This window comes from Eleutherodactylus coqui, chromosome 8 (genome assembly GCF_035609145.1).
Source record: "Eleutherodactylus coqui strain aEleCoq1 chromosome 8, aEleCoq1.hap1, whole genome shotgun sequence".
NCBI lineage: Eukaryota > Metazoa > Chordata > Amphibia > Anura > Eleutherodactylidae > Eleutherodactylus > Eleutherodactylus coqui.
This window is the reverse complement of record NC_089844.1, coordinates 121,723,768-121,847,015: the sequence shown is the minus strand read 5'-3', so window position 1 is coordinate 121,847,015 and position 123,248 is coordinate 121,723,768. Positions and strand designations below refer to the sequence as shown.

Here is a 123,248-nt window from a genome sequence, read left to right as displayed (position 1 = left end):
TGACGTCTTGGGGTAAAAATGAGTGACAACCAATATGGTCACTATTACTGTTCCCATATGCGATCGTCACCCAGCAAACCAGACCTTTGTATCTGCCATGTTCATCCATAGCTTTAATATCACTAGACTCATTTTGGTTGAAGATGAATCCTTCAGCTCCCAACTTCCAAGATTTCTTTTGACAAAGGGTCCCTATTTCTGAAGTTATTAAAGGACTTGTCACGGTCCATTTGCACATGCCCTGCTTTTCATCTGCCCAGGATAGTCTACAGAACATCCCAGAACACCCATTTTGGGGCACATTTGCATACGTTTTGCTTTCTTTGAGGCCTGTTTTCTGGGACAATCATGCAAAAAAACTAGATGGTTGGGAGGACTGCACAAGACAATTGCTCTCTTACGGAAACAAAGGATAGGGTATGTTGAAATCCAAAATTTGTGGCCCCATCCTCTTGTGATCAACAGCCAATTCTGTTGAAATTGATTGGTTCCGATAACTTTTAATCTCAACAGCTGCCAGTTTCAAGCTGTGGTTTGTATAAAAAAAAAATCCTTGAAAAAAAAAAAGAGATGTTCTGGATCTATAGGCTAAATACCCTTGTCCCTGCAGGGCTAAATGAAATGCTGGAAAAGATATAACATGATTATTTAGCATTGATTAATTAATTATTTTATGATATTTATTACACTATAAGGCCTCAGTCAGACGGGCGTTTTTAGCCGCGATTTGCGCATGCGTCCGGCGGTTTTATAAAACCATTGCTTTGCAATGGTATCGGACACATGAGCGCTTTTTATGCGCTCGTCCGATAAATTATAGAACATAAATCGCAGATCGCACCTATGTGCGATCTGCGATTCCTGTTCTCTTCTCTATATGCGCTCAATGGGGCCAGCGGCAGCTGCGCCGACCCCATTGAGAACATATAGAAGACAAATCCTTCTTCTCTGCCACAGCTGTTACAGCTGTGGCAGAGAAGAACGATGTTTGCCCATTGAATTCAATGGAGCCGGCAATACAGCCGACTCCATTAAAAGCAATGGGCTGCAGGCGTGCGCGGGATGAATTGTCAGGAACGGCTTAAATATATAAGCCCTTCCCTGCAATTCATCCAGAAAAGTGTTAAAATAAAAAATATATACATACTCACCTGCTCCTGGCAGCCGGAGTTCAGTGTGGCCGGCCTGCAGTGGGTGTGAAGGGGGTGGGAGTCAGACCTGCCCCCTGATTGGCTCAGCGCTGAGCCAATCAGGGGGCAGGTCTGACTCACACCCTCTTCACACCCACTGCAGGCCGGCCGCGCGGAACTCCGGCTGCCGGGAGCAGGTAAGTATATATATATTTTTTATTTTAACACTTTTCTGGATGAATTGCAGGGAAGGGCTTATATATTTAAGCCCTTCCCGACAATTCATCCCACACTCGCCCGCAGCCCATTGCTTTCAATGGAGCGGGCTGTATTGCCGGCTCCATTGAATGCAATGCGCTGGACAGCTCTGGCCCGTTTCTAATGAAACGCGGCTAGGAGCAGATTTTCGGGCGATTTTCGGGCACCAGTCACGCGATTTGCGGATGCGCATCCGTCATGCGATCCGCAAATCGCGCGAAAAAACGCCCGTCTGACTAAGGCCTAAGGTTGAAATGAATTGTCGGAACATAATATATTTTTTAAAATTTTTTTTTATTGGTTTATTAGATTATTAGATTAATTATTTATTAGAATCATTTAATATTATATATTTCTTATCTATATAATGTATTTTAATTAGATTGTGGTAGTATATAAATTATATAATGATATAAAGATACAAACTGCTATGTCGGGTTATATCCCGTTAGTAGACAGATCGTGAATAGTAACCACTGTCGAAACCACGGACATGTGAAGATAAAGTTCATTGAAAAAAAGAAAAAAATTGACACGCTTGATGCGAGTCAAAGAGTGACGTGATCACGTTAACTTGACTCTCCCAGGTAGCGGAATCTCCGCCCAACTCATTCAGAGAACGGTGTGCACCGCTAATTGCACATGGACTGGTAAGCCTTCCTTTTAAATTACTTGAGCTTGAAAAAGGCGACAGAATGGTCGCAGAAACGGGTAGCTCAGTATATTGTGTGTATTAAAATAAATTGATTGTATTATAATCAATTTGATCATCGTTCCTGTGTTCCCGTGAGCGCAAGCATTGTTTTTCTTTTTTCTGTCTTGAACAGAAATAGTTCATTATAATTAAAAAAAATGTCCTCTAAAGACTTTACCCCCAGGAGTCCCCCTCCTCCACCCATCTAGTAAGTAAACTCTTATGCAGACACCCCGACTATATAGCAGTTGGCTTGTTCATCATTGCATTTAGAGCATGCTCGGAGTGTGAAAACATAGAAACCAGGACTGTAGTGGCGGGCGGTGACTGCTGTCGGCTCTCCCACCGCTTCTGGCCGTATGCCGCCTCTCCTGGTTTCTATGCTGGAAACGCAGTGCTGATTATGGCCACCAAGGTGTTCTGTAGCTGCAGGAGAACTACAACCCCCAGAATGCCCACTGACTGGATATACTGGGAGCTGTGGGTTTGCAACATCTGGAGAAGCCGCAGACTAGGGAATGTTGGACTACAGCGATAGAAGGCATTAAGGAGCCATTTCTGATACTTCTGTACCCTATTTGTTCTCTCTTTCAGGCTCACAGAATGTGGACGTCTTTCAGAGCTTTCTGCTTGTCGTCTCTCCATCCTATGATTGAAGATATTGAAGGTCTGGTTATTTTCGTTGTCTACATTGGGACATTTTATCACATAAAACGTGCGCCTACTGTAAGGTGACCACCGTGTTTCTTCATGGGAAACCAGATCTCGTGGGACCATCGCAGGACATCAGGGTTGAGTTATTCTTGTGTGATGAACACATAGTCAGCCATGAAAATACTTTTCCTATGTAAGAACTGCCAAATAGCCATGACCACATAACAACTTACAAAGTGCCTCTGTTAATAGTGACCCGATGACTCCATAAACAGACTGAGCAGAGTGCGCTCCTGAAACGGTACTAGTGGAGTTCCCCTTGTGGACAATGCCAGCAGAGTTTCTCAATAAACTGTCCCACCAGCTCATCCCCAGTCCAATACTAACAAAGTGCATCCCCCATAAATAATGTTAGCTGAATGCCTTCCATAAATAACCTCAGAATATTGTACCCCATAAAAAGTGCCAGGAGAGTGTCCCAACAGAGTGTGTTCCATAAACAGTGCCCGAAGAGTGCCCAATTAGCTATGCCAGCAGAGTGTCCTCACATAGATGTAGTGGCCTGCAAAAAGACACTACATAGCGCTGTTTAGCTGTGGGGACCGGTAATATAATAACCGGCCCTTGGGGGTTTAATCTGAGTCATATTGCACAGCTGATACAGGTAACCTAGCAACCAGTTAGTTGTTTTATTCAGCTGCACAGATTTAAAAAAAATGCTTAGAGACTCAGATGAGGCAGGTAGCCTAGCAACTAAATAGGTTGTGATTGGCTGCAGACAAACCAGTCAGGTGACAGAGGCGATAAATAGCCGGACACAACGGTTGCAGGAGGGTGTAAGTGGGTAACGTAAGTAAAAAGTGAAGCGTCAGTAAAAGAGAGTGCCAGGCAGTAAAAAGAGTGCCAGGAAGTGGTGCAACAGAAAGAGTAGTGCCAAGGAGAGACTAGCCAGAAGTAGAGGAGCGCCAGGAAGAGAAGCGCCATGTACAAAAGTGCAAGGGAGGAGAAGAGAAGCGCCCAGCAGGAGAAAGAAAAGTGCCAGGCAGGAGAGAGAAGTGGCAGAGAGAGAGCAGCAGTGACAGAGAGAGAAGAACAAGCAGAAACAAGAGAAAAATCATAGAAACCGTGAGTAACAGAGAAGGAGAGTCGGCTTTGACAGGGAGTAGAAGAAAAATAAAAGATGTAACTATGAAGAGAGGGAGATAAAGAAATAAAGAGATGTAAATACAAAGATGGATAGAGAAAAGAAATCCAGAGTAAGCTCCCAGTATATAAATGTGTTAGACACAGGTGTCTACATTGTGGCAAATTGTGCCTCATTTATTATTCACTGAGTGTGTTGAAGAAAATTGCCTCATCTCCCTGTTTTATTCAATAATACTGTCTTTACAACAGGTTAAGCAAATTATCTGACTCCGAGTATTATTCAGCACCTCACCACTCACGAGTACAAATTGTGCCATGGGGCACTGGCGTCCCAGCTAAAACAAAAAGAGAAAACAAATCACAATTAATCGCCCACAAATAAAATTAGCGCTCACCATATAAACAGTAATAGAAAATAGTTCCTCATGAACAGTGCCAGTAAAGTGCCATCATAAAAGGTCAGCAAAGTGTTTCCCATAAAAACGTCAAAATAGTGTCTGCCATAAATAGTGTCAGCAGAGTCTTCTCATAAGTAGTGCTAAAAGAGTTCCCTCCTTTAAATGGTGCCAGCAGAGTACACCATGAACAGTGTCCGCTATAAGCAGTAACAGTACAGTGCTCCCATAAAAAATTTCAGAAGAGTCTCCTCCATAAATAGTGTCAACGGAGTACGCCAAATAAATAGTACTGCTATAGGTATGAGACCTATTGTAAATATAATGTAAATATGAAGTGGCAGGTCTTTTGGGATTTTCAATGGTTAGTACCTACCAAAAGGAGTCCATGGAAGAAAAAACAGTGCACTGGCAAAACGGCCATGGGCACCCAAAAATCATTGATACCCGTTTGTGGTTAGCCCATCTGGTCCGATCCTACAGAAGAGCTACTGAAGCAGAAATTGCCAAAAAATGTAATGCTGACTAACGCAAAGGTGTCAGAACACACAGTTCATCGTAACTGCGTAGCTGCAGAACGGTCATAATGCTCATGCTGATCCCGTGGGCGTCACTTACCAGGGAAAGAAATGGCACCAGGATGCACTATGGGAAGAAGACAAGCCTGCAGAGGCAGTGTGATGCTCTGAGCAATGTTCTGCTGGGAAACCTTGGGCACTGGCATTCATGCAGATGTTTCTTTGACACATGTCACTTACCCAACTACTGTACAGTCTAAGTGCCCCATTCATGGCAGCAGTATTCCCTAATGGCAGTGCCTACTTCCAGCAGGATAATGCACCCTGCCAGACTGCAAACATTATTCAGGGGTGGTTTGAGAAATATGAAAAAGAGTTTACAGTGTTAAGTTGGTCTCAAAATTTTCAAGATCTTAGGCCGGCTGCACATGGCCGTGACGGGCTCCGCCGCGGTATTTCGCGGCGAAGCCCGTCACGGCGCCCCCCAGAGACCCCATACTTACCACGGATCCGGCGTTCTGGGTCCCGCATGACGCTTCGGCGTGACGTGCCGCAGCGTCATGTGACATGCCGGCCACTTCACAAGACACGCCCACAGCGTCACATGACGTGGTCGGTCGTGTCACATGACGCGTCATATGACGCGGCGGCAGTGGGCGGAGAGGCAATTTCACGTTATAATAGTGTGAGTGGACGGCTTCCATTGACTGCAATGGAAGTCGGCCGCACGTACACCTGCGGCAAATAAAGCATGTCGCGGGTGAGGACGGGAGATTTCACGGTGTGGAATTCTGCGATGGAATTCCGCACCGTGAGCATTGAGCTATTAGGTTCAATAGAACCTAATAGCTGCGGGCAACGCGGCGGATTTTCACCGCGTATTACGCGGTGGAAATCCGTCCGTGGGAAGGAGGCCTTAGGGCTCCCACCCACTGGCGATTTTTTTTCCTTTGCGTTTTGCGTTTTTTCTCAAGAGCAATTAGAATTGAATGTGTTCCTGTCCACTTGCGTTTTTTTTTTCAGTCTGTTGCAATTTTTAACATAGGAACTGTCAGTTGCATATGTGTCCTTATTTTTCTCTTAATGCACCCATGAATGTCAATGGAAATTAAAGCGAAAAAGCCGCGAAAATGCCGCGAAAAAGCCACGGAAAACGCTGTGTTTTTCACGCACGAAAATCGCAAACGCCAGTGGGTGGGCGCCCTTAGTCTGATTGATCATCTCTAAAAACTTCAATCCATGGGCTCTCCACCTCACAATTTACAGAACTTAAAGTGGTTGTCCCGCGCCGAAACGTTTTTTTTTTTTTTCAACCCCCTCCCCCCCCCCCCCCCGTTCGGCGCGAGACAACCCCGATGCAGGGGTTAAACAAGAACACCAGACAGCGCTTACCTGAATCCCTGCGCTCCGGTGACTTCTTACTTACCTGCTGAAGATGGCCGCCGGGATCTTCTCCCTCGGTGGACCGCAGGGCTTCTGTGCGGTCCATTGCCAATTCCAGCCTCCTGATTGGCTGGAATCGGCACGTGACGGGGCGGAGCTACAAGGAGTCGCTCTCCGGCACGAGCGGCCCCATTCAGAAAAGAAGAAGACCCGGACTGCGCAAGCGCGTCTAAAGACGCTGAAAATTAGACGGCTCCATGGAAACGAGGACGCTAGCAACGGAACAGGTAAGTGAAAAATTTCTGATAACTTCTGTATGGTTCATAATTAATGCACAATGTACATTACAAAGTGCATTAATATGGCCATACAGAAGTGTATAGACCCACTTTGTTTCGCGGGACAACCCCTTTAAGGATCTGCTGCTAACATCTTGGCACCAGATGCCACACGACAGCTACAGAGGTCTTGAGGAGTCCATGCCTTGACAGGTTGGAGATATTGGGTTGGTGGTTGTAATGTTATAGCTAATTCATGTATACCGTAATTTAAACAAAAAACAATCACCAGTAAATATAAACCATTGAGTCATCCTGTTCTGTGGAGCTTATAACAATTTCACTCAGCAGTTTCTTGGCTATATCTTCTTCTTTCGTCTTTGTTTACCAGAAGTGATAACCATTATAACAGAAGTGAGGGAAAGAGGTCGTACAGTACAGAGTGTGGAGAGAAAAGAAAGCATCCAAGGCTTCAGGGAGGGCAGATCACACAGGCTGTACTGTATCAGTGCAGATAGGAAGTAGAGCACACACAATTGTCTGCATGGGGAGGGGGAGCAATACACAGGCTATATATCAGTGTAGAGATAGAGTAGGGCAGACTCTGCGGAGGGAGGGGGAAATTACACACTGCTCAGCATCACTGTCTGTTAGGACAAAGAAGAAGAGATCTCTCATGGGCCCCAAGAAAGTTAACCCCTTCCCATCATACATATGGCTATTTACGCCCTAACTGCACATACCAGTTAGAGACCTTTCACACAACACTGAATTACGACATAGGACACAGCCAAATCTGCAGCTGTGGAATTCCACACCAAAATCCACAGGTGTAACTGTGGATTTTGAATGCTTTCAGGCAGGTTTTAAGCCAATTATGGCTGGTAGCCTGCAGATTCTGGTGCTGAATTTACAGCAGGTTTCAGTGCATCATGCAGCCTATTCCTTCATGTGTAAAAGGTCCCCTAGGACATCTACAGCTGTCCACAGCATATGCTGTGTATGTAGCGGGATAGGGAGCTGAGCCCACTCCATACACAGCGGGTGGCGGCTGTCTTTGACAGCCAGCAAAAGATTAAATCAAAGGTAACTTTAACTCCAGCTGTATAACCCTACAAATGCTACTGTCAGCACCATTTAAATGTCCTGAAAAATTTGGATTTAAATATCCCAATCGGCCCCCCTGCGATAAGATTGCGGGGGTACTTTTCGAGTGTCATAGCAGTCTGGGGGCTTCTGAAGGCCCCTGGGGCTGCAATTACCAGCTGCCTGTTAGGGATGTGCCTGTGGCACGTCTTTAATAGGCAGCCTGTTAAAATACAGCATAAGGGTACATTCAGACGACCGTATATTGGCTGGGTTTTCACTATTTGCAATGGGAGGAGGTGGGACGGGGGTGGGGCTAAGTTCCCGGGCGTGGCTCCGCCCCCGCTCTGCCCCCTCCCATTGCAAATAGTGGTGAGGGGCGGAGAGGGGGTGGAGAGGAGGCAGGAGCTCAGTGCACTGCTCCTGGCTCTTCCAGCCTCCTCCCCCTGCAGAGAGAGACGCCGTATATCGGCTGGGCGGGAAAATGCAGCCGATATACGGTCGTCTGAATGCACCCTAATATAGTACCATAGTATTGCATTATACTGTATAAGTGATCAAAAGATTGCATGTTCAAGTTCCCTATAGGGCCTAATAAAAAACAAAAAAATAAATGCAATAAAGATTTAATTATTATAAAAATAAAAAATATTAACCCCTTCCCGCTATATGACGTACATTTATGTCATGCAGCGTCGGGGTATGTATGAAGAAAGATCGCAGGGAGCCGTGCGCGTGTCATGGCAGCCAGGGGCCTTCTAAAAGGCCCCTGGGCTGCCTAAGCAGACTGCCTATCAAGCTATTCCCGTGGGTTGGCTTGATAGACTGCTTGTTAGATTGCAGTACGATGTAATGCTATGCCATAGAAACAAGTTGCACTTAAAGATGGCAGAATGTTGTTTTTTTTTTCATTTTACTCCACTTAGAATTTTTAAAAAGTTTTTCAGTACATTATATGGTACATTAAATAGCACCATTACAACTCGTCCCTCAAAAAACAAGCCCTCATACAGCGACGTTGATGAATAAATAAAGGAGTTACCATTTTTTTAAAAGGGGGGAGGAAAAAAGAAAATGGGGAAAAAAATGTGCCACGTGATTAAGGGGTTAAAGTTAAAATTAAAAACTTTTCCCATTCATCGCATAAAAAAAATGTAAAAATCTAAAAATTGTTAAGCTACATTCATGTAAGTCTGAATCTCGCGCGAATTTTGACCTTTAAAACTCACACGAATATTAACTCCATTATTTTGAATGTACTCAATCAGATGGGCAATTTTTTTTCCCTACCAGTGATGCTGCGAGGTTGAAAGACACATCATGTTCTAACATTTGGGGTACCTTCGGAAAGCCTCGCCAACTGTTTTCAATGGGACCTTAAAAGGCATCGCACAGCATGCGAGTGTGATGGGATGTTTCCCATTGAAATCAATGGGAAACACTTGCGATACTCTGACGCATGAAAGACGCCTCGCATCCGCCTGAAAAACATATGTTAGCAGGTGCAATATCAGACCGAGTATCTCCTGAGTTTTTCCCCTGATATATTCATACTTAGTTATTAGGTCGCCCCTCAGCCGTCTTTTTTATAAACTAAATAACCCCAATTTTGATAACCTCTCTGGGTGCTGTAGTCCGCCCTTTCCATTTGTTACTTTAGTTTTCCGCCTTTGTACCCGTTCAAGCTCTGATATATCCTTCTTGAGTACCGGTGCCCAAAACGGTCCACAATATTCCGTGTATGGTCTGACCAGTGAGAGTATGTTCACACCTGCGTTCGGGTGTTCCATTTTCCTGCTCCGTTTTAGGAACAGGAAAGGGGAATCCCCTGGCCGAATGGATCTGTCCAGGGACATAAGTATAGGCGGTGCAGAGGGTGCGGTCGCACCTGGGCCCAGGAGTACTAGGGGCCCATAAAGTCTCTCTTCTCCATATTGTAAACCAATGTTATCAATGAAGTTATATAGTTGGGGGCCCAGTTCCAGATTTTGCACCAAGGGGCCCAGCAGCTTCAAGTTATGCCTCTGGATCCGTCTTATGATGCAATCGAACAGCGCCAAACACAACCTATTGACTTTAATGCAGCACTTTTTCTTCTGGCATTTTATACTGGATCTGCAACGGAACCCCCAAATATGTGAACATTGTCTGACTTGTTAAGAGGAAGAACAATGTTCTCATCATGTGCCCCTTTTATTGCACCCCGTGATCCTATTTGCCTTGGCAGCAGCTGCCTGACACTGGTTGCTCCAGTTAAATTTGGATGCTGAGGTCTTTCTTGTCAATTACCAGAACAGATTTCTACCTCCTGTCAATAAAGGTCCCCATTCAATTACAGCAAGCAAATACCCTGAAAACCATAAATCGATATAGCAAGAATATTAGAACACAGCATTGCCTTTCAATATACTAAACAACGAATAAACCTATGGAGATTGGTACACTCCGTACTTGCACTTATTTGATTTATGAAGATTATCCCCCCGACCCCATCATCCCAGGAAAAAATAAATAAATTACGTCATTTCATTCAATAGCCATGTGACTACAAATATCTCCATATTATATTCACTCATATATCACACTGATACCATACATTGTATCTAAACATTATATCCATACACTGTCAGTATATATACATTATGTACATCATATACACTGACTGCTAAAATGCTAAAAATATACAACTTTTAGCACGTGCGTGACTAGAAATGATTGATTACATTAAGATGCAGCAGAGCTCAGTTTGTCATTTGACTCCTTGGGGCTGCAGTCCTATTACATTATCTTATCCATACTCAGTACGATGCAAAGTTTTTTCCTGCAGTCCTGTGAGAAAGATATTATGACAACCAACATGATGACAAACTCCGCTCGGCTGCATCTGACATTAGCTCAAGCACTTTACAACTCTATGAAACTTTACAGTCTTTACAGAATACGGATATCCAGATGAACCACTTGGGTTTACAGATGGCCATTTCTTACCTCCAGATGCAGGATGGTTGGGATGCCCAGCAATTGCTTTAAGGGGAAGACAAACACATCTCATTCAGTGTATAATCCAGAATAGCTTTTGCTTGCCTCTACTATTTGAATATTATCAGTATTAGCCGGTACTGAAGTTGATTCATTGTCACTCAGATCTGCTACCCTCTCATGCGGGGTGAGAACGTTTACTGCACATTGTCCTATGAGACAATGAAATTTCCCTCCAAAAGGGAACTTTGAAGTTTTTAGCTGTTTTGAGTTGTGTTTTTGGTCACAATCTCTGCTCAACCATACAAAGAATGTTTCAATTTCTATTCGAACAAACAAGTTGGATGTTGTAGCAAGTGTATAAAATCTATTGTTTTCTGCTATCAGCCCATTCAGGCAGCAGAGCAGATGATTCTTGTGGTCTCCAATGAGATCTCTTATATCTGTGGGGGAAAAACGCATAGGGGAAATTTACTAAAAGCCTAGCATTTCCTGCGCCGGGCTGAGGGTCCGTTTGGACGAGCCGATTTCTCATTTGAATTAGCAAATGATGTCAGAGTGCAGCAGGGCAGTCTCTTTATACAGGCAGATACATCATTGGCGTGTGCAAACAATACATTGTTCAGTCGTTCACATTCACTGTATAAGGGCTTAAACAGACGAGTGCGTGCACAAATACGCTGGATGCTAAGGAGCAAATTTGCGTGTCAATAAAGCAGAATTCTTTTTTTTTTTTTTTCTTTTACCGTTTAACTTTTGCGCTATTGTGCGCAGTAAAAAAAAAAAACGAGGAAAGATAGGGCAAACCTATCTTTTCTCGCATGTATAACACATACGTGCAAGGAAAATAGGACAAGTCCTAGCTTTTTTCACGCAAGAGTCACGCTAGTGAAAATAAAACTATTGAAATCAATGATTTCGTTTCGTCACGTGATTTTCACGGCTCCAAAACCTAACGAAATAGCGTTCAACTGTTTAAGCCCTAAGTGAATGAGAACGACTGAATGGATGCTATTTAAACTGAACAATAAGTGAAAGAGCCAACAATGATTTTTAGGTCTGCATAAAATGAACAACGACCGAAAAGTAAACTATCATGGTTTGGTCGTTGCCTCACCTTTAGATTCGCTCCTTGGAACATTAATCGTTCCATCTAAAATGGCCTTTAGTAAGATTTCTCTCTTAGTAAAACATTGCAAAGGTTAATTATGACAAAGCTGCATGCTCAGTGTCTGAGACCCTGTTAGTAAAGCTTCTTTGGTACACGTACTTCTTGCTATGCACAAAGCACAAATATTATGCACATGACACTACTGCAAAAATATAGTTCAATACTTTCACAGTTTATGCACAGTAAATATATACATGGGGCATATATTATATGGAAAGGCAATTTCAGATCACAAAGCCATAGAAGAATTTGGGAACACAAATTTATAACAACTATTGACACTTTCAACACGGACCTAAATTCTTCAAAAGGATTCATAGTTGACTGGGAAGTATGAGAAATCTATAACACAGATAACACTGCTGACCTGATGATCTCTTAACTCTAATTCAGGGACCATAAAACCTTCACATCTATGTTTGTATTTCTGTTGTAGTATTCTTGTAAGTGCAAATTAATCACATCATGTCTGTGCCTTGCCATAAGTATGTGTGTATATATATATATGCATGCCCCTTCTGATCAATGTGGACGAGGAGGAAAGAGAGGGGTGGAGCAAAACCCGTACAGTCGTGTTTGTTGTGAACAATGATACAACATATATGGTGAAGAGAGTGAAGTGGTAACTTCAATAGTGGAGGTACTGCCTGACTAGATGACGCACCACCTGGGTGAACGTGATAGAGTAAGAGAATAGGACTAAACACTGTCAGTGGAGAAGGCACAACACTCCAGGTTAAAGCAAGTAGGAAGTGAACAAAGGTGTGGAAAACTTCTCCTTTTATTTAATAAAGTACTTCTGATCCATTTCATTTTGCCTTGATGAAGGATCCTGAGAGGTTTAAAAGCTCTCTATAACGTCATGTATTTTTGTTAGCCATTAAAAAGTGTCATATCTACAAGATTACTAGGTTTCTCTCACTGAGAACAATCACATTTAAAGGGGTTCTGTCAGCAAAATTTAAAAAAATGATACTCACCTGCATCCTGCCCTGCATCACTTTACAGTCTAACCTGTGGAAAGAGAAAAGTTACAAAAACAAAGCAAACTCACCTAATCCCATTGTACTTGGTCCCTCTGTTGTTTAGGTGCCGCGTGAGGGGTTATCCCCCAGCGGCTCTAGCGGCTCCTGCTTGCGCATGCGCGCTCCCGCCGACCTGGATGCTTCTAACTTCTGCCGTCCACGGAGAGTCGACAGAGAGTCCGCATGCGCCGGGAAGGGGAACACATGCGCACTCGCCGTCAACTCTCCAAAGACGCCAGAGGTTAGATGTGGCCAGGCCAATCAGTGGGTGATGCGTCACTTGTGACATGTCGACCACTGACCCGGGTGGCAGGACTTGCTGTCCGGCAGTGGTCGGAGCAGTGGCGGAAGCTGGCACTTTACCAGCTTCTGCCCTGCGATCGGACAGCTGCCAGAGGGAGAGGAGAAGAGTAGCAGGTTCCTGGTGACCGGTCCTGTAGGCACAGGTGAGTATGTTTGTTTTTTTTTCTAACAGAACCCCTTTAACTTTACCTATGCATGTGATAGGGCAAAAACATTGATGCCAAGATCAAACCAGCAATTTCTATAATGTTATGCATGTTATTTGCAATGTCTCTTTTGTTTCACAAACACATGTGGTAAACAAGTTCTAGTGGCAGGAAGCAACCACTGTGCAGAGTTCAGCCCTAATCACTGTTGAAAGAGTTGTGATGCATGTGTCTGTTCCTGCACAGGCAGGGGGCATAGTTGTATTCCAGGTCTGATTGCAGTTAGGGTCCTCTTTAGAGATGAGCGAACCTACTCGTTTCGAGTAATTACTCGATCGAGCACCGCGATTTTCGAGTACTTCTGTACTCGGGTGAAAAGATTCGGGGGGCGGCGTGACGGAGCGGGGGGTAGCAGCGGGGAACAGGGGGGAGCCCTCTCTCTCTCTCCCCCCCACTCCCCGCTGCAACCCCCCACTCACCCATAGCGCCCCCCTGAATCTTTTCGCCCGAGTACGGAAGTACTCGAAAATCGCGGCGCTCGGGCGAAAAAGGGGCGTGGCCGAGTACGCTCGCTCATCTCCAGTCCTCTTAGATGAGCCAACGTTTGAACAAGCGAATGACGTCATCATTGGTTTGTTCGCTCTTGTGCAGCCTGTTTAGACAGGCAGATACATCGTTGGCTCGTTCAAACCATTCAGAATCGTTCAGTCTTTCACATTCGCTGTATAAGTGAATGAGAAGGACTGAATGAGCGCTATTTAAACCAAACGATAAGTGAACGAGCCAACGATGATTTTTATGCTGCACGCAATTGACGACAAACAAAAAGTGAACAATATTGTTCGGCATTCAGTCGCTGGCTCGTGTTTAGCTGAACAATTATCATTCACTTTTGCTTGTTTGAATGATTTTTGGAAACAAAGCAAACGAAAGGCAACCCACAATTGAACTTGTGATCAATCACTTAGCTCAATCATCTGGAATAGTCTCTTTCGGGGTACTAGTGCAAAGTTGATTTTTATAGCACAGTGTCTTAATTTAGATTTGAGAATTCATAACTGGTAATAAAATTAGTGTCTATGGTATTGTGTCTATCTGTGCTAGCTGACCTGCTACCACTGTGTCTTTTAGTGTTAGTTTACATATTTGTCAGCTTTTATTGAGGCTAGCCTCACTTACAAACCAGTGTTGGTGTACTCCTAGTTGTCTTCCTCTGATTCTGATCCAGTTATCCTGTAGTGCAGTCACATGCTTTCTTGGTCCTGCAAACAGTTCGCTGGTTTGACTTTCCAGCGGTCTCTCAGACAATGAAGCAATTGCCAGCGGTACAGCCTCTCTCTGTAGACCTTGTCTATTCTGCAGAACCTGGCTCTCTTCCTCTGCAGACTATCATGCTTCACACAGCTTGCAGGCAGCCCCTCTGCTCATCCACTCAGTCCCTGTACTCTCCTCCTGAGTTGCAGCAATCTTTTTTTTTTACGTCACAATGTTCAGTATGATAGTGTAAAATTTTGATGCAATTTCTGGCACATTTTTGGTGCAACTCAGTCTGTCACCATAGCAACTATTTAACCCTTGAAGGGAGCCCTTTACAGTTGCCCCCAGGCAATGTGACTAGGAAAGCAATAGAGATTGGCATATTTCTGCAGAACCTTTCAGTCAAAGACAATTTCTTCTATGTGAGGCCCAAGTGAGCCTGGGCAATGCTTCTGCCACTTCATTCTGTTGTAATGTTGAAGTGCAAGAGACTGTTGGATGGCAATATGTGGTCTTGTATGTTTCCTTTGGCACCCAGAGCATGTTCCTTCTTTAACATGCGTGACCCTGATCAAGAACAAACAAATCGTGTTCCCCTCATAAAAACTACTGTATCTCAAAGGTTGCCAGCCCTTCTCTCACATGGATCTAGAATTATATAAAATATGCACCCGCTGCAGAAGACTTCAACATCCGCTAAAGTATATGACATTTTCTCAACTGGCCCACCATAGCTACATATAGAGAGTATGTGGGTTGCATATTTCACATTTGTTCCCCCTAGAGGTTTTATGTTTCCTCTTCATTCTGAATATAGAAGACGGTTTCTATAAATACTCAATATCAAACTTGTTCCATTGACATGTTCCTTAGTAAACAGTTGATCGCAGGGTGCCCGGGGTCTTATTAGTGTCAGATGAGGTTTATATTGTAAGATTATATGTTTTGCTATCCATATCATACACCGATAGGCCACAACTTTTCTGTTTTTGCATCACTGCACTAATAGAGCCATTCATTTTTTAAACTTTCCATCAACATACCTTTGGGAAGGGTTGTTTTTTTGTGAGAGGAGTTGTTTTTTTAATAGCCCTCTCTTGGGGTACATATCACGTATTGGAAAGATATATACATTTTCTGGGGGGGAATAGAAAGGTAATTCTGAAATAGTTTTTTTGAGTTTATTTGCTCCGTGGGTTAATACAACCCACGGAGTACCAAATTTACATATTTTTTAGATTTCACTACTTTTGCACAACGAAAACACTTAAAAAAATTGTGTTGCCATATTCTGAGAGCCATAAATGTACAGCGGATGCTGAAAAGTGGATAAAACCACCTAATATTGTGTAGGTTCTCCTTGTGACACCAAAAACAGCTCTAACCTGTTGAGACATGGACTCCACAAGATCTCTGAAGGATGTTTGTGGTATCTGGCACCAACCCATCAGCAAAAGATCCTTTAAGCTCTGTAAGGGTGGTTCCAATTTTGGGTTGGAACCTCCAGTCGAAGGTTCCGTCGCAGATGCGGCACAAAATACCAAAAGAATAAGTACAGCATGCAGACATTTTTCTTCCTGCTAAGAGCTGGGCAGTTGGGTGGAAAGTGAACAAACCCCCATTAGAGTCAATGGTGTCTGTTCGACGTTGTTGGGTTCCATAAGAAGATGGAGCAGTTCGGCCCGGAGAGCCAGCACAGATGTGAAACTAAATAGGCAATCAGGGTCTCTCTGAAAAGTGTATAGAAGGGACATGGCTCAGGGATTGGACACAATATTTGTGTGAGCTGCATAGTTACAGAGGGACCTACCAGGTATCGTTGGGCCATTGGTACCTTAAAAGTATCTTTCTATTGTCTATTAGATTGCATGTAAGGGAGTGTGTTAATGAATGTCATAGTTCACAATTATTGGTGGATTATTTCATGAGATAAGTGGGTTCTCCATAAGCTATTAGAGAGGAATGGGCCTATATACTGTTTTTGCACATGATGCCCTATGCTGTTTATGTCCACCTCTGGGGGGTCTTGTAACAAAATCAAAATGGGACCTATTCTCGTGCTGGTTGACTTAACAACTTCTTTCCCTCAAGGTTGGTACAGCTGAAGGGGTTGTTCAGGTCTAGCGTGCCTCAATTGTGTGACCTTCCTTATTGGGCTCAGGCCATTTTCGCCACCCTGTAAAGTCTCCTCTATATGTGTGCTGGTGCAAGAAGGCTGAGCGTAGAGTGAAAGACCATCACACATCTCATAATGACTTTCTGGAAAGTATGTTACATCTTTTGTGCCAACACAATTTTCGGTGGTTTCCCCAAATCAAACCTTCTCATTGAATTTCTAGTAAATCTAAAACCATCTTGATTATATACTCCCACATATAATGTAATACTTGCCACTTAGGTTTCATAGAGGAAAACCAAGCTTTTAATTATAGATGGTGCAAGGGTCATGGTACAAGGAGACGCCGGATGGGACTGTCTAGGCAATTTAATGAAATAATTAACTATTATTTAATAATATTGGAATCATCTGATTGGTGCAGATGTTAAGGAACCTTTGATACCCTCATGGAGGAATGGACTCTACTGCAGGGTGGTCACATGTTTAGAGTACATCATGTCTGATAGGTAGGGGTTCCACCTCTGAGAATTCCACCTTTCTGAGGAATGGATGATTCAAGACCCCACTGTAGTAATTAAAATGACTGAGCATTACCAAACAAGTGATCACCTGTGATTCCTTTAGACTGTAATGCAGAGAACAGCACACGTGGTCAACCTGCTATCTCATCTTCCCCTCTTCCTCACTGATGGCTTATTGATTAACTTAGCATGGGGACATGGGACAAATGGAGGACCCAGAGGGGAGATCTCTAAGGAAGCGTCATAAAGGTCACTTGGAATAACTTTTTAAGTTTATGGAGTCCAGAAAAACTACCTTCAGATTCCAAGAAGGAACTAACAAAATCTTTACTTTCACTTGTTTTGAAAGGTCTTTAGGTTTGAATACTATTCACACTGCATGGGTCGGGATCACTGGCGTAACTATAGGGGATGCGGTTGCACCCAGGCCCTGGAACCTTAGGGGCCCATAAGACCTCTCTTCTCCATATATGGAGCCCAGTACTATGAATAAAGCATTATAGTTGGTGGCCCTGTTACAGGTTTTGCATTTGTGCCCAGGAACTTCAAGTTACACCTTTGTGTTAAGGAGTTAAGCGAAGTTGGGGGCCTGAAGATAAACATTTGCACCCAGGCCCATGACCCTTTAGCTAAGCCCCTGGTTGGGATTGATGATGTTGGGCAGTCTCTGTGCCAAGCAGTTCTGCTTCCTGTTTTTGTCTAACACAGAGCTTTTGAAAACAACAACAGATATGATATAGTGTTCATGATGGGCCTGAGAAACCGAAAATAACCAGTTTGAGATTCTCTATGAATACACGGTGGATATGTGTCATTTAAGAAAGAGGATAAGGACGTGAGAAATAGAAAACATATGTGGAGTCTGATGGGGAAGCAGCGCTGAGCAAAACAAGATTGTTTGCAAAATGTTCTTTCAAACTCAAATGGCATTACTTCTTAAACAACTTGAGAATTCTGTAACTCAACCAAACCAACTGGACATTGCATGAAGCCAATTATCTCATGTCTCATGAATGTGGTCAATGTTCAGAGTCTGAAGAGTTGCAGTTATTAGAATGTTTTGTGCACCGCCATCCTGTCCTCTCCTTACAGTGAATGCAGCTTCACCTACTATTTATCATGCACCCATCCACGACTTTGCATCCGTGTTAACCTGGCTTCCTTTTTAACACCGTTTGAGAACCACAAAGTACAAAGCTTCGACTACTGCAGCATCCAATGTCTAGGATGTCTCAGCTGCAACACTTCTAAACCTGTGCAAGTATTAATGGAAGGTGGCCATAATAAAATGTAAAACGTATGTTCATCTTTGAACCTGACTGAAACACGCCTCCATTACAGTCGTGTGCAGGTGAAGGTGACAGGAAGAGTGAATTAGGTGGTTTTATTTAGCCACCGTATGACAGTATTATTCATTCGCTGTATGACTAGGTCACTGAATGGTGGTATTAGTCAATCATATGTATGGTGATGCTGTGCAGTCATTAAATAGTGGGATTATTTAGTCACTGCATGGTGGAATTATTTGATTATTTGGCTACTGTATGGTGGTATTATCCAGTTACAATATAGTGGGATTATCTAGTAACAGTATTGTGGAATTTTTCATTCACAGTATGGTGATATTATCTAGTCATAGTATGGTAGTACAATAATCTTTAGCCACAGTATGGTGGTATTGTCTAGTCACAGTAAGGTGGTACAGTATTCTTCAGTCACAATATGGTGGTATAATCTAGTCACAATATGGCAGTACAGTATTCTTCAGTCACAATATGGTGGTATTATCTAGTCACAATATGGCAGTACAGTATTCTTCAGTCACAGAATGGTGGTATTATCTAGTCACAGCATGGCGGTACAGTATTCTTCCGTCACAATATGGTGGTATTATCTAGTCACGGCATGGCGGTACAGTATTCTTCAGTCACAATATGGTGGTATTATCTAGTCACAGCATGGCGGTACAGTATTCTTCAGTCACAATATGGTGGTATTATCTAGTCACAATATGGCAGTACAGTATTCTTCAGTCACAGAATGGTGATTTTCAGTCGTTTCATGGCGGTATTATTCAATCAATGAATGGTTTAATTGTTCAGTCACTGTATGGCAGTAGTATTCATTCTGTGTGTGACGGTGTTATTTGGTCACTGAATGGAGGTATTAGTCAATCACATGTTTATAATGTTCTTACGCAGTTATTGAATGGTGGAATAACTTGTCACTGTATGGTGAAATTATTTGGTTACTGTATGTTAATATTATGTAGTCACAGTATGGTGGTATTATCCAGTCACTGTATGGTAGCATTCAATCATTTTCTTTAATGACTGAATGGTACCATTGTTCAGTCATTGTATGGTGGTACTGTTTGGTCACTATATGGTGCTATTATTTGATCACTGTATTCAGGTATCATCATTTTACCATTTGCCATTAAAGTTGCTTCAAAAAAGTCAAGGGCCCAACAACCTAAAGGGAGTTCTGGTACTTATAGCCTATGTCCACCTTCACAACCCTTGGTTGTTGTTCCATTGCATCTTGAATTTAAAAAAAATAAAGCAACTTTGCAAAATATCTCAAAAGGTTATTCCCATCCCAGGAAGCCATGACGTATCCCTAAAATATAATTCCATTTTGGTGTGCCTGACTACTATGACCCTTATTTATCTCTGTACAACCTACAAGATACTCCTTTCACCCAGTATATTACTCAAGACCAAGGCTGGACTCATATGCACTGAACTGACACGGGTGGTGGTCCCTGTACCAGTCAGCTAGATCCGAACTTCTCCCCAAGTCTCCGTCTCCAATGTGCCTACATTAGTGCCCCTTATGGCTCCTCATTGCTAGCTTTGTCTCCAGCTCCCCGACTCTCTATTACCTTCCACCTGTCTTTGTCTTCTTGCTAACCTACCAGATGGAGATGTACAACTTCTGCATTGTTGTTTTCAGCCTCTGAATATAAACAAAAATGTTCCCATTCACTGACCGCAAGGAGTGAAGAACTGAAAGCTACAGAACATTTCATTATATACAAGATCTTTATTTACATAAAACCAGAAAACCCATATTATGGCAGAGAAGGAGAAAGGAAGCGAGGCAGAGCTCAATCTGCTAGATTATCTCCTAAACCTATATTCCTCCCAGGATACATAGTGACTAGAGATGAGCGAGCGTACTCGGTTCGGGTGTTTTTGAACTCGAGAACCGCTTTTTCCAAGTAACTGACTACTCGGACGAAAAGATTCGGGGGGCGCCGTGGGTGAGCGGGGGGTTGCAGAGGGGAGTGGGGGGGGGGGGAGAGAGAGAGAGCTCCCCCCTGTTCCCCACTGCTACCCCCCGATCCACCACGCCACCCCCCGCCCCCCGGCGCCCCCCGAATCTTTTCGTCCGAGTAGTGAGTTACTCGGAAAAAGCGGTGCTCGAGTTCAAAAACACCCGAACCGAGTACGCTCGCTCATCTCTAATAGTGACCTAAAGTTGTACGGAAATTGACTCTCAATAACAATCTTATTGCAAGCTTTCCTACGAGGAACAACCAACCTGAGTGGAGTTTGGCAATAATCTACCCATATGTTATTTCCCGAGGGGAGAATACGTTGGTAAGATGGCTTCTGATGGAACGTGCAAAGATTCACACATTTCTGTGCATGTACAGTATAATCCCATAGAAGTCTATGTGTTCCATGTCACAACTCTGTTCAACTCCAAGCTTACAGTACAGCAAATCTGTAGGGAATTCTTCAGTAGCTAACCCACATGAATTTGGTGAAGATTTGCTGCCGCCAAATCTATAACCTCTTAACGACGCGCCAATTTTTTTTTTCATTTTTAGTTTCTCCTCTTCACTTTCAAAAAAAGCATAGGCCATCAATAGCGAAGTCCCAGAAAACCCCTTTAACCCTCCACTTAGTTCAGCCCATGTGTTACACGAGGGGATTTTCAGCCCCAAACTCATGTATAATAGAGTAATGAGATTAGCTCACAAAAGACTGCAAATAAACATAGTTTATATAATAAAAAGTCCTGCAACCGAAAACAGTTGAAACACGTTATAAGAATAGTAACACAGGAAAGGACCGCTATGTCAAGTCAAGTATTAAATGGGGACTTTTTTTTTTTTTAAGCTGTGAAGGAAATAGCGCTGATCATTTTGGGGGTTTGAGTAACAGTAGATTTTTCTAACAGGGATACTACAGTCTACGACAGAAAAGGATGGCTTATAGTTTTTCGGTGGGCAACGGTGTAACATAGTAACATAGTAACATAGTATGTAAGGCCGAATGAAGACATTGTCCATCTAGTCCAGCCTGTCTATCCTACTGTGTTGATCCAGAGGAAGGCAAAAAACCCCAGGGCCAGAAGCCAATTAGCCCTTTTTGGGGAAAAATTCCTTCCCGACTCCCTAATTGGCTTTATTTATATTTGATTGTCTGTACAACGGATGTGCAGGCTCAGAAGTGAACCCGCGCCACAGGAGTCGGCTGTGATTTATAGCCGATCTTCCACTGCAAGAGCGGGGATCTATGAGAACACCAATCCCTGCTCATAACCCCTTATATGCTGCATATACACTGCGACATGTAAAGGGTTCACAGAGGGAGCATGCTCCCTCTGTGACATCATCGGCTCACCGCAATGGTGTCCGGGCCTGCCATGATCTATGATCGCTACTATCATAGTGATCAGAGCTTTTATGGATCAAGTCCCCTACAGGAACATAAAAAATGTAAAGAAAAGAAATAAAAATACTGTAAAAAAACATTACAAAATATAAATACTCCATTTTTTGTGCACTTTTCCCTATTTGTATAAAAAAAGAAAATAAAAAGACACATATTTGATATAAAAAAATGCAACAACAAAAAAAGCTGTATGTACCCCAAAATGGTACCAATAAAAACTGCAGCCTGTCATGCAAAAAAACAAGCCATCACAGAGCTCCGTCCATGGGAAAATAAAAATGTTAGGAGACTTTGAATGCAACAATGCAAAAAAAACCCTAATCAGTAAAAAGGATTTTTATTGTGCAAAACTGAAAAAAAAAATCATAATTCTGTTATCGTCGTAATATGTACCAGTCCGTAAAAAAATATTGTCATGTCATTTATGATGCATGAGTAAAATAAAATTTTAAAAGAACAATGGCAGCATTAATGTGTTTTTTCTCTCCCTTCCCCTAAAAAAAAACAAAAAACTTTTGCAATACATTAATCATCTACCCCAAAATCGTACCAATAAAAAACTACAGTTTCCACATAAAAAATAAGCCCATGTTGATAGAAGAAAGAAAAAAAGTTGTGGCTTTTGAAAATTGGAGAGGAGAATCGTCCAACAATCGTGGTGCCCTTAAGGGGTTAATGCTATCAAAGCATTCAGGATCCAAAAGTGGAGCTCCAGAAGCATCTTTTCCAGTGACTTACCTACAGCAGCATGCACTTCCAATTACAAGTACAGTTCCCGGGGCTATGCTGCCATCTACGGGTCAATCTGTATACTACATCAAACTTTCTTACGGTGTGTAAATTTCTACGCGTGCGCAGAAGTAGACTGGACAGTGCGCATGCGCACTTAAGAGGCCGACACTCGGTGACGCCGTGTTCCCGCCAAGTCCGGTAGTGTATGAGCCCCACTCCCCTCCGGTGCCGGCCGGTGGAGGAGTAGTCTGTGCTGCAATGTATAGTACTATATATATATACGGGGTGTGACAGGCCGAGCATGTATATATGGTTAGTCAGAGAGGAGGAGGACTGTTTCTGTCAGTCAGACCTGTATCTGTTGGCCCTGTAAGGCCGGGTCACAAGGGGTGGGCTTGTTGCGCGGACCCCCTCACGGAAAAACTGCGGCGTTTCCAGTAGCAGCAAAGTGGATGAGATTTTGAAAATCTCGTCCACAAGTACAGAGAATGCTGCGCAGTTGCCATGGCGATGACGCGGCTCCTGTGGCCATTCTGCATTGATGACTGCAGAGCGGCCGCTGGACGGATGGCTTCCGTTGACTTCAATAGAAGCCGTCATGCTGCGATTTCTTCTCCGCTTGTGGGCAGGAAATCGTGTTTTTCCATCGCAAGCTGCGGCGCTGGATTGGTTGCGGGGTCTGGAGGTGGAATCGCGCTCCGTACTCCGCAATGCAGATCCGTCCGTGGACAGGAGGCCGAACGCTGAAAACATCGCAAATGGGAAGGAACCATTGAAAATCATTGGTTTCCTAGTTCTCTTTGCACGCACTTTTGCATCCTGTGAAAATTGCGCGATTTCATCGCCAGTGTGCCGGTGCCTCGAGGGCTCATTCAGTTGAACGTGATTTTGGTGTGTAATACACGGGGAATGGAGTCAGTAGTTACGCCCTATTTCTCCGCTTACCACGCAGCATGAGCCCTGTTCGCACAAGCAGCGATTCATACGAAACACGCATGCAGATTAAGCGGCTCCCCGCGGGGCGTTCAGGCTGTGCTGCCACTTTGCTTGCGACACCAAACGTTACAGTACAGATGTAGCAGAGTTTAAAGGGAGCCTGCTGCGTCTGAACAGCGCCGTAAACTAAGGCTGGCTGCACACGGCAGAGCCGCTGCCCACAGCGGATTCCGTCAGTGACCGCAGCCGGCAGCCCCACGAACCTGTATTTTCCCTTCTTCTTCTGTACCACGGATGTGATAGTCGTTCAGGCGAATGGAGGCGAAGCGCCCGGCGATCATTCCGTCCGGCTCACCTCCATTCACAGACACTGCGCGGCTCCTGTTTACACAGTTGTGCTGCTAAAACCAAGAGACTCCAACAGATAAGTGATTTCTCGCTTGGCGCCCTGTCAGCGGCCGTGGTACGATTGTCGCCTGAATCCACTGTTTCTAGCACAAATCATCCCGTTTAAAAGAATGTTAAGTTATGGTGCTTTTTTTTTTTTTTATTCACCCGCTCTTCCGTTGCTGCGGCATCCCTCGGTGTAGTCCACACGTATCACCAAAGTCTGACACACTTCAGACTGCCATGCTCGCACTTGCCCATAGACTTCTGCTGTGGCTATGCAAATAATTGGCCACAGAGGCAAATGCAGATTTACGTCCCCTCACACGGGTGTATTTGCACAGCAAAATTTGCGCGCACAATACACAGCGGTTGGCTTCTGTGCGCGTATGTTTCCTGCGCGATTGAGTCGAACAAAAAAAAAACTGTGCGCTTAATTTTTCTGTGCATTTACACATCCAAAGTCCCCATAGTAGTCAGTGGAGATGCGCAAAGGTGCGCATAATGTACTAGGAGATGCAGGAAGAACACCACATCTGGAACTCATTAGAGTAATTAGCCATTTTAGTTGGAGCGTCTTTGTTTGCCGCCCACAAAAAGTACAATAAAGTACGCCAATGCGCACGCAAAATAGCATCATTCACTCCACAAATAAGCAGGCGCACACAAGTACACATACACTCGCGTCAAGGAGGCCTTAAGGCCCGTTTAGACGGGATGAACGGCGATGCCCAACACCTGTCCCCGCACATACTTGGTGGCTCACAGCGGGGCGGCAGGAGATTTCTCTCCTCGCTCTCCCGGCCGTTCAGTACTGAACCGCTGCTATTTACACTGAGTGATCAGCTCATCGTCCATCGTTTATACAGCATATACGATGGGCGATAAGCTGATCACTAAGTGTAAATAGCAGCTGTTCAGTACTGAACAGCTGCTATGTACAGTCAATGGAGAGGGGTGGGGGAGAGCGAGGAGAGAAATCTTGCAAGTTGGGATAACTTGCTGGTCAGTGAGGGTCTCAATGCTGAGACGCCTGTCAATCTCAAGAACAGGGGTCCCGTGTTCCCCGCAGTCAGGTGCAGACTGAATGGATGCTCAGGTATTTCCCTCAGCCTTCTTGAAATGAATGGAGCAGTGACTACATGCTCGGCCATTGCTCCATTCATAGTGATATCACTGTGGGGAGAAGGCGCCCCCTGCTGTGACAGGTAGAAGGGGGCAGGGGAGTCTCAGCAGTGAGTTCAGACTAATCGGCAAGTTATCCCCGATCCGCCGTGTGAACATACCACAATGCAGGCACCCATGTGTCGCACATGCAGTGCAGGGACTTGGTCAGGATGGAGAGTAGATTACAATAGTTTTGGTTTATATGGAAAATCGCTGTGACCCCTTAGGCCGGCCTTACACTGGCGATGGGCTATTTTACGGGAATGAAGGAATCTCCTGTGAAAGCTGTGTCCGGGGAGCGCGATGTACTGCCTATGTTCTCAGCCACCCGAATCTTTTCGCCCGATTAGGCAGTTACTCGAAAAAAGCGATGCTCGATCGAGTAATTGCTCTAAACGAGCACGTTCGCTCATCTCTAATAGCAACCCATTGGGGTCCTGTGATCACATCATGGGGATCTGAGGGGTGACAGAGGGAGCTAATTATTTTATATTAATTACACGCAGGAGTCCATTCTTTATCTTCATGCAGATGAACATTTCCAGAATGTCAGAATGCTTCTAACAGAAATGAATAACCAAGTGATTACGAAGCCAGTGTGATTACTGCATCCGGCCCGTTACGTATGTTGGGGACATACAGTTCATAACAATAAATGTATTCTGCTATGTATTCCACAGTAAAGAATGGCGCTCAACGAAAGCCAGCAGCGATTTCTTCAAGTACTTATGTCCCATGGGATTATGGAAGATTCAGCCGTAAGGACATTGCATAGACATTGCTGTGAGGTACACAAAGGTTAGTACACTGTTATCTTTCTATTGCTCAGATGCAGTCTTTCACACGGGCCGACATTCTTCTAAACGACTGCACGAGCGCTGACGTCACCGCTAAGGTCGTCTGCGCTCGTGCCAAGCATATAAACTGAACGTCTTGCCACCGGCTCGCAGGCTTCTCGCTCGGCGCTTAACCTCCTATGGGAAGCACTGAGTGGGTAGTGTTTACACAGGACAAGAAACCAGCAAGCCAACGAGGGTTTTTAAGCTGACTGAAAAGGCAGCTTAACTTCTTAATGATGCGGCCCTTTTTTTTAACATTTTCGTCGCCCCATCAACGCTGCTGTATGAGGACTTGTTTTTTGCTGGAAGAGTTGTATTTTTTTAAATGTACTGTTTAATGTACCATATAATGTACTGAAAAACCTTTAAAAAATATGAAGTGAAGTAAAATGAAAAAAAACTCAACATTCCGCCATTTTTCGGTGCGTCTTGTTTCTATGGCGCACAAACTGCAACAAAAATGACATAACTTTATTCTATGGATCAGTACGATTACTACGATACCAAACTTATATAGTTTTTTTTTTTTTTTTTGCTGTACTACTTTTTATTTTTTTTCAAAGACATTACATTTTTTTAAATTATTTTCTGCCGCCAACTTCTGTGCGCAATAACTTTTAGATTTTTCTGTCGACATGGTTGTGTGAGGCCTTATTTTTTGCGGGATGTCCTATAGTTTGCGTTGATACCATATTTAAAATATATATGACTTTTAAATCGTTTTTTAATGCATTTTATCTGGGAGACAGGGTGACCAAAAAAAGTGCATTTCTGGCGTTCTTTATTTTTTATTTATTCACCGTGCGGGGTAAATAGTTACTTTGATAGATGAGACTTCTACAGACACGGAGATACCAAATATGTGTATTTTTTTATTAATTAGATTCTTTTATTATAAATATGGCAAAAGGGGGGTCATTTGAACTTCATTTTAAAAAAATATTTAGTAAAATTTTATTATTCGGATGTTTACTTTTTTTTTTAGCCTCCACAGGGAACAACAACTAGGGATGCTTTGATCGCTCCTGCAGTATAATGTAATGCCATGGCATTACATCACACTGCGATCGGGCAGGCAATCTATCAAGCCACTCCACGGGGATGGCTTAGTAGGCAGTCTGCTAACCCCTTAACGACCGCCCCATCGGGAAACTACGTCCTGCTGCTGCAGGACGTGTATGGAGGGAGGTAGCGCCGCTATCTCCCTCCATACAGCGCGGGCATCAGCTGTTTATTACAGCTGACACCCGCGGGCAATAGCTGCGCTCGGCCGTTCGGCCGATCGCGGCTATTAATCCTTTAAATGCCGCTGTCAATTCTGACAGCAGCATTTAAATATCCCGAACGCTGTTCGGGGGTCCCGCACGGCCCCCCCGCGGTGAGATCGGGGGAGCCGTGCAGGTGTCACGGCAGCCGGGGGCCTAATGAATGGCCCCAGGGCTGCCTTAGCAGACTGCCTATCAAGCCATCCACACAGGGTGGCTTCATAGACTGCCTGTAAAAAAGCAGTATGACGTAATGCTATAGCATTACGTCATACTGCAGGAGCGATCAAAGCATCGCATGTTAGTCCCCCAGGGGGACTTCAAAGTAAAGTTAAAAAAAAGATCAATAAAGTTTTTTAAATTGTTTAAAAAAAAAAAAAGTTATAAAAGTTTAAATCACCCCCCTTTTGCGTATCCATTATTAAAAAATCAAAATCATAAAATAAAAATATGTATTTGGTATCGCCGCATCCGTAAAAGTCCGATCTATCAAAGTAGCGCATTATTTTTCCCGCACGGTGAACGTCGTGTGAAAAAGAAAATAAAGAACGCCAGAAATACACTTTTTTAGTTACCCTGTCTCCCAGAAAAAACGCAATAAAAAGTGATCAAAAAGTCATATGTATGCCAAATTGATACTATCGGAAACTTCAGGACATCCCGGAAAAAATGAGCCCTTGCTCAACTACGTCGATGAAAAAATAAAAAAGGTATTGCGCGCACAAAATGACCGCAGAAAATAATTGAAAAAAATTAAATATCTTAAAAAAAATAAATAAAAGTACTACAGCAAAAAAAATACTATACAAGTTTGGTACCGTAGTAATCATACTGACCCATAGAATAAAAATATCAGGTCGTTTTTGTTGCAATTTGTGTGCTGTAGAAACAGGACGCACCGAAAGATGGTGGAATGTCGTTTTTTTTCCATTTCTCTCCGCTAAGAATTTTCTAAAAGTTTTTCAGTACATTATATGGTACAATAAATAGTGCCATTGAAAAATACAACTCGTCCCGCAAAAAACAAGCCCTCATACAGCGACGTCGATGGATAAATAAAGGAGCTACGATTTTTTAAAAGGGAGTAGGAAAAAACAAAAATGGAAAAAAGCTCCGTCACTTAAGGGGTTAAGACAGCCTTGGGGCCTTTCAGAAGGACCTCAGCTGCCATGACACCCGCACGGGTCCCTGGAATCTCATCACGGGGAGCAGTACGGGACGTTTGGGGGGATTTAAAAGGCTGTCAGAATTGACAGCAGCATTTAAAGGGTTTATAGCGTTCGTCAGCCAGGCGGCTGATTGCAGCTATTGCCAGCGGGTGTCAGCTGTAATAAACAGCCGATGCCTGCGCTTCATGAAGATAGATCGCCCCATGATCCCCCTTCATATATACCCTGCAGGACGTATCTACGTCCTATAGCAGGAAGGGGTTAAACAACCGCAAACGACTGGTGAGCATTTTTTTTTCCTTTTCACATTCACACTGAACGATTATCGCTCAAATTCGGGACAAGCTTTTAGTGATAATTATGTGTAAAATGGGCCTTTAGTCTCTGTTCATGCTTGCATTGTGGTTTCTGTTTACACTGAAAAGTGAAATGCAGTGCTGGATCCATTATATGACAACCCATTGACTTGAAATGGAGTCCATCAGGTTCTATACTGCAAACATAAATATGTAGCACGCTTCATTTTGAACTAGGTCTTTATCATGCTTGACAAAAGCCTTATTTCGGTCAAAGCGACATTCGTCACATTTATGCTGGATAAATAGACTATTTTTATAACTTCACATCCGGATAGATGCCGTCGCTTTTTACATATTCTGGTAATCAAATATCCATGAGGGATTCTTGGACTTTGGTGACGCTGCATCTGCGTTTCAGTAGTTTAGGACGAGCTCTGTTGGTTCTGCAGGAAAAGGACATTACAGTTTGGGACAAACAGAGCCCTTTCTAATTTAACCCTTTCCAATCTAATTTGGGTGCGAAAGTGCGTTGTAAATTGCTTGGAATTACTGAACAAAACACATAAAATGATGTCATGATGATTTTATTAGCAATTTTTTGAAAATGTAAATGTGAGTTATGAGTATTTCACATTGGGAATATCACTTGTAGTAATCCTATAGATGTATGTATACTAATATTAAATTTATATAATAATACTCTATTCATTTCTAATGATATCTATCTATCTCAGTGTCATGCAAAGGCATCCTATAATTGTGCATAGAAAGTGTATAGCATATGTTCCTAACACAATGCTGGACAGCTCTTGCCTGACATCGGAGCTATGCAAGGAAATCTCAAAATCAGATGAGGTCTGACACTGGATTGGAACGGGTTAAATTGTTTATTAGGGCTACTGGCATGCATTTAGTGTTATTTTAAAGCACTTTTTTACCCTACACAAGGCTTTAAATACTGAAAAATTTAAAAGAAGAAAAAAAAATAAACATAATTGGTATTGCCTCATCCATAACAACCAACACTATAAAATATTACATAATCTACCCTTCACTGTAAATGCTATAAAAAAAAGCGCCAAAATAGCAGTTTTCTGATCATTTTGCTTCGCTGAAAGAGAAATAAAAACTAATTTTAAAAATCATATATACCTCAAAATAGTGGCAATAAAAACTACGAGTTGTCCCACAAAAACAGACTGATACAGCTGTATCGACTGAAAAATAAAAATGTGGTGGTCCTGGAATGTTACTTCACAAGAATTCTTTAAAAAAAAGGGTTTTGCAAAAGTGGTAAAACAGAATAAAATCTCACTAAGGGCTCCTGTCCACGGGTGATATGTCACTGCATTATCGGCTATAATCCAGCCGTAGGTAATGCAGTGAACACTTTCCATAGACTTAACTATGGAAATTGCACGCATAAATCTCATTAAAATGGCTATCCAACCCAAATGCTTGTACATACTGCAGCACATGCCAGTAACCGTCCCCAAACGCTTTTTCCAGTCATTAAACTCCCTTATCATCTCCTTTGTATGGAACTCCTCCCGTTCCAAACTAAGCCTGTCGACATTACAAAGGCCCAAAGAGCAAGCTGGAATGGCCCTCCCGGACCTCCGACTCTATTACCTGGCAGGACAATTGAGGAACATACGGGCCTGGGTCCTAGACGGGGAACTGCCCACAGCAGATAAACAACTGGCGAAGCAAGTAAAAGGTAATAATCTCTTAAATTTCTTAGAATTCCCGCAATACACTAACCCCACCGACATGGTCCCGCTCCACAAACTGGCCCTTGGCGTGTGGAGGGAGGTGAAGATACTGCAACGATACCAAGACATAATACCCGAGCTCCGCCTTTGGAATAATCCTGGTCTCACCGCCTTACAATCAGTCCCAGATCCACAATATTGGATGGCTCAGGGGGTACATACACTAAGTGACATATACGTAGATGAAGCATTCCCTACATTTACAGAGCTACGCGACAGGTTGCAGTCCCCGCATCTCCAACTATTCCGATTTTTCCAGCTAAGACACGCTTTGAACTCCCAATTTCCGCCCGCCTCAACACATGTATCCAAGTTCCCCACAATTGGCATCCTCAAGTCTCAGGGACCTAGGGGGCTAATCTCGGCCCTATACACACATCTCCTCTCGGCAAAAATAGCCCTCAACCCGCCTCTAGCATATGATAAATGGAAGCAAGCTATTCCATCCCTCACACCCGAGGAGTGGCAGGACATTTCCGAATCCCACTTGGCAGTTTCCCCCGCCGTAAACAACAAATTAATCCAACTATACATAACGCACCAGGCCTACCTTACCCCTAGCCGCCTATACAAAATGGGCACTGCGTCCTCAAATGCTTGCCACAGATGTCGCCAACCAGAGGCAAACTTCTGGCACTTGATATGGGAATGCCCTCTAATTAATGAATACTGGTCGGAAGTTACTGACCTCATAAACACACTATTACCTCCCCCACTGGCTATCGACCTAGACCCCAGGGTGGCGTTGTTTGGCCTACTGGAGGAGGAGGTGTGGCCACACCACACCCGCACCTTTCTGGAAAAGGTGCTGTTCCTGGCCCGCAAGGTAATAGCCATGAAGTGGATGGCTATGGAAACCCCTTCAATCCTACATTGGACCCAAGTGGTAAATACCGTAACCTCTTACGAGAAAGTTATCTATTAAAACCGGGGATGCCTGGCGAAATTTAGGAAAATATGGGGGATGTGGATCGACTCCCTCTCTACCGTATCTATGGAATGAGCCTCGAGGCCTGATTTATACACCCTCCCTCCCTCTACAACCCCCCTTTCTCTTCTCCCTCTACTTCCCCCCCGCCCCCCCCCTCAAGCCAAGTGTCAGCAGACTCACACTGTAGTTTTTTCATTGAGACTGAAATAAGTCAGAGCAGAACTGGTTAGGAAAAAAAAAGTTGTAAAGTTTATTGTTGTTAAGTAATCTAAGAAATACAGTAACAAAATTTGCATTGATTTAATCATAACGGAAAATGTATATATGAATAAGGATGTATCTAACAAAATTTTCTTCATTCTGTATTTTGCAATGCCTTTTTCAAAATAAAACGAATTTTAAAAAAACTATGGAAATCGCAGCCCAACGTCCAACGTGGCATGCTGCGATTTGCCGCGATTCTCCGCTGTCAGCCTATCTATCAAATACGCTGACCGCTGAGACATGTTAGTTCTCCCCCCTGCTCCTCCGCGGCAGAATATGGCTAGCGATATTCCGCCTCGGCTGTGAACAGGCAGCTTGCATTTGTTGCCATTGTTGCCATAATCGTAATGACCCGTTAAATAAAGGTACACATGTATATACTACACTGTGGACGCTATAAAAATACATTGTAAAAAACAGTTGACAAATTTATTATTTTTTTCATTGTCCCGAGCAAAGAAAAAATAATTGAGTTATTCATCGGCATAAAACGCAGTTGGCATGCTCAGCAGCGCCACCTTTTGTAATTGTCAGATGTATATATTGTCGATATTGAGTTGTTTCGAGTGGCGGTCACGGTCTTTAGGAGCAACATCCAGTGTGACAATTACCACTAGGACCACCACTGCCAGAGACGCTGCATTTGAACTTTCAAATCTTCATATTCAGTCATTTTCTGTTGTTTCTCATCGACCCTCCCGTCAGCAGGAACAGCAATGTCAAAAAGCCGCACCCTTTTCCTTTCAATGATGTTCAGATTGGGTGTTATTATTTTGTTTAATGATTTTGCTTTAATGCAAATGCTGAATGGTGAGAGGTGTTGTTTCTAAAAAATCCACATTTCCCATTTTGTTGTTTCAGTTCACTACGCCCATGACAAGTTAGATGATTTTATTGGTGTGATCAACAAACATTTGCAGCCTCTGTTTATGCAAATTAGAAAAGGAACAGATGAAAATGACGGGAGAAGATACTATGCCCTGGTACGTTACTTGTTCTTTTCCCTTACACTATGTCACACAGTCTTCTACATTTCATTAAAATTTTCATAAAGTCTACCTGCCTCATTAAGGTCTGTAATCTTAATGCAAGGAATAACCACAGCACTCCAAAGTATATAATTATTTTGGTTTATTGACCCATGAATAAGTCCATGGCATTAGTATAATTCATTGTTACTAAATGACAGCCAGACATTAGTATGGACATTTCTGCCGCAGGATATTTTTCATCATGATGGCAAAGCAGAGACATTGCCCGGACTATTGCCATCCTATTGAAAATGGTCCTATGAACAAAACATCAGGCTGTCATGTATTAACAACACTAGTGAATTACATTAGCGCCCTGGACTACTTCATGTGTCAATAAATCATAAGAATTGCATACTTTGTAGTGCAGCAGATTTTCCTTGCATTATTGAAGAACTGGATCCAGGTCTCCTATCAGCACACTGTTGTACGGAGTGCAGGAACATTTATTAAGTAGTTACAAGAAGGTCTGCAGTCTGTCGTTGGGACAGACCCCTTTTAAGATGGTTTTTTTGCACACTGGATTTGGAGTTTGTTTGGCATGTCCATTTGAAATGTGCTATCAAATGTATGATACAGACATGTGACTCTGTATGTCGATATACATGTGTCTGCTATTGGCTCGTATTACATAAAATAAAAATACTTTAGATTCCAGTTTTTTTGGAAATCGTAGTCAATTGCTCTTTTTTAAATGTAGTTTTATAATACATAGGTACACCTATGTGAACGGAGTCTTCATTTTCTTTCAGTGAAAGAATATCTTTTTTAAGCCCACACAATAGTCTATTCATTTTTCTCAACTGATTTTTTTTTTAGGCTGTGACGAATAAGAAAAATTGGCATCATGGTTTTTCTCGTTGATCCTGCATTGTGGTTGCTCAGAGCTGTTCCACGAATATTATGTAGGCTGCGCTTACACATTGCAGATTACACAGCCATTTGCAGGTTCCTAACAGGAATTCTACTCACCCCACCTGCAGCTCCAGTCCGGCAGCAGCAGTACAGAATCTGTGACCGCTGATTTCTCCCCCCACGTGTCTATGTGCACCGTCCTGTACACAGCACAGACGCCGACGTCAGAGGTCAGCGACTTAGCAGCGGCTGGGTGGGTGGAAAGCCTGTAGGGATGTTGCTGGCCAGAGACCAATAAGGGGATTGCTATTACTCCTGGGGCCAGTATGGTGGGTCTCTATTAGGGCTATTTCACATTGGTGTAAACGCATTTCGGTCATGCAAATACACTGCTTATTTGCATGACCAAAAATCGTTTTTGCGGACGCAAAAAAAAAACAACATATGGGTTTATCAAAATAGTGCACAAATACACAGTGAAAACACACGTTTCCTGTGAATTCATTGTATATTTGCGCTCACCCATTCACTTCAGTGGCCTATTGTGGTGCGTAATGTCTCATACTTTTTCATGCGATCGCACATTGCGTGAAATAACACGCTCATGTGAACAAACCAATTGAAATCCATAGGTTCTATTAACTACATATTACACGTGTAATATGCTGTGCAAATACGCTTATGTGAACAAACCCTTACTATGCATTTAAAATCAGCCCTTTGAAGGCAACCATAAGGCTGATAGGACAGGGCAAATTCCGCATGCGCATATGTGGCAGAAATCTGCTGAATTTTTTTTTTTTAAGTGTTTTTTTTGAGGCCGAAATCCTTGGTGATTTCGCTGTGTGCTCATACCCTAAATTTGATTGCCGGGATCTCAGGAGTGTATGTGCGCTAGCTTTCGGCTAGTTTTTCTGTTTTAATAGAAAAAAAGGTTTGCAGAGTCTTTGGAAATTTGATCATCTGACTCATAAGGGTTTTCTGAGTTAAAATAATAACTTGCAGACTGTGCCTGAGGATTCTGTGGACCCATGTGATCTGCTAACATGGAGTAGTTTCTTATCGTTCTATGTTACACTTACAAGATGACTTCCGGTCCTGGAAATCTGGCACTATTTTCTATGGAAAATGTTATTACTGTATCAATTTCCAAATAACTAGAATGTCTGATCTGTGCCAGAGTGTATTCATGGGTGTTCCCAAATCACAGACCTTGAAAAGTGTACTTTTCTGCATTGTATCTGAGATATTAAAAGATCATTTTAAAGGGAACCTGTCACATTGTGCCGTGTAATCTGTGGGCTGCAATTTATAAAGCAGGATTGGGCTAATTCATATATCATCTTATGCTAAAAGATCCGGTATAACTTTGTAATGTTCTGTCATTATGAGTCCAGTGGGTGGTATCATTAGTGATAGTCTTCCCTGCACGATAGTGCATACAGGAGTACGTGACTGTCACTAATAACTCTGCTACCGGGCTGCTAAGCCCAGAACTAGATTTACCTTTGAACACTTTTTTTTTTTCCTGTTATTAGCCGACATCAAGTGTCCTAATGAAGGGATAGATATAGTAGATTTTTTTTGTTGTTGTTAGATAGAATTCTGGCTTTGAAATGCTTTGCTCTTAGGCCTCGGTCACACGGGCGGTTTTTCGCGTGATTTGCACATGCGATCCGTGTGTATATATAGGCCCAATGCATCCCAATGGGAGCGGGCACATGTCCGTTTTTTTTTTTTTTAACTTCACTTTATTTATCACATAAATTGTACGATACAGGAAAAGAAAATGTAGAATGTTAAAGTTCAGTCTCATGTCATACATATACTTGTTTATGCATTTGTGGGCTTTGCTGAACTAGGAGAGAAAAAAAAAAACAGAAAACAATGCATTTTAACACTGCCCTTAGTATTTTCGGCTGGAATTTACTTTAGCTGTATCTTCATGTTTTATTCACATATTTATTATTTTTTATTTAACAGTATCGATCTTGGTATTGTTCATATCTAGAGTTTGAAATAACTAAATAAACATTAACATATTAACCTTAAGCAATCCGTGCTGGTCGTGTTTTTATTTATTGATATGTTGTTTAGTCTGAGGATAGCGTGGAGTAGGACTCCAGCCATGGGCCCCAGATCTTATGGTATTTGCTTGGGCACCCTCTCTTTTGATATATAATTTTTTCGTATGGGATTATCGAGTTTACCAATTGAATCCATTGTGTGGTCGAGGGTGGGTCCGTGGCCATCCAGTGCATGGCTATCTCTTTTCGTGCTAGGAAAAGTACTTCTTTAAGAAATATGGAGGTGTATTTTGGCCAGTGCTCCTCCTCCAGTATTCCAAACAGAATTATCTTAGGGTCTGTGTTTATGGTATGGGGAGGTACTAGTAGTTGGTTTATTCGGACTATTACGTTGGACCAATAAGCCTTAATAGCTGGGCAGTTCCAAATTAGATGCCAAAAGTCCGCGTTCGGTTGGTTACACCTATGGCAGGAGTTTGACTGAGTGTTTCCCATTTTATATAAACGGCTAGGGGTTATATATGATTGATGGATAATATATAGCTGAATCAATTTGTTGTTTATAGCAGGGGATACTGTTAGGTGGGATTCCTCTATTTCTGTCCATTCTTCCGGTGTCAGGGAAGGAATACAGATTTTCCATTTGTCGAAGGCGGGGGTTGGATTAGAATTTAGCTTTGCTGAGAGTAGGTGTGTGTATAGGGTTGAGATCAGACCCTTGGGGCCCTGTGATTTTAGTATGCCGATCGTGGGGAATTTTGATATTTGGGTAGAGGTCGGAGGGAATTGAGTGTTCAGCGCATGTCTCAGCTGAAAAAAACTGAATAATTGCAGTTGCGGGGTCTGGAGCTGCTCGCATAACTGGGTAAATGTAGGGAACACTCCTTCCTTATATATGTCACCTATCGTGGTGATTCCCAGGTTGGTCCAATAGTGGGTGTCTGGGATGGATAGCAAGGCGGTCAGCCCGGGGTTGTCCCAAAGAGGGAGATCTGACATCACGTCGTGGAACTTTTGTAGTTTTTTAACTTCTCTCCAAACACTGAGTGCCAGCTTGTGTAGAGGTAATACTTCAGCTGAGTTTGAGCATTCTGGGAATTCTAAGTAGTTTAGTAGGTTATTGCCTTTTACTTGTTCCGCCAAGTAGCTGTCTGCCGTGGGCATCTTTTTGGAACGGAACCATGGTTGGATGTTCCTCAGCTGTCCTGCTAGATAATATAATTGGAGATCTGGGAGGGCCATCCCCGCTCGGTCTTTTGGCCTTTGTAGTGTCATGAGGCTTAGTTTAGAGCGGGTGGAGTTCCACACAAATGACATGATGAGGGAGTTAAAGGATTGAAAGAGCCGTTTGGGGACCTGTAGTGGCATATGTTGAAATATATATAAACATTTAGGTTGAATCGCCATTTTGATTAGGTTTATACGGCCTGCTACTGATAATGGTAATTTGGCCCATTTCTTAAATTTGTGTCTTAGAGTTTCTTGTAAGGGAATAATGTTATGGTCTATGGCACTATGGTATTCGCGCGACATGATTATCCCTAGGTATCTAAACTTAGAGACTGTTGCAAGGTTATATTTGATGACATGGGGATCAGTTTTTGGGTTAGGGTCAGTATACAGAATTGTGGACTTGGTCCAGTTCACAAATAGTCCGGAGAATTGGGAGAATTGGTCTATGTAGGTCATGGCTTGGGAGAAGAAGGCTTCCGGGTTTGATAGAAAAAGAATGGTATCGTCCGCGTATAAGCTCACCTTACTCTCCACTCCCCCCATCTGATACCCGTCACGTTATTGGAAGATCTCAACCGGATTGCCAAGGCTTCTATGGCTATGGCGAACAGAGCTGGGGATAATGGGCATCCCTGACGGGTGCCTTTCGTGAGTGGGAATTCTGCCGAGGGGACCCCATTCACTATTACATTAGCCTTTGGGGATTTGTATATGATATTGATCCATTGTCTGAACTTGGGGCCAAACCCGAAGCGAGTTAGGCAGGCCTCCAGAAAATTCCACTCCAGGGAATCAAATGCTTTTTTCATGTCTAGTGAGACAAGGGCCCAAGGCATGTTGTATTTCCTGCCCAGCTGGATCACCGTTTGTACTTTTCGAATATTAATTGGGGTGGATTTACCTGGCATGAAACCCGTTTGATCAGGATGTATAATGGATAATATTACTTGGTTCAGCCTGGTAGCAAGGACTTTGGTGAGGATTTTATAGTCTACATTTACTAATGAGATGGGCCGGTATGAGTTGCAGTCCGTTGGGTCCTTGTCAGGTTTTAAAAGGACTATAATAGATGCTTCATATAGAGAAGGGGGGAGAGACTTTCCCAGTTGGGCCTGATGAAGGGTTTCGTGTAGAAGTGGGATTATTTGGTCGCTGTATTTCCGATATATCTCTATTGGGAGGCCGTCGGGTCTGGGGGATTTATTGGGTGCCATATCTTTAATTGTTTGTTGAATTTCCTCTATTGTTATTGGGGCTTCCAGCTGTTCTATTTGTTCGGTTGAGAGTGTTGGAAATTTTAGATCTTGTAGATAATTAAGGGTGTCCGGGAGCGATTTGTCTGAGGATGACTTATAGAGGTCTGCGTAGTATTCTTGGAAACGAGCTGTTATGGATTGTGCATCTGTTAGTTCTGTGCCCTGCGTGTTTTGGATTTTTAGGATCGTATTTGCTTGGTTTTCTTGTTTGATGAGATTCGCCAGTAGATGGCTTGATTGGTTACCCAATTCAAAGTAGTGCTGTTTCGTAAAGAATAGTTTACGTTTGGTTTTTTCGTGTATTTGGATTTTGTATAGGCCGAGCCAATTTGTTCTATTAAAATCTGTGGGGTTGGCGCATAGGTTTTTTCGGCTTCTGATGTTTGGGTCTCGAGTTCTTTGTCGGTTTGAGATGTTAGTTTTTTAATATAGGAAATGGCTGATTTGAGGCTTCCCCTAAGGTATGCCTTAAAGGTGTCCCACTTCAGGGCGTAATGGGTGTTACTCTCATGGGCCTCTAGAAACATTGAAATATGTATTGGGGTTTGGTCGTTAGTTTTTAGGAGTTTGAGCCAAAAAGGATGTATTTTCCAGGTGGGGGCGCGTCTGCAGCTGGGGAATTTAAGGGTTAATAGTATTGGGCTGTGGTCCGATGTGCCTCGTGGGCAGTGTGTTACATCTGTTGCATAGAGTGCCAGTGACGGGGAAGATAGTATGTAATCGATTCTTGACAGTGTGTTTTGGCCTGTGGAATGGCATGTAAATTCAAGGGTGTCTGGGTGTTTTAAGCGCCAGAGGTCTATCCATCCTATACTTTCAACGAGTTGTTGCATTGGGGAGTTATTTGGGGTGTGTGGTCTAGGAGACAAGTGGAGTCTGTCTTTATTTGGGTTCATTACCCGGTTGAAATCCCCCATGCAGATAATATACGCCGAGGGGAACTGATGGGCGAACGTTATTGCCGCCTGTAAAAGGTGGAGGTTGTCGTGGGGTGGGTTGTAGATGCACATAATGACGTATGGTTTAGAGTCAATTTCGGCATACACAAACACGAATCTGCCATCAGGGTCTCTTTTTATATTTATGGGGTTCCATCTCAGTGATTTATGTATAAGTATAGAGACCCCTCTGGAGAGAGAGGTGTGGAAGGAGTGGCTCGTCCATTGTACCCAGGGTTTTTTAAGGGAGTCTGCTTTATCTGCAGTGAGATGAGTTTCCTGCAGGCCCACGATGTGGGGATTAAAATGTTTGATGTGTGAAAAGACCGCCTTGCGTTTGTTAGCAGCGCCCAGACCTCTCACATTCCAGCTAAGACACATCAGTGACATTAGAAAATATTGTAATATATGGCTTAATCGGGTGTTTTGGGTAGTGGGGATCTATTTCTTTTTGCATTAAGGAAGGAATATTATACCAGCACAGACTTGCTTGTACCTCAACTAGTACACATTTATAACATTTTAAACAATTAACACTCCGCTTGACATGAATATGTCGCGGGTATTTAGATTTAGGAAAAGAAGTAAGCTACAATCTGGTTGAGAGTAGCTGTTGTTGTGAGTTGGGGATATTCTTCTGGCCTATAGGGGATTAATTCCGGACTACAGATCATAGGCTATTACCGCTATGGCGGTAGCTGGGCTGTCGGCCGGTACCTCAGAGCCCAACTGTAATTAAAGGAGGTCTGCAGCTCCTTAACATGTTCTTTTTCTTTATGTTATCACCTGTAAGCCAGTGAATCATAAATCTGGGTATACTTTAAAGAAAAGAAATTTACGTTATCTTTAAATTGCTGCACGGGTTATTCCGTCTCGGGTGACACCGGATGCATGTGGAGCCACTCCGTGGCTTCAGCTGGGGATTGCAGAAAGATCACTTTGTCGTTCGCCACAATCCGTAGGCGGGCTGGGTATGCCATGGAGTACTGAATGCCTCTGTCTCGGAGTTTCTTTTTAATGTCCATGAAAGAGGCTCTTTGTTTCTGCAAGTCCGCTGAAAAGTCAGGGAAAATAGAGATCGCCGCGTTGTTATATTTAAGGGGACCTTTCAGCCTGGCCTGGCGCAGTATTGTGTCCCGGTCTCTACAGTTCAGGATTCTTGCCAAAAATGGCCGCGGTGGGGCGCCCGGTATTGGTGGTTTGGTCGGGACTCGGTGGGCTCTTTCTACCGTAAAGGAGGCTGAAAAGGTGTCCTCGCCCAGCATATTTTTGATCCAGTTTTCTGCAAAGGATTCTGGTTGGGAGCCTTCGGCTCTCTCTGGGAGGCCTATTATACGTACGTTATTACGACGAAGCCGGTTTTCAAGATCGTCCGTTTTGGATTGCCAGAATTCTGCTTGCCTCACGGCTTTTTGGACTGCTTTTGGGAGCGGATGTAGGGTATCTTCTACTTTCGAGATTCGGTCTTCCATTTCGTGCATCCTGCCCCGCATGTTTTGTAAATCTTGTCGTAATAAGGTGACGTCTGTTTTAACTTCATCTATTTTCCCAGTAAGGGAGGACTTGCAAGTATTTATGGCTTCTAGTAGTTGACACAGTGTAGGTTCTGAATTTTGTCCCGAGTCGGCTTCATTATCTCTGGTTTGTACGGTCCAGGACGAGCGTGGTGTCTGTTCAGTTCCCTCAGCGGGGTCTGATTAGCGCTGTTTGCACACTAGCTCCTGTAGGGGTTGGAGGCAGCCCGTTGTATCCAACGTGCTCAGAGTTGGCAGTGAAGGGGTGCCGATATGCAGTTCTGCCTCCCCAGCTCCCCTCAAGCGCAGGTCGTCCAGCGGGGCTCGGGCCGTCCTCCGCTCGTCGGCGGAGGTGGAGGGAGGCGAGCTGTGGAGATCCGGCGGGGCTCTCCGGCGCTGGCCGCGGGACCGGGGGCAGTGGCGGCGTTGCTGTAAGTGTTAGCGCGGGGACCGCTCCGGCGCCGCTCTCGTCCGACGCAGGGCGCTCCAGGGGTTGGGTGGTGGATGGTGCACTCACCCGGTGGTGGCAGAGTCCCGCAATGGAGCGCCGCGTCGGGTATGTCCGGGTCCGGCGGTGAAGGGGTGTCGGCGCGCGGTCTCCCTCGGTGTCGCTCCGGCGCCCTTCCCCCGGTCGAGGAGCGAGGTTCGTGCCTGTCGTCAGCGGAGGTAGGGGGGGTTGCAGGTACCTGTCGGGTGCCAAGTGCGGGTCTGAGGACAGTGGCGGCAGTAAAGGGTGTTGGCGCGCCGGCCGTTCCCGCCAGCGCCCGCCTCGCACAGGGGAGTTCAGGAGGGAGGTGGGCTCCTCAGCACGAGCCAGCAACCGCAGCTGGGTTAGGGCAGCGTTCGTGCCAGGTCCGGTGGATAAATTAAGGGGGAGCGGCCAGGATATTTGCAGGATTTTGGGATCCCCTGGGGAGCTTCACTCAGATGCGACCGTCCATCTTGGTCGCTGGCCACGCCCCCCCCCCCCCCACATGTCCGTTTTTTATGCGGATGTGCAATAAATTATAGGACACAACGAATCGCATAATGCGCCTATCTGCGCACATTTGCAGGATGGTTTTCAGGGAAGGGCTTATCTTTTAAGCCCTTCCCCGAAAATTCATACAGCGAAATTTCCCCGAAAATTCATACAGCGCTTGCCAGCAGCCCATTGCTTTCAATGGAGCCGGCTGTATTGCCGGCTCCATTGAATTCATTGGGCGAACATCGTTCTTCTCTGCCAGGCAGCGCTGGGCCGTTTCGCTGAAAACGCTACTAGGTGCAGATTTTTCAGCGAATCATCGGCCCCGGTCATGCGATTTGTGGATGCGCATTCCGTTATGCGATCCGCAAATCACGCGAAAAAACGCCTGTGTGACTGAGGCCTTAATCATTATTTGCTTATTCCTTAGGTGAACATTGCAGAAAATGACGTTACTAAAATGGCGACGTGTTATGCAGAGAACGAACTGGAATTATTTAGAAAGACGGTAAGTGTTGTATTATTGTTATGTGGTAATCAGAATTTTTGTTGTGCAAGCCCTTGTGGAAAAGTGGATCCTTTTGATGGATCTGTAAAGGGCATTCATGTAGTAATATCACCAGATTCCAGGATTTCTCAGAATGAATGAATGAATGAAAAAAAAAATGTAAGCATCTAGTGTTTAACCGCCTCTAACTTAGAAAGTCCTATATTAAAACAGGTCAGAACCTGGAGGTTGATGTACCTCATTTTGCTGTACAACATAAGATACGCTTCATCATAACCCTATATTTGTTGTAAATGATTCTATAGTTTTCTGTGGATGTCATAGCCTGAAGAGCTCTTGTATTTACATGACTGAACGTGCCAGGGCGAGGGAGAAAATCATGCAGGCAATTTGGACATTAGAGCATAATAATTTGCGTCTTTTTATTGTGACTACTAGTGCAACTGTGTCCGGTCTGTTTGCTGTTTTTGTTTCACAGTTTTTTATTTTTCACCCATTAACTTCAATGTGTGAAAAATCAACCACAATGAAAGCTGAAAGCAATAGCTTGTTTGTGGTTTTCAAACACGATTCCCATAGAAGCAGCTCTATGAAACTGGTAATTTCTTGCTGGCCTTCTGTTACTGCTGCCCATTTTGTGACAACCTATTGCATCCTTGTTAGAGGCATCACAACTGAAAAGTGGAAATCTTCATATAGGGTCACAACTGGGGCTTTTTTGCACTATTATTGAGTCAGTAAAAGGGTTGCAGGTAATTGTTCCTGTCTCTTTTCCACCTGAAAACAGTATACAGTGATTCACCATCTATCGCGGGGGTAACTTTCCAGAGACCCCCGCAATACGTGAAAAACAGCAAAGTAGCGGCATTATATTTACAAAAATTAATCTGTCGGGTGAACTGCCAAACAATCGCCAAAGTGAACAAACAGAGCAATGCTGCGACCCGTGAGCCAATCAGCGCCCGATGCAGAACACATTCTATCAGCTAATAGTGTGCCGTGTACAATCTCGCGCTGGCAGGTGCTAGTGGCGTACTGTATTTCCTGTATGTACAGCTAAATTCCACGATCTAGCAAAAAACTCTGCAAAAACAGAATTATATATAGTCTATCTAAAATCCGTGATGCAATCATTAAACCGTGATATAGCAAAGGATCACTGTATATCTTTTAAGTTCACTATTATGGTAGTGGTCCGGCTTCCTGCTTGTAACACAATGTTGTTAATAACCTTTTTGCAATGACAATGAGAAGTCTGAGATTAGATAATTCTGTTTCTTTTCATTTCTATTCACACTCGATCCTGAGTAGATGGACCTGATAATAGACTCAGACAATGGGTTTGCATCTTCAACAAACATTTTAAACCTCGCAGACCAACTACAAACCAAGAAAATGAAGAAAAAAGAGGTTGAGCAGCTGCTTCAGGATTTTGTACATGAAAAGTGGCTGATTGAGGTAAGATGCTCACTCCTAAGGCCCCTTTAGACTCGATGATTCTCGCTCAAAAATCGCTCAGACGTCTTTTGAGAATCGTTGGGTCTAACTGCACTGATATCATGAAGTTTTCGTCAACGAATCGCTGATCGTTCTCTTTCAGAATTCTGAAAGAGAACAATCAGCCTTAGCAGGAGTTCACAGTGGGATACAGCTGATACTAGTATTTCAGCTATATCCTGCTCCGTGAACACAGCCGGAGTATGAAGAACACACCGCTCCAGTTATGTTCTGCATACCTCGCACAGAGCGCACAGCTGTAGAACAGCTGAATATTCAGAGAAGAGAACAGCTGGATGCAGCAGACAAGCGGTCTTGTCTTCTGCATACCTCGCTCGGAGCGCAAAGTGATCACTCAAAACTTGCTAATTGCACACAACGATTATCGCTCAAGTCACTCAAAAGACATCTTTTGAGCGATAATCATTGTGTCAAAGCCAGGTATTAGACACGTATATCATCACACATAACAATGCTCTTTATTACTTGTAGTCCATTTGCACGGGACGAGCTGTCCGACAAATGATGCCCAGCAACTTGTCCCAGTGATGCTCACTCCTGTCCTCACAGCACTACTGGCAAGGAGGAGAAGCAGGCCTCCTTTCAGACTAAACGGACAGTCGTTCAATTTTCTGCATGCAGAAACTGAACGACTGAACAATTCTCGTTCAATCGCTGCAGGCATTTATGCAGGATGATTATTGTTCAAATTCCCAAGATATAAAATTATTCACAGGGCAATTTCTGGTGCTGACACAGCAATAAATGGAGTGATGGTGCGCATACGTGTCTTCGCTTCGTTCATACAGGCGCCATCAGGACTTCTGTTCTCGAGATCCCAGTGGCTGGACCTCCACTGATCGTAACGTTATCCCCTCCACTTTACAAAGTCTGTGACTGTTTTTATGGTACATTGGCTTGTGTAAAATAAAATGTATTGCCTGTTTTAATACATCTCTTGATCTGTAGAAAGATGGAGAGTACAGCCTTCACACTCGGTGCATTATGGAAATGGAACATTATATACAGCGCACATACCAAGACATTGTCAAAACCTGTGATATCTGCCACAACATTGCTATTCAGGTAACCTCTTGGTAGATAGTGGTGAATTATATTTATGTGAATCATATTTTACTAATGGGGACCGTGCCGCCTTTGTACTGTTCTGCTGTAGAGATTTACCCTTGCAACTTCTAAAATAATAAGCTGGAACAGCTGAAGTTTCTGCTGCTTTTTTCATGAATGACGAGCTATTGTGTATTTCCTTTGAGAACTTAATTTTTTGTTGGAATGCTAACTAGTCCAAGGAGTGTTATCACCCAGTCTAAATGTACTCAAATGTATTTTTCTGTGAACAATTTAACTAAGAAGGAAATTTCCACTTTTTATAGTGAGCCGTGCAACACCAAAGCTCCTGGGAAAGTAAGATAAGGTGGGAAGGGAATTAGGACAAATAAGATTGGGGGAAAAAACTGAGCAAACTCTTAGTCTAATATCACACGGGCGAGTGCAAAATCTCCAACATGTGATTTCCTTGCGGATGTGAGGAGTTTCTATATTAAAATCGCCTCCCATCACTTTGGTGAAATGACGATCCTCTGTGACTGCTGACAGCCGCAGTGGAGGATTGCGAAGTGTCTCCTGTTGTTTTCAATGGGAGACATTGCATCGCACTCATGTGCACCTAGCATATGCTGCTGCTGGTCCCATTGAAAACAATCGGCATTGCGAGGGCACGCCCAAATATAAGACGTGCCATGTGAAAGCGGTCTTAGGCTATACTACTGACCCTCTGGTTTCAGGACAAAATTCTATTCAGGCACCAGAGAGTGGAGGGGGTATTTTACCTCTAGATCAATTTCTCTGCTATCTCTCCATTCCAGGTGGGCAGTCATTCTTATACTTTCTAATTACACATCGCACATTGATAATGTTAGGCCGCTTTCACACAAGATTTCTGCGTTGCAATAAGCCCAAATCTCGCACAAGTATGAACCCTAGTCTTTCTAATAGGGTCATATACACGATCATTTATTTTTTTCCACTGAATCACGCTGCCAGAAAAAATTGTAGCATGTCCTATCTTTGGGCGTTCCCCCAGAACGTGTCGCTCATTGTTTTCAATGGGGCTGGAAAACACATTGCACTGCATGCTATGTGAGGTTTCTATTGGGAAACACTTGCCGATCCTTTGACGCATGTGTACTGAAGTGACAGGAGGCGTTCTTGACACAAAAACGCCTTGCATCTGCGGGTACCTCATATGTTTGCAAGCATGAAACTCGGCCAATATCGCACTCGCCTTTGTGAAACTAGCCTTCGGAATACCAATGTACTTCACCTGCTGTGTGATTGCCCAACGCTGCTCCCATGATCAGCACTAGCCAATCACAGAGCAGTTCATAGTGTAGTTAGAAAATAGCAGCAGCAATTTTGGCTGCTTGAAAATGACACATGGAACCAGAGGGACAGGCAGGAAGATGTATCTACAAATAATATCACGTCCGCACTCCGGTTAAGGGGAACGTAGAGGGTTGCTTTCACTTGGGCATAAAAACCCACCAGTAGTGGTTATCCAGCCAGTGGTTACTGGTTCCTTTTTAACTGGTCATTACTCACAACAGAACAACTATTAAAGGATTTGTGGATAAATTGACTCATTCTATACATGGTTGGAGTGCCCAAATATTATATATTTGTGGTAAGAAGTTTTTTAGATGAGGACCTGTCTGCCCTCCTGGAATGTCTGTAGTGCAGAGCCCATGAAATAACTGTTCTGGGGCACCTCTTGTTATAATTTTGTGGTGTTCTGTTCCTTTGTTATTCCTGCTGGAAATTTATGAATAAGTTGACTGACAGCACTGATTGGATAATGTGAAGACTATGTAGGGTCACCCCTCAACTAGTAACACCCAGTTGTCAATTTATTCATGCGTTTCTAGGAACGATAACTGAGAATCAGTAGAATGTAGAGTTATGAAGACGGATGTTGCAGAATTGTTTTATGAATTGGAAGTACAATGATTTGGGGAGCCGACGGACCCTCTGTTGTCCTGTGCGTGTGTTGGCTGAGCCCCCTCACTACAACTCGTTGGATTACATATGAATTGGGTTGTTTTTCTTCTCTTTCTAGGGTCAGCTCTGTGATAACTGCGGTATCAAGATTCATTTGACTTGCACGGCAACGTATTTCAAAGGACAAGCTGAGCCACGATGTCCTCAGTGTGCTGAAGCCTGGTCGCAGGAAATTCCCAGTAATACCCTTAATTAGGACTATTGTTATATGATGGGCACATGTACTGGTTGTACCTTCAGTCTTTGAAAAGGAATGTGCCTTAGCCTACACATCAACAAAAGAAAAATGGCGTGGTTTCAGAAAATTTCAAGGAGTTCTCTCAAAACAATCCCTGTCCAGATGCCTTATTAAAAATTAAAAAAATGGTTCAGAGTGCCCCACAAACATAAAAGAAGACATATTCAGCTCATCGAATGTTTTGCTGTTCCTGTTCTTCCGATACCTGGGCCCATGCTGTTCTCTGCTTCCAGACATGTGACCACTTCAGTTAATCACCAGCCAAATTGAGCCGTGATTGGCTGGAGCAGTCACGTGTCGCTTGGATTGGTGAGGTTGTCACTGCTGTAAGGGCGGAGCAGTGCTGCATGGGGGGGACAGATAAGGGCTGTATGACTTGTTTTATGTTTGCGCAGCATATTGAACTGGTTTTCCATTTATTTATTTATTAAACCGATTATCTCTATTAGGTATATGGCTGTCATTAGGGGTTACCCCTCTGATTTGGATCCCCACTTCCATGAGCCAGAGATGAATCCTGCTGAAACCAGTGGCTCTGGTGATCCTGGCCTGTCCATGTAATTCATTTAAATGGACAGCATGCAATACTACATTTTCACTGCAGATACCTCGTGAAACCAGGCCATAATTGATCAGTTAAACCACTGTTAGCTTCGCTATGAAAATGGGTTGTGATGACGCGACAACCTATATAATAAAACAAAATATATAAAGGGGTTTTCCGGGACTTTAGATTACAATCGTGTTTAATTTTTTTTTTTCCTGGAAAGCAGGACTCGCATATAGGATTATAAATAATAAATGTGGATTATGTACTTCACAGGATTGGCACAAAGTGATTCCCAAACTCCTTCCACATCCCAGAAAGACAGAAGATCAGGAGGGAGGAGAGGAAGCAGCGTAGCAGCAGCCACCAGATCAAGACGATCATGACAAACGCATGACCTTATCGTTTGTAAAGTTTTGTACAAATTAGCAATTTAGCTTTTCTTGTAAACCTTTGAAATATGTCATATCTAAATGTTAAATGAATCTTTGTTTTTTGTAAGTCTTTAGTGTTTCATAGGTAAATAAAGAAAGCACACGACTTACGATCATTTACTGCGGCATTAGTGTTTTTTGTTTTTTTTTCATTAGAAAAACATGGCTGCTTTGTTCTAAAAGTCTGTAGTGTACTTTGTGCTTCAGTTCTCAGAATCTCTGTTTGCAATCAGTGAACAAAAACATTTGTTTTATATGCAGTGAGTGAAAAAGTTGTTTTTCATATTTACTGCATTCAATTTGGGTTTGCTGGATTTTTTAAAACTGACAAATGTGACAAAACCATTAAAAAAATTGCACGTCTTAATATTTCACACAGGTTGTCCGCTTAGTTGATGAAATTACATGTTTTTACCCTGCCAATGGCTGGGTTAAAATGGGTAGATTGGTGGGAGTATGACTGCTGGGACTCCCACTGATCCCGAGAACAGCAATCCTGTACCCCCACCTTCCCCGTATTTGGTAATGCAGGATGGATTCTGCCTATTATCCCTAACATACAAGAGAATGGGCTGACAGTCATAAATGCGCGTCTGCAGCCACATTAATTTCAATGGGGCAGACAGAGATGGCCAAGCATAGCACTCAGCTATTTGTCAGTCCCATTGAAGTAAATGGAGCGGCACCGCTTCATTCATTGCAATGGGGCTTTTCGAAAATAGCTGAACATAGTACTCAGCAATTTGTGTCAGTCTCATTGAAACAAATGGAGCCTTGGCTGCGCATGTGCCACCGGCGACCCATTTGCTTCTCTGCTGAGAATAATAGACAGAATCTGCCTATAATTGTAATCCTGCCTGTGATGATTATGAGAGGACTGCTGAGAAGTGATCTCTACTAAACAGGAAATGTGAGACTATTATTAGGCTGCTGTTGACTGTTTTACATGCCTGAACAGCCAGTCAATTCTGACAACAGCATTTAACTGTTTCGATAGTCGTTTAAGGGCGTATTCATCATTGCACTCAGAGCATGGAAAACCTAGAAACAAGGGCTGTAATATTAGGTAGTGACTGCTGTCAGTTCTTTGTCTCTCACTGCTGGTTGCCTGTACTCTTCCTTTACGCTGACATAAGTACCATTAACACTCACCCTGACTCCACCTGAAAGCAAATACAACCTTGCAGTTCTATGACCTTTATAAACGCACTCAGCACATGCAACCTTCAGAGGGTTAATCCCTATAAATCCTTTCAAGGGAGGTGGAGTACAGCCAACCAGGAGTGCCTAGTACTACAGCTCTAGTTTCTATGTTTTTCATGTTCCATTGCACGCCAAGCATGCTTGATGAATACACCCTAAATGCGATGTGTTTGTGGGGTGCTGTTCTGGTGTCATGGCAGCCAGAACCTTGTGAAGGCCCCTGGGCTGCTATGTATCTCTGCCTGTTAAGATGTGCCTGTGGCATGTCTTAATAGAATGCAGCAGAAACACAATGTACTGCAATACTGAAGTGTTGTAGTATATTGCATAACTGATCAAACGATCGCCAGTTCAAACTCCTTATGTGGACTAAAAAAATGAAAAAATAAGTGGAAAAACGTCTTTTTCTAATAACCACAAGAAATACACATTAAAAGTTTAAATAAACTCCATTTTCCTATATTTTATAATTGAAAAAAAAAACCATTTAGTATTTACGACGTCCATAAAAGTTTGATCTATTAACCCCTTGAGTGGCGGGCTTCCTACCACCCTGTCGTGCCCACCAGGGCAGGTTTTTTAAAATGGTCTAATCATTGAATTTCAACTAATTTTGCAGTTGTGTTTCAAGAGCCATAACTTTTTCATTTTTCCATTGACATGGCCATATGAGGGCTTGTTTTTTGCGGGACAAGTTGTGATTTTTTAAACAGGGGGGAGGAAAAAAAGAAATGGGGAAAAATGAAAAAGAGGGGCCATGTCATTAAGGGGTTAAATAATGTATTAATTTCCTTCTCTGGGTCATTACGACGCATGGATACCACATGTGTGATTGTATTTTTGATTTTTTACAAAGTAAAGGGAGACAAGTGTTTTTATAATTTTTTAAATAATTTTTTTACTTTTTAAAAAAAATTTTTTTTTTGTCCCTTTAGGGGACTTCCACAGGGACCCATCAGGACCCCTGATCACATTCCGGGGGTCTGATGGTGACAGCCTTTTACATGCTGCAGTGACAGCCCTTTACATGCTGCAGTCACATAGACTGCAGCATGTAAAGGGTTAACACAGCAGAGATCAGAGGTTTTCTCTGATCTCTGCTGTAAGAGCTAGTACCTACCGGTAGCTGTCCTCTGACAGCTAACAACCAGCTCTCCCTGCCACAGAGACCATCGGCTTGCTTCTGACAAGCCGATGGTCTCTATGGCAACCTGTAAACAAAGCAGGAGCTTGCCGACATATCGGCAACATCTTCTGCTGGTTTTTCAAAGCCCTTGCTTTGTTCTCTGTGGGTCTGTGCAGGCAGAGCACACTGTCACAGCTTGTGGCATTGTGCCCTGCAGCTCCCATAGTGATACATAGCCCGGAAATCTTCCGCGCTATGTCGCTATGAGCAGTGGAGCTCGTCCCGGAAAATTTCCGGGCGTGCCACTCAAGGGGTTAAAAGAGCACATTATTTATCCCACACTCTAAAATAATCAGGAAAAAAAAACACAACAATAGAAATTCAATCATAAAGTTGTATGTATACCAAAATGGTACCAATACAAACCACAGGTCATCCCACAAAAAGACGCAGCTGCATCAACAGAAAAAAGTTATGGTGACAAAAAACATTTTTGTACAAGTGGTACAAAAACAATCATAGAAATTTGTCATCATTGTAATTGTGGCTGCCTACAAAATATGAATGTTAAATTTGCAGCAGTGTCTGCGCTGTAAAACAAGACCACCTTCACCCCCACCCTCGAAAAAGAAATGTCACTATTGTATTTTTCACTCTACTTAGAAACTATTCAAAGTCTCTCACTACATTAAATGGTAGCATAAAAAAATACTTGTCCTACAGAAAAAAACAAGCCATAAGCCAGCTACAGCGACAGAAAAATGAAAAAGTTACGTGTTTTTTGTTTTTTTTAAGTCGGGAGAAGAAGACAAAAAGTGGCCACCTCTTCAAGGAGTTAACGGGTTAAATGAAATACAATCATTATATCCCACATGTTAGCAGAGTGGACTGACCCGAGTTAACGTCTTCATTTACAAATATGGAGTTGTTGAAGTTTGCTGCACTAAGTTACCATACTTCCAGAGAAGGAAGCTGATTTCTTGCTGAGTCAATATCTTTGGAATTCTGGTTGTTGGTCTAGAATCCAAGCAGCGTCTGTTTACACATCATGAGACTGAATGTTAACAATGTCAACGTGTGACTGGTGCAGTCAGGAGGCCATCATCTGGCACTATGACAAATTCACTTGGAGCGGTTTTCAATGAACCATCAAATGTAACTTTATATCAAAGCAATTTTTACTTAGGGTAGACCAGTGGTGATCTGCCCCTCCATCAGCAGAACAAAGGTACAGCAGTGCTTACTGGTGAGCTGCAGTCTCTTCATTGTAGTACCTGACCCTGTATCCTTCATTTATGTGCGTCTGTGCCAGGTATTGCAGTAGAGGGGCCACTAATCAGTATTCTAATTGACCCATGTAGTGGAAGATGTGAAGTAAAGCTGATCATACAGTTGGATGAATGCTTGTTCAGCTGAAAAATCACAGAAAAGCGGCCATATATTGATATAAGAGGGCAGGTATGAATAACCTATCCCTCAACATGCAGACAGCCAAACTGCTATATGGAGAAGCAATTGCACAAGTACAAGATACTGATGATCCACCACTCACACACCCTCCTTATACTGAGAGGGCGGCTGCTTAGTACTATTCTTGCACAATAGGAGGGTATATACAGGGTGTCAGGCCACGTAGTACATGTAGTTCACCAAGCAGGCCCACAACCTATTAATGATGCTATATTTTAATCCAGTTTGCTCCCCTGTACCTCAAAGGGGAACCATACTGGCACCAGTGCCATCTTAATGCATGGGCCTGATGGACACTTGTCCGGGGCCCAACAAGCATAGGGGCGCCATACTAATCTATGTATGTTAACATTTCAATGCACTTTGTATCATATATGATAATGTTGTATGGGGGGATATAAACTTGGCTCCAATCTGTCTATGCCATGTGTGAAGACTTTAATTTGGTCACTTTCTGTTTTACTTTCAAATTACCCATAATTCCTATAAAAGAGAGATTTCCCGCAGAATGGATGTGTGGATCATCTTGTGAAGCGCAGTACATCGTCTCACTACTTTCTAGTGTAAAGTAGCCTGGCACTATGAGCAAAGGGACGTCTAAAGTGAAGAGGAAATGGACCCTAGAGACTTAGACTTGCAGTTCTCCGGTCTAGGTCGCTGATTACTAACTCATCCTCCTGTGCCTGCCGCATCCCCATATAATATTATGGGCCCCAGTGCACTGCTTTCCCAGGGGGCCCATAATGCTGTTAAGACAGCACTGCCTGGCACCCTGGGCTTCCCCAGTGTTCAGAGCCGCACTTCCTGTTCTCAATAAATATGAGGTATTGGCTAATAGTTTAGCCAAAATATACAAGCTCACAAGCCCGCTGCAAGGGTCCTCAATTCCTTGTGAGTCCCTACATTAACATTAATCAAAATCACAGAAAAGGAAAAATATAAATAGAAAAATAATTCACAGAAAGTGGCCATATACTTACTAATACAAGAGGGCAGGTAAAAACAGCACATCCTTCAACATGCCGACAGCCAAACTGCTTCATGGCGGAACCACCGCACAGGTACAAGGTAGTGATGGACTGCCACTTACACACCTTCCTTATACTGAGGGAGGCGGCTGCTAAGTACTATTCTTGCACACACAAAAACGGCATATTCAGGGTGTCAGGCCACATTGATGTTAGTGTAGGGACTCACAAGGAATGTTACCCACTGACAACTGATATCCTGTGGGGTATGTATGCTAAAATCCAGATGACAAGAATAGTTAGGAGGCCCCCATATACATGAGATCATGAAATGTAATCCCTCCTACAACCAGTCCTTGAGAATTTGGTCCACCAGGGCACTGGACTATGCTATTATGGTCATCAATGGGCAACACACACACACCTAATAAAATAGACCCTAATATCAGTGTGATCACAAATGGTGAATCAGATCCTAATGCCAGTGCGAACATAGGCTGAAATAAGCAATCTGTTTAGTGAAGGGAAGTCGTAGGAGCCCAACTACAAACTACGGCGAACATTTTGAGTGGCTATTAGTATGTTTTTCTAATTTTTTTCAATTCTCTTAATGGCAATTACATAAACCCTGAAATCAAAAAAACATATAACAAATGATTGGCCCAACTGAGCCTATGAGGAGTGCACCAATCTAGGCAAACCGAGTGAACAGTTGTAGCTATAGATTTGTTTTACTAGCCTAAAGCATAGCAGAAAAGTTACACTGGTCAACACTGAAATTGTTAATAACTTAAAAAGGTCCTAATCTGTAGTATCTTGGTGTGCTGAACACGAATATGACTATGAAAAATTTTTATTGGCTCTCGTTTTGAAGATATTTCATGTAGTTCATTTTCTGTGTTTCACTGAGTAACTTTATCCAGTAAGATTAGAACATCCTTACAGTTTGAGACAGTCAGCAGCCGTGTGCTTACAGGACCTGTGATGATGTCACCATCATGTGATCAGTCACTGCCTCTGAACTCCTTACCTCACACCTAACCCAACATAACCAGTACACCATGTTAACTCCCACAGTACTAGTGTACAATATAAAGCCCAGACGGAAAGGTTGAGCATTTTAAATATTTCAGAATTCGTAGGATACGGTTTAAGCTACTGTTGCATAAAACTTTAATTTTTTTATCCATTTAGTTACAATACAGAACACTTAATACCTCGAAAGTGTGTTAATACCGTGGACAATTTTTGCTATGTTTGTGGGCATTTGCCAACCAGAAGAAAAGTATCACTTCTCAATTGAAGAAGGCATATCATCTTTACTTCGGAAGCAAGATTGGCGACCAAGACAAACCTTGGGCCCCACATATATGCTGTGCTACATGTACGACACAGCTTTCACAGTGGTTGAGTGGCAAAAGATCATCAATACCGTTTGCAGTCCCCATGGTGTGTAGAGAGCCAAGCAACCACACAAATGACTGTTACTTCTGCTTGGCTCCTCATCTTTCCGGCAGGATAACGTCTGCATTAAGACCAGTTCCACATGTTGAGGGACCTCCTATTCCAGAACCTCCCGCAGAATATTCTGTGGATTCAGCTGATGAGGACAAGGGTGAACCGAATTGTTCTTCTCCTGGTCTGTCAGCATGCTGTGATCCAGATTTTCACTGTGGTGCATGATAAACCTCACACAGAATAACACATGAACAACTAAATGACCTGGTTCGTGATTTTGACTTAACCAAGAACAAGGCAGAATCGGTAGGTTCAAGACTCAGGCATTGGAATCTTCTAGAAGAAGAAGTCACAATTACTTCATATCGAAAGCCGCACCAGCAGTTTGAGCCTCTCTTCAAAAACAAAGGTAATCTGGTTCTGTTCCGATATTAAGGGCCTCATGAATGCCTTAGAAATCATTCATGACCCACAAGAATGGAGGCTATTTGTAGACTCTTCAAAACTGAGTCTTAAGGCTGTGCTTTTGCACAATGGAAACCGTCTTCCATCTATTCCAGTAGCGGATACTGTCCACGTGAAAGAGATGTATGATAACTTAAGGCAGCTACTGCATTCCATTGAGTATAACAAGTACAGTTGGCACCTCTGTGGTGATTTGAAGGTAGTTGCCCTTTTAATGGGACTGCAGCAGGGACATACAAAATACATGTGCTTCTTATGTAAGTGGTATCGCCAAGCAAGGGAATTGCACTGCTTGTGGAAGGAATGGACTCGCAGACAAAATATAGCAGTTGGAGAGAAGACTATCCAATACCCAGCTCTGATCAAGGCTCACAAAATCCTGCTACCACCCCTTCACATCCAACTAGGTTTGATGAAGAACTTCATGAAAGCCATGGACCGGACTTCGCAAGCTTTACGATAACTTCATGAAAAATTCCCTTGACTCAGCAAGGCAAAGATTAAACAGGGAGTTTTTGTGGGTCCTCAGCTTCAAGAGCTCTTCAAAGATGACCGGTTCAACGACTTGCTGCAGGATGATGCGAAACAAGCATGGAATGCTTTTCTCCTAGTGTCTCCGGCCTTCTCAGGAATGTTAGGGCAGAAAACTACAAGGAACAAGACATGCTGATGCAGTATCAGAAACTTGGCTGCAATATGTCTCTAAAGATTCACTTCCTTCATTCCCATTTGGATTTCTCTCCAGACAACTGTGGTATGGTTAGTGATGAACATGGCCAACGTTTTCATCAAGATATCGCAGCAATGGAACAAAGATACCAGGGAGAATGGTCCACTGTGATGCTGGACACTCCACAGAGATGCTCCACAAGAGACAGGCAAAGAACTCTAAGACCTTGTCTATGACTTGATGTTTTACAGGTATTAACCATAGGCCTATTACTATTGGCATGCATCGCATGATGTAAACAATTATTGCAGATTACCAAAAAAAAAAGAGCCAATTTTGCATTTTGACTGTCATATTCGTGTTGAGCACAGAAAAATTGATAATAAATGACTTATTTTATTTCACTAACATGACTTTTGTAAAAGTTTGTTGACCAGTGTTATAGGTTGAGATGATGTCCATATTCTGACTGTGGGAAGTTTTACCAGAAATAGACAATTTTTTTGGCAATGAGGTAGAGAAACACAAGCTACCACCTAGTAGGCAAATACAAGGATTGAAAAGCATTACAGAGTTAGATTAGAAGGACACAGACTTTGACAGTTTAGTTTTATTGTTCAGTAACACAACAGGAGTATATTTCAATATGTAACAGATAAAGCTACATGTGACACAGCATGCCAATATTGGGGCAAACTACAAAAGTTTGACAGAAGCCTATATCAGTGGTGGCTTTATGGTGTTTTGGGGCAGCAGTAACAACAAATTTACTTTTGTGCTCATGTATGATCCTCTTCTCTGATTCTGTTTAACCTTTCTCTTCTTAGAGCAGTAGTTTCTGCTCCAGAACTGCTGTTCCTACTATAACTGCGAAGGGGCGCCTCTGAAGAATTAAAAAGGTTGCTATGATGATGGACTGTATCAAAAACTGTGCCAAAATTATAGTGTGTGCTAAAAGCCTTGGTCAGTGGAAGCAGTGATCCCTATGCAGCATAACCGTAAGTGAGGCCGGCCTCAATTCCAATACTAGGTGTGCACACCATAGGGACATAGCAACCAACAGGGCTGTTACATACAAGAGCATTATGCCAACAAAGTACATTGCTCTTGATTACAGACTGAGATAGTGGTACATAGTGAGTTTATACAATAGAAACCAGGTGATCGGAGTTCGAACACTGTGATTATAATAGACCACCTTGATAATAGCAGAGCGTTAACCCTTCTAAAGACAAACTGTGTTGCGTTATGTAATTTATATTTCTGTTATGTGGGACAAATCTTCAGACAGTATGATTGTGATTTTGCACAAAGTATTAGTAATCTTAGGATTTAGTTAGCTGTAGTTAGCTCTATGGTAGAAGTTAATTGCTTACGTGTTAATATACTATTTTCTACTTGTATTTCTCTGTTCCTAAATATTGTGTATTTTTGGTACTCCTTCTGCTACGTTGTATCCTGAATCTGCGTTGCAACACTACAAACCTATGACAACTGCGTACAGGAGACTGCAACCACTCTAGAGCCTATGGGGAGGTCTCTGGTAACTTGGTTAGCAATATGAATATGGAGAACCATTGACAATAAGCAGACACATAGACTTCAAAAGCCTGAGGTTTCATCTGTTTGTGGGGATTCAGATGTAGTAGCCCGGGACGTTGTGAGAAAGAAGATGTGAATGTCCCTCCTTCAGTCTTGCCCCTTTTACTGAGAAAGGAATACCTGCATAACAGGTGTTGGTAAATCGGAGGCTATTAAAATGTACTTGTCCTCTTATGGCTTTGGTTGATTTACATTAAAGGAACAATAAAGAAGGAAATATATACTGCATGTAAGGACAATGAATTTGTAAATGAATACAGTGTTTTAATAATAGTCACCGGAGAAGATCTCGGTAAGAAGCTGCACAGAAATTAACTAAAAATAAACTTTTTTTGGCCATTCAGTACTATATGTGACTAGACATTGGTATCTATTGGAGATGAGCGAACGTACTCGTTTCGAGCAATTTTCGAGTACTTCAGTACTCGGGTGAAAAGATTCAGGGGGCGCCGGGGGGAGGCGTGGCGGCGCGGGGGGTAGCAGCGGGGAACGGGGGGGGAGCCCTCTCTCTCTCCCTCTCCCCCCCACTCCCCGCTGCAACCCCCCACTCACCCACGGCGCCCCCTGAATTTTTTCGCCCGAGTACGGAAGTACTCGAAAATCGTGGTATTCGGGTGAAAAAGGGGCGTGGCCAAGTACGTTCACTCATCTCTAGTATCTATATTTTACATGTTGTTTATTACACATATAGGATTATTCAGTGTCTATTATGAAAAGGTATGAGACAATATTGGCACAATAAATCAAATGACTCAGCATTAGTGCATTTTTGTTACATACAATCTATAAAAACAACAATAAAAACAACAAAAGCTCTTGAAGTTTCAACTGCATGTGCACTCTTGAACACCATTTTTACGAATGCGTAAGGGGAGATTACTGCATACTGATTTATTTACTGAGTTCAATGTATTAACAGTATACAATACGCTGCTCCTAGTGGTAGATGCTGGAATTGTATAATTTTACTCTATACCTATGCAAGAGATTTGAAGCTCTTTATTAGAAAAGGATATTATTCTTAAAACATATTAACATGAAGCAGATGGTTAATAACTGTGAGATGTGTATGTAACTGGTGACTGCTTTAACTACCTACCAATTTAGGATGGTGTTTTTAGTAGACAGCTGGCAGTCATAGAGGAAACTCTAAAGTGCTGCTACATGGGTTAACCTCTTAGATGGTACAAAAGCAACCACAGCATCTAGGTGGCTAGACAAGAGGGAGGGAGGAGGAATCCTCTGTCACCTCATCAGCACAGTAAAACAGGATCACAGGGTGCTGATGGCAGCCATTGGTCAAACAGCATGGCTACGTACCTATTAGACCATGCCAAGGGCACACCCTAATAGGTTGAATGTCAGTTTATTACTGACAGGCAATAATGCTTTGGTATACTGAAGAGGAGGTCCACCAGTAAAGCAAAATAAATCGTAATGACTTATATTATAAAGTTAATGTTTAAATCACAAGGCAATTAACGTGAATAAAAAACAGAACACAAAAATGAGAATAGCTTTTTTTGATCCCTCCAAAATTACTAAAAATTGTTAATTAATTTATTACAAAATATGATTTGTCCTGAAAAAAAAACAAGCCTTCATACAGCTACATAAAAAGAAATAGAAAAAAGTTAAGATTTTGTGAATTTCGGCAATGGAAAAAATAGGTAAAAATTCTCCCACAATGGGTTTGGTAATGAGGGAGGGTACATTCTCCAGTAGACAGATAATCCGTTTAGTCGCATCCGACCTTCGGTCACTTCATGGATCAATGTTCTCCACACATTCCTGTCTTTCACCGCTTCTTTCAATTCCGCGATTGACATGTTCATGGTGGCCTTGATTGTATCTAGCCACCACGAATATGTCAATCGCGTACTGAAGTGGTTAAGTAATTAATCAGCACACCAGGTTAAATATTTAGTAGGACATGCTATGTACTTGTATTCCCAAAGTGGAAATTCAGCCGTGCAGTTTTTTAGTCAGAAATATAATGTTGCTGGTTAGGTGTGGAGGTGGAGCCCCAGGGGGCAATGTTCAAAATCCATTGACTGCTACAACAATTGTAATCCTGTAGTCTTTTGATGGTTCTAATGAATACTACAGTAATAGGTTTCCTATTTACAAAAGCTTATTTGTGCGTCTCCATACATTTTTATATCCTATATATTTATTTCTACCACAAGGCTATCTTCATATACGAATTGCCTTCTTCATCCATATTGTTTTGCTGTACTAGTAAGTGACTGTAATGTTCTGTTTTTAAATGATAGAGGAGGGAAAAATAGGACATGTTCTCAAACTTCATTGGGAAGCTCTCACTGGGATGAAGACCATTTTTATCCAGGAGAACATCAGGATTTATTTGTGCCTCATCCAAAGAACTTTCAAAGGATAGAAGATCTGTTGGGAATTGTAAGCCAGGTAACATCTTAAGTTCTTGAGTGTTTGCAAAATTCCTCAAATGATCACCTATGTCGAAGGTCAAAGCAAAAGGTTTATCAGCTTTTGTCGATGTGCTGTTAATGCCATAATGAATGTCTAAAGCCTGGTTTACTATACCCTTGTGTTCATCTTTTAACGTTTCCATAAAGAATGGATATTTACCATCAAAAAAGTTGAACTCTGTTAAAGGGAAGCCAGAACTTTGTGTATCATTCCACGGATTGGTCCCACCATTGACCATTCCAGTCTGTTGAAGATCTTCATCATTTTGAACCAAGTCTCTATTAAGCTCAGAAAAATCATTGATGCTGTCTAAACTACTAGTAGAGATTCTTGTAGGGCTTTCAAAAGGCTTGTACCCAGAGTCGAAAACAAGGGAAGTGGTACTTCTAGTTTTATCACCTTGCTGGATGGCTTGGTTAAAGCTTTGATATCCAGGCTCTTCAAATACAGAAGTGCGGTGAAGCTCAATTCTATGACTAGATGTTGATGCTATGGTAGGTCGAAGATCATCCTCATAGCGAGTTGGTAAACATCTCGTGTTGTAATACAGAATACTTTTTGGATTCTGCAATGAAGAGTGATAATTGAGTTCACCTAGTGCACTAGCAAAGCTGTTGTAGCCAGAATTCACAAATGGATCTTCTTTACCGATGAGAGAGCCACTCTCATTGATGCTGGATACTGGAGCATATGGCAAAAAATCACCTTGATTAAGAGAGGAATTGTCAAGATAATGGGAATTTAGCCCATCTAATTTTGAATCGACTGGAGAATCCTCAGAATCATAGCTTTGATATCCAGATTCTTGGGAGACGATGGAAAGTGGCATATTTCTCTGTGTTTTGTGAAAATTGTCCCTTAGAATCGATGACCCAAAGCTCCCAAATGTGTTGTCCACATGATGCTCTTCCAGTGCTCCTGACTTCATAGATGGGTCACCTAAAATATCACCAAACATCCTTCCGATAGACATGTCAGTGGCCATTAGATGAATATCTTCTTCCATATCTTCGGGCAAGTCCTCCTGATATAAGTTATCTTCACGAGAATACAATTGAATGCATGTTTCAATATTAACTTTCTCGGGTTCAAAAATAATTGATTTCATATTATTTTCCATGACCTTTTGATAGTCTTTGGCAAGAAGTTCCTTGGTGATTAGTTCACGATTGGATCTGTGGGCTTTCACCAGCTCACCCAACCAATTTCCACTAGTAAGAAGAAGGAAATATTAAAAACATAAAAATGGAAGGTTTTGCATAAAATCAAATTTCCAAATACGAAACAGAAACTTACCATGATTTTTTGCCACCAGGCTCAGTAGGTGGTTTCAAATAATTTTTCTAAAAAACAAATTTTTAGTCAATAAACCATACCAATATGAATCATTCTTTATGCATGTTAATCCTATATTATGCTTTAGGGCGCCCACCCACTGGCGATTTTTTTTCCTTTGCGTTTTTTCTCAAGAGCAATTAGTATTGAATGTGTTCCTGTCCACTGGCGTTTTTTTTTTTCGTTCCGTTGCAATTTTTAACATAGGAACTGTCAGTTGCATATGTGTCCTTATTTTTCTCTTAATGCACCCATGAATGTCAATGGAAATTAACGGAAAAGGCGCAAAAATGCCGCCGAAAATGCTGCGTTTTTCACGCACGGAAATCACTAACGCCAGTGGGTGGGCGCCCTTAGGCTGCTCTTTATACCTAGCACAGTGTCTCTAGGCTCTAGTGGACATGCATTTAAAACTACTCTGTCCATCTAGTAAGAAGGTGATAGGATTGATATATTTGTATTTGAGTTTTATATTTTTTATATGGATCTACTTTGGTACCCTAGATTTCACCATAGTCAAGTACACCCTGTTATAAGACTGGTTTCCATATTAACTGGCATCCAATGAGATATCTGAAGAATACATGGATATTCCAGATGAAATGTTTCATGGATTTTATCTGTAACCACGGGGCATACCACTGCTGGGATCCCTCAGCAGTCAGCTGTAATCTATGGAGGAATCCAGCAGCAAGTGTTTAATCTCTCTGCAGCACCTCCACAGGAGAAATAAAGTATTACAATTCTCATTAAAAACAAAAGACTGATTTCGTAATGGAGAGATGTACTAATTCCTCCAGAATAAGAGACCCTCTTTGTAGCTACTCTCTACTCTGGCTAATAGATGAAGGTCTAAACAGGTTGCCCCTCTATTAATGCAGAATGCTTTAGTATGGTATTAATCTATGGTTCAGCCACATAAATGACTCCTTTTATGTTTATATTAAGGGGGAGGCCCGCCTTATCTTCATAATATTGAAGCCAGCCCTGCCGACTCCAACGACATCAATCTTTTGTTTATACTCACTCTCATTACTCCATGCAGGCTCTTCTTAGATTTGGATCCTGGTGCTGTGAATGTGTCAAGCGGACAATCCCTACCACTCATTGTCAATCAAGTCTGATGTTATCCATTGACATTGATTGGTGGGCACTACCCGCTTGACACATTCACAGCAGCAGTAGCTGAATCCAAGAGAAGCCCATACAGGGTAACGGGCTTGAGTATAAACTAGAGAAAGACATTGTTGGAGGTAGCGGCTGAAAAGCTATGCAGCCGGCCCCGCTGACATGGCAGGTCCTTTTCAATTTTCTACTAAGTTCGGGAGGCAGATTTAAGATAAACTGAGGAAGTCTTCAGCAATTTTACAACCATCGTGAGGCCCAGGTATAATACTATATGTTGTATAATGATAATAAATGCAGACTCACTCATCCATTCTTTACTCACCTGTATCAGTCCGCTGCCAGCTAGTTTGCTTCTTGCTGGATTTGGAATGTTATTCCACCAGATTTCCTTGGCTCTACAAGTTTGATGAACATTTAGAGTATTTATTTGACATTAAAACATATTTGACAGTTAAAATACAGTTACATTAAGCATGGAATCCCATATAGCAAAGTACATAAACTTTTCTTATCCATATAGAATAACTACAGAATGACTTCAGACAAAACCGCATCCACAGAGTGTGGACAAATAGGGAAGGAGCATGACAGCGTTAAGAGGGGCACAAGGACGTCAGTTTAGGCCATGTTTACATGATGGAAAACTAGACTTGGATTTGACACAAATTCATGATTCATTGGTTTTAATGGGATCTGAAAGCTGCATGCATAAAAAAAACAAGTGACAGGACACTACTTGATGCAGATTCTGCATTGTGAAACCAGCACATGGATTTGCCCACTTGAAGAGCTAAATCCACATGTGGATCCATGGCCATACGATTTCATAGCCATGGTAGAAATCTGCAGTTTAGCTGTGGATTTCTGTCATGGTTTTTAGAGGCAGGATCCACACAAAAGCCACATCGGATACCACCTTGTAAACATATCCTTTCAGTTTGGAACTCCATAGGATGCCCTTTGGTGTCCGGCATACTAGCTTACTTCGTCGATGTTAATCCACGGACAGCACAGAACCCCATTATAGCCCATGAGGCCATACATAGGGCTGTGTGAAAAAACTCATGGCAGGTGCCATTCCTGTCCAATTCATGGATGAGAAATAGGACATGTCAATATGCAGAGTCTGTGTACATTGGACAGCACATGGATGGGTGTCTGTGTGCTGTCCGATGCAAGTTGTGCCCAATGGGTGCAACTCTCATTACGACCAGTATGCACCTAGTGTTATAAAGAGAAGTCCAGGAACAGTAGGTGCTATTGGGGTAGAAGGAAATTTCATATTCAGTTTGCATATGTAGTTAGTTTCAAACAGATAATAAAGGGGTATGCCCATCTTGCCCATCATGGATGTGCTGAAAATTCTCCTCTGTATGCCATGGCCAGAAATACAGAAACAGGCAAGTGGGCTGCACTACTTTGTTTCCGTAACTCCCATAGAAGTGAATGGCAGATGTGGAAACAGCGTAGCACAGCAAGCTATGCTGTTGTTGTAACGCAGGAGCTGTAGTAACAGCGTAGCTCATTGTCCTACTATGTTTCTATAAGTCCCATTCATTTCTATTGGACTTACGGAAACAGTGTTAGTAACCAAATACCACATTCCGCCGCATCAGTGGTGGTCAGCCTCAGTTCTTGAGATACTATCAGACTTTTATGGTACATCCTGGCACAACAATGACTGGAGAGGAGATGGATGTAACTATTAATGAGCTGTTATTCTTCTCTTACCTAATTATGCAGAAGTAGGCAGATACTAGGAGCACCAAGAAGACGATTATGAATACTGAGACGATGGGCCACCTTAAGTCCATTAGCGTTAGATCATAATCTACAAGAGGACAACAGTAGTATCAGTTCTCTGGACAACAGTTAAACAAAGGCAGATCTATCTTGCACTTAAAGGGCTATTCCCATCTTCACTTTCATAGCCGAGATGGAAAACCTGCTGCTATAATTACTAACCACTCGGCCAATTACGAAAAGAGCCGAGCAAGTGCTTCAGCCCAGCACTGTTTCCATAGCTCCCATTGAAGTGAATGGGAGCTATAGGAACAGTGTAGAACAGTATGCTACATAGTTTCCATAACTCAGGGAATTATGGAAACAGCATAGAATTCTGTGCTACACTGTTTCCATAGCTCTCATTCACTTCAAAAAGAGCTATGCAACCAGTGCTCGGCTGAAGCACTCAGTTTTTTCCGATAAGTGGTTGGAAACAGAGGGCTGGATTTTCCCCATCTTGGGCCATAAAAAGTCGAGATGGGAAATCCCCCTTTAAATTGTATCCATGCCCTTCAACTGGAGTTTGGGTAGCTGTAAGCCATGTTTACTTACTAGCTTAACCCCTTAAGGACCAAGCTGTTTTGTACCTTAAGGACCAGACACTTTTTAGGGATTTTACCCATGTGGCGGTTTTACTGCTCTATTTTTTTTCCTTTAGCTACCAAAATTATTTTTGCTGCGTTTTTTTTCCGTGACATATAGGACTATTTTTTTAATATCTTTTTCACTGACTTTTTTTTCCGTTTTTTAGCTTTATTAGGGGTAAAAAGCTAAAAAAAAAATCGTTTTTTTAACATTTATAATTTTTTTAAAAATTATTTTTTTATTTACACTAAAATAAAGTATGGGAATGGGTTCCTCTATTTGTTTCGGACATTTTGATATCTAGTATGTATGGTTTTGGTTTATAGGGACGCATACGGCGACTGTTTTTGTTGGCGTCTGCTTTGTGTTATTCTCTTTCGTACATATGTATTGTTGTTTTATTCTGTTGTTTTGTCTTACTGATGTATGTAATCATGTTTTTTTTTACTATCTATGTCCCCCATGACGTCATATAAGACCTCTGGGGGGCATTCACATATTTTTTTGCTTTATTTGACACTTTCCCACTGTAGCTAGGGCGTCCATTGGAGCCCTAGTTACAGGGGAAAGCAACCCCTGTGGTGACATTAGTCACCTGCAGAGCTGCCAGGGTCTAGTCTGACCCTCCAGCTCTGCAGTAGCAGGGAATCCCGGGAGGTCACATGAGGCTCCCGTAGTGAAAGTACATCTTACTTTCACTTTGCCTATACAGTGCTCATTGAGCACTGTATATCGGGGAAGCAGAAGGCAGGAAGGGTTAATAACCCCTCCTGCCTTCTGCTCCGGGTTATCAGCTGTCACTCACAGCTGATAACCCATTCCTGCCTCTTACTGATTGCAGAGGCAGGAGACTTAGAGCACCGCTGTAATTTTACTATCGGCGGTGCTCTAAGCCCTGGACCAGCCACCGTAAATTTACTGTGGCTGGTCCTAAATGGGTTAAACAGATAATTAACCTATATAGACATGTTGTAGATGGTAAGACCACCTTTGAACAGAAAATTGCATATAGATAAAATCCACCTAAGAAGTTCAGTAACCTTTAAATAATTTGTAATGATCCTAATTCCAATCTGTATTATATTCCAGAGCTGCATTTACAATTCTGTTGGTTATTATTGGAAACAAATTTGCCATCAAGCACATCCCTAACAGCATACCCAAGCTTCTGCAATACTGTGAGACTAAGGGCAAAACAAGTTCTCTTAGTGTCCATAGCAGAGGTTTCAAAATGTGCGCTGCCATCCCCAGTCACTGGCGTTAAACATGATAGCTGTCAAATGGACAATCATTTATTTAATTGCCCTAAATAGGAACACTCGTCAGACCCCAAAACTTAAAGTAGTATCAATGGCCTCCAAATGGTTGGATCCAGAAATTGCACCTCCCCTTTTATCCCCCAAGAAAACCCCAGCTACCCTACTTCACATATCCAGACCATGAATGGAACAGGTAGCTGGGTCCTTTTACACAAGACAACTGTCGGGCGCTTATGTACCCGATAGTCGTCCCAGCCATCATCACTCCTGCGCTTTCACTGAATGTAGGCGGAGCGAACCAGGCGCCTGCCCCAATGCACAGTAAACAGGCCGTCAATCACAGGTAATTGACTGTCCACATAGGCCGATAGTCGTTACATTTTTATGCCTGCTTAACCTGAAAGATGAACGATAATCTAATTAATGTTCGTTCTTCAGCTGCTGGCAGTGTTTACATTGAACGATTATTGTTCAGAGTTGCACAATCTAAGAATTATAGGAACCAGGGGCGTAACTATAGAGGGTGCAGGGGATGCGGTTGCACCCGGGCCCAGGAGCTTTAGGGGGCCCATATGGCCTCTCTTCTCCATATAGGGAGCCCAGTACTATGAATAAAGCATTATAGTTGGGGGCCCTGTTACAGGTTTTGCATTGGGGCCCAGAAGCTTCAAGTTGAACCTCTGTGCAGTATGGTTTAGGTATGGGTACGGGTACAGATACAGATAGAGGGGGGCCCCAGCTCACCTTCTGCATCAGGGCCCCTGAGCCTTTAGTTATGCCCCTGATAGGAAAGCTGATCATTCCGTGTAAAAAGGCCCTTACTTTTACATCTATTACTGTATAATGCTTGATGTGAAGAGGACTCTTCCCATAATGTAAAACATAAGAGAAGCTTCTTTATAAAGTCTAAATATGCAAAAAGTGCTCAGAGCCTCTGGAGCCAGCAGAAATGTGAATTCAGCTCTGAACTACAATAGGGGATGTAACTAAGAATGGGTAGAAATTAAAGGGCCACTCTGTTGAAAACATTTTTCCACACCTGTCCCCCTCACTTGATTGCCTGTCATTCTCTAGAGGTCTCCTCTGTGTATTCCACTCACTTTCCTGCACTGCAGCCCGTCACCATTTTGATGTTAAGATTTTTTACGTTCACTAGATACATTACGTTCACTTTTAACCGTGATGCATCAACCCTACATTAGTTAAGGCAGGGGGAACTGTTTAACTATCACTACCTTCTATATTCACCTAAATAAGCTACAGACCATAAGTATACGGTTAGGAAGATGAGCTGTGATCTCCTCTATTATAACTGTGTGTCAGGAGTTGTGTGATCATCATCAGTAACTGACAGGAGTGTCTGTGTCGCCAGCAGGCAAATCCTATGGTAGATCTATGTGTAATTGTCCATCTAGAGAAAGCTCTTAGCACAGACTTTTGGACCCCTTAGATGTTGTTCACCATCTAACTTGATAATCATGTTAAAGTGTATATTTTTGGCTTCACCATTTTTTAATTCAACCCTTCTGATCACAAAACTTAAACAATCCCAGGAGTCCTTACCATTTCTGTATATAACTTCTGAACTCCATTCGCCCCAGATTACATTTCTTGTGACTTTGGTCCTTACTCTTACTCTGTAGTCATGGCCTCGGAGCAGCTGCCTCCTATTGAACGGGTATTGAGATTCTATTTGTGTAATCACTTTGTCTAATACCTGAGAGAGGAAATTTAGCAGGTCACAGCAAGTCTGGAGTGAAAAAAGTTTAACAGTTTGCTTCAGAAAAGTGGATCCTCGCCTCAAATATTCAACTGTTCCTCCAGATTCTTCAGTTTTTGTTTTAGAATTAAAGAATTCATTTGGTAAAAATACATTGTACAATTGGTTTGATTTTTTTAATACCATTAACTAAATGATCCTTTCCATCTCTCTCTTATATGCAACTCTCTCTCTCTCATACCCAACTCTCTCATATCTCTCATACCCAACTCTCTCTCTCTCATATCTCTCATACCCAACTCTCTCTCTCATATCTCTCATACCCAACTCTCTCTCTCTCATATCTCTCATAACCAACTCTCTCTCTCATACCCAACTCTCTTTCATATCTCTCATACCCAACTCTCTCATACCCAACTCTCTCTCTCTCATATCTCTCATACCCAACTCTCTCTCTCTCTCATATCTCTCATACCCAACTCTCTCTCTCTCATATCTCTCATACCCAACTCTCTCTCTCATATCTCTCATACCCAACTCTCTCTCTCATACCCAACTCTCTCTCATACCCAACTCTCTCTCTCACTCCCTCTCACATCTCTCTCTCTCTCACACACACACGCACACACACACACCTCTCTCACACACATCTCTCTCACACACACACCTCTCTCACACATACACCTCTCTCACACACACATCTCTCTCACACACACATCTCTCATCTCTCTCTCATCTTACTCTCACATTCTCACATCTCTCTCTCACTTTCTCTCCCTCTCATATCTCTCTCTCATATCGGCACATGTCAGCACCTCCATCTAATCTGCGGCAACTACAAGAAGTTTCCTGTCCAAATAAGCCAATATTCCTGCAGGCCAATTTCATCACCTAGTGGAGTCTCTGCCATGTAGAATTGCTGGGAGACTGAAGGCCAAATGAGGTCTCTAATATAATGCCTATTCAGTATAGCACATAGAGGATTGGATAAAACTATAACAAGCCCTCAGCTGCGAGAAATATTAGCTCTGCACGTTTTTCTAACCTCCAGATTTAATGTTTCCATTCACTAACAGTAAGCAGAGTTATTGGAAATGGTGAGAAATGTATATGAAAGACAACTCCTGTGTTACCATTTTATTATCTTCCTTGGAGATGAACTGGATATTAAAGGACAGATCGCTTTTCATAAAGTTGTCTTCGTAATTAGTTTGCCATTGTGCACACCCATATTCTGGCTCGGTGAGGGTCACACGCACGTTTGTTGGAGGTTTCGGTTTAACTGCAAAAAAAAAAAACACTACTATTTTAAAGTTGGAAAGCTGAGAATGTGGACAAACCAGTTAGATAAAAGAGTCTACAGGAAGGACGGGACATAACAGGACATAACCTGTAAGTTCTGGACACTAATCTACCATATGCGAGACTCCAGCATATCAGGAACAGCTTACATAGCAATCCCACTCTATAATATTATTCTTACAGATCCTGTTAGCTGTGAAAAAATTTCCATAATACCATGTAACAACTTTGAAATCCCTATAGCATAGACATGTAAGTACCAGCAGCCTGAAGCCTGCAAAAGGCTATGTCTTTTTATGAAACACAGCGCCACTTTTGTTCATTGGCTATGGGCGGTATTGCGACTGACCTCCATTTAAGAAATTAGGACATAGAAATGGCAGAGTGAGAGTACTTCAGATGCTCCACCATGCAGACATGCTGGGATGGAGGAATGGGAACCCAGGTCCCCAACAGTAGGTACGGGTTGGGGCCCCTATATCTGGCATTTACCTTTTTTCCCCTCATTTTTTGTACCTCACTTTCAATTGCCTATTCTGTGGATAGTGGATAACCTGTTTTCATGGTAAAACCCTTTAATCATTAGCAAAATAGAGCACAGACTACATCTAACTATAACAGCCAAAGTCAGCGAAATGTCGTACAGTTGAAGGGCACAGAGTAAGACATATGATATGGAATGGCTATAGCCAGAAATCATGGGAGGCTTGGGTTATTCTCATTCTATTATATTCTACCTATCAGCTATCGTCCTGAAAAAGGCAACGCTAATGCAGAGCCTGTAGACGCTATAGAGTGACCTGACAATGAAATGGGAAAGGGAGTTGAGGTTGGTAGCCGAAGTTAAATAGATGTAGAATAGAAGTTAAAGGAGATGACCGATCATCTGTAATCAATTAGGGAATCGAGCAGCAAGTATTCAGTTTCCCTGCAGCACCACCACAGGAGAGATGAAGTATTACACTGTTCTCATAGGTATTGTAACAGGGTAAGAGGAATGGAGGAATAGTCTGGAGTGGAAGGTATGAGTCACAGAGGTTATTAGCCTCTGTGAGGTAGTCCGGTCCTCTTTCCCTCCACGCCAGATCTTACCACCTGTCCAGCATGCCATTTAAGGAAACAGGTGGAAGGTAGAAGGAGGTGTGTGCGCCTGGGAGATACAGGCTGCAGTTACTCTGTGACTTCCACTGTGAACAGAGAGAGGCGCTGTGGACGAGGCGCTACCTGGTTGCAGCAGGACCCCTGGAGGGGATACGCCTGTCCTTGGACTAGAGCCTGGGAGATTGAAGGCAGAAGGACCAGCTGCGCTCTGGACATCCACAGGTCTGTGCACCTCCATGGACTTGTATGGTCATCTCAGCTGAGGACGTACCTGTGTCACCTCCGTCCGGACTGAGGAGGGTTAAACCTAAACAGAGTCTTTTTTGTTGTTGCTATCATTTACCATTTATCTGGAGACCCAGTCATTTATGTTTCTGTTAAAGACTGTATAAATAAACCTAACAAGAAGAAAAGTGACGGTTTGGAGTGCTCTTTAACCCCCGCGGTGCTACAGTATCAATTAGTAGTCTGAGCAATGTATAGGCAAGCTTGGGTGCTCCAGAACAAAAGGCATTTTGTAGCCTCTCGGGGTAATAGATGAGGATCCTAAAACCCCTTTCATGAACTAATAACTTTATAATGCAGCTTTTCCATGAAAAGTCCCACTACTAATTCTTGCAACCACCTCACTGTGCCATTACTCAGCTATTTTTCTTTGATCCTGGCGCTGGTTTAGCTAAAAATATTTTACAGATTTTCACGCATAATCTTATAGAAACCAAATATCTTACCAGAAGAACAAATGTGTATAGTTGCATTGCGCACACTTTGTCCCTGTGATTCAACTTCTATGTGAAAAGATTCATTGCATATGAACACATCGAAAGTGATGCTACAGATACATTTAGTAGGGACTTGGAAGCCCCCAACGGTATCCAGATCCTGACAAGTCTCAATCCTGAAAAAAATGTAAAAATCATTTTCAAAAACATTTTATTTAAAATTAAAACTATCTCCCTGTTGGAGAATCGGGTCTTGTTGGACTCCTTTATGGTTTATCAAGATTTTAGTTACTTACTTATTTTCAAAATCTGTGCATTTTAACTTGAAATCAGAGCTGCAGTTGGCGACTCCATTGGCAACCTCCCAACTACAAACCATTGTTCGGTCAAAATCATTCACACAGTCCAAATTGTTAATGGCGTGAGCTGCAAACAAGGGGAAATTCACAGTTCTTAAGGGCTTCTTCATATAACCGTATTTGCACGTGTTTTTACACGCAGGAAAATCCTGTTTGATTTCAATATGTTCACTCCCATTACCCTTTTTGCATGAGCAAAAAAATGGGGCCTGCTCTATTCTGCGTACCAAAGAGCCCCATAGAGGTCTATGGGAGGTGCGCAAATGCATACGCGCGGGTGTGCGCAATACGCTGCGCAAGGCCTTGCACACTGGCACCTCCTGTGGCTTCATAACCGATGACTTAAACAGATGGACGTGATTTAGTCCCATTACACGGCCGTGATTATCATGGCCGCATTACAGGATGAAACAAGACCACTGATTTCAATGGTTTCATTTTCACTAGCGGTGTTCTCAACCGGTAATAGTACATTTGAGTAAGATAAGGCAGGACCTATTTTCCCGCTTTTTTTTTTTTTTCAAGCTCGTACGCACTAGTGCGGAGTTTGAATACTCCGTAAACAAAAACCCTGGTTCAGGCATAACTATGCTCCGTAGTGGCGAGCTAGTTGCGCTCACGCCCATCTGATTCAGCCTGAAGGGGGTGACTGCCCCGCCCATGAGGATAGGTCATCAATATTATTTTGCCAGAAGAACCCCTTTTTAAAGGCAGAGAGAGATTAGAAAAAAAGATGCATTTTAACAATAAAATGCAGTTTTAGGCCACATGGCTTCTACAGGGGACATAAGTGTTTTCAGCTTGTTTCACCCATAATAGCCATGCTACCAAAAGCCACACTACAAATCTGCTAAGTCGCAATGCAAAACTGGGGCCATTTGGAAAATTGGGGGGATGTGCAAGTCAAATGTTTTTGTGCAAGTGGGGTTTTGCTGACAAATTTGCAACTTTTTACGCCTCCCACTCTACTTTTTGGAATTGGAGAGCAAAGGGGTGGGGGGAGGGGGTTGTATGGTATGAGGTTTTTAGACAGATGTAAGAACTGCAGCTTAGGGCTCGTTCACACAAGGGACTTAATCGTGCACAAAAAATTGCAGCTAATCGCGCAAAAAAAAACACGTGAATGGGCGCAGCTGTATCAGCGTTGAAACAGTGCTGATGAGCAACAGAAAAAATGCGCTACTGTTTGGTAGTTCGGGGGTGAGATAGAAAGAGATCGCCGCAGCAGCCTCGAAGTCCCTTGTTTGTCCGAACAGCAAGTTTTAAATATCCTGCTGTATGTTCCTGCTAGCCCCTGATGGAGATGAAGGGAACCCCCAAGCCTTCCCTTCATCTCAGCGTGGCTGGAGGGATTCCCCAGCAGTGTGGCTGGAGGAATTCCTCCTCCGCTTATTTAAAGGGATACTGCGTGCTCTAATAGGCGCTGACTAGAATGGACCAGTCAATAAAGGGTTAAATATACAACAGCACTTTTTTTTTAGTAGCAACTCATATTATTTATGAGGATTCCCATTTAGTTTCTATGGTGTAGTAAAGATTTTAACTCCCCTCCAGCCCTGCTGAGATTCCCGGCGATGAAGGGAAACCCCAGGGAGCTAAAGGGTGTGCAATCCTGGTCCAATTAACATACCAGAATCAGACATACTATGTCCACCATCGGCGAGTATCGGACAGCACACAGATGAGGGTCCATGTGTTCTCTGATGCGAGCTGAATTCGAGAATCTACGGCGCAATTTGCACTCTTTCGTTTGAATTTGTCCCAATCTCCCTCCATTAGATGGGTGATGATACATTGGCCCCCCTTTTATATATGTCTAAAGATGTGGCGTCACTGTTAAGCCAAGTGCGACACTAATTTATTGCAAATAACAGCAGCATAGCCTCTAGCACAACTGACTTAGAAAAACACTTTCAATAAATCTCCCCCATGGTCTGTCATGAGACGACCCCTTCAGTACTCTCTGCTTGCTGTCGGTGAATGAAAACAAACTTTTTTATATTTCTCAGAGCTGAGGTTCTGCTGCAATGGTAATCAGTCTAGCAGTTCAACAGTTAGGACAATAGTCTGATACATTTTAGGCTCTGTTCACATGCGTGTTATACTGCATTAGCGCTTCTTCACATGGCCGCATGCGTGACTACGCTCGCCGCTACAGAGCCTAATTGCGCATAACAGTTTTTTTTCTTCTTAGACTTTTCAAACTCCGTGCTAGTGTGCGCAAGTTTGAACAAAACAGCAGGAAGATAGGTCCTGCCCTATCTTTCTCACGTGTAGTATTAACTACATGCAGGATAGATAGGGCAAATCCTATCTTTTCTTGCCCGTACAATGGTTTTGCTTTGTCCCATTATGCGACCGCGATGATCACGGCCTCAATGGGGCAAAATCGCGCGCATGTGAAGAAGCCCTGACTAAGGAGTATCCACACTGGATACAGTTGTAGAAAACTATCAGAAGTATTGTATGGATTTTCTGCCTCTGTATGCAAATATGAATGTTCTCATTTATTGACAGCAAGCAGTGATCTTGAAAAAAAAATCAACTTTAATACATAGTGTAATAAAAAATTGCAGACCGGTATTTGTATAAACTCATAAGATTCTTAAAACCACATCTAGACTTACAATGACTGGGTGCAATTAATAATGCAGTAATCCATAGCAAACCGATCTGTATAATCTCTGATTTCATCCTTGAGCCGCTCATTGTCTTCAGATTTTAAAAATGCCTGTAAATAAAGAAACATTGTTCAGATGTCATAGTCATATGAAGACAAGTTTAGCATTGGACGCTCCCCTAACTTATTAAAGGGGTTGTCCCGCGGCAGCAAGTGGGTCTATACACTTCTGTATGGCCATATTAATGCACTTTGTAATGTACATTGTGCATTAATTATGAGCCATACAGAAGTTATAAGAAGTTTTTCACTTACCTGCTCCGTTGCTAGCGTCCTCGTCTCCATGGTTGCCGTCTAATTTTCGCCGTCTAATGGCGAAATTAGACGCGCTTGCGCAGTCCGGGTCTTCTTATCTTCTCAATGGGGCTCCGTGTAGCTCCGCCCCGTCACGTGCCGATTCCAGCCAATCAGGAGGCTGGAATCGGCAATGGACCGCACAGAAGAGCTGCGGTCCACGGAGGGAGAAGACCCCGGCGGCCATCTTCAACCGGTAAGTAAGAAGTCACCGGAGCGCGGGGATTCAGGTAAGCGCTGTGCTGTTTTTTTTTAAAGTCCCTGCATCGGGTTTGTCTCGGGGGGGGGGGGGGGGGGGGGTTGAAAAAAAAAACCCGTTTCGGCGCGGGACAACCCCTTTAATAGTAATCTTTATTTATATAGCGCCAACATATTCCACTGCGCTTGCAATGCAGGGGAAATAAAAACAAAACCACGGTTACATGAAGTAATCAATTGATGGAGACAGTAGGGGTGCGGGTCCTGCTCCAATAAGCTTACATACTACAGATAGTGGGGTGATACAGAAGGTAAAGGGGCTGGAGATGTGCGCGGTATGGTGAGGTGGAGGGTGAGGGATGCTATATACACAATGGTCAGGCCGTATAGTGGCTGCTGCGGTATGACTGCAAGGGGTGGTTGATTTTGGCTAGCAGGGATTACAATCCGTAGTACAGGGAGCATGTTATCGGGCGGAGTACAGAGGGGTTTGGTTTAGGGCATATGGTATGCCTCCCTGAAAAGGGGCGTTTTTAGAGCATGCCCAAAGTTTTTTGAGTCATTGATTGCCCAGATAGCTTTTGGTAGCACATTCCAGAGGACTGGTGCTGCTTCGGAGAAGTCTTAGAGGCGGTTTGAATTAAAGGGGCACTTACACTGATTTTGTTAGCAGAGCTGAGGGTGCGGACTGGGTGGTGGATCGAGATGAAGGAAGCACTGTAGAGCAGCGCGGTGCTGTGGAGGGCTTTGTGCATGAGGGTAGTGAGTTGGAATTGAATTCTGTATTTAACGGGCAGCCAGTGTAGTGACCGGCACAGGGCAGAGGCGTTTTAGTAGCGGCTGGACAGGAAGATGAGCCTGGCTGCCGCATTCAGGATGGATTGGAGAGGGTAGAGTCTGGTGCAGGGGAGGCCGATCAGCAACGAGTTGCAGTAATCGAGCCGATGAGGGCGTTTTTACTGTGAGATTCTTGCGATGTTCTTGAGGTGCAGCTGACAGGTTCAGCCAGAGATTGGATGTAGGGGGTAAAGGAGAGATTGGAGTTAATTATAACCCCATGGCAGCGGGTGTCCTGTCTGGGAGTTATGGTGGCGCCACACACTTATTAGCTGCATATACATATATATTGCAATGGAATGGTTATTTTTCATCAGATTATAGTTACAGTGCCTAAAGGTGATAGACTCCAGTATGCAAGTTATCAGAAAAAGCTCTGTACAGACAATGATGCAGAAAAGAATGCTGGGATATTTTAGCTCTGAAGTGTACCAATATGTAAATGCAGCTCTGTAGTCTAATACAAGCTATAGTGGTGAATCAATACAAGATACAGTAAGTGGCATACCTTCCAAATAAGACTGGATTCATTGTGTTCCCAGTCTACCCATCCCAAGATACTCTCCGGATTACCAAAAACAGCATTCAGATAGAACCCTAGACAGAAAACACTATTCCATGTTGGAAAATAATAGAAATCTGCTCAAACAAAGACCAAAGTTTGCAGCTTAGGCCTTTGTTTAAATAATGAAAACCTATGGTTCCGTCTAGGGTTCCCTCTGGATGCTATTTTTGGCGATCCATAAGGAACATCGGGGCAGAAAGTCTGGCTGTACCGTATAATGCAGTCATGTGCAGTGTGCTTAGTATCCACATTTATATATTTACAGTTGCAGTTAAAATTATTCAACCTCCATTGCAAATTAGGTTTCTTTAGAAAATGTTTAAACTTTCATCTGTTTGCAAAAAACAATCAAACAGGAACAATTTAAATAGCACAACACATCTGAGATAACGAGTCGTTTCTGCAAATTCACCGCAAAATAAGATGTTTAATGATTACTGGAGTCTTAGAATTATTCAACCCCCTGTAAAGAATTAGTCATAAAAGCACATATTTGCAAATCAGGTATTATCTCAAATACACCTGATGCAACTAATCAAGGGCTTCATTAGCTGCATCGGGTGTGCTTGAGATAAAACACAACAAATACCTGGTCTGGCTAGGAGATTTGTTGACTGTGATGCTTAATTGTATGTTAAAAATATGGGTAATGGCCCTTTTGCACAGGCTGACAGTCAAGTAAACAAACTTGCTCAGCGCTTCATCTTCTATTTGTAGCGCTGAGCAGGGAGTGTTTACATGGAACAAGAAGCCCGCGATCCAGAGATAGTTTTTATGCTGACTGAAAGTCAGTGATAACGACTTATGAAGAAATAGGGAGCGATTTTTTTTGTTTGCATTTACACTGCATGACTATGACTCAAATTCATGAGCAGTAATCGGTACTTGTATATGGACCTTGAGTGAAGAGAGTAAGAGAAGAGATCATTGCCTTGTACTAACAGGGAATAGAATCCAAAAAGATAATAAAGGCACTGAATGTTCCCACAGATACAGTGGGAAGCATAGTTCACTAGTTTAAAGTTTAAGGAACATTGTCTACACTACCTGGATGAGGCAGAAAGAAGAAGCCATCACTGGCCACAACCAAATGCCACTAATGTGGCTTAACTACAACACCAGACAGAGAATATTACTGCTCTATATTCATTCTATAAAGCCCCTCCCACTGGCTACTGGTAGTCAGTGGGCAGAACTATATAGAGGTAGGGGCGGTATAGGGGGGTACTCTTTGTGCTTCACTAGGGATTAGAGATGAGCAAGCATGCTCGTTTAAGGCTCTCTCTCTCACCCTCCCCCGCCCCCCCCCTCCCCGCATTTGCTCAAGCATCAGCCTTAAACGAGCGTGCTCGCTCATCTCTACTAGGGATCAAAGGTGTAATATGAAGAAATTGGTGGTTGATGTGAAAGGGATGTAACAGAGCCCCCACCTAAGAATGTACCATTTTTTAGTAGTGCTGTCTTTTTACATGACAGAGGGGCCAATGAACAGGTGTGACTGCTATGTCTGTAACCCCTACTATCAGAGTATATCATTCCAAACTGAATTGATTGCAGGGGTTAATGCTGCTGATAGCTACTTAAACCAAACAGAGTGACTGTTGTGGCAACGTGTGCTTGATTTCAAGTGTGTCTGACTTAAAATCAGGGGACTTTAGAAAGGAGTCACCTATATCTACTTACAAATATTATTTACTTGTATAAATTACTTGAATTTTATCTGTACCATACCCAATTAGAATGTACTCCATGATTGACAATGCCATCCAGTGTACATCTTGTGCCATGTATGTAGTCCTTGAACAGCCTTTCGAGGGTGCATACTGCTGTACGAGATGTGAGTGTGTTGTGCATTTGGAAGCCCAGATCCTGGATCTAAATGCACAACTTACAACACTGAGATCCACTGGTAACATGGAAAGGCGTTTGCTGCTTACTGAGCTGTTGACTACAGGTTCTACCGTAGGGATGGGCTGCATCTCAATGGGGAGTTGTACTGTGCTGGGGGAGAAGATGGCTAAAAGGTTGGAGGGGTGCACTGTGCTGGGGGGAGAGGGTGGGAAACAAGAGAAATAGGGGAGAAGATATAACAAATATATATTGTTCACTATGTATATAGGGATCATGCAGTGGTTGAAAATGTCACTCCATTGTGTAATTTTAGATCGGTTTCTGGAAAATCTAATTAAAACTCTATATGACCATTAATACACAATCTATGAGTATTACTTAAAGGGGTTGTCCCGCGATGCAGGGGTTAAAAAAGAACACTGCACAGTGCTTACCTGAATCCCCGCGCTCCGGTGACTTCATACTTACCGGTTGAAGATGGCCGCCGGGATCTTCTACCTCCGTGGACCGCAGCTCTTCTGTGTGGTCCATTGCCGATTCCAGCCTCCTGATTGGCTGGAATCGGCACGTGACGGGGCGGAGCTACACGGAGCCCCATTGAGAAGAGAAGAAGACCCGGACTGCGCAAGCGCGTCTAATTTGGCCATTAGACGGCGAAAATTAGACGGCAACCATGGAGACGAGGACGCCAGCAACGGAGCAGGTAAGTGAATAACTTTTGATAACTTCTGTATGGCTCATAATTAATGCACGATGTACATTACAAAGTGCATTAATATGGCCATACAGAAGTGTATAGACCCACTTGCTTTCGCAGGACAACCCCTTTAAGGCCCATTTAGACACAAAGATAATTGCTCAAAATTTGTTCAAAAGCCATCTTTTGAGTGATAACCGTTGCGTCTAAACATGCTGCCATTGTGCACTTTTCGTGCACTATTCGTTCATCACTGATTTTTAGCAAGCTAGAATGGAGTGATGAGCTTTATCAGTGCCGCACGCTGAGTTTTTAGTGGGATACCACTGATAGCATTCTATCAGCTGGTATCCCGCACGGAGCTCTCAGCGATGGCTGTGCTCGGCACTATTAGCTCAGTGGGATACCAGCTGACAGCTCCAAGAACAAAGCAGCTGTTTGCATATACAAAGCAGCTGCTGTTCTCAGAGCTGTCTGCGGTGCCCCACTCCGCCTGCATTTAACTCTTAAGTAGTTAATTAGCTACTTAAGAGTTTATGCAAAGATGATCACTCAAAACTGTCACTCAAACTATCATTTAAACGATCATCTTTCAGTGTAAATGGGGCTTAGGTTTTCAGACTCTTGAATAACAAATCAGCTAAAGTGAACACTAACACGTTACCCCTTCTATACTGCTGACATTCAGGACTCCGGGAAAGCTGGGTAACAATCCTTGGAGTGGTAATTGCTTAGCTTTCAGTCAGTTGTCTGACAAACAAGCATAAGTGTAAAGATCAAAGTTTTTAATAATCCAATTGCAAAGGAGAACTGGCTCACACTAAGGGTGCATTCCCACGTTGTCCTTGTGTACGGGGGGGGGGGGGGGGGATGGAAGAGCCAGGAGCAGGAACTGAGCTCCCACCCCCTCTCTGCCTCCTCTCCACCCCTCTGCACTATTTGCAATGAAAGGAGGTGGGGCTAAGTTCCAAGAATTAGCCCCACCCGCCCCGCCTCTCCCCATTGTAAATAGTGCAGAGGGGCGGAGAGGGGGCGTTAGCTCAGTCCCTGCTCCTGGCTCTTCCATCCTCCCCCCCCCCTGCACACGAGGACAACGTATATCGGCTCGGCGTGAAAACCGAGCCGATATACGTTCGTGGGAATGCACCCTAAATAGGCACTTTCACCTTCAGAACCGCAGAAATTCATCATAACATCCATGCACAAGTACAAGAGGACTCAGGGTGCGTAAAAAAACCATTCCCCACACCATTATTCCATTTCCACCAACCTGAACTATTGTTACCTGACAGGAAGGGGTCATCATGCTGCTTGGACCAAATTCTGACCTCCCATCAGCACGGTGCAACAACATCTGGATTCATGCCACTAGGCAATGTTTTTCCATTGCTCCGTGATCCCATTTTTGTGCTCTTTTATCCATTGGAGTCTCTTTGTGTTTCTCTTAGACAACAATGGCGCTAGAACTGGTCATCTACTGTCATAGCCTATACCAGTGATAGTGGGCTTTTTTAGAAACTGAATGCCCAAACAGCAACCGAAAACTCACTTATTTATCACAAAGTGCCAACACATCAGGGGCGGGGCTTATCACGACATATGATTTTACCTTGTTTCAAAATAGACAGGGAGCAGATGTTGACTGCTTTTTGGATGTGGAAATGCTGCAGAATTTGTCACGGAAATTTCAGCCAAGGACATTCTGCAGCATTTCCGCTACGTGTAAACATACCCCTATAGTAATAGTGCCCCCCACAATGGCCTCAGCTGTAATAGTGACCCCTACAGTGGCTTCAGTAGTAATAGTGTCTTCCAAAGTGACCTTAGTAGTAATAGTGATGCCCACAGTGGCCTCAGCAGTAATAGTGACCCCCTCAGTAATAATAGTGTCCCCCCAGTGGCCTCAGTAGTAAAAGTGACCCCCACAGTGGCCTCAGCAGTAACAGTGACACCCTCAGTAGTAATAGTGACATCCACAGTAGTAATAGTGACATCCACAGTAGCCCTAGTAGTCATAGTGACCCCCTCAGTGGTTTCAGTAGTAACAGTAACCCCCACTGCAGCCTCAGCAGTAATAGTGACCCCCCCCCACAGTAGCTTGAGTAGTAATAGTGTTCCCCACAGTAATCTTAGAAGTAATAGTAACCCCCACAGCAACCCCAGCAGTAATAGTGACCCCCACAGCAGCCACAGCAGTAATAGTGACCCCCACAGCAGCCCCATTAGTAATAATACTATTACTACTGGGTCCAATATAGGAGACACTATTACTAATAGCATCCCCTAGATCAGCCCCAGTAGTAATAGCGCCCCTCCCTGAGACCCATATACTTACCTCCTCGTCGAAGCACCATTGCTCCTCTGCTCTGCGTCCCAACACCTTGTAACCTCAACTCCCACAGAACCAAGGAGGAGACGTCAAGGGAGGAGGTTCCTGGGATCCCAGTGTGCACCTGGGATCAGCACTGCTGAGTAAATACTGGCTGGGGAGCTGCGATACCCTGGCCGGTATTCACTACCTTGGTTTGCAGCCGTCAGCACACGTGCCAGCAGAGGGCTCTGCGTGCCATAGGTTTGCCACCACTAGCCTTTACAGATGAGTAGTATGTTCTAATATATTAGTTGGAGCGCTGGGCTATGTTCAGCTTCAATTTGCTTGCCTCTGCAGCACCTGTTTATCATAAGGATTCTTGACATTCCCCTCCGACCACTTTTGTCCACAGGTTGCTTACAACCACAGGATCCTCCTTCGCTGGATGTTTTTTCTTGATCACACCTTTCTCGGTATACTCTCTTTACCGGGGGATGGAAGAGCCAGGAGCAGGAACTGAGCTCCCGCCCCCTCTCTGCCTCCTCTCCACCCCTCTGCACTATTTGCAATGGGGAGAGGCGGGATGGGGGTGGGGCTAATTCACGAAACTTTCATTGCAAATAGTGCAGAGGGGCAGAGAGGAGGCAGAGAGGGGGCGGGAGCTCAGTTCCTGCTCCTGGCTCTTCCATCCTCCCCCCCCCCTATAGATGCGGACGACGTATATCGGCTCGGCGTGAAAACTGAGCCCATATACATTCGTGTGAATGCACCCTCAATGTGGAGTCACACTGAAACTGATCCATGGAAAACTTGTCACTTGATTTTATGCTGCACTGCAGGGACACAGCTCTAACTTCTATACTGGGAAGCTTCAATTGTGAAAGGGCCGGGGTCTGTAATAAAGAAGTCATTCATGTATTTGACTTTTCATGTAATTTTTAAACCTTGCAAATATTTTGCAATTTTAATATTTTTTTACTTCTGCAAAAACAAAACATGTAAGAGTCCTCCCACGCCTGCTGGCCATGTTCTGCAGAATTGATATGTGTTCTGTAGTACACGTTATACCACCAGCTGTTTGCTATTATTGCTTACCTTTTGTGACACCAGTGTATTAGCAACCAAACAGGAAGTTATTACTCACTACCTGGAAACATCCAGCAAGAGCCTGGTGGTTGACGGGATCTGTTAGAGATTTTGTTTTGGGGGTTCAGAAATTTAAAGTTACGCCTCTTGTAGCAGGATTATAAATTACTTTGAGATACAGCCGCTAGTAAACACTTATGCCCCAATTAACTGGCCCTTGACCATAGAAGAGGCAGACTGACCATGCAGAGATTAAAACAGTAGCCAAGGATACATTGCAAAGGGAGGGCAACAGAAAATTCCTTAAAGAATTACAAGTTACGTGTTTTGCCAATCCGTATTATTGGCCCAAACCATTATCACAGCTACAGTGGCTGGTAAGGAACTCGTGACCATTACTAGTCCACATAATGTTCCAGGAGCAAAGTACATCAATTGGTGTCTTTAAAGAGGACCTGTCATCAGTTCTAGCCTTAGCTAACATGGCACCCTATGCAGAATTTCTTTTGGGCGCCCTTCCCCAAGGTAAAAAACAAAACAAAATATATACTGTATTTTATTGATAGGCAGTCTGCTTGTATTGTGCAGAAAGTTGCAAGATAGCAGCATAACCACATCAGAAGAGTAAATAAATACTGTACCAGAACCAAGCTCATCACATAATACAGCACTAGAACCAAACTCAATACAAATATACAACACCAGAACCAAGCTTGTAACAAGAACAGCACCAGAATCAAACTCAGTACAGAAATAGAACATGAATCAACCTCTGTACACAGATTAAATACCAGAATGAAGCTCATAACATAAATACAGTCCCAGAACCAAGTTCATAAAATGAATACAACAGCAGAACCAAGTGAACGTTTTGCATGGCGCTGATGGGCTGACAGTGGTGCCTTAGGATATCAGAAGGAAGGAGGCAGAGGCAGCAAGAGGATGACTGATGTTCCACTAAAGGCTGATGTATGGAGGAAGAAGATCATCTGGCTAAAAGGACCTCAGGGGAGTAATCATCCCCTGCCTACATCCGCCTGGTGCTCCCCCTTAAAGATGGTGACCGGCGTCCTATACGACTGCACGGGTCACACGTAGCTAAGGCCTACATCATGTCCTCATGTCAGAGGGGCCAGCTGTATAACTTTGCAGCCACAGTTACTCTAGCTGTATTGCAGTCTCTCCTTTGTTCATACTCACCCCCGTTCTCCTATGCCAGCTCTCTATGGATTCCTTTCTTCGTGCTTGGAATGTGTCAAGTTGGTGGGGTGAGCGGTGGGGACTGCCCACTTGACAAAACCTAAGTGCCAAAAGTCAAATCTAAGGAGAGCTGGTATAGGGGAACCACAGTGTATATCATCAAAACAGAAGCTGCGATAGAGTTAGTGTCACGTCCACCCAGGACATGCTGGATCTATAACTCGCAGATCTTGCACAAATGTGTGCAAGCTGTGTAACAACAAAAACAAACCAAAATATGGGAACTTTTTTCCTATCAGAATAACCTCGGGGACGGGGACCTGCCTAAACACAGGCAATTCGCCTTGACAAGGGCGTACCTGACCTCGTACCTCAGCCTTTAGTTAACCCTACGTCGGACAGGGGAAGCAAACAACACAAATAGAAAATAAACACAGACTTAGTTTAGATGCAGCAAGCAAATAAACAACCCAGAAGAGAGCTCTGACTGAGACCACAGTCAGAGCTAGACTGAAGATTCAACAGCAATTCTGTCCAGCCTCAGCCAGACTAAACAGCCATCACAATTATCCACAGGTGGGGCTTAACCCGTTCCAATCCAATTTGTATCCTGGTTTTCCTAGGGGGTTACTCTTTTTCTGCTGTTATACAACAGCGCTATATGCTGGCTAAAGCCAGTACTGCATGAGATGACACGTTGGATAGGCTCCAACAGCAGAGAGGCTGGCAATATACAGTAAGAGGACCCTGACGGACGTCTTCCAACATCAGAGCAGTACAGCCTTACATCATAATGTCTTCGTAGGTCAGACAGTGGATTGAAAAGGTTTAAACAAACGTCTGTATATCGGCTGTGTTTTCATGCCCTGCCAATATACGGTGTCCTTTTCTGCAGAGGGAGGAGGCGGGCCAGGCCGGGCGCAGTGCACTGAGCTCCCACCCCCTCTTCGCCCTTTACCACTATTTGCAATGGTAGGGGGTGGGGCAGAACATAGCTTCGCCCCCATCCCAACCCTCCCATTGTAAACAGTGGCAAAGGCCAGAGAGCGGGCGGGAGCTCAGTGCACTGCTCCCGTCCCGGCCCACCTCCTTCCTCTCCAGAAAGAGACACGTGAAATCCCAGCCAATATACGGACGTGTGAATAAGCCCTTAATTACAATCACTACCTATAGAAAAAGTATAGTTGCACTTTAAGTCATGATAATTAGAAACAGTGATGGTAGAGAAACACTTAGAGGACACAGCGCAGCTATTAGCAATCAATTTGAAGACTACACCGATGTGCAGTCAAGGCCCATTTAGACGCAACGATCAGTGCTCAAAATTTGTTAAAAATGTCGAAAGTGAGCGATAATCGTTACATGTAAATGCACGCTCATCGTGCAATTTTTGTAATTCGGTCATCATTGTCTTTCAGTGCGCTTAAAATCCGTCATTTGGTAGTTCAATTATCCTTCATCGTCCTTTTTCCAATGATAATCGTTACGTTTAAACGGTCAACTTCACAAGCAAAACCATCGCTCACTTTCGACACTTTTAATGAATTTTGAGCGATGATCGTTGTGTCCTAAGTCTGTGTGTTGACATGGTTGGCATGGTACTTGACTGCATTGTGATAGCACTTTGGCCTCACTGTGGCCTATACATGCGCCTCTACCGTTGGATTTTAGAGAAGGGCAATGGATCGTTAGCATTATACAATTTAGCTTTTACAGCCACCTACAATCTGCCTATGCTGCAGAAAGCACAGGGAAAGCAATTACCATAATTTATGTATATTTGGAAATTGCTCTGTATGTTACCTTAATATAAAAGTGGACATTCAAACCTTCACTGGGAAAACAAAAGCATTACACCTAGCATTACAAGAGAGGTGTATCTATTGGGGTTTGTAGTTGCACCCAGACCCTGAAGTCTTATGGGTCCCAAAATGTCCTTCTGCTCCATAGTATCATAATGGCACATGATATCTGGGTGTCCTGTTACTAATTTCTCACTGAATCCAGGAGCTTCAAGTGACATCTTTGGCATTCTGCTTATATACAATATGTCATTTTAGAAGCTTCATAAAGAAGCTTTTAGGTAAAAAAGGTAAAAAAAACATACCTCCTGACATTGGAACATCCCCCAAATCACCAAGTTTTCATAAACCACACCCTTTCTGTGATCTGGTTTGTGGGACTTTTGGCAGACTTGAAATATTACGTATGTGCTCTCCAGGTATTAGAGTGTACAGTGCACACAGTGGGGTAGCCTCAGACATCAGAACCACAAAACATTTACTACCTTTCTGATAGTTGTTCCTGATATTAAACACTTCACTTTGTAACCCAACTCTAATGCCCGAGAGCTCCTTCACACGGACGTATTTGAGTGCAACAAAAGTACACGTGCAATACGGAGAGAGTAGAACCCATTGATGTCAATGGGTTCCTTCACAATGGATTCCTTTGGTCACATGCAAAAAATATGACCTGCTCTATCTTTCAGTGTTTTTGTGCAGAAAAGGTCCCCATAGGAGTCTATGGGATGTGCACAAAGGCATGCATAAATCCGCAATATGCTGCGCAATTCCGTGAAATTAGAACTCATCTGGACCTCATTAGCTAAATAGCCTTTTAAAAGGAGAGAACAAGTGTGCTATGGGGCCTAAATCACCTTCAAGCAAAATGTCTGTTCTGAAAGCCACCAGCTGCTCCTTTCGGTTTGAGCCCCGTTGTGCATACAGACATAAGATTAGGGTCACAATGAGTTTCTGAACACAGGACAAACAGGGGTATCCATTTTGGGCTGTAAATCTTCATTTTCATGTGCACTATAGAAAAAAATATGTCTTTAAAATTATTTTCAAATTATTTTTCTCCTCTAAATTGCATTAATTCCTGGAAAAAAAAAACGGTGGGGTAAATATACTCATGACTCACCTCAGTAAATACATTAAGGGGAGCAGTTTTTAAAATGGGGTCATTTGTGGGGGTATCTATGATTCTGACACCTATGAGTCTCCTAAATGGTTGAAAAAGACTAAAGTTTTTCCAATGTGCTTCCAGAATAAAGTAAACAGATGGAAATATATATCTTATCATAAATTTGTACAGTACGTTTGCACATATTTGAGACATTACAGTTGAAAATGTGAAAAAATATTTTTCAAAATTTTCCAAATTTTGGCACTTTTCATAAATATACACAAATTCTATCAGTCTATTTTTAACACCTAAATAAAGTACAATATGTGGCGAAAAACAATGTCAGAATCCCTGGGATATGCAAAACCTTTACAGAGAGATGTTAAAGTGACACATGTCAGATTTCCAAAATTTGGCTTGGTCCTTAAGGCACAAACAGGCTTGGTCACTAAGGGGTTAAATAACCAGTGAGGTTGTTGATCTCAAATGTTCATCCAGGGATTACTCTGACTGCCATTATGGAGTTGGGAAGGAATTTTTTTCCCCGGAGTGAGCATAATTTGGCTTCTTCTTATTCAACAAGGGGGTGGAAACAGGCCGAACAGGATGGACATTTGTGTTTTTTTGGCATAACATACTCGACCGCATATGTGTTTTTTAACTCCTTCCCTCCATATGACATACGGGTACATCATGGCAGCGGGTTACTTCCCGCAACTGGACGTACCCTTACATCATGTGGATAGCGCAAGATCATAAGAGATCTCGCACTATCCGGCAGTGGGAGCCAGCTGTCACTGATAGCCGGTTTCCCGCTGCAACAGCGGGGGTACGTTGGAGATGCGCCCCCACTGTTAAACCCTTTGCTGCCTCGATCTATGTAGAGGTAGTGCGCTCCCTCTGTGACGTCTGCGGGCTCTCGCAATGTAATTGCAGAGAACCCGGCTGGTTGCCATGGTAACAGGACGCCACCTACAGGCGTCCTGTACTGCCATTGCCTATGAGCGCTGTAATAAGGCGATAAGGCATTGCAGGAGAGAAGCCCTGCAATGCCTTATCATAGTGATCATAGGTGCTATGGTGCAAGTCACCCACAGGGACACAAATAGTGTAAAAAAAGATCAAAATAATGTACAAAAAATAAAAATGTAAAGGAAAAACAACCCTTTTTTGGTCTCTTTCTCATACTAACATAAAAAAACCACATATTTGGTATCGCCGTATCTGTAATGACACGTACAATAAGTTGAACATGATTTTTATCCTGCATGGCAAAAAGCGTAAAAAGAACGCTAAAAAACGGAGGCAAAATGCTAATTTTTGGCATTTTGCCTACCAAAAAAACGCAATAAAAGTGATCAAAAAAGCTGTATGTACCCCAAAATGGTACCAATAAAAACTACAACTTGTCTCGCAAAAAATAAGCCCTCACAGAGCTCTATCTATGGAAAAATAAAAGTTATAGGATTTTAAATGCAGCGATTTAGACAAAAAAAAAGATTTCCAAAAAAGGGTTTTTATTGCACAAAAGTGATAAAACCTAAAAAAAAAAAAAATATAGGAATTTTGGTATCCTTGTAATCGCACCGGCCTGCAGAAAAAATGGAATGTCTCAGTTATGCTGCATAATTAACGCTTTAAAAGGAAAAAAAATCTATGGCAGAATTGATGCGTTTTCTCTCCCTGCGATCATAAAAAACAATAAAAAGTTTTACAATATAGTCTATGTACCCACAAATGGCACCGATAAAAACTACAGCTCGCCACGCAATAAACAAGCCCTTATACGACTGTATCGACGGAAAAGTAAAAAAGTTATGGCTTTTGAAAAATGGAGATTAAAATCTGCCAAAAATTGTTGCATCCGTAAGCCCGAAATAGGTCATGTGCTTAAGGGGTTAATGTTTTTTAGTTTTTTTCAGTGTAGTCATGTGTTTATGAATTCTCTTTAATAGAGGTGGAATGATCATCATTATTTGAGTGCTGACATGTGTTTGCTTGCTTCTTGCTTTCTCTCTGTTTAGATCTTTTGCCAAGATACGCAGGAAGCTCCCATAGACTTTAATGGAAATTGGAAAAAAGGGAGGGGGAGGGAGTTACCCAGCGTACAACACTGGGAAAAGAACACAGCTGGTCCGATTTAGGCATTATTAGTAGAGATGAGCGAACGTACTCGGTTCAGGTGTTTGTGTACTGGAGCACCGCTTTTTCCGAATAACTGACTACTCGGACGAAAAGATTCAGGGGGCGGCGGGGGTGAGCGGGGAGTTGCAGAGGGGAGTGGGGGGGGGGGGAGAGAGCTCCCCCCTGTTCCCCACTGCTACCCCCCGCTCCACCACGCCGCCCCCCGAATCTTTTCGTCTGAGTAGTCAGTTACTTGGAAAAAGCGGTGCTCCAGTGCAAAAACACCCGAACCGAGTACGTTCGCTCATCTCTAATTATAAGTCATTCCGAGGATTTCTGCCGATCGGTGTTTTTCATCGCTTCTGCATATTTCTTTGCTGATACTCAGCAGCGGCCCGGGTGAATGGCTGAAAATACATGGCTAAAGTTCGGGGCTCAATCGCGGTAATTCTTCATTCATGCGATTATACGGCGCGTATGGGTGAACGTAAAAAACGGATATGGTTGTGTGAAGGAGGGCTCAATGTACGACTCATGCCTTAATTCGCTGCAACAGTTGTGCGATTGCCTTGGTCACCATTCCCTTCGATTGTACTGCAGATGTCAGGGAGATGTTTGAAGTTGCAAAGCTGAAGTAATTCGCATTTACAGCGTGACGCGGTGCTAGAAATGCAATGCATCAATTAAATAACACAACTTGTGCAATCTAAAAGGGGCGACTGTAAAATTAGCATACGGCACCCAATCTATATGAAACATATCCCAGACTGCACATATAGGTAGTCCGTGATAAAGTACAGAATATTACAAAGCAACCATCATGGCCGCCGTGGTTAGTATAGTCATAGTCTGTCGGTAGCCAGGGAAGTCCGACAGTCTGATGCCCTAGATAAGTGTGAGAATAGCTGCAGTGGGAAGAAAATGCCCCATGCCATCACTTATTATCTCATGGCTGCTGCAGACTGATTCTTGGGACTGTTCACAGGAGCGCCATGAAAATCATCAAAATACCTTTTGTTATTGTAGGAAATCTGCAGATTCTTATCAGTTTGGTCACTGTCACTTGCTACATTTCACTGTGCAGAAAGGGGAAGTAACACATACAGCAACTTAGTATCTGAAGGATCAAGTCTACAATATATTAGCCAGCTCTAGTGATATGCAGATGTAGCAGAGCTGAGTTTGTTTACATGTGTCTAGGTCCTATTACTTAAAGAGAGACTGTCAGTACCATAAGCTAAAATTATGGACTCATAGGAGTAGTGGCGTAGAGTGCTAAGGCAGCAGAAATGCCGTCCTAAGCTCTTGCTCTTGACCTGAAGGTTGAGGGTTGAATCCGCACATGGTCTAGGTAGCCAGCTCAAGGTTGACTCAGCCTTCCATCCTTCCAAGGTTGATAAAATGAGTACCCAGCTTGCAGGGGGTAAAGATGGCTGGGGAAGGCAATGGCAAACCACCCCCGCAAAAACAGTCTGCCAAGAAAACATCACCATATGACATCACCCTAGGATTTGGCGCTTGCACCAGCAGATTTTACTTAGGAGTATACAGAGTGAGGCTGTATTTATGCGGATGAGAAAAACACGCCAGAGCCGTGCGATTCTGCGTTGGAATATCCCATTGGGTTAATTTACATGGGTGTTTTTTTTTCTCTCACACCAATAGCGCAAGACGGAAAAACTGAGGTTGGTTTCACACAGCCTAGAAACTCGCACAAGATTGGTATATGGTAAGCCGCATGAATATGAACCCCCTTCTTTTCACTGCATGTCCCGTCTTCTCATGTTCCTTGGAACGCTTCACCCATTGTTTTCAATGGGACAGTAAAACACATCACGCGGCGTGTGATGCGCATGTGAGTGCAATGCAAAGTTTACCATTAAAGACAATGGGAAACACTTGCCGATCTTCTAAGATGCCTGAAAGCCGCGATGGACAATTGCTACTTCACAGAAGTGTTGGGAGGCATTTTTACCAAAAAAACGCCTCATGTTGGCCTGAAAGCACTCGCTGGTGAGTTTCGCGGCCCGATATTGCGCTCGCCCGTGTGTAGGTAGCCTGATGCAGGTCCTATTTTCGTTCAATTCTTGTGTGAGAAAAGGACTCGCAATATACAGTGTCTCGCACATCGCACAGCGCACGGACAGGGTGTCGCAGGCGCAACTTGATTTCAGCCGTGTAAATACCCCTAAAACGAGCGTATGTGCAAAAATGCTTGCATAGGCCAGGGCCATTTCACATGGGCACCGGACACAGCTGTGCCATGAATTACCTTCCAGATGTGTTCTTTTTTCGGCGGAATTCTGCAGCGTATTGTGCAATCACATGGGTATTGAGTATTTGCGCACCTTGCATAGACTTCTGTGGGGCATTTAGTGCGAAAATGCTCACAAAAATAGAGCATGATGTGTGTTTTTTATTGCACGCACGAAACCCGTTCACAAAAACGAGTGAGGAGAATGAAGGCATTGATATATCTTCATATTGCTGCACAGATTTTGCGTGCACAAATACGCGTGCAAACATGCTCATGTAAAGCCGCATGCTCATGTGAAGCCGCCCTGAGGGATTCAACACACGGGCGCATGCCCAAATACGCTCACAGCTACGGAGTGTCTTTATGCAAGAACCAGTAAAAAGTTCTTTCTTTCTCATTTTGACTAGCGAGTTTCTCAAGCGATATTACTACAAGCAAGGAAAGATAGGGCAGGACCTATGTTCCTGATTTTTTTTTTTTTAACCAGCATGCAATAGCGCAAAATTTGAAGAGTTAAAAAATAAAAGAATTTTGACTGGTTCATGCACTAATACACTCCATGTCCATGAGTGTATTTGCTCATGCGCCAGTCTGAAGCCGCACTTAGGGTGCATTTAGATGACCGTATATCGGCTGGGTTTTCACGCCCAGCCGATATACGGCGTCCCTCTCTGCAGGGGGAGGAAGCTGGAAGAGCCGGGAGCAGTGCACTGAGCTCCCGCCTCCTCTCCGCCCCTTGCCACTATTAGCAATGGGAGGGGCGGAAATGGGGCAGAGCTAAGTTCCCGGACGTAGCTCCGGCCCCCTCCCATTGCAAATAGTGACGAGGAGCGGAGAGGGGGTGGAGAGGAGGCGGGAGCTCAGTGCACTGCTCACGGCTCTTCCAGCTTCCTCCACCTGCAGAGAAGGATGCCGTATATCGTCTGGGCGTGAAAACCCAGCCGATATACGGTCATCTGAATGCACCCTTAGGCTGTATTTACATGGGTGAGCGCGATATTGGTCTGATAAACTTGGATCGGTATCACACTTGCAAACATGTGATTTCTCCGTGAGTGCAATGCATTTTGCAAAAAACACACTGCATCGCTGTACATGCGAGTTTCACGCACATGAAAAATTGCATGTTGCTCCAGTACTTAAGGTGGCTGCCGATGGACATATTTGCACACATTTTTGCACATGCAAAATGTACGTAAGCAATACACAGGTAATAGAACCCATTGGTGTCAATGGGTTCGTTCTCATCAACGGTTTTTACGTGCACATTTTGTACACATGCAAAAAAAAAAATATATATATATATAGGTACTGCTCTATTTTCCTGCGTATTTGCGCACCAAGTGCCCATAGAAGTCTATGACAGGTGCACACAAATGCATTCTATACACTGTGGAGGTCCCAGCTGACTGCATCGGGTGCACACACTATGTAGTCCTCTTATTCACTGACAAGTAGTCCACCAGGTGAGTTTATGAGGGATTTCACAACACACAGCATGCAAACAGCAGACAAGGTGAGAACAGGGCACATATCACTGGATTCAGACTGCCAACTCCTGTGAGCCCATAAGTTTAGCTCATAAGACTCAAAGTAGCAGACAGAGACCCTTCATCAGAAACAACTCCTTTAAAAATGCGGCCTCTGCAGCGCTTAGCTAATCGCCCCAGCTCTTACTTGCAGTCGCTCAGGTATACAATGTAGTATTCACAAATTCAATATTATAGTACATGGTGGCCATTTGGATTAAAGATCATTCACGTAATAGGAGAACAGTTCAAGCTCACCAGAAAAAGAGCAGCTCCTACAGAGCGAATCTCCATTCTGGCTTATAATGGGGCCCCAACTAGAGGATCCCAATCGATGATGTCCATAACTAACAAGGAAAATAGATAGAAGTTCTCTTCTTGAAACATCCTCTTTAAGTCTTCTTCAGTAAATTTTCATTAAAGCTACATAACGTTCTTCCATGGGTGAAAACATGCTTATGTGATACTCAATGTGAGTGTTCCCAGCAAGAGAAACCAAGTAATCTTGTAGATATAATACCTTTTAATGGCTAACAAAAGTACATGATGTTATAGCGAGCTTTCCAACCTCTTAAGGTTCTTATTATGTGATACTAAACATGGTCAAGAAGACCAAGACTCTTACTCCCCATGCGGAGGAACATACGACTGACATCTCTTCACCTAAATCAGATGTCCCTAGATCAAACATCTAAGCTGAATGTCTCCATCAAGAATCCATTCCTAGTCCTCAACGTTCCACAGTACAACTCCAGCCCCCCTACAGACACTTAGCTCTAGGTGAAACTTACCTTATGTGTTCATGTGACACCTACTTGATTGAAGTGAATATATTTTCCCTTCCGTACATGGCGCAGAACAATCTCTTCTACTATTTTTATCGTCACATTGTACGTATTTCCTCTTCAGCTCTCTAGTCTGGCCTCCTGTCTTCACTTCTCTTTTCCTCCTGTGCTTTGTAAGTTTCCCAGATCTGACACACACAATATGGGCAGGGACTAAATGCTAAACTGAAACTATCTTCTCTTCCAGCTTGGAAAGCTGCTCGGAAAGTCCCTAGTGGCTTCACGTTTAAGTGCAAACAGAAGGAACATATTTCTGAGAACACTGCTGGATGGCAGAGAGTTACAAAGAACTTGGTGAACTTTTGATGAAGTGGATATAATATGTGATGATTATTGGAACTGATCCCAAATTACAATTTCCTTCGCTCCGTGTTTGGTATTTATCAATGTAAGCTATGGGTTATGTACTTGACATATTACTTTCCTAACTGCCTCATTTTAGTATTAAAATTCCATATATTATATTTAAAGGGGTTCTCCAATTTGGACTATCTGTTTTTGTTTGGTCCCAGTAGTGTTGCTCGTCTTGATCGTCTGCGCAAGTCCAAATAGATTTTTGGCAAAAATCCTGGAAAAATCAAATTTCCCATAATGCCTTTTGCAGAGACGAATGTGCAGCCAATCAGCAGCCAGGGTGCCTTGATGATGTCACCAAATGTTTCCTTCATTTTTCATATAGGCAAGTTTCCTTGGGGGACTGCATCACATGACTTAGCCATATGTAACATAGGCACAGTGTAACTAGCGACTATTTTATAATTCAGCACAGAAGCTGCATCATGTTTATAGGCCTAGATATAATGTGGTCTGTTAGGGACAGATATTCTGCAGAGGATATATTGGTACTTGGTGTGAAAGCTTGCAAACCAGCAGATAACTTAAATGGGTTCTATTGGAGGGAGCAGAGAAAGAAGCCGAATCACATTTATATGTTTATACGAAATGTGGTCTGTACATTTGGAGAAAGGATATTTCTGCTGCTGTTAATGTATATAGCAGCAGAGCAGATCGACAAAATACATTTTGGCATGGGAAATATTGCAGTTCTCTGTTTGTGACCTCACATGTTGTGCCTCCCAATGACTCTATGCAGCTGGCAATTTTTAGCCATATATGACTTTGTATAAATTTATATCACAGACCACACTCGGTCCTCAAGGTGCTGCTGCTGCTCGTCTTCTCCTGCTTCCACCATATTTTCTCCTCCTAAAGCACACCAAAACAGCTGTAGACTTTCCTTGGAGAAGGCCCGTGCTTAGCTGTTCTGTTCACCTGGTAGAATTTGGACTTTGCAAAATTTACTGACTGCTTTGGCGCAATTTTTAATCTAGGAGACCCTATGTGGGCCTTCTTTTGTTTTCAGTGTCACCCGTGGGCTATGATTGACCTCCACACCACTGCACATTATTCTGACCACTATTTGGGAGGAGCACAGTGTTCCCCAGATATGTGGCTGTTTTTACATGCAATTTAGGGGGCTTTGGTTGCACTGGGGACTTTCTGGAGGGCAAATGGGAGTCGGAATCGGACGTCCCGATTCCCAATGATTTTCGGACCAATACCAACAGAAGCCGATTATTCCACTAATCGCTCATCACTAGAATCTAGCAACAAGTGTTCAGTTGCTCTGAAGCGCTGTCACAGGGGAAAGGAAGCATTACGAGGTTACACTGAAATCAGAAGACTGTTGGCGCATACAGGCCATGAAGGGTCCTCCAAGCTCTCTTTGTAGCCGCTCACAACACTGGTTAATAGATGGATCTTGAATGATGTACATTCTCTATCACATCAGAATTTACTAATAGGGTATTTTAGGGGTCCTGCAACCGATCGGGGGCACAAATACACTCACTTCTGCGCAATGTATTTGTGCAGTGAACAAGTTTTCTTTTGCATGTGTAACAGCATATATTTCTCTTCTTTCATTCACAATAGCACATAAAAACACGCTAGCACTACGTCATGCTGTCATCAGTGACCCAGCCCCCTGTAATCACCCATAAATAGTCAACATGTATGGCGTGACGCTGTCCTGCGGTGCTTCTGGTACTTTCTGGGTCTGTGAGAGAGTAGCTGAGGTTGGAGATGTCTCGGTTGCAGTCGTGCAGATTTGTGCAGTCACGTGAGATGGCGGAGGATGTTCCTAGAAGGAGGCTTCGACAGTTCTGGGTTCATCCTCCTGTGTCCCGGGGTTCCGGCCTCTGCTCAACTAAATTAATGAGTATCTCCGTCTCAACTCAGTTGAGCTTCCAAAATGAGAGGATCCTAAAGAATCTCCAAAACGGCTGCCATGCCTTCCCTGCAATTAGCTGCAAACCGTATAGCGTTCTGACAGGTGGCTGCACAATTACACTGTTTGCTATTGGTCCTTTGGTGCGCAAATGTCCACAAAAATAGAGCATGTTGCATATTTTTTCGGCCGATGGAAATGCACGCACAAAAACGTGTAATGTGATCGAACCCATTGAAGTCATTGGATTCCATTGTCTGCAGTTTGTGCAAGCGAATTTACGCACAAACACGTGGGCAAATATGTCTGTGTGAAGGAGCCCTTAAATCAGACTACCTTTGAAGGGGTATTTCCATCTCAGTGGAATGAAAAACCCGGACACCTCGTTAGATGTTGCAGAAACAGCCATGGCAGCAGCGCCACATTGTTTCCGTAACTTCCATTGAAGTGAGTGGTTGTTACAAAAACTTTTTTGAAACTGAAGATGATCTCTGGACTTTTCAAGCCAAGTTTTACAACCCCTGTAGTGCAGATGACATTCAGACTCCTCGTGTACAGCATGCTGAAGGAATTCCAACTCTACAATTTCTCCAGAATTCCTCCCACACCTCCTCCTCCCTCTCTCTCTCTCCGGGTAGATACAAAGCATAAGAAATTAAGTCAGGTTATTAATATCTCTGGAAGCAGTAGCCCTTGTACACACACCCACACATACACTGTGTGAATCCCGATTCTATGCAAATAGGGAGGATGGAACAATACCTCTACAGCATTCTTGCAAGTCAATGTTAGACTCTTTATACAAACCTTATAACAATGACTGGGAATTGAAAACCAAGACTACCACGTACAGACAGCTGTTTCAGGGTTTCTGGCTTGGCTAGTAAGAGGGTTGGCTCGTAGATGTGGATCGGGAAAAGTACCATTTCTCCTTAAGGAACTTACCTGGGAAATATGCAAAAAAGAAAGATGGAACAATACTTTTGCAGTGACACCTACTGGAAGGCAGTATTCCTGAAAGTCAATGTCAGACTCTTATACAAGAATTAAAGGAACTGGGAATGTTTAGCTTGCAAAAAAGAAGGCTGAGAGGAGACTTAATAGCTGTCTACAAATATCTGAAGGACTGTCACAGTGCAGAGGGATCAGCCCTATTCTCATCTGCACAAGGAAAGACTAGAAGCAATGGGATGAAACTGAAAGGGAGACACGAATTAGATATTAGAAAACACTTTCTGACAGTGAGGGTGATCAATGAGTGGAACAGGTTACCACGGGAGGTGGTGAGTTCTCCTTTAATAGAAGTCTTCAAACAAAGGCTGGACAGACATCTGTCTGGGATGATTTAGTGTATCCTGTACTGAGCAGGGGGTTGGACCAGATGACCCTCACTTTCCCTATAATAAGGATGGCCACAGTGCCTCCACAATAGTGATAGTTACAGTGCCCCATAATAGCATTAGAATAGGACTAAAAACTGGCAGTGGAGGAGGCACTCCTGGTTAAAGGATGTAGGAAGTGACCAAAGGTGTGGAAAACTTCACCTTTTATTTAATAAAGTACGTAGTCAGCCTATGAAAACGCGTTTCAGGGATAACCCCCTCATCAGTTCAGCTGCTGTTTAAAATATACACGCATATGTATATGTACAAGCATAAGCATAAGTACATATGTAGTATCATTGTTCACAACAAACACGACTGTACGGGTTTCGCTCCACCCCTGTCTTTCTGACTCATCCACACCATAATAGCAATAGGCACACTTCCCCATAATACTCAAAGCTGCAGTGCATTTATGATAATAGTCAAAGTGCCACCGCAATATCCATATGCACACTACCTCCACTACAGTGATAGCCACAGTGCCACCATCATAATGATAGCCACGCTGCAACCATAATAGTGATAGTCACATTGCCCCCATAATAGTGATAGCAACAGTGCCACTATAACAGTGATATGAACACTGCTTTTGCTTTATTCAGCTTTCCCTCAACCTTGACCAGTCTCCCTGTCCCAGCCGCCACCACCAGGCGTCACTGTAGGGATAGTGTGGGGCAGCTGCTGAACAGAGCCTGGTTTCTTCCAGACATAATGCTTAGAATTAAGACCAAAAAGTTAAATCTTGGTTTTATCATACCAGAGGCCGCCTGCAGATGGGCGGGTCGGATCCGGCGGCGAGAATTCTTGCCGCGTACCCGACCCCAGCGCCTGCAGGCAGGAGCGCGTACTCGCCCGCGCCCGGTGGCCCCGGCTCTTTCATGTGCCGTCTGCCGGGCAGCCGGCGCATGCGCAGACCGGAGCCGGCGGCCGGGTGAGTGACGTTTCTGTGCGGCCAAACCGCGGCCGTCTGCATAGGAGTGCGTATTGTAATGCACTCCTATGCAGGCTTTCAGTGGCGGAAATCCCGCGGATAATCCCGCCGTGGGATTTCCGCCCGTGTGCAGGCGGCCAGAGACTCTTAGTTTTCACAGTCTGAAAGTCCTTTAGTCCATAGTGGTCTCAGCAGTAATAGTGCCCTTTATAGTGGTTCCAGTAGTAATAGTGTCCCCTATATTATCCCCAGTAGTAATAGTGACACCCACAGTAGTCTCAGTAGTAACAGCAACCCTACTTTTGGCCTCTGGCTGGCCAGCATCCCTACAAACATTCCACTCACTCAGCCTGCAGTGCAGAGCCTGTGATTGCTGACCTTTCTCCCCGGTGTCTGCGCTGCGTACAGGATGGTGCACGCAGACACCAGGGGTAAGAAGTCAACAGTCACAGACTCTTCACTGCGGCTAAAGAACCAGAGCTGCAAGCTGAGTGAGTGGAATGCCTTTTAGTTTGCTTCACGGCTAGCAGGCCACATAAAATGAAGTGGCGGGCCAGATTCGGGCCGCGGGCCTTGTGTTTAACATGAGTGTACTATATGGAGCAATTTGCTCCAGTAGGCAAGCGCCGCACCTGGCCTTCACATAGGCTGATTCAGACATTATGGGATGAAAATTGTCATTCATTTGATTGCTCGTCCCCCATAGAGAATCATTACTATCAGCAGCACATTCCCCGTTCACATAGGAAGAAGTACGGTTGAAAATGTAGTTTTTTTTTCAGTTGCACAAAAGATGTAACCAGCCAACAAACAAGTAATTGCTTGTTTGTCGGATTCTCTTGAGCTGGCAAAGAAGATTTCCTACGAATGTTCTTGTGTAATACCATGTAGGGCCTGTAGTCTTAAGTGGTTGACCCTCCTCTATGATGTCCAGACATTGTTTTTAAGCTGATGAAGATATATAGACACATTTTCAGTTTTTGCTTTGCTATTATTTGTGCTGACAACTCCCTAGATACAAGTCCTGTCATTCCTTTGCTACATAGATACAAACAATGAGAAATTAACACGGGTCACTAATGTCTCTGGATGCAAACAGGATAGGGAAGCAATGGACTTTGTAGAAACAACGCTAGTCTCCTAAACTGGGTGGATTAAAAAATGACTAATTACAATGTAGTAATTATCTACCATCCATTAATTTAAAGGGCCACTCCGGTGATTTTTTTATTTATTCATTACATAGCTATCCCTCAGTATATATATAATGAGCTAGTGTTACCTTGGTTAGTTATTTCTGTCTAAAAACTCCCAGCCTCTTTGCTCAGATGGTCATGTGATCTCAATTCTGACCAGCTCAGATTTACTTGGGTTTATGTGTTTAGTTTCTATTAAGTTTCTCAGCCTGTTTGATGCTGTTACATGTACCACAGAAACCGCCTAAAGGGAGACACAGGCACTTTTATCACAATTACTGATGATGATCACACAGCTCCTGTCACACATGTATAATAGAGGAGATCACAGCTCATCCTTCTGATTGTATATTTATGGTCTGTAGATTATTTAGGTGAATATAGAAGGTAATGATAATTAATCTGTCCACCCAGTAGGCAGAATAGTAAAGCCTATAGCTGAGGGCTCCTTCATACGGGTGCTGCGACTTGCGGCCTGCCGCGTCACAGCCACAGCGTGGCCGAAATCTGCATGAACGAGAGGTAGCGGTGACCAAGTCGTGGCTGCATCTCGCATTTTAACCCATTCAAATGACTTGGGTGCAGCGAGTATACTCCGCACCCAGAATACTGCCGGGCGGGGAGAGAGAGTATAGCTCACGACAATTGGTCAGGGCAGCAGCTAATGTGCTAATCTCCTGCCCCGTCCCATCCCCTCTCTTTGCAGGCAGCCGGCAAAGGGCGGAAGGGGGAGGGAACAGGGCGGGAGTTCAGTAGAGCCGCTGCTAAACTTCCTCCCACCTTCTTTTTCCAGCAGCTCTCATAGGCTCCCATAGAACTATATTTTCCAGTCAGCGTAAAAGCTGCTGGCCGGAATGCGCACCCTGTGCGCTATCTTTTCCGTCCGGCCATTTTTATACTCCGGAAAATTGCCCACCTGATGGATGCATTGGAATGCAATGCATCAGATGGTCGCGATTATCAGCCAGCGTTTTATCGCAGCAAAATTGCCATGTGAAGGCAGCCTAATGCTGTTCTAACGCATCATGGCCTAGATTTGAAAAGGAAAGTAAAAAATGTCACTTTTAAAATTGTGCCTGAGAAGTATCAGAGGGGGCTGCACTTCAGGGAAGTGACTGCAATACACAAAGGAGACCTCCAAAGTGTGATAGACAATCAGGTGACAAGGACAGGCATGGAAAACTGTGTTTTCACAAGAGTGGCCCTTTAATTAAAGTAGAGAAGCACATGTATAACTCAGGGTAGTCCCTTGATTCTTCTGGTGCGCCAAGACATTTATGTACAACATTAAATATAGTGGGTCAAAAAATCTTCAGACTCTCACCTTTTTTTTTACATTTTGTTATGTTGTGGACTTGTGCAAATTTTACAAAATTCCCCATCACTCTGCACTCCACACCCAATAATGACAAAGTGAAAACAAAATGTTAAAAATCTTTGTTTTTTATTTAATAAAAAACTAACATTTTGCACTGACATAACTACTCAGACATTTTGGCATAACACTTGAAATTTAGCTCTCAAGGCATCCTATTTCTCTTGATCATCTTTGAGATGTTTCTACACCTTGATTGGAGTCACCTATGGTAAATTTAGTTGATGGAACATCATTTCAAAAGACACACCCCTGTCGATATAAGGTCTCACAGCTTACAATGAAAATGTGAAAGTATTGAATTATATTTTACGCAGTAGTGTCGTGTGCATAATATTTGTACCGTGTACATAGCAAGAAGTACATGTGCAAAAGACATGCATTGTAGTGAAGTTTTTTTAAAAAGAGATATCACACACTCAGCATGCAGCTTTGTCATAATTAACCTTAGCAACAGCTTTGTCATAATTAACCTTTGTAACAATTTACTAAGAGAGAAGTATGCTGTAGACTCTCAATTATAAACCTTGTGTGGGATGCCACACTATATAAAATCTTTCATTAGAACAATAAAGCAGAAGAACTGGTAGAAACACACCAGTGTTGTTTCTGTGTTGACTCCTCCAATGCACCGCCCATAATTTGGCTTCAATAAGACTTTGCTACCCCTTGAGTATCACCTAAAAAGCTGCTTACTTTAACACACATCAGAGCAAAAACCAAGCCAAAAGTGACCTAGAACCCAATGGTCACTCTGTCTGAGCTCCAAAGATCCTGTGTGCAGATGGGAGAAACTTCCAGAAGGTCAACCATCACCGCAGTTTTCCACTAATCTGGGCTTAATGGCCAAAAAGGAGCCTCTCCTCAGAAGGAGCCAAATAAAAGTCTGCCTGGAGTTTGCAAAAATAAAACATCTGAAAGGTCTCTCAGACTGAGAAACTAGATTCTCGGGTCTGATGAAAACTAAGATTGAACTTTTTGGCCTCAATTGTAAGTAGTGCGACTGGAGGAAACCAGGCACTGCTCAAGATCTGCCCAATGTGATGCCTACAGTGAAGTATGGTGGTGGCAGCATTATGCTGTAGGAATGTTTTCAGAGGCTTGGACAGGGAGACCGGTCAGGGTTGATAGAAAGCTGAATGAAGAAAAGTATAAATATTCTTAATGAAAACCTGATGCAGAACGCAAGGGGCCTCAAGCTGGGCAGAAGGTTTACCTTCCAACAAGACAATGACCATAAGCACACAGCCAAGACAACACAGGAATGACTCAGGGACAACTCTGTGAATGTCATTGAGTGGCCCAGCCAGAGTCCTGACTTGAACCCAATCAAACATCTCTGGAAAGACCTAAAAAATGGCTGTCCATAAAGGGCCCTCCATCCAACCTGACAGAGCTTGAGAGGATCTGCAGAGAAGAATAGCAGAAAATCCGCAAATCCAGATGCAAACCTTGTGGAATCGTACCCAAGAAGACTGGAGGCTGTAATCGCTGCCAAAGGTGCTTCAACTAAGTACTGAGTACAGGGTGTGAACACTTTTGTCAATGCAAAATGTTAGTTTTGCATTTTAAAAAATTACAAAGATTTCTAACATTCTGTATTCACAAAAATGTAGTCTATTTTATTTTTAATTTGCACAAGGCCACAACATAACAAAATGTAAAAATAAGTGAAAGGGTCTGAAGACTTTTTGGACCCACTATATGTATGCTTTATAGGGTGGAGCTATACAGGATACCAAGAACTTATGAAAAATGAACAGCTGCCCAGAATTTTACATAGTGTAGAATCCATCCCCATTCCCACTGTTTGCAAATAATAAATATGCCAAGACCCGGTTTCCAGACCCATCTCTCTTTTTTGCTAATGTTGTAGAAGGGACTTGATCAGGTTCACGTCATGCAAAGGTAGCAGGCCTTCTAAGCTGGGGCCATTTTTCCCTTTGCCCAGCTTCATTGACTGCATCTCTGGTATATATACTGTAGCTCAGTGGTTAGCGCTGTTGCCTTGCGGTCTTGGAGTAAGCAATTGGTTCTAGAGTCACCTTCAAATGGGGTTGTGTTCTGCTGGACTCCTACAGGTCCATTATTGTGTCAGACTTGGGTCCACTGGAGAATACTCTGGTACTTTGTGGGCCAGGTCAATTGTAGTGGCAAACACAATGCTTGGTGCTCTGCGTCAGCAAATGGGTATAGAATTGAATATATAGTCAGAAGCAAAAAAAACCCGCAGCGATATCGTGTGAAAAAAAGAGCAAGAAAAACGCAAGTGGGTGTCCACCCTTATGGTTGCAGTGTGGCTATCATTATTATGGTGGCACTGTGGCCATCACTATTATGGGGATAGTGTAGATATAGATATTATGATGACACTTTGACTATCACTGCCTATTGCTATTACGGGTCACTGTAACTATCACTATTGTGGTGGCACCGTGGCAATTATTATTATGGGGAAAGAAGGGGTATCATGTTTATTGGGAGCAGGGTGGCACTGGCAACCATTATTATGGTGGCAGTGAGAACCCCTTATATGGAGGCAGTGTGGCTATTACTACTATTGAGGCAACATGGCTGTGTTATGGGGAACTTTGGATATGACCATTATGGGGTAGTATGACTATCGCTATTATATATTACAGTATTGGGCTAACCAGAACTCAAAGAGAAACTCATTACTTTATATATAGTTACATACCGTAGATGTGAAAGCTGGACTGCAAAAAAAGCTGATAGAAGGAGGATTGATGCGTTTGAGCTGTGGTGCTGGCAAAGGCTGTTGCAGATGCCCTGGACGGTGAGAGTAACAAACAGAGAAGTCCTGAATCGTATAAGACCCAATATATCACTGGAGGCCAAGATGACCCGGCTCAGACTCACGGATTTTGGCCACGTAATGCAAGCAGAGTCACTAGAAAAATCTATAATGCTTGGACAGATCAGTGGCAAAACAAGACCCGGCCGCCAAAGGACACGATGGCTGATACTGTCAGAGCTGATACTGGCATGGATATCACACAACTGGAAGAACAAGTGCAAATCCAAAAAACATGAACGGAGCTCGCCTTTAGGGTCGCCGAGGGTTGTGAACGACTAAACGGCTAACAAAAGCGGTTCCTAACACAGTGTACCTGTACTTTTAAGGTGACTTTTCAGCACAGGTTCTTGTGTGTACATGAGGAATAGCTTCTGAATGGAGAATGAGTCATCACCCTATACCTTAAAGGCACGAACATACATTACAGAGCAAATCTGCACCAAAAGTAGATGTGCCTTATAATTACATATCTTATTACCACTTTTACTACTTTTGACTTATAGAAAAAAATTTAAACAATGAATGCGCTGTAGAAAAAAGTTAGTCACTAAAAATTCTGGGATAGAATAAAAGCACAAAGCTACAGGTGGTACATTGCTTTTTACAATGGGTGCCCTCGTACCCATAACAGGGATGGCCACAGGGTCTCTAAACTTGGTGCTAGCCCCCAAACAATGGTAGCTACACTCACTTCCAATGTTAGTCACAAATAGCCCCTGTAACTGTACCACCATTTTCTCTTAAACAATGTCAGCCATATTTTCCCCAAGTAACAATGACAGCCACAAATACTATATAAAGCACTAGTTACAATGACCCATATACATTTCCAGCCTATGCCACCTAGCCAATATCATATCATGATATATCTCATAAGTCAGAACTGCCCACTAGAGCACCAGAGGATCCTCTGAGGAGCCCAGGCTCTGATGAACCAATGGGTCCTAAAGGTACAGCAGAAGACAACTCCACTCTGAGGTGGCTATTTCTATTTCAACCTGTTTCTCATTGGATGAGTCACACTGATTGTGATCAGTATGGCAGGGTTCAAGGGACTTCTTCAGTGCCCCTCTGTTTTGATGACCAGTTCTGAGCCTGTCATACATCACATTCTTGGGCAGACACTGATTCTCTATCCTGGAGATATATACTGCCCAGCGAAATTGCATGTTCAATAGCGTGGCTTTAATGTTGGTAATTTCCATTTGTTGGAGGGCTTCACTGTTGGTAGTGAAGTACCAATGAATGTTGAAAGCATTGCAGCGCTGATGGAAACGCTCAAGGGGACAGAGCTAGCGATTGTAAAAGAAACCATAGTGTTTGAACAACATCTTGTTCCCCACTCCATTGCTTAATGTTCTTGACACATGTATTTAGTTATTTTGTTCAGAAGAATAGGACAATCAGAAGATTACAAGGCCTGAAGAAGAAAGCTGCGATTGACCTTCACTCACACACGTTTGTGCTCAGGGGAAGACAGCTGACTAAAGATCGACTTTGTTTTAAAAATGTACTCTGCTTAGCAAATAGTAAAACAGATGATAACGTGTTTTTTATTTGATCTTCTATACATATATTTAACAATTTAAGCCTTAACTAAGCTCAGGAATGTTTATAGATTACCAATTAACGATCTCGGACAGATAGAAAATAGCGCGTGACTAGGGAAAAGTTTTTCCCAAAGATTGACATCACTGCACATGCTAAGTTTTAGTAACCAATAATAGAGAATTGTAATAAGATATGCATATGTATAGGTCAGGTATCCTCTAGCCTCGTTTTCAATATATTTGTCTAAAAGGACTATAAATACTTTGGCTTGTTAACAAATAAATAGAATAATTTGCGTTTTACAGAAATGCTGTGTGACCTGTGATTCCTTGAACAACTCGTACTTAGCCCTGATTTGCAATCCATCGAGCTGGCAATGATGATAGATAACCCATGACTCAAAACCATATATAGGGATTGTCACTATGCCAGCTATATACCACAGTGATCTTTGTGCTTTTCTGTAGGTGTTTGTTGCATTAAAATCTTTTGTATAAAATGTTCTGCCGAATGTGCTGCTTGCCTTTTCTAATCTTTTGTCAATCTCTTTATTAATCTAGGCATCAAAGGAGATGATACACCCCAGGTAGCTGAACTGATGGGACAACCTTCAGTTCTGACTTGTCAATGGTGGTATAAAGATGACAGTAGTCTTCCTGAGGTGTGAGCTGATAGAGAACTTTTGTTTTCTTCAAACTGATCTCCAGCCCAAATAAGCTGGCTTCTTCAAAACGGACTGTTGTAAGTTGCAGTGCTACCTCCGAGTGGGACACATGCGCACGTTACCAGCAAAAAGTAGAAAAATTGTTCCTTTGTATAAGTACAGGCCTTTATTCTCCTCAGGTTCATCAGTTTACCCTCAGTGCGATATTGAAAATAAACACCATCCTTGCCATCCAGATTTGCTGTGCTTTTTTGAAGCATCATACTGAAGAAGATCAATGCAGGGTTTGAACTGTGGCTTTCAATGGCACCTTCCACCAGCTATTTTTGCCCCTTCCCCATCACTACAGGGCTTTGAAGTTGGTTGCAGACATGTGCATGCCTTACAAGCCTGTGCACTAGGATTTTTAGGTGAAGCACAGTGTGCACAGTACGGACACCATCCTTTATATCAAGGGTAAATCTGTCATGGCCTAGCAAGCTTGGATGATGATAGAGAGGAGCCTGGGTCATAGCTTGTTACATCAGAGTTGTCCTCTTAAAGGGGTTCTGACACAAATAATGTTTTTATGCTTTAGCAGCCATTGTTCCCTGGTGTGCCTAATGGACCCAGGGAACCCACGGTTTAATGGCTGCTAAAGCATAAAAAGATAATACTTACCTGTTCTTCTGTTGTTGTTGACATCGGGGGGGGTCATCTCCCGGCAGGCAGTCTTCTTCCTCTACGAGCCGCGCCGCTCCGGGATCGCGCGCATGCGCAGTGGAGAGGTGCCCTCTGACAGGAGTCAGGACGGGCTGCGTCTCCACTGCGCATGCGCAACACTCCGGAGTTCAGCAGGACGGACGGGCCGCCCACAGCAAGCACTGCTTGTGACGTGCTTGCTGTGGGCGGTCCGTCCGTTTACCTCGGAAGTGCCTGACGGGCGGACCAGAGCAGGAAGCGGTCTTTTTGACCGCTCCTGCTCTGCTTTAAAGGCACAGAAGAAGATGCCGGCTGGAGGGGACATGCCTGGCGATCGGGCCAGGCCAGGCAAGGTGAGTACAATTTTTTATTTTTGATGTCAGAACCCCTTTAAGCTGTTGACGATTAAGGTGGTGAGCCCAGACTGTCTGTCATCTGGGTGGATATACTACGTCTGGCTCCTCGGTTGAAACCTGTCTGCCATGGGTGGCCCTACCAGTGGCATGGGTACCACCAGCATATCTTTCAAATTTATCAGAGCATGCAAACCCCTCCCCCTCAACAAGGGTGCAAGATGTGCCAAACTTAAATGGGTTTTCATGGGAGAATACTACTGATGATCTATCCTCAGGAAGTCTTCGGCTCTGACAGCATACGCCCACTCAGCTGATGGGTCAGGGTTCTGAGCAATGGAGCCTAGATGATCAACTACTGATGACCTATCCTAAGGGTAAATGCACACGGGTGGATTTGAATTGCGGAATCCAGAGCAGGCAACCACTTCTGGATTCCGCAGCAAATACCTTCCATAGCATGCAATGCAAAAATGATTCTTCATGCACACAATCGGAAACCAATTGCAGTTTCTGCTCGCGGGTGAAAAATTGCAGCATGCTCCATTTTCATGCGGATTCCGCACAGACGGCTACCATTGAAGTCAATAGAAGCTGTCCAACCTGCAGCCCGTCCGCAATTGACATCCAGGAGTTTAAAGAAAAAAAACTGTACTAACCATGTCCGACGGCAAGCTGTGCAGATCATCTGCAGAAAGGGAGAGTAGGTACACGCGGATGCCGCTGCTGCCAGGGTCGGGTTCCGTATTTGGAATTCGACCCACCCGTGTGCATGCGGCCTAAGGATAGGTCACCAATAGTATTCTCCCTGCAAAAAACCTTTGTGGTCTGGTTTTACACTGAATGTAGGAGAGTATTAGCAAATCTGCTTCACTGTCTCTTTAACCAGGAATTGGATAGTTTAGGAATACTGATCCATGACTTGTGTATGACAGGGTACTGCAAGGTAATCTAGAACTGAATTTAGCAGAGATAACAGTTATCAGACCCTCCCTGATAGGTTTGTGAAAAAGTAAATTGCCATTTTATTTGGTGTCAGTAATTGAGACTCTCAGGCCTGACACTCACATAGTTTGGCAAAACTAAAAGGGAAATTTCTAGAGAAACAATGAGAAGAATTAAGTCACATGATCTTGTGTTTCTCAAAACTTTACAGCTGGGATGTTACTTATTAACGGGAAACCGTTGTTCTTCCAGTAAGTTTAACCCAATGTTTTACTCTGGCAAAGGGATAAATATGGATGGTAGAATGGTTGCAGCCAGACTTTAGCCCTCAGATCTGAAGAGCCTAACAGCTGCTCAGGTATATAAGGGAATAACTATGTATGATGCAGCAGACGGAGTTACAAAAATGTACAATGTTTATTTATGAACAAAATAAAGCAAGAGAATAATAGTAATATGACAAGTAAACAAACTTTTACCGTAGAATAGCCTGTTGCTAACTACAGCTAACTAATAGTTAATTCCTAGGTTCAATAACACTTTAGGCACAATAAGAAATAATACTGGCAAACAGTATCAATAATGCAGCTCAAGGGTCCTTACTGTGAAACAGAAATACAACTCAAGTAACATTAGTATTTTACAGAACAATGCTTCACTCACTTTTGTAAATCTGGAATGCAATTTGAACAGATTCCAATAACACAGTGTCTCTGAGATCCCAGGCTCGACACCTATTAAGGTAATTATCTCAGTCCACTCTCACATACTCAAGCCCAACACTTGGAACAGTGGTTAAAGAATGAGCGTCCAAACACTTACTAAAAGTCCCTGTCGCTGACTGCAGCAGGCCGCACACATATGTAGCCACCTTTCTATTGATGTCACCTCTGTCAATTTTTGGGCAGTGCTTAGTTGAAGGGGGTGTGGCCTCTTGTGCCCCAGCACACTCACTGCAATTTAGACCAGAAAGTGGTGCAAACTACACAAGCTCCTAGCTGGCATTGATTTGTCTGAGAGGCGCTCAGTGCAGCCAGAGATACTCCCAATTTCTTAATTAGTCAATTAGGCACATTCCACTGCAGTGCAGATTATATCAAGACAGGCTTGGGAAACACCTTTTCTTCTGTATTCACCCCACTGTGTTTATTATTCCTGTCCTAAGATATCATTGCATCTATTACATGCCTAGACGCCTGCTTTTATGTAAATCTGCATAGGTTGTGCCCACTCTATGGCCCACTTTGTGGGACAATCCCATGAACAACTTAATGGTTGGGAGGTATGTCTATAGATATATGCCAATACATTACAGTTGAAAAGCAATCATATAAATTAACAAATCGCCCTATGGGATTAAAAGCAAATTGTTAAAAAAAAACACAAGGACACAAAATAATATTTGTCGAGGTTCTCAAGGGGTTAAGGAATTTTTCTACAAGTAAACTTGTACAGGGAGGCTCTTGGGAGGGCCCGTGAATGGTTGAGGCTCGGTATAACTTTTACTTAAAGATTTAACTTTACTAAACAGATATTCAAAGCAAGGCAGGTGCAATTCACTTTTAACGCCAGCAGGCTAGAGCTCAGAGGTCAGGGATGATACACAGGATGAACACAGTCCTACAGACCATGTACCTCTGTGCAGTGATCCGGACGGTGGACAGCCACACAGGAAAAACCTGACGTGAACTGGTACCTGTACGTTGGGTTCCTCTATACAGAACTAGTTTGGATTGCTCTCTCTCTCTCTGATGGTGGGAATCATTCAATTCACATCCAGACTTCACTCGCTATGGGATATCACTCCTCTTCCTCCATCTTCACCTACATGGAAGCTGGAGGTGCTTCCATGCGGCTCTGTGTTAGCACTCTCTCAGGTAGACAAGATGGAAGACTCTTTCCCACTCTCAAGCAATCTAATTTATCCCTTCACTCATACCACATGACATGACAAACTGATACATGCAGACAGTAATTTTATTACTGTTAACCTCTCAAGCGCCGCAGCTGTGCAACACACACACTGGCTATGACAGGACAAGCTTTGCACAGTGCATCTACATAGGACAAAACATGTATGCCATTTATGGAGGGGACCAGGATGGTGTTCTGGACCACTACAACTTTGCAGCTTCTTTTCCACACCTGTCTAAAGCTTTTGCACAGTATTTTGTATAATTACATGGGATGTATTATTAAATATTTCAGAATTGCCTATATTCATATATTTTGCTCATCAAGGAAACAGAAAGTTCCAAAATGGGAGTTGCCCTTTAATTTTTTATTCTGTGCTGTTTGGTGGAAGTCTTTGAATTGTTCTTGCTGGTATGTATTATGTGCTCACAGGCACGTGTCAGTAACTGGATAGCATGTTTTTACAATTCTCTGGAGAGATTAACAATCAGCTTGTTTGCATATTGATGCAAAATAAAAAGGGAAGTCCTGAGCACAGCAGGATGGCGAACTTTGTACTGTGCTTCTATGTGTTCTGCAGAAGTAAATATCCCCTCAAGCAGGCCACTTGGGTGCAGTCTCTGGTGCCAGAGGGAAAGCTGGGAGGTCCTGGGAGCTGATACAAAATCTGGCATGCTGACAATGCAATAACTGCACACTGCATATGATATGTATTTGTGGCATTACTACATTATTGTACAATTATCATGATCTAACCTCTGCATGATACCTTTATAACGTGTTTCTTGAAGGGCTCGGTTCACAGTGGGTGGAATTTCGCACGGACTTCCTGCACATAAATTCCGCCTGCAATCTTAAGCATGAAACAAAGAAGCAAAGTGGACGAGATTGGCAAAAATCTCGTCCACACGCTGCGGACAGTCGACTGCGGCGCTGAAACTGACATGCCGTGCGGAATTCAAAGCCGCAAATGTGAATTGTATCGCCGTTTACGCTGTATCGCCGGTTCTCTTCTCTCTATAGGGAGAGATGGCCACAGCGTAATAAGCCGCTTTCAAAACCTGCGCCAAATGTCTCGCATTTGTCAATGCAATGAGCTGAGTTTTGCAGGAAGCAGGCTGCTCTGTTCCCGCTGCAGTGGCCAGGCGTGGTATTACAAGCACTGAAGTAAATTGGAACTTGGACTGCAATACCAAACCTGGTCACTGCAGTTGGAAGAGAGCTGAGTCTGCTTCCTGCAAAACTCAGCTCATTACATAAGCCCACCTACTCAGAGAATAGCTGATTGGAGAAGGTCCTAGGCTGCAGATCCCTGCTATCTACAATTGATGGTCTATTCTAAGGATAAGCCATCAATAGTTTACAACTGGACAAGTGTTTTATATTATTTGTTCCCAGCAAAAGCAGAAAAAGTTATTTCATATCCACAAGATAGAGGATAACTTGCTGATTGGTATGGGGACTGACTGTTAAGACTCTCCACCAAGCCCGAAAATGGTGATGATCTGGTCTGTCCAAGAAGGAAGGGAGCAACAGTCACAGATGTGCATCAGCACTCCACTCATTTCTATAGGAATGAATTTAAATTAATTGAAGAGGGGCTATGTTCTGAGAATTAGTCACGCCCCCAGCCCGCCTCTCCCCATTGCAAATAGTGCAGAGGGGCGCAGAGGAGGCAGAGAGGGGGCGGGAGCACAGTTCCTGCTCCTGGCTCTTCCATCCCCCCCCCCTGCACACGAGGACAACGTATATTGGCTCGGCATGAAAACCGAGCCGATATACGTTCGTCTGAATGCAGCCTTATGGTGACCTTCAAAGGGCCGATTGTAAGGCCGCCTGCAGACGGCCGGATTGGATCCCACTGTGAGAATTCTCGCAGTGGGACCTGACCCGCGCCCCTGCAGGAACCAGCGCGGTACTACCTGCTCCCGCGGCTCCAGCTCTGTGACTTGCCGGCCGCCGGGCAGCCGGCGACGCTCAGAGCGGAGCCAGCGGCCAGGGAGTGACTGGCGCGTGGTGCGATTTGTTTTGTGCGCGAGATTTCGTGTGGACAAATGGCGTCCGTCTGCATAGGATTGCGTTTTCTAATGCAATCCTATGGCAGATTCCACAGGAGGAAATTCTGCGGAAATCCCGCCGCGGAATTTCCGCCCGTGTGCATGGGCCGCGCAAATACGTGGTGAATGCGCAGGAACCCATGTATTCACTGCATATTTGTGCACCATTTCAATGGGCCCATGTGCGTTCATTTTTGCAAACGCAAATATACAGGCCTAAGCGATTTTCGATAGCGCACATACGCAGCGTATTTGCGCAACCGAAATACAATTACACCCGTGTGAACGAGCCCTAATAGTGACCCTGATAGTGGCCCTAGTAAAAATAATGACCCCCACAGTGGCCCAATTAGTAATATTAACCCCCTCAGTAGTAATACCCCCACAGCAACGTTAACCCCCCCCTCAGTAATAATAAGCCTCCCTCAGTAATAAGCCCCCTCCAGTAATGAGCCCCCCCCTCAGTAATAATAAGCTCCCCTCAGTAATAGTAATAAGTCCCCCCCCTCAGCACCAAGAAGCCCCGCTCAGCAACAATAAGTAGCCCCCCCAGCAACAATAAGAACCCCCCCTCCCAGTAATAAGCCCCCCTCAGTAATGCACCCCCCCAGTAATAAGCCCCCTCAGTAACAATAATAAGCCCCCCCAGTAATGACCCCCCAGTAATAAGCCCCCTCAGTAACAATAATAAGCCCCCCCCCAGTAATGACCCCCCAGTAATAAGCCCCCTCAGTAACAATATTAATAATGTTTACCAGCGGGGAGCTGCGGCACCCCAGCTGGTAATTGCTGCAGTGGTGAGCGGCGTCGGCACTCCGCGGGCCACATAACACAAGGCAGCGGGCCGGATTCGGCCCGCAGGCCTTGTGTTTGACACATGTGGTTTAGAGCATGTATCAGAATTTTCTAGGAAGATCCCATACCGGGGAACATGTGGTAGGCCGCACTTCAGTGTCCGTGGTGTTTCGGGATACAAGGTCTTCCAGAGCCTTCATCCCACATGAGTTAGCAAAATCTCTTTGCCCTGTCCGCCCTTAATCTTTGCCTAAACCAGCAACCCCATGTTACATCTCTGGCCAGGGTGCAACAGTCGTTGCAGAGTTTTAACCCCTTAGTTACCACCTCATAGATTTTTTACGTCCCGCTTTAGTGGACTTTATTCTCCATGGCCGTAAAAACACGCTCGCTCTGGGGATTAGAGCCACATGGGCTAAGGACGTGACAGCTCCCTGCTGTCAGCTGCTGGAGGTAGCCAACAACCTGGAGCTGTCATGGGGGGCTGAGATATCCAACTCCTGGTCACACGATCAGCGTTTTCCAATGGATAACGCAAATCGTATAAAAGTAAATAGAAAGTAAAAAATAGTTTAAGTTTCAGCTCTCCTCATGGATCGGATCCATGAGGGGAGCTGAGCATACTCACCCCCGTCTTCCGCAATGTTCCACGCTGATCTGGTCCAGAAAGGACGTGAGACCGCCTTTTCTGCATGCGCGCCAGATGTAGCACCCGCAGAAGGTATGAGCTAAACGCAGCGCATACTCGCGATCACCGGCACCGCGTTAGGCTAATTAGCCATTTAAATCAGGGCAGGGTAATTGCAACGACTGTGCGAACGAGTGATGCCTGCGCAAATACGCTCATTATTTGTCCAAGTACAAGAATAAAATACGCTCATTTACTACACAAAAAAATTGCACAGGAGCAAGCATATAACGTAACACACTCATTCTGTATTCATTTTCACAAATACACTTTCTATGACACACATTACTGCAAGTTCCAAATTAATCAAAAGCAATCAAAGTCCAAAAAAAGTTAAAGTTTCAGCTCTGCTCATGCATCGGAGCTATGAGGGGAGCTGAAACTTCTCACCTCTATCCTGCGTGATGTCCCGCAGCGATCTGGACTTGCGTGGGCTTCTGCGCATGAGCGCAATATCGGCACATGCGCAGAAGCCCATGCAAGTCCAGATCTTTTTTTTGTTTACTGAGGTCTGCCCTTATTGCTATGATCCAGTAACAAAAAGAAATTGTGTGTTTTTTGTTGGTTTGTTTGTGTTAAGCCCTATTTTAATCGATTTCCAATAAATATTAATTTTAAGGTGTCTATAACTGTGAAGGGCTCTAGTTTTCAAAATGGGGTCATTTGTGGGGGTTCTCTATCGTTTTGGCTGCTCAAGGGCTCTACAAGTGTGCAATGGGGCCTAAAACACTTCAAAGCAAAATGTTTTTTCTGAAAGCCACAGACTGATCCTTTCATTTTGGGCCCTGTTGTGCATAGATACATAATATTAGGGCCACTATGGGTATGTTTCTGAACACAGGACAAACAGTGGTATCCATTTTGGGGTGTAAATCCTCATTTTCATGTGCACTATAGAAAAACAACTGTCTTTAAAATGACATATTTACAAAAATATGAAATTTTATTATCTAAATTGCATTAATTCCTGAAAAGAAACTTTACCTTCAAAATACTCACGACCCCCCTCAGTGAATACATTAAGGGCTGTATTTTTTTAAATGGGGTCATTTGTGGGGGTATCTATCATTCTGACACCTATGAGCCATTGCAATCTTGGCTTGGTGTAGTGTTCCTCAAAATGCTGATAATTAATGTTAAATTTGTATGTCTCCTTAATGGTTAAAAAAACCTAAAGTTTTTCAAATGTGCTTCCAGAATAAAGTAAACAGATGGAAATATATATCTTATCAAAAATCTTTACAGTATGTTTGCACATACTTGAAATATTGCAATTGAAAATGTGAAAAAAGAAAAGAATTTAAATTTTTTCCCAATTTTGGCGTTTTTAATAAATATACACAAATTCTATTGGTCTGTTTTTACCGCCTAAATGAAGTACAATATGCTGTGAAAAAACAATGTCAGAATCACTTGGATGTGCAAAACCTTTACAGAGTTATTCTATGTTAAAGTGACACATGGCAGATTTCCAAAATTTGGCTTGATCATTAAGGCGCAAACAGGCTTTGTCTCTAAGGCCTCTTGCCCACGACCGTGGTGGACTCCACCAGTGGAATATTGCAGCAGAGTCCGGCACGGTGCCCCACAAAGACCCCATGCTCACCTCTCCCGTCCAGTGAGCTGGCGCGCATGCGCAGTGCAGCACATGACACGCCGCCAGTGGCCGGTGACGCGTAATCACACAATACTTCCGCTGTGCTCACAGCGGAAGTATCATGTGATGGACGGATTCCATTGACTACAATGGCAGTTAGAACATGCTGCGATTTCTTCCATGCTGCGGAATTCCGCAGTAGATTTCCACAGCGTGAACATTGCAAGGCAAAAAGCTATTAGTTTCAATAGAACCTAATAGCTGCGGGATAACGTCGTAGATTTCCGCAGCGTGAAACGCAGCAGAAATCCGTCCGTGGGAATTAGGCCTAAGGGGTTAAGGCAGCAGAAATGCATTCCTAAGCTCCCGGTCACGATCTGAAGGTTGCTAGTTCAATCCCTGCATGGTTCATGTAGCCGGCTCAGGGCTTACTCAGCCTGCCATCCTTTTGAGGTTGGTAATATGAGTACCCAGCTTGGTAGGGGGTAATAAATAAAATTACCTGAAAGCGCTGCGGAATAAGTTGGCGCTATTCAAATAACAAGATTTATTTTTATTTTTTAAGTTATCCCTTGTTGTGTAGTTGCAACAACTTTGAAGTAGTGATGTACTAGCACTCATTGTGCCTCCGTACACACTCTGTATGCACAGCTTTGTTGTGTGAATGGGCATTGGCGGAGCTGAAGGCTCTTGGGCCCAGATGCAAATGTTCAGCATGGGGCCCTCCCACAACTTTCTTCTGCATCTCTTAAGAAGCCCACCGATGCAACACTACCAGGTGGGGGCATTGCGCGAATCTTAAAAGATTAGGCAATGACTAAATGTAGGAGGGCCCAACGAAAACTTTATAACATGTCCCCTCAACTATCCATGTGCCATTTCTAATACAGTTCTTTTCTTACGTGATAGAGGGATATTTGGACTCCCTAGGCTGCCTGCACACAGCAGAGGTGGATTCTGCATGCAGAATACCTCAGCAGAATTCAGCCCTGACCGTGGCCAGCGACCCTGCGCACCTGTCAGTCATCTTCTTTTTCTGTACTGCAGATAGTCTGAACGGCTCGCCATTGGACATGCGCAGTACAGATTTTCCCACGCCGTCGCTAGGCGATGATGCGGAATCCGCAAACCTGTCCACCATGTTAATTGTGAAAGGGCCATGGGTTGGACAGCTTCTATTGACTTCCAATGGAAGCCATCCACGCAGAATCCAAAGAGAAATGGAGCAATTGACTTCCGCTCATGTGCAGGTAGAATCACTTTTCCATAGCATGCTATGGAAGGTATTTGCTGTGGAACCCAGGAGCGTACGACCGCCTGGATTCTGCAATGCAAATCTGCCCGTATGCAGGCGGTCTAAGGCCCCAGGGCTCGGTAGCATCTACTACCTCTGCACGCTTTACACCTACGCCCCTATGAATGGAGCTAAATTCTACATAATGTAAATAACCATTACTCACAATGTGTTTTATACCAAAGAGAAGAATCATCGAAGAAAGTATTTTGATGAGTAATTCAGCCTCTGCCATCCGGTAAATGTACTGCACATAGCCCATGTATGTCATATAGTAATTCTGCAGGTAAAAAAGGAAATACGAGAAGCCACAGAAATGCAAAACACATTACCGAGGACTTTTTTTTCTAATATGCTGTGATTGTTAGAAATGGAAAGAAGATTTTGTGGGTTGATAAACTTTGTGCAATTCTTTCTCAGGTAGTTCACTTCCTGAGTAAATAAACCTCAGTCTCACTAATCAGTCATCCAGCATCTTGTATCTAACCTGTACCAGAACAATAAGACATTTTCTTGGTCAAGTGACCGTGAGATGACTGCACTGTAACCAGGAGCGTCTACAACATGGTTAGAAAGGCTTAGCCTTGTGGGCACAAATAGGGCACAGCGGGCTCTTCGTGCTCCTGCCGTACCCCTTTACTCGACTGTTATTTTTTCTGTTCAGATTTTCATTTTTTTCCTCCTCACTTTCAAACATCATAGCTCTCTTACACTATTTATCCATGCATGTAGACGTCTGAGTGCTCGTATTTCGCAGGACGAGTTCTGCTTTTCAATATTGCTCTATAATGTAACAAATGTACTGAAAAACATTAAACAATTTCCAAGTGGAGAGACATGCAAAAAAAACACTAAATTTTGCCAGCTTTGGGGGAGTATAGTTTTTACGGTATGCACACTGCAGCAAAAGTAACAAAGTCTGTGTCACAGGAGCGTGTGCTTACTTGCGTGAGCATTTGTGCTTTTTACTGTACTTTTTGCGAGTGCAAGTCGTGTGCAATTGTGCGCAAAAAGAACACGCACCGTTGCTCTCATCCATAGAGATGTGTTCTTTCTTTCTCTGCACAAATGCACAGGAAAAAGGAGCATGCTGCCTATTTTTGTGTAACCAAATTCTGCACGCCAAATTCACGCATGTGAATGAACCCATTGAAATCAATGGGTTCTACGTTCTGCGTATTGCATGCGCAAATGTTTGTGCAAATAAGCCGGTGTGACACAGGCCTAAGTTTATTTTCTGGGTCGGTAGAATCAGCAGGTCTAAAGCAGAGTGATAAGGCAGCAGAAATGCAGTCCTAAGCTCTCGCTCACGACCTGAAGGTTGTGGGTTCAATCCCTGCTTGGTTCAGGTAGCTTCTTCAAGGTTGGCTCAGCCCTCCATCTGAGGTCAGCAAAACAAGTGCCCAGCTTGCTGGGGGTAAAAAGATGACTGGGGAAGGCAATAGTTAACCATCCCACAAAAACAGTGATGTCATCCTAGGTGTCAGTCATGACTTGCTGCTTAGCAAGAATTGTATTAGTGACAATATTTTTCAGGGATTTCCCTGTGGTAATAAGGTTGTGAATCACTGGTATATGTATTAGTTATTGAAAGCATTGTGATAGTTTGTCAGTGTAGCCTTTGCTAAGACATCTAGCTACAAGTCTAGGACAGCAAGGTACACCTTTGCCAGAAGTGAAGGAAAGTCTAGCTTAAGGTGACCAGATTTTCCCAGGTACAAAGGGGTGTGGTCAGAGGGTGGGACTTATCATGCAAGATTTTACCTCCGTCGTTATGAAATGTACAGGGGCATTTCAAAAAAGACAAGGAGCAAATTCTGCAGCATTTACGCATCCAAAAACCAGCCAAAATTTGTACCGAAGGCTTCCCGCCGTCAGCGCTCCCCGGATTCCGTTTCCCAGCGGCCTGGTCAGGTGCGCTGCCACTGGTCAGGTGATGCTGGTCAGGTGAGGCCACTATAGGCCGGTGAGAACCAGGAGCCGGGGAGTGCTGACAGTGGGAAGCCTACGTAGAAGGTGAGGAGGAGCACCACATAGTATGAAATCAGCTGTGGGTACATGGCTGATTTTCAATCAAAATTTGCACCAATAGTACAGATTTTGACTGTTTTTGGATGCAGAAATGCTGCGTAATTTGCCGCTGAAATTTTCGCTGTGGACATTCTGCAGCATTTTTGCCACATGTAAGCATACCCTAAGTCAACTAGAGGTATGCTGCGACGTGCTGAGTGGCCTCAGTAGTAATAGTGTCCCCCACAGTGGCCTCAATAATGATAGTGACCTCAGTAGTAGTAGTGTTCCCTACATCATCCCCAGTAGTAATAGTGCCCCCTATATCGGCCCCAGTAGTAATAGTGACCGCTATATTAGCCCCAGTAGTGATAATGAACCCTATATCAGCCCCAGTAGTAATAGTAACCCCTTTATTAGCCCCTGTAGTGATAGTGAACCCTATGTCAGCCCCAGTAGTAACAGTGACCCCCACAGTAGCCTCAGCAGTAATTCTGACCCCTATATCAGTCCAAGTAGTAATAGTGACCCCTATATCATCCCCAGTAGTAATAGTGCCCCCTATATCGGCCCCAGTAGTAATAGTGAACCCCACAGTGGCCCCAGTAGTAATAGCGACCCCTATATCAGCCCCAGTAGTAATAGTGACCCACACAGTGGCCTCAGTAATAATAGAATTACTACTGAGGCTGATATAGGGAACACTATTACTAATAGTGTTCCCTATATCAGCCCCAGTAGTAACATTGACCCCCACAGTAGTCCCATTAGTAATAGAGCCCCCTCTGAAACCCATATACTTACCCTCTCCTCATGATCTTCAGAATGCCGCTGCTCCTCTTCTCAGCGCTGCTGTGGGCGAAACAAAAGAGGAGAGTTCAGGTGAGGAGCCGACGAAGATCCTGGATGCACACACTGCCGTCAGTCTGTGCATCCACTGGTGGCGCCGCAGAGTGATTACTGGCTGGGGAGCTGCAGCACCCCGGCTGGTAATCATTTTAATGCTGACCCCGCGTCCCAAAAGTGGGACAATAGCGGGACAGACTTCGAAAGGCAGGACAAATAGCTGTCCCGCCTGCGACCCTGGGGAAAGTGGCACACAGGGTCCCAAAGCATGACTGTGCAGCCAAAATCAGAACGTCTGGTCACCTTATCTAGCTACAACTCTTGCCTACTCATCATCCATATCTAACGGCACAGCACTTTGGCCAATATATTTCTTTTAGCTGAATAGTGTTTTTGCAAAAGAGAATATGACCAGTTTTTTAACCAGTATTCTATTACAAAACATTCTGCAGAAGTTACAAGCCTAGGCAAAGAAGCTTCAGAGGAAGTGTAATGTAGATAAATGTAAGGTTTTACACTGGGGAGAAGATAACAAATATCATCACTGCACAATAAATAATAAAACAATACAGAAAACGGGTATAAGTAGATCACTTTAGCAACCAGTGTCAGGCAGCTGCTGCCAAGACAAAATTATTGGAAAGATCAAAAAAGGCCCTAGATGTATAGGATGTACGTAATGAGAAGATGGTTTCATCTTTATATTAATTGTCAAACTGAAAATTAACTATTATGAACAGCTTTGGGTGCTGGAAGTTAGAGGATTGGCTGACTCCTTGATGACATCCATGGGCATAGCTAAAGGCTCAGGGGCCCGGGTGCTAAAGTTCAGCTCAGGTGCTCCTTTCCCACTACCTGTACCCGTACCCATACCTAAACCGTGCCGCATACAGCTGCAAAACAATTCTACCTACATGATCTAGCCCCTTGGCATAAGCTTTCAAAATGTGACTCATTTCCTGGATTACGGGAAAATTTGTTTGTAGCCCCTTAGGCAATTGTCACACAAGTTTTTGTAAAAACACAGTGTTTTTCAATGCAGCATTTTACAGCTTTGAGAGCGTTTTACGGCGTTTTTGTCAGGGCTTGCCTGCGTTTTTACTGCATATTTTGTGAAGTTACAATGCAGGCAAAGCAAGCTGATGTCACCATTTTTCCCCTCCAAGGGACATAGTAAGTAGTATTAAAAACTCTGTAAAACTGTGTTTTTAATGCCCCCCCATTCGTTTCAATGGGCGATGCAGGGCATAAAAAAAAAGTAGAACATACAGCGTTCGTTTTACCATTCATTTTAGCGTTTTTAGTGCAGTGCTTTTAGTGGATGTTAAAAACGCCTGCTAAACGCTGTAAAAAACCACCTGTGTGAGAGAGGCCTTAGGCAGTGTTCATGTTTTTGGTTGCATTTTTGAACCACAATTAAAAATCACATCAAAAAACTGTATATACTATTAAAAACCGCATGTGGATTTAAACAGCACGTTCGTTTTTTGCCTTTTTTTAAACTGCATGCAGGTTTTTGATGCGTTTTTTAATTGTGTGTAAAGTGTGAATTTATATACAGGAGATACACAGGCTATACCAGCATGGTCCATATCGCTATATACAGGATGTATAACTTATAGCTGCTGTATATATATAATTGTAAACAGGAGATACCCAGGTTATATCGGCATGGTTCATATCATTACATACAGGATGTAGAAGTTATAACAGCTGTATATATATAATTATATATAGGAGGTACCCAGGTTATACTGGCATGGTCCACATCACTATATACAGGTAGGTGTATATACAACTCCACATGCTGGTGTAAGGCCAATTTCACGTCTGCATTGGGGCTACTGGCTGGAGGTTCCGTCACAGATCTGGCTTAAATACCTGAAAAAAAGGGCTGGGTGCAGCGCTTTATCTTCTATCCAAAAGTCAGGCAGCCGGGCTGAAAGCAGATGGACCCCATTATAGTCAATAGATTCACTCTGGTGCTGCTCGGATTCTCCTTTTCTACTCCCCAGACGGATCAGGAAAGCAGAATTCCCAGCACAGGTGTGAAGCAACCCTAACCTGGGTATCTCCTGTATATAATTGTATATGTACAGCTGCTATAAGCTATACATCCTGTATATAGTGATATCGACCATGCTGGTATAACCTGGGCAAGATTATACTAGCATGGTCGATATCACTATATACAGGGAAATGCATAACTTATACCGTTATTAGTGTATCTTGATGCCTGGTGTAGCCAAGATTGACAGGGGGATGACACCCTCTGTACCTGATTGGCTGCACAGCAGCTTTGCAAATAGGCCCTGGAAGGGCACTAAACATGTAGGGAAAATACATGCAGCAGCAACCCCGCTCACTGTTGTAGCAATCACCCGAAAACATCATGAAGAGGCTTCTCCATCGCCACTGGCGTCGGTGCAGCACAGGAGGCACCCCCACCCCATTGAAGTTCAACATACCGGCCGCTACGCTGCATGGCCTGGGGGACAGAGTGTTTTATGCGACGGCCGCTCCTGCAGGGCCAACTGGACAGAGAGTGTTATGTGGAGGCCGCACAGTGCAGGAACACAGGCCGGCGGCCTTCCTCCTCCACCTCAGCCGCCTTTCCTGTCCGGCAGGGATCTGACTGTGTCAGCGGCGGAGCAAAAGCAGCGCTAAGGGCGCCAGCTGTCAGCGGGGGAGCTGCGTACACTGAGCTGAGAGTCACACTGGAGGAGCAGCAGCAGGCAACAGGGAACTGACAGCCCGAACGGCGGCAGAACCCAAGCAGTGAGGGCGGCAGCAGTCGCAGTGACTGCGGAACCCAAGCGGTGAGGGCGGCAGCTGTGAGCGGGGGATGTTATGCTAAGGGTAACATTACTTCTTAGTCTTACATTATTACAGTCTAATGCTGTCATGCTTCATCGGTAACATGGCAGCATTTATGCACACTGTGCTACTAGGACCCTCCTGACTTGGCCAAATCAGGAGCTAGGGGTGTGAGAGGGGCGTTCCTCCTGTCAAACCACTAGCTTCCATTGACGTCAAGATACACTAACACCACTCATACCAGCTGTACCTATATATTTATATATAGTATATACCAGGGTATAATAGCATGGTACATAACACTATACACAGGATGTATAGGTTATACCAGCTGTACATAAATGCTTATATACCGGAGATATCCAAGTTATACCAGCATGGTCTATATCACTATATATAGGTGATGTGCTGTACATCTCCCTGTATATAGTGATATGGAGCATGCTGGTATAACCTGGATATCTCCTGTATATAATTATATATGTGCAGCTGGTATAACTTATACTAGCTATACATAGATGATTATACACAGTACATACTGTCTGCATGGTCCACTGACTCCACTCCCCGACACTATGCGTTGTGACAGTGGAGTAGCAAAAGTGGCCTGTAGAGGGCCTCTGAGCACAGTCACTGTGTTTGATTTAGTTAAAGGGGTTGTCCCGCGAAAGCAAGTGGGGTTATACACTTCTGTATGGCCATATTAATGCACTTTGTAATGTACATTGTGCATTAATTATGAGCCATACAGAAGTTATAAGAAGTTTTTCACTTACCTGCTCCGTTGCTAGCGTCCTCGTTTCCATGGAGCCGCCTAATTTTCAGCGTCTAATGGCCAAATTAGTCCGGGTCTTCTTCTTTTCTCAATGGGGCCGCTCGTGCTGGATGCCGGCTCCGTGTAGCTCCGCCCCGTCACGTGCCGATTCCAGCCAATCAGGAGGCTGGAATCGGCAATGGACCGCACAGAAGAGCTGCGGTCCACCGAGGGAGAAGATCCCGGCGGCCATCTTCAACCGGTAAGTAAGAAGTCACCGGAGCGCGGGGATTCAGGTAAGCGCTGTGCGGATTTTTTTTTAGGTCCCTGCATCGGGTTTGTCTCGCGCCGAACGGGGGGGCTGTTGAAAAAAAACAAAAACTGTTTCGACGCGGGACAACCCCTTTAACCTGTACCTGCAAGGGTGCGGCTACACAGTTTAAATTTCCCCTCCCTCACAAACTAAGGGTCCTTGAAGCTGGTGGAGCTTAGGTCCATTGAGGCCTGAAGGGGTTGAGGTCTATGTAGACCTGGTGCTGGTCTGTGAGGAACCTGGAAGCACAAAGCGGACAGGGGGTAGTCGGCCCCTCGCTCATCGCCTGTCAGGACGAGGTCACCTTCCTGGAAGGTAGGCTGGAAGAAGCGGTGTGCGTTGCTGTGAGCACTGTCGTGGATAACAGTGTGCAGTCGCATGTTGCATATGATATGCTGGACTGTTTGCAAACTGAATACCTATGCTGAAATAAACGCTGGAGGAACCAGCATTTGGACTTTACCCTCTTTCTGGACATGATTGCGGTGCTGCTACCCCATGGCAGGGGAAAATAAGCAGGAGATCCTGGGCAAGTAACCCCAACTTGCCACAGCGGGCAATGCAGGATGGACTGCAGCCTGTAATTGGCTGCTGCCTCCCCAAGTAACGGCCCCTCCTTCCAGAGTGCCACCCACAGCCAGCCCACAGGCCTGGCAGTGATACAGTATATGACAGGGTCTGCGGGTCCCCATTTGCTAAGTGACCGGAATGCAATTGCGACCCCTTGTGGTACTAGTAGCAGCAGCCATATACCTGGTAGGAGTAGCAGCATGAGCTGTTATCTGGATGATAATACTGCCATTGCAGACTGGTTGGCTCGCTGTTAGGTTGTGCTGTAGGGATCTGTGGTTCTACAGGTTTCCATGAGCATACATTCACAGGTGAGGGTTAATTGAGCTGGCTGAGTATGGTATTCACCAGCCAACTCCCCTGGTCTGCTGCACATAAATACCAGAGAATGCTGGTCATTTTATCTTGTTTATGCATTCTGTGGTAATCCCACTCTGAGCTATGTTCTGCATGTCTGGTTTGTAGTGACTCTCTCACCTTCCCTGGGGACGGTCTGGTCACCTGTAGTCCCCATCTGCATCTTATGCAGACTCCCTCTCCCCTTCCCTTTCACAGGTGCGGCCTTCTGATGTCTTATGTGTGTGTCAGATCGGTGATGCCTGATACTGTTCCCTGTATGTCAGTATGGTGTCCGACTCTTTCTCCTTGGTTTGAGGACATGTGCACTAGCAATGGTTTATCTGTATCCATGTGAGTTCTCAGTGGGGTTTCTGTGTTGGGTTTCTCTGTCACCTTAGGATTTTACATTTATGCATGACTAGCTTACCCGTCGCGCGTTGCTGCGAAAACAGACAGACATACATTCATTCGTTTTTATATATCTAGATAACAACCAATCACAGCGCAGCTTTCATGTTACCTTAGCAGTATAAAATATAACAACCGATCACAGCGCAGCTTTCATGTTACCTCAGCAGTAAAAGAAATAACAACCAATCACAGCGCAACTTTTATTCTGCCTCAGCAATATAAAAAATAGCAACCAATCACAGCGCAGCTTTCATGTTACCTCTGCGGTATTATATATAGCAACCAATCACAGCGCAGCTTTCATGTTACCTCAGTGGTATAATATATAACAACGAATCGCAGCGCAGCTTTCATGCAACCTCAGTAGTATAAGAAGTAGCCACCAATCACAGCACAGCTTTCATGTTACCTCAGCATTCTCAATATCCAGCAATTGTCTTGCGAAACGTTCGGCGGATGCATCATTTTCTGGTTGAACACTCATCCCGTTGCTCGTAATGCCTTTTGCTTTCGTGCTTGAGATGGAAATCAAACGATCTTTGTCTGGGGGGCATAACTGTCGACGATGCTCGCACGCGCACCACCTATCGTAGGATAGTTGTACTATGCCTATAATCTTCCCAGGAGTGCACTCAACAACTTCCCAAAGTTTCATGGCGATTGGATGAATGGTGTAGTAATGCATAAAGGACAGACAGACAGACAGACAGACATTCATTTATATATATCAGGAAGTGAGAAAATTAGATTCCGTACGTAAAATTTGGACGCTAATTCTTTGGCGCATAGAATTGAATAATCGAGTTGGGACCCATTAGCTTTTCCTATTTATGACATAATCAATGCGCGTGCCAAATTTCAAGTTTCTATGACATTGGGAAGCGAGAAAATTAGATTCCGTACGTAAACTTTGGGCGCTAATTCTTTTGCGCTTAGAATTGAACAATTGAGTTGGGACTGATTAGCTTTTCCTATTTATGACA

The 123,248-nt window shown here is 43.5% G+C and overlaps 2 protein-coding genes and 1 long non-coding RNA gene across 3 annotated transcripts; 2 read left to right on the top strand and 1 right to left on the bottom strand.

Annotated features, from left to right (window-relative positions):
- The first annotated feature begins 22,625 nt into the window (after positions 1–22,625).
- On the top strand, positions 22,626–47,766 carry NSMCE1 (NSE1 homolog, SMC5-SMC6 complex component). The gene is made up of 8 exons (XM_066576326.1): positions 22,626–22,684; positions 25,657–25,774; positions 32,380–32,501; positions 41,767–41,844; positions 43,156–43,302; positions 44,311–44,427; positions 46,478–46,598; positions 47,481–47,766. The coding sequence occupies exons 2-8, from the start codon at positions 25,663–25,665 to the stop codon at positions 47,588–47,590; spliced, it is 807 nt and encodes a 268-aa protein (XP_066432423.1). The 5' UTR covers positions 22,626–22,684; positions 25,657–25,662; the 3' UTR covers positions 47,591–47,766.
- A 9,394-nt stretch (positions 47,767–57,160) lies between these two features.
- Positions 57,161–91,872, bottom strand: LOC136576767 (interleukin-4 receptor subunit alpha-like). The gene is made up of 10 exons (XM_066576325.1): positions 91,678–91,872; positions 72,975–73,078; positions 70,285–70,414; positions 69,998–70,164; positions 67,997–68,145; positions 66,707–66,860; positions 63,246–63,345; positions 61,837–61,909; positions 60,348–60,394; positions 57,161–60,262 (listed from the first exon to the last, which is right to left on the bottom strand). Exons 2-10 carry the CDS (start codon positions 73,054–73,056, stop codon positions 58,780–58,782), a joined length of 2,385 nt encoding a protein of 794 aa, XP_066432422.1. The 5' UTR covers positions 73,057–73,078; positions 91,678–91,872; the 3' UTR covers positions 57,161–58,779.
- On the top strand, positions 87,410–92,069 carry LOC136576768 (uncharacterized). Its single transcript, XR_010786402.1, has 3 exons — positions 87,410–87,544; positions 88,766–88,829; positions 91,919–92,069. It is a non-coding gene; the product is annotated as an uncharacterized lncRNA (long non-coding RNA).
- The last annotated feature ends 31,179 nt before the right edge of the window (positions 92,070–123,248 follow it).

Excerpts from the sequence above, each read along its gene's own strand:
- NSMCE1 (XM_066576326.1), top strand. The coding sequence starts at position 25,663 with ATGGCGCTCAACGAAAGCCAGCAGCGATTTCTTCAAGTACTTATGTCC. Across the intron at positions 32,502-41,766 it reads GGAGAAGATACTATGCCCTG|GTGAACATTGCAGAAAATGA; the intron begins GTACGTTACTTG and ends CTTATTCCTTAG. Across the intron at positions 44,428-46,477 it reads GCCACAACATTGCTATTCAG|GGTCAGCTCTGTGATAACTG; the intron begins GTAACCTCTTGG and ends TTCTCTTTCTAG.
- LOC136576767 (XM_066576325.1), bottom strand. The coding sequence starts at position 73,056 with ATGAGCGGCTCAAGGATGAAATCAGAGATTATACAGATCGGTTTGCTA. Across the intron at positions 70,165-70,284 it reads TGCACAGATTTTGAAAATAA|GATTGAGACTTGTCAGGATC; the intron begins GTAAGTAACTAA and ends CATTTTTTTCAG. Across the intron at positions 60,395-61,836 it reads CTGGCAGCGGACTGATACAG|AAAAATTATTTGAAACCACC; the intron begins GTGAGTAAAGAA and ends TTTGTTTTTTAG.